Genomic DNA, 128,138 nt, shown 5'->3' with positions numbered 1-128,138 from the left:
GGCTGGGCCCCATACCCAGTGTTTTCATGGGCTGCCAGAGAAAATGGCCACTGCCACATGGACCTGGTTTCTGGAGACCTCCTAGTCTGTGGGTGGGCAGGCAGAGGTCTTGGCCAGAGAGTTAAAATAATACTGTCCTGGAAAAGGGAAGGGAGGCACCAGGAGCCTCTTCTCCAGAACCACTGCTCCATGTGAAGCTCTGAGAGCTCAGGCCCTGCCTATCCTCTAGGGACCCCTGGGCCCGAGCCTGCAGCTTGAGGAGTTAGGGAATGCTCCCTGCGGGGCTCTGCAGGCCAGCGAGAACGGGGCTGCTTGCAAACTGATCCCTCTCTGTGCGTGTTCTGTGTGACCTGGATTTTCCTTTCCTTTTCATTTGACTTCTGTTTGCTTTGCATTGTCCATGAGAGACTCGGGAGACATCACAGGCAGACAGGCTGGCAGTGTCATTGCACACCTGGATCATGCTGGAGGTCTCCCAGCCGCACCTGCTGGTGTCCCTCTCCGAGGCCCCGGGCCTCAGCAGCAAAGGCCTGGGCTTCCTAAAGTTTGCTCACCAGGCAAACCACACCCACCCTGGTGTCCCCTCCCTCTCTCTCCACTGCCACTGCAGTAGGAGCCTGGAGAAGGTGCCATTTGCTGACACAGCCCCCATGGAGGAAAGGCATCTGCTTACTCAGAGCGTTGGGAGAGAGGATCGTGGATGGCAGGAGTGTTAGGGTCCTAGTGCCAGCTCTGTGGGACTCTGCCCCTTCCATAGTCAACCAGCATTTCTGCGCGGGTCCCTGGCACTCCTGGCTTCTGCTGTCTCCAGTCTGCAAACAAATATGGCGGGGCACCTGGGTGACTCAATTGGCTAAGTGTCCGACTTTGGCTCAGATCATGATCTCTCAGTTTGTGGGTTTGAGCCCCACATCAGCTTCTGTGCTGGCAGCTCAGAGCCTGGAGCCTGTTTCAGATTCTGTGTCTCCCTCTCTCTCTCTGCCCCTCCCCTGCTCATGCTCTGTCTCTCTCTGTCTCAAAAATAAGTAAAACTATAAAAAAATTTTTTTTTGTTTGAAAAAAAATATGGAGATAAAACGTGTGACAGGTGGGCAACCCCCCGGTGTTGCTGGGGAGGAAGTCCAAAATACATACAAACCCCCTAATGTTTCCTTTTACTTTTTGAAAACTTTGTAGCTGGAAATAATTATAAACTCAAGAGGGGCTGCAGAAAGAGCACAGTCCTTCATCCAGCTTCCGCCAGTGGTGGGATCTTCTGTGACAATAGCACAATATCACAACCAGGAGACTGACATTATTAGTTCCAAACTGATAACTAGACTACAAACTTTGTTCAGTTTCCACTAGTTTTAACATATGCATTTGCGTGTGTGATTCTATATGATGTGATTCCATGTACTGATTCACGTAACCCCACCGCAGTCAAGAGAGAGAACTGTCACATCGCCACAGAGGAGCTCTGACGTGCTACTCCCTGTCACAGGCATTAGAGTTCTCCAGAGAAACAGAGCCAGTAGGATACATACAGACATATATGAAGATGTTTATTACAGGAATTGGTTTATGCAGTTAATGGAATCCAGGAAGTCCCACAACTTGCGTCTGCCAGCTGGAGAAGCAGGCCAGGTGTAATTCAGTCTGATTCTAATAGCCCAAGATCCACAAACCCTTGTGTCTGAGGGCAAGAGAGGTTGGACGTCCCAGGTCTAGCAAAAAAAAAAAAGCAAATTTGCCTTTCCTCCACCTGTTGCTCTATTCAGTCTCTCAACGAATTGGATGATGCCTACTGACCTTGGGAAGGGCGATATTCTTTACTCAGTCAATTCAAATACTTATCTCTTCCAGAAACCCTCTTACACACAGACCCAGAAATAACATCTGCCAGCAATCTGGGCATCCCTTAGCCCAGTCAAGTTGACACATAACATTACCCATCACACCTAGAAAGTACTAATGTGGTCTTATCTCTATATAGCTTTGCCTTTTTGAAAATGTGATATAAATAGAATCATACTAGTATGGGGGGCACCTGGGTGGCTCAGTCTGGTTAAGTGTCTAACTTTGGCTCAGGTCATGATCTTGTGGTTCATGGGTTCAAGCCCCATGTCAGGCTCTATGCTGACAGCTCAGAGGCTGGAATCTGCTTCAGATTCTGTCTCCCTCTCTCTCTGCTCCTCCCTCGCTCGCACTCTGTCTCTCTTTCTCTCTCTCTCAAAAATAAATAAACATTAAAAAATGAATCATACTAGTATAGACCTATGATGCCCTAGAAATAAACATTAAAAAATGAATCATACTAGTATGGACCTATGATGCCCTAGAAATCCATCTAAGTTGGTGCTGTGTCAGTAGTTTATTCTTTTTTTATTGCTGAGCAGTATCCTGTTGAATGGATGTATCATAGGTTTTTTTTAGCCATTTACCCACTCAAGGACCTTTAGGTTGCTCCCAAGTTTGGGCTATTCTAAATAAAACTGCTATGAATATTTGTGTACAGGTTCTTTTCTTCTTGTGGTAAAATATACACAGTTTACCATTTTGACTATTTTCGAGTATACAATTTAGTGTATGTACAGGTTTTTGTATGAATGTAAGTTTTTATTTCTCTGAGACAGATGCCCAAGAATGCACTTGCTGAATGAATCATATGGTAAAGGAATGTTTGGCTTCATAAGAAACAAGTGCCAAGCTATTTTCCAGAGTGACTGCACCAGCAATGTAGGAGAGATCCAGTTTCTCCACATTGTTGCCGGCATTTGGTCTTAACCACTGCTAATTTTATTTTAGTTTCTGTTATAGGTGTGTAGTGGTATCACCTCAGTTTTAATTTATATTTCCCCCAATGGCTAATGATGTTAAACATCCTTCTGTGTGACTGCTTGCTAATCATATCTCCTCTTTGGTAAAATGTCTGTTCATGTCTTGGCCTCTCTAATTGTTCATGAGCAGCCTTGCATTGGTGTTTCCTCTGCATTTGTGTTTTTGAGTTTCAAGAATTCTTTGTATAGATTCTGGATACAAGTCAGATACCCAGTCTTCAGATTTTTTTATTTTTATTTTTGGCCAATTCATAGCTTGTCTTTCATCTTCCTAATGGGGTTTTTGCTCAGCAAAAGTTTTTCAATTTTTTTTTTTTTAATGTTTTTTATTTATTTGTAGGAGAGAGAGAGACAGCATGAGCAGAGGAGGGTCAGAGAGAGAGGGAGTCACAGACTGAAACAGGCTCCAGGCTCTGAGCTGGCAGTCAGCACAGAGCCCGACGCGGGGCTCGAACCCACAAACCGCGAGATCATGACCTAAGTGAAAGTCGGACGCTTAACCGACTAAGCCACCCAGGCGCCCCAAAAGTTTTTCAATTTTAATGAAGCTCAACTTAACCTTTTTCTTCTCATAAATTATTTTGTGTCCAAGAACTCCATTCTTTGCCCAGCCCCAGGTCTCCAAGATTTTCTGCCATCCTTCTTTCCTAAAAGCTTTATGGTTTTACCTTTTATATGTAAATCTGTGATCCATTTTGAGTTTACTTTGGTATAAAAGGTGAGGTTTAGGGTGAGGATATTTTTGCCTTTGGATGTTAATTATTCCATGCCATTTGTTGAAGAGTTATCATTCTTCCATTGGACTGCCTTGCCGTCTTTGTCAGAAAACTCACACACACACACACACACACACAGAACATACTGTGTGAGTCTGTTTTTTGTTTCTTTGTTTTCTTCCATTGATGCTTGTGTCTATCCCTCTGCGAATACCACACTGTCTTGATTATAATAGCTCCAAATAAGCCTTGATATCAGGTAGAGTAGTGCATCCAACTTGATTCTTCTTTGTCAAGATTGTTTTAGCTCATCTATTTTGCCGAGATTTTGATAGGAATTGTGTTTATTTTTGAGCTATTGTGAATGGAACTATTTTAATTTCATTTTCAGATTGTTCATTGTTAATACCTAGACATGCAGTTGATTTTTTTTTTTTTTACATTGGTCTTGTGTCCCTTTGACATTGTCTGAGCCTGTAATTAGCTCTTGTGATTGTTCTGTGGATTGTTTTAGGATTTTCATCATACAAGATTATGTCATCCTGCAAATTCAGTGTTACTTGTTGCTTTCCAGTCTGGGTGTCTTTATTCTCCCTTTCTTACCCAGTGACACTGGCTAGCATCTCTAGTATAATAATCAGGAGAATTGGAAATGGACATCCTCACCTTGCTCCTGATCTTAGGAGAAATCATTCTGTTTTTCACCATCAGTAATAATGCATAGAAAACCATATACTGGGGCGCCTGGGTGGCTTAGTCGGTTAAGCGTCCGACTTTCGCTTAGGTCATGATCTCGCGGTTCGTGGGTTCGAGCCCTGCGTCGGGCTCTGTGCTGACTGCCAGCTCAGAGCCTGGAGCCTGTTTCGGAGTCTGTGTCTCCCTCTCTCTCTCTGACCCTCCCCTGCTCACGCTGTCTCTCTCTCCTAGAAATAAATTTAAAAAAATATTAAAAAAAAAAAAAATGAAAGAAAACCATATACTGACCAAAGGAGGTGAGTTGGGCAGATGAGTTCACCCAGATCAGGAAGTCCGAGTTTGTCCTGACCGTCCAGTACCGAAGCTGGTCGCTGAACAGGTTGGACGCGGGACTGCTGATGTTGCTGCAGGCATGGCAGAGCTGCCCCTTCCCATCAGACCCATGGATGAGACAACCAGACAGCCCCAGAGGGTCCTGTGCTACCACAGTGCACGTCTCATTCCCCATCACTCCACGGTGTGGGGCAGACTTGGGGTGAATGGGCAAACTGAGATACTCCTACTGTTGCAGGGAAGAAGGCCAGGAGCCAGCACATGCAACTCTTGTCCTGGGGTGCCTGGGCCAGCAGCCACCAGTAGGGACCGTGGGCCTCCTCCCTCTAGTAGGAAACTGACCTTCGTTTGTTCTTTCCTCCAGTAATCCCTTCATTTATTGAATGCATTTGTCCAGCACCGGCTAGGTACAACGCATCTTTTGAGACATGGTATGGGATGAAATAGACTAACAAGATCCTTATTCACCAGATGTTTATAATTTACAACAGAGATATAAGTCTCAAATACTCAGGAACAACGTGAGCTCTGAGACCAGAGAGGCATAAACCAACTTCTATGGTCATTCTGAGAAGGGAAACTCGTGTGTGTGTGTGTGTGTGTGTGTGTGTGTGTGTGTGTGTGTGTGTAGGGGGTGGGCTAGAGTAAGTGTGATCAGGGGAGTTCCATGTAGGGGAGGTACAGGAGCCTTAAAAGATGCACAGGATTTTGACAGATGTCTGGCAGGAGCTTCGGGGACAGCTAGACTAGTGATTATCGAACTTCCATGTAGGCGTGACTCAAGATCTTGTTAAAATGCAGATTCTGACTCAGTTGGTCTTGGATAGGGCCTGAGAGTTCTGACAAGCTCCAGATGAAGTCTATGCTGCAGGTCAGAGGGTGGCTCCGAGTCGCAAGGGTGTGGAGAACATCTGATATGATTTGGCAGAGAAGAACAGAAGTAGACAAGTGGGTAGGGGCCAGATTTTAGCCTGAGGAGTTTGAGCTGTGTTTGGCAGGCAGCACACAACCTCTGAAGGTATTTGGGTCATGAAGGGAGCCAGTCCAGACATTAGGAAGATTTGCCTGCAAATCACCCAGTGGAAAGACAAAGGAGGGCAGCTAGAGGCCAAGTGATTTTCTGTTCATCCATCCCTCACCCCACCCACCCATTCACCCACCCACTCATTCACTCACCCATCCATCCATCATCTATCTGCCTGCCACCCACTCACTAACATTTGTCAGATGCCTATTATGCTCCGGACCCTGGGGGAGGATGAAGACGACCCAGGCTTTCTATGGATCCCAGAGCCAGTGGGCTTGATGAACCCATATTATGTGTGCAGGTTCTATGTGAGCCCAGAAGAAGGGGGTGGGCAAAAGGCTTCCTGGAGGAGGGGACTCTTGAGAGCTTTTCCAGAGCCAGGGGAGCTACTTGGATAAAGGTTAGAGGGTGCTGCCTGAGCAAAAGTCAGCTAGTGCGTGCTGTGTGGGTAACTGCTGGGCGTTTGAGTTGACAAGGGCTCAAGAGGTGTAGTTGGGTCCCTGGTCACAAACAGCAGGGACACACATGCACACAACACACACACACACCCTCTCTTCTCTCTCCCTCTCCTCCTGGTCCCCTGTGACTTCAGCTCCTCATGGGCTCTGGGTCAGGGGCCCTTTGCCATTGAAAAGATTGGGGTGGTGTGTGGGGGCCGGTGAAGGATGGCAAATGATCTAGACCTACAAGTATCTGCAGAAGCAGACACTCCCTGCCAGAGAGGGTATCAGAAACAGAGCCCCTGCTAAGAGGATTTGGAGAGCCCGGGTTGGGGGGGGGGGTTGCTGGTCCCCCCCCCCATCACCCAGGGTCTGGCCATCATAACATCTGACAAAAGTGGGAGCAAGAACAGAGCTGACCCAGGTTTTGCTCCAGGCAAAGTCTGTGGCACAAACAGATCCAGTTAGAGACTCAGGAGGACGGAGGGAGAAGAGCCTGTTGGCCTGGTCTGCCACAGCCAAGTCCCACGGACACGAAGTCCTCACAGTCTCGGACACCGAGGTCTGTGGGGATCAGCAGAGCTGGGCCCTGGCGAGTCCTCTGCTTGGCATGCAGAAGGCTGCTTTCCCACTGTGTCCTCACGTGGTCTTTCCTCTGCCATTTGCAGGAGAAAGCCAGCGACCATGCTCTCCGGTGTCTTTTTCATATAAGGACGCCAGCCCTAGCAGATTAGGGCCCCACCCTTACAACCTCATTTAACCTCAGTTAGAGGCCCCGAGAGCCCCTCTCTCCAAATACAGTCCCATTGAGAGTCAGGGACTCAACATATAAATTTGGGAAAGGACATAATTCAGTCCATAAAATGGCTTAAGAGGCCCTATAGTCCAATCCCCTTATTTTATTGATGAGGAAACTGAGGCTCATAGAGGGTGAGCGGTTTGCTAAGAGTCACGCAGCTAGCTAGCGTCAACAGCCGGAATCAGGTTGTTGTCAAGTCAGGCTTGACATCTCCTAGGCGTGTGGTGGAAAGGACAGCATCTTCTAGCTGATGTGGCCAGAGACCTGCCATAAGCATGCCCTTGACTGGCAATTCTTGTGTACATGAGACAGAAGAGCAGAGGGAGCAGGCCCACCCCAAAGCCGAAGGGTTGAGTGACCTCAGGATGGCTTCTTGTTCAAAAAAGTTCTGAGTCACCGCCAAGTGTGTCCAATGGCAATTATAGGGTTTTTTGTTTTTTGTTTTTCTTCAGAAAATGGGAGAAAGTTTGGCAAAGGGCAAGGAAATGGAGTTCGTAACTGTGAAGATCCTTGTAGACTTAGGTTTCTATGCTGATTAGGAAACTATTCCACCGAAACTTCCCGAATCCAGAAGTCTTGCCAGGAGGAAACAGTCGCCGAAAAAAATCTCCCCGAGCATACCTTTGGCCCAGCAGCCCGACCCTGGGGGTGAGGGCAGGGACCAGGCCTGCGCAGGGCTGTTTACCTGGGTTAGGCAATGCAGATAAGTCGCCCCGTTTGTGTTTGCAGATGGGAGCTGATGTTAGGGTGGACAAGGTCAGGTCGGAGCTGGCAGGTGAGGCTGTGGGCAGCTGGCAGTGGGGCGGGGTTCAGGGCTGGGGCTGGGGGTGGGCAGGGAGGGCTGCGGCCGCCCCAGCCAAGAGGGCCCAACTCCACTGCAGGCATCCTTCCTCTGTCTACCCTGCACTCTGCGGAGAGGTGTGGCAGCCGTGACTTCCATGTTCCCTCTCTCCCTCTCTCTCTCTCCCTCTCTCTGTCTCTCTCTCTTTCTGTCACCTCACAACACACCATTGACAGCAAAGTTCTGCACTGACCCAGGCCCAAAAGATTTAAAAAAAATTTTTTTTTACTTTTATTTTCATTTTTTTTAAATGTGTTTTATTTACTCTTGAGAGAGAGAGACAGTTTGAGCAGGGGAGGCTCAGAGAGAGAGGGAGATACAGAATCCAAAGACAGACTCCAGGCTCTGAGCTAGCTGTTAGCACAGCGAACCCACAAACCGTGAGATCATGACCTGAGCCGAAGTTGGACGCTTAACCAACTGAGCCACCCAGGCGCCCCTCTTATGTGCTTTTTTTTTTTTTTTTTTTTTTTTTTTTTTTCAGTTAGTTTATTGTCAAGTTGGTTTCCATATAACACCCGGTGCTCATCCCCACAAGGGCCCTCCTCCATGCCCATCTCCCCCACTCATGAGTCCTCAGTTTGTTCTCAGCATTCAAGAGTCTCTCATGGTTTGCTTCTCTCCCTTTCCCCCACCATTTCTCCCCTTCTTCTCNTTTTTTTTTTTTTTTTTTTTTTTTTTACAGATAGTTTATTGTCAAGTTGGTTTCCATATAACACCCGGTGCTCATCCCCACAAGGGCCCTCCTCCATGCCCATCTCCCCCCTCCCACTCCACCCCCACTCATGAGTCCTCAGTTTGTTCTCAGCATTCAAGAGTCTCTCATGGTTTGCTTCTCTCCCTTTCCCCCACCATTTCTCCCCTTCTTCTCCCCCATGGTCCTCTGTTAAGTTCCTCCCAATCCCCCTGTACGTGCAAACATATGATATTTGTCCTTTTCTGCCTGACTTATTTTGCTCAGCATAACACCTTCAAGGTCCATCCATGTTGCTACACATAAAAATATGGAACGCTTCACGAATTTGCATGTCATCCTTGCACAGGGGCCATGCTAATCTTCTCTGTATTGTTCCAATTTTAGTATATGTGCTGCTGAAGCGAGCACAGATTTTTTTTTTTTTTAAACTGATGTTTTCATTGAAAGATGAATTTGCACAATCCCTCTCAGGAACACAAATGCCATTTTTAGGAAAGTAGGAAGATTCTGAGACCTGCCTTGTGAAGTGACGTGAGCGATTGGCATTCTGAGCAAGGTCACTGCCAGTTTGCAGGGGGAGAACATGGTCTTTGATGACCCTGTCTCTTCTTAGATCGTGAGCTGTGCTCAGTGCCAGGAAGCTATTGTCCCTTCTTCAGAAAACCAGGGAAGAAAGGAAGAGGCCCCCAAGCCTACGCAGCCGCAGCTAACATAAATAACATCCTCGCTTTATAAAGAGTTTCCAGAAGACTCTTTTTTTTTTTTTTATGTTTGTTTATTTTTGAGAGGGAGAGAGAGAGAGCACGAGCAGGGGAGGGACAGAGAGAGAGGGAGACATAGATTCCCAAGTGGGCTCTGTGCTCACAGCACACAGCTTGACCTGGGGCTCAGACTCACAAACCGTGAGATCATGACCTGAGCTGAAGTCGGATGTTCAGCTGACTGAGCCCCTCAGGTGCCCCACAGAAGACTCTTTACAGAACACGAATCCCTTCTCTGGGAGCCTGTGGGGCCCCATGCTCGGCCCCTCTCCAGCCCCTCTCCACAACGGTGCCAGTGCTTTGTCACCCACCCCGCTGGGCCGGCGGAGGGCCCTCCGGGCTGGCCGTTTACTCTGTTTCTTGTGGCCACTCTCTCCCTTGCTGGGTGAGCAGAGGTGTGTGGGCGAAAGAAGGACGTGGAATGTCCAGAGGCCACAGGACCCAGGTTTTGGTTCAGTACCAATTTTAGGCTCTTGGCCCCACGGTCCCTAGAGGAAGCTCCGGGGGGAGACTGGGGATTTGGGAAATGTGGTCAGTGAGCACTCAGCCCTCACTCCACAGTGTTTGGTTTTCTAAAGAAATGAGTGCATTTCAAGTCTGGAATGGCCTCTGCTGAGGAAGGCCTGCTTCCTGCTGATGTGGCAGAATCGGTTTCCATTCTTAGTGCTCGCCTCCTTAACTCGGGGTGGGGGCGGGTTCTTCGGGCCTTTGCCCCTGCAAGTGTCGGTGAGACTTAGATCTCAGGGCTGCAGGGGTGGAGAGCGGAACCTCTAATGAAGAGCTCTTGAATGACCTTGACCAGCATCTTAGCTGGCTGGACAGGATATTTGGACAGTGCCCCAGACCCAGCTGTCCGACCTCAGACATGTGGATGTAGCCTCACCAGCCTTTTGTGTTCCCTGGAAGGATCTCATCCACCCACAGGCCGCCGGGTGGAGCAGGGCTGCTGGCGTCAGACGGCTGGTGTGGTGCCCAGTCTCTGGTCACTTGCTGGCCCTGTGACCTTGGTCCCTGGCCTCTCTAACCTTCAGCTTCCTCATCCTTTGGTGGAAATAGTAAAGGAAGCTACTTCACAAGTTCGTCACAAGGAGGAGTTACGGTGATCCAGATTCAGCCCCGAGCACAGTACCGGGCACAGCCTGTGTGCCCCTGTGGCCCGTCGGTCATAAGTGACCTGATGGGGGTCAGGACTGAGTCCAGGACGTGTGCTGCAGCAGAACTGCAAGCAACTGTTCACTGGGACATGAGGGCGTCCTCAGGGCCTTGTCAGATTAAGCCTTGGGCACTTGGCTTTGAAATAGCGTTACCTCAGAGGGGTTTTGTTGGCCCTAAATGACAGAGTTGGCTTGAATAATAGACTTTGTGCTGACTCCTTAGCACACCGAGGCCCAGGGGCATTAGTAAGACCCAACAGGTCCAAAGGCATCCTAAACTGAAAGGGCTCCTGGGGCCCAGGACTCACTGGACAGGCTGCGCTAACCCCGCTAACCCCAATGAGCCAGCTCAACCCCATTACCTTCCCCCCACGCCCCCACCCTCCCACCCCTAGGGATATGCAGCTGGATATGCAGCCGGCAGCCAGTGCAGCAACCAGAAGTGAAGACATTTCCAGCAACCCATCCTCTGGGGCCTGGGAATGGGCGGGGGGGGGGGGGGGGTAAGGGAGGGGGCCATGGAGGAGGCATGATGTCATTTCTGACCTGGCCTGTAAGTCACCTTCGGGCCTCCTCCTCTTTACCGGCGGGGCCCAGGAGGCCCAGGAGCTGAGACTAAATGAGGAGCTGAATGAGGAGATGAAGGGATCCTCCCAGGTTGATAATTATAGTGGCCTGAACTCCCAACCAGGTCCCAGCCAGGTCTTGGTCTCCCTGGGGCTTTCACACAGCCCTCTCTTGGCAAGGAACCTCAGAATGGAATGATCTGGGGCCAGCAGGTGTGTAACACATGCTACAAATGCCTGTTCAGTGACATCAGAGGGTCAGGGCTGGCCCAGATGCAAAGAGGTAAAGGCTGACTTTGCTAATCCTGGCTTCCCTCCTTCTCCACCCCTTTCACTGTCCCTTCCCACCCTGGTCCTCTTTCTTTCTCCCCTCTCCTTACATGAAAACTTCTTCAGAAACGTGGACTTTAGACTACAGCATTTAGACTATAGTGTAAATGACTGGCAGCATTTCAGTGCTCTGCCATTTGCCTTTCTCTGTCTTTTTAACAGACGTGGCATGACCTTTCTCCTGGGCTTTCGAAACTGGGACCGTGACTCCCTGGGGATACTCGGTATACCACTGGTATACAGGACTCTTCTTTCCCCAGCCCTTACAGAGTATTTTTGAGATTAAGGTTAGACTTTTCTGTCAGCGTTAACCCATGTTACCCATTCCGAACCTAACACAGAGCTTAAAGGGAATTCACAAGAATGTTCTGCTTTTCTGAGCATGTGTTTACTTAAAGGCTTATAAGTTTTAAGAAGTGCAAACATGACCAAACCAGCTGTAAAACTCTGCAAAATCGTAGGGGAAAACCTTTCATGAAAACCTGGGAGAGAGCACAGGCTGCAAGGACAAAATGAAACCACACAGAGCACTCAGGGACACGGTTGAGAATATTAAAGAACAAGGACAGATGCCTGGAAACCGGGAGGGACGGGCCACCACCAGGCAGGCTGAACAGGACCTGGATGGGGAGTCAGGAAGCTGTAATCAAGGCCATTAGGAGGAAACCAGGACCCTGTATTTGTTCTGCACACACCCAACACGCCTCCCTTTAGAAGTTCCCTAGCGTCTAGCCGTCTCAAAGTCAAAGCCACAGGGACCGACTTTTGACAGTATCTGCTTCTAATTCCAAAAGCTTATCTTTGCTCTCTGATGACTTCTGCTCTCGAGACCTCCAGCATTATAATTAGTAAATGTCTGTTGGAAGAATGAGGTTAGTTGCGTTTATGGTGAGACAGGTGAATAAATAAATGAAGTGGATTGTTTTGTTAAGGATTCCATCCTGTCTCACTTCTCATGGGGGTCTCTTCCTGGAACTAGCGTCATCCTTTGGAAACTTTCCTCTTTCCTCCCGCGGTCCCCTGGCATCCCAGTGTGCCTCCCTGCAGCAGCCCCTCAGCACCCGTGGGCTCCAGACCTGATGCTGAAGACATTTCTCGTGATGCCAAAAAGGCCTCCCAGACCATTGGTCCCAGCATTCACTGGGGCGCCCTGCCTGGGCGGGGATAATCATTTCCCCCTCCTATGTATAGAGAAGCCAGATTCCAGAAAGCAAAGAAGGAAGATGTATACAGAGAAAACCTTCTATAGATAAAAGACGTTTTCACCCTCGATGTCCTAAGCGGACTGTAGAAATCGTTTCCTCGTTTATGTGCAGGAGGAAACAGAGGCTCCAAGAGATTAGGGAATAGTAGCTGTTGATGCTCATCAAGGGCTTATTACCAGCCAGGCACCAGTGTGTGTGACCCATTTATTACTCCCCAACTTCACCACATAGGCACAATGATCTCCGCCTTACACATGGGAAAATGACATAGAGTCACCAGATAACTTACTCATGGTCCCAAGGTATTAAACATTGGAGCCAGGACCAGAATCTAGAAATTCTGACCCCAAAGCATGTGGATTTCCCCACCACGCTGCACTGCCCTCCAGGGCTCTGAGTTCCCGTATCTTTGCACTCCGCTGCAGCTGTCCTGGAAGCCCAGTGCCTGAGGCCGCACGGTGCCTCCCTCCATAGGGAACGATGCTCCAAAATGGCTCAGGTGAATAAGAGATGCAGGGATGCACGTGTGTAGCTGGTACGTCAGCCTGGCCTCTGAGGACAGGGATCCCTACTGTTCTTTGGGCATCTGCCGCTGGCGCTCAACACGCATGTGGGTGAGGGTGGTTTTTACCTTTCCCTGTGTGCTGGCAGGTTGGCTTGGACTCCTGCCCGCAGCTCAGGCTCCATGGGGGCTGGTTGATGAGCTTGAACAGTCACCCTTGGCCAAGGGAGGCTTGGCTCTTCCGGCGGGGGGGTGGGGGTGTCACCTCTCCCTGGCCAGATGGAGGCAGGCGAAGTCTTGATGTGCAGAAAGGAGGTGCCCGGCAGCTTCCCCCTGATGACAGAGCAGGGGGCCCAGGCTAAGCCCAAAGCACAAAGAATGTGAACGAGACAAGAGGGAGCGTGTGGAATGTTAGCACGGATTCCTGAGAGAGGCGAGGCGCACACACTGGGCTAGCCTGGCTCTGATCCAGCATGTACTTTTGAGCAGAGAAAATTGGGTCCAGCCTGGGGCTGAAAGTGTGCACGCTGGAGAAAAAGACTTCTCTGTTAGTTCTGAGCTGCTGAAATGCATTACCCCTGTGTGGCTGAATCGCTGGCCAGTGCCCCACATGCACTTATTACATAGCACTGTATTGCATCATATACTATTAGTATTACATTGTAGCTGGCGCTAGAGTTGCTCCATTCCCAGCCTCGCCTTTAGCTGGCTGGGACCACGTGACAAAGTTCTGGCAACTGCATGTGCGTGGGAGTGAGGTGTGTGCAAATTCTGGGTCATGTCCTTGAAAAGGAAGTGGTATGCCCTTGCCTTTGCCATGCCACCTTCCTCATGGCTGGAATGCAAACACGATGGCAGGAACTAGCGCAGCGATTTTGGGCCACAAGATGGAAGCACACGGTGAGGATGGCAGAGCAAGGAGTGAAAGGTCCTGGGTCCTAATGGATATGTGGCTGCCACACTAGCAGCTCTGTCTGCTCATTTGAACTTGCACATAAACAGGTACAGATTTCTAAAAACCAGTATTATTTGGGTCTCTTTGTTATAGCAGGCAAGTTGATTACCTTTATTTTTTTAATGTTTATTTTTGAGAGAGAGAGACTGAGCATGAACAGGAGAGGGACACAGAGAGAGGGAGACACAGAATCTGAAGGAGGCTCCAGTTTCTGAGCTGTCTGTGCAGAGCCCGATGCGGGGCTTGAACCCACAACTGCGAGACCATGACCTGAGCCAAAGTCGGACACTTGCTTCATACACTGAGCCACCCAGGCACCCTGACAAGTTGATGTTCTACTAATGAAGCTCAAAGGCTCTCCAAGTGTCTTTTGGGTGTGATGGTTTTGTAATTCCTCATGTGCATGAAACACCATGCTGGAAGGGCTCCACACACGCCCGACCTCATCAGCCTGGGATCAAACGAGTTTATAGGAAAACAGAAGGGAAGACTGTTCTGGGCAGCCTCCTTCTCTGCAAGCCTGTGGCCATTTTCAGGCAAGCTGACTGGTCAGTGTTTCTAGAAACATGGGACCAGACCTGGTTCTGTTTCATTCACACAGTGACTGGCCCTGGGCTAGTTTCGTTCTATGTAAAAATAGAAGTTGACAGCTGCTGCTCTCCACTGGGCTTGGCCATCAAGGTCTATCTCTCAGGAGCCTGGCAAGACTTTTTCTATTCATGTCTGTGGCAGGTTGTGGTTTTTTTAAAGATGAGAGAGAAGGAGACACCGAATCGCAAGCAGGCTATAGGCTCTGAGCTATCAGCACAGAGCCAGCCGGACACAGGGCTTGAACTCATGAATCATGAGATCATGACCTGAGCTGGTCGGATGCTTAACTGACTGAACCACCCTGGTGCCCCTATTGTGTTTCATTTTAAAAGACAAGCATGGCCTTTTGGCATCCAGCACTGTCTGCACCATGCTGTAGTGAGAGGGGGCACAGATGAGACCGTCTCTCACCATCAAGGGCCAGAGCAGCGCAGGCGACCTCCCTGGGACAGCCACATGTCCTCTACCACCTTCCCCTGAACACATGGCCTTGCCTTCTATCTCTTCACATTAGCTCTTTTGAGGGACACCTCCACTAAAATAAACATCCTTGTCTCCCCTAAAGTAAATGTCCCTTTCATAAGCAATAGCTTCCTCTCTCCTGGAGAAGGCTTTTCTTGAATTCCTTCTCCACCTGACCCCTGTCCCCCGTGGGGGGGCCCAGGGCTTGAATGGGCCACAGAGGCAGCTTTTCTTCTTGAGAAGAACTTCAAGAACGATGGAAGGGCTCCGGACATCTGGGTTTAGCCCTGACCATCAAGTCCACACTTAAATCCATTACTTTTCCCTCTTCTGATTTCAGTGTAGAAACTTCCTGACCAGGAAAGGGCCCCACGGCATAATGCAGGGTCACAGGGGAAGGGGTGCTTCGTGAAAAGGTGAGGGGTCAGCCCGGGCTGTTCTGTGTCTGACTTCTCCATGCCATCCTTCAGCCCCATTTATGAATTGAGTAGCCCAAAGGCCCATTGCACTTTCTGCTCTGCCTCAACTATCTCTTCTGTGAAATGGGGTTAATAAAAGCCATCCAGGCTCCAAGACAAGGGTCCAGACTCTCTGATCTCTTGAGCCCCCTGCCATCCCTGAGAACTGTAATTTTATTTAAAAAATGTTTAGATGTTTATTTTTTTTGAGAGAGGGTGAGTGAGCCGGGAAGGAGAGGGGAGGTGGGGAGAGAGAATTCCAGGCAGGCTCTGTGCTGTCAGCATGAGACTGACATGGGGCTCAACCCCACAAACCATGAGATCACGTCCTGAGTCAAAACCAAAAGTTGGACACTTAACCCACTCAGCCACCTAGGCACCTGAGGAGTGTAATTTTATGGAAGACTAATTATCTATCTATCTATCTATCTATCTACCTACCTACCTACCTACCTACCTACCTACCTGTGTTTTAAAGTCTATTTATTTTGAGGGGCGCCTGGGTGGCTTAGTTGGTTAAGCATCCGACTTTCGCTTAGGTCATGATCTCGCGGTTCGTGGGTTCGAGCCCCGCATCGGGCTCTGTGCTGACTGCTGGCTCGGAGCCTGGAGCCTGTTTCAGTCTGTGACTCCCTCTCTCTCTGACCCTCCCCTGCTCACACTGTCTCTCTCTCCTAGAAATAAATAAAACATTAAAAAAAAAAAAAAAAGAATGTAGTAAAGTCTATTTATTTTGAGAGGGAGAGCAAGGAGGGGAGGGGCAGAAAAAGAGGAGAGAGAGAGAATCCCAAGCAGGCTCTGCACTGTCCGCACAGAGCCCTACTTGATGCTCGACCCCATGAACCATGAGACAGTGACCTGAGTTGAAACCAAGAGTCAGACGCTTACCTGACCCAGCCACTCAGGTGCCCCCTGCCTGATTCATTTAGAAAGAACCTCAAACTTTTACAGAAAAGTTGCAGAAGCATGGCATAAATATTTGTCCAGATCCATGTGCAAATAAACTGCTGACATGATACCCCATATACCCCTGGACATTTCGGCACGTGATCTCCACACACAAGGACATTCTGCTATGGGACCACGACACACCCATCAAGTCAGGAATTGTGTCCCCTCCATTCCTACCACCCAGTCATCCTGGCCCACTCTGACTCCGCCTCTCTCCCCAGCAGAGAATCACATTCAGCCGTCAGCTCTCTTCAGTCTGTAACAGGCTCCTCTGTCTTGAGCTGCTCTCATGATATCCGGGCTTTTGAGTCCTGCAGACCCTGGTGTTTATGAGATGGCCCTCGGTGTGAGTGTTCTCATGCTTCCTTGCACTGGGATGTGGGTTCTGATCCTCGGGGCAGAAGAGCACGGATGTGGGGCTGTGTTCTTGCCGCATCTTATCTGGCGGCACATGGTCCCTATTTGTTCTAACACGATGTAGCGTTAGTTCCTTGATTAGGGTCTGTCTGTCTTCCATGTTCTCACATGAAGCCAGTTTTTGTTTGTCATTATTCAGTGTTTTGTGGGGAGTTACCTTGAAACTATCTAAATATCCATGCACTCATCATTAGTTCATTAATCCTAAATGTAATTATGATTATAACTAATTGACATAATTAATGAATTGGCATATGTTTGGACTCGTGGTTTCCTATTCCATCCTGTGGGCTATGACTCATTATTATCATCATTTATCTTAATGATCAGATTGTCCCTGATGTGGTTGATGGGAGCTCCTTCCAGCTGGCTTCTGTGTCCTTTTGACGTGTCCCCATCACTCTGTGAGCGCCTTTGGGCTCTTTGGCGCAAAAATGCATTTTAGGCTGATCTTGCGGTTTCCTGTCCCAAGCTCTGGAACCAGCCACTCCTCTAAAAAAAACCCCAAGTCTTTTTGGCAGGCCGTGGATGGTGACAAAGACTGTCCTTGATCCACTTCACTTAGGCCCCTCTGAGCCCTCTGCTCTGCTGGGACCAGCTTGGGTTCTGTCTCTGTCCCTGCAGAATCCACTTTGAGCAAGAACCATGCTAAGTCAGCTTATCACTGCCCCACCCTGTGCCCTGACGACCCTTGCCATCCCATCAAATTCCTCGTCCCCAACCTGGACACCTTATCACCCTAGTCTCTTTCAGCAGGAATTCTGTTGAGCTGTCTAGCAGGAATGCCCTTTACCCCTGTTTTCCCCTTAGGAATTTTCCATCCTCTGCCTCCCCACTTCTCCTGGGGTATAGCCTCACTTGTCACTGTTGGGGTTGCATCCTGTCTGATGGCCGTCCCCTACCACAGACCCCCCTGAATCATCCACCTTCCATTCCTTAAGGACTGTGGCGAACCATTTTTCCTTCACAGTGGGATTCAGAAACGCGGACATTGTGATGTTGTGGCCAGAACACAGAAACATGTGTGTATGAACATGTGTCTACACACATTGATTTACATCCAGATTGTTTGTACTTCTGTTGCTGTAGATTGAAAATGTTGACTGTACATCAGTGTCTCCAGTTCCAGCCCGACCCCAAGGGATTTGTTCTGGTTTTCTCCTCTCTGTCTTAGTCACCCCTTCTCAGGGGCAAAGCTGTCTCCCACTGTCCTTAATGCTTTGACTGCTACTGCATGTGACTCATCTCTCATCACGCTGCCCCTTCATCCATGAAGATGCCATCCCCCATCCTCCCCTGTAGGCTCTGAGACCCTGTGGTGGGCCACCCACCCTCAACAGCTCTCCCCCCCCCCCAGCACGGCCCCTCCCCCATGGAGCCTAACCTTACCCTCCTCCTCGTGGCTTTTGGCTGTCCTTGTTAGGGAAGGGAGAGAGCCTTTGCTGATGGAATCTTCCAGTCCAGGGTGATGGTCTCTGAAGCTTAGGAACCTAAGATAACCCTTGGCAATACTCACACAGACTGTTCCCTAGAGACTGAGGCTTTCTGGCTCAGGTCATCTGTGACCCTGTCTGTACCTCTTAAAAAGAAGAGCTGTTTGTGGCATTCAAGAGAGAACAGGTCCTTTTTCCCTTCTGTACTTCCAAAGTAGCTTCAGGCTACGTGGGTGACCTTGGATGGGTTACATTTTAATGATCCCACCAGCTTCAGGTGTGGTCAGAAAATTTTCCACGTCTTCCCCCTGGTTGTTCATGCTTTTGGGAAGCGGGCTTCGTGCCAGCAGCTTCTGGTCTGAATCTCTCCGAGCAGAGTCAGGGCTCCCAGACTGCAGCACTCACCTGGACAGTGGGCTGAGAGGGGTGTGGGGCCATTTTCAGGTATCCCTCAGACCCCCATGCAGATTCCTCTTCCAGGGTGGAGGAAGGCAGACACAGTGCCAGGAGACAGGAGAGACTTCAGGACCCCGTAGCGAAGATAATCGGAGACTAACAGCCCCAGAGTTTATAGGGCAGGGGCCCATCCACCAGGAGGCCAGCGAGGCTTAAAATGCAGTGACCCTCACTTGCTCAGCCTCTTCCACAGCCTGTGCCATTTTCAGGCACAGTTTTCTAGTCTTTGTCTTAAAGAAGGGCCCCCACATTGTCTAAGCTATAGGCCCCACAGCCTGGATCTAATGCCATGACTCCTGGCCCCTGTGTGTGTCCCAGAGGGGTGGAAAAGGCCCAGTGACAGAACGCCCTGTGCGTGGGAAAGTGGCTTAGTGTCCCAGTTAAGAGCAACACTGCCTGGGTTCAAGTCTCAGCTCTGATATTCACCTGCTGTGGGATTCTGGAAGTCACCTAACCTCACCATGCCTCAGTTTCCTCAGTACTACTTACTTCACCTCCTAGAACTGATGTGAGGCTAAATATATTCATTTGTGTGTGAGCTCTACCATCTATCTATCTATCTGTCTGTCTGTCTATCTGTCTGTCTGTCTGTCTGTCTATCCATCCATCCATCCATCCATCCATCCACCAACCCACCTATCTACCTACCTTCCTACCTATGTACCTACCTACCGTCTGAAACACACAGACACAGAGTCCCCACAATAGCACTTAGATAAATTATCTATCCACTTCACTCTATAAAACGCTGCCCTGAAAGGTACATGGGTACATGTCATGCAGCCTGGATAGCCCTTAATCTTCCCCTCATTCTTCAAAGCCGGAGATCGTTCCCTCACTTCTTTGCCTTATTCATGGAGGGGCTGAAAGACTCATAAAGGTTTCAGAACATTTGGAACTCGGGATTGTGGTCCTGGGCTGCTTTGCCAGAGATCAGGCTGGCCTCGCCCTGACACACGGGCTCGTGTGCCCAGGTCAGCACCCGGGGAGGCAAAGGCCTGCAGCTTGGCTGTGCTGCCTCCCGGCTCTCTCCCCCCAGGGAAGGGCCCGCTGTGCCCCGTCTCCACAAGGGAGAAAATGAGAGGACTGGAGGGCTCGGGAGGCATCAGGCTTTGGGGCATTCAGGAGGGTTGCTGACCAGGAAAGTGAGGACAGTATGAACCGGCTTGTGGGAAAATCGACCAACACCAGCCTCGGAGGATACTCTTAGCTGGGAGGTGCTTCTGCTTTGTCCTGGGAACTGCAAGCCTCCCACAGGAGATGGACCACGACCACGTGGGGGACTGTGGCCCCCTTGCCACTGTCCTGCCCACCTCTTCTCTTATTGTCAGAAAGCCAGGGGCTGGACACTTGAATTTCGTTTGCATTTCTTTCTTTTTCCCTAGCCCGCTGTGTGAGGCTACAGTAAGGGAGCAGCTCTGGTCCCGGCTCTGGATGAGGCCGGCCTGCTGGGGCCCTGGCTGGGCCTCGGAGCTCGGCTCCTCCAGTAAAGAAACCCTCTCTAGGCACCAGCCTGTCATCCCAGGGAATTCCCTTTCTCTCCCGACTTCTCAGGACATGCCCTTCATGGTCACCACTGCCGTTTTCTTCCCTCCTCCACCTCCTCCACCCACCGCTCCCTGACTTCTCTGCCCACCAAACAGCCTTTCCTCCCCCACCCCCACATGCATCCCGAGGTTTTGGGGGTCCCAGGAAGCCTGCAGCACTTCAGTTAGTATAGGGAAGCCGTATCATTTTAGTCCCTAACAAAGCAGTTTTGAAAATAAAAGGAGACAGCACAGGCAGAGAGAGACTGCCCTGGTCACCAGGGCTGTGTGGCCACCCTGTCCCAACAGTGGTCATTGCATACTTGCCTGGCTCAGCTGGTGCTCCGTCCAGCCTGCACGGTCCTTCTCCTTTCCCCTTCTAGAATAACCACAACACTTGCTTCCACTCAGTTCAGGCGGAGCTCCTGCCTCCTCTGACCTGCCTCTGACTGCGGGCAAGAGCTGACTTGTCCTGGATGGCCAGACTATTAAGTTTTTGGGAATTTTACAGGCCAGCTGTTAAACACAGCCAGTATCTTAAAATTAAATGATAGGAACTTATACTTAAATAAGGTAATAAATACCCTAAATTCATCACTTCCTAATTACATTGCTATTTTCTATGCTCTTGATATTATTTCTGCCCTCTGTACGTGTTTTGTGGAAATACCGTGGGCTGATTTCCTGCTGTAGCTTGCTTTCCACCTCTGTCTTCAATGATGTCAGCTTGGTGGCTGAAAACTGGCCACAGTGGGAGCAGCTCCACCATTGAGACGGCCCATCCTATAACCCAGGGCTCGATTGGCTGCTCCGTTGATTGTCTCAACTTCAGAAAATGATGCGAGAAGGAAAATGTTAGTAGTTCAGAGTAAACATAAAAGCATATTTTGCGTCCCTCGCTATTACATTATGAATCATCCAAAAAATGGAGGGAACACCTCTCAGCATTTGAAAACTTAACCTGACTTAGCAAAGAAGTTGCTCATGTGAAAAGAGGTTTCAGATTAATAGATATAAATTAATATGAAAGGGAGAGAGAGTTTATGAACAGATCACATACCCAATTTAAGGAGAATAAATTTACTGCGGGGAGAGCTGATCGGAATGCAACCCTTCATGGTTGAATGCCAGGGTCTGGCAAAAAACAATGAACAGGTTCTGTGAGAATCAGTTGGCTTCGTGGAATTTACAGTGAAGAGTATTGTGTATTTCAGCGTTATTTCTAAATTGTGTGCCATATATCCTTTATGTCAGTGAAATTCGTAATAAATACATGTACACTTCCATAGGCACGCATGGCTATATACCGCTGGGTTGGGTGTCTGTTTGGCTGCTCTCACAATAAACTTTGTAGTCTGGGGGTGCCTGGGTGGCTCAGTTGGCTGAGCATTCGACTTCGGCTCAGGGCATGATCTTGCAGTTCGTGGGTATGAGTCCCACTTCGGGCTCTATGCTGACAGCTCAGAACGTGGAGCCTGCTTCAGATTCTTTGTCTCCTGCTCTCTCAGCCCTTCCTCCACTCATGCTCTGTCTCTTTCTCAAAAATAAATAAACCAAAAAATAAAAGTAAATAAACTGTATAGTCTGTCTCACCTATCAAACTTTATTTTTTAAATGCTTATTTATTTTTTGAGAGAGAGAGAGAGAGAGAGAGAGAGAGAGAGGCAGAGCATAAGCAGGGGAGGGGTAGAGAGAGAGGGGGAGACAGAATCTGAAATGTGCTCCTGGCTCCAAGCTGTCAGCACAGAGCCTGATGTGGGCTAGAATCCATGAACCATGAGATCATGACCTGAGCTGAAGTTGGTCACTTGCTTAACTGACTGATCCACCCAGGTGCCCCTCACCTACCATACTTCTTGAGGACAAGGACATCTCTGTAGCTCTAATGCTTGATGCCTGGCAAATATTATATACCCCTCCCTACATGTAATGAAATAATTTATGGATTTAATAGTTGAGCAAATGAAGGTGATGCTGTGCCCTCTACATGCATTTTCTCTTCCTGGGGAAGGACTGTGTTCCAGGCCCTCTTGCACTGGGGTGTGGCCATGTAATGAGTTCAGCTAGGTTATGTGTGTGTGTGTGTGTGTGTCGTAAGGGTAATGCCAGCCCCTGTCAGAGAAGATCTTCCAGAAGCCTCTTCCTTCTCTGCTCTAGGGACCCTAGAGGCCAAGTGTTCCTGGCCAGGTAGCCACATGACAGAGGAGGATTCCTGAGCCACAGAGTGACTTTGAGTAAAAGAAACTTTTATTTTGTTCAGCCACTAAAGTCACGGGGTTCACTTGTTACTGTGGCATAGCCTAATCCATCCTGACTAATACATTGAGGAAGTGAGACGTGGCTGGTGACGTGGCCCAGGCGGTATAGCTTGTCGGTGGCGGGGCCAGGCCAAGAGCCCGTCTTTATTTTCCCTGTGCATATGGCCTCCCAGAAACGTTTTCAGAAGTATAGAATAAAATGTGGATCCAAGGTGGATTTTGTTCAAAGCCCTATTTCAGAGGGTATCTGGTTAAGACCCACTCGTGTTGAGGCCTCATGAGGCCGCCAGCCCAGCAGGCACGCCCACCAAACATCCTCCTTCATCAGAGGATCAGCAGGTATGGCTGGTGTGTGGGATTCGGTCTCCCATTAACCGTCATTAGCCTGGCTGATGCTTCACCCACAAGCACTCCTCCCTGATCCTGTCATTTACCACTTCCCTCTGAGCATATCTGGACAGGTCTGGGACTTGAAGGGAGAGAGGACCAGGCTTGGAAGTGACACTCTCAGGCATAGGACTCAAGTCCCAAAGGCAAGCAGAAAAAAGACACCCCCCACCTCCCATTCTCAGCCTTAGATCAGTCCCACAAACATTTATGAAGTGTGGCTTATGTGTCAGGCATTAGGCTCTATTATAGTACAGTGTGTATAGTATGGGCTTAATATGGCATAATATAGTATGTGTAGCGTAACAGGTGTAGTGTAGTATAATATGTGTATAGCATGTACAATGTGTATAGTATGTATAATATGTGTATAGCATAGGATAGCACAGTATAGTATAATACAGCATGGTGTAGTGTAGTATGTATAGTATAGTATAGTCTGTATGGTGTAATAGGGCATGGTATGGTATGGTATAGTATAGCATCTTATAAAGCATTAGTATAACATATTGTGTATGGTATAGTATAGTGTTAGTATAGCATAGTATAGTCTATATGGTATAGTATAGTATGTATAGTATATGTATAGCACAGTATAGTATATATAGTATAATATGTATAGCATTCATATACAAAGTATGTATAGTGTAATATGTATAGTGTAATCCATATACATATATATACCACAGTAGTATATACTATGCTATATTATATATATTATACTGTGCTATACTCTATTATACATCTTATACTATACATACTTTGCTATACTCTACTATGTATGTACATATGCTATACTATAGCATATGTAGTATAATATGTACAGCATAGTATGGTATGTACAGTATAGTATAACATTAACATAGCATTGTATAGTGTATACAGTATAGACAAATATGCATAATATGTGTAAGTATATCATTAGTATAGGATAGCATAGTACTCTTTGTCCTTTTTCTTTCTCTCCTGAAGGCTTGGCAATTTTTCCTTTCTTTGATTGCAAACCAGCATTCTGGAACCATCTGGTTGAAGCCACAGAGCCCTGAGTGGTGGGATGATGTGAGGGTGAGCTGGCACATTCCTGACTCTATCCACCTGTCATGTCACTGCCTTCGCCAGTTCTCCCTTGCCAGGCGTTCCCTCCACGACTTCTGCTTGCCCCTCTCCCTGAAGCTCTGTTCTTGGCTTTGTGGTTTGTTTGCTTCTGTCGTGGCCACTAGGATGTAAGTCCCCCAACAGTCTTATTTTGTGCTCTGTTCTGCTGTCTCCCCAGCGTCTAGAAAGTGTTTGTTGAATGGCAGCTAGACTGCAAGTCCTGGGGGCAAGGACTGTCCCCTGCCTCACACCATGTCTTATACCAGCACTGGGTGATGGACCGTCCCTCACCTGTGCCCTCCCCTCGTCACTGCTTTAGTCCCCACTTGCCCCCAGTCTTTGTACAGGCTGTGCCCTCTGCCTCTTCTCACCCCGAAGTCCTTTTAACTCCTGTATACCCTTCAAGTTAGTCTGGCCACCTTCCCTGATAGGATCCCTTCCCTGTACTCTGCCCCGCCCCCTCTGTCCCCTAGCCCCCGTACTTCCCCGGTCACAACACTGCCGTACCTTCTTGCAGTTACTGTGCTTATTTGCCTATCTTCTCCCTGGACTGCCAGCTTGGGAGCATGGGACTGTGTGCCCTGCTCACTGCTCCATCCTCAGCCCTCAGCACGGCACAGAATAGGTGCTCAGAGACTCGTAGGATGAACCAGTGGATGCTGATCACAGCCAACCTGTGACCTCTTGGTCCACTCAAGGCAGACCCAGAGATGCAGTGGGGGATGCAGGGCCCTTGTCTGGATGAAGGTTCCCACTGATCCCCTCTCCTGTAGCCATCATGGGCAGGACCGAGAGAGTGGCCCACGTCTACCGTTTTTTCTCTCTCTCCCTGCACCCTCTTCTCTTCCTCAAATGGGATTATCTGCTTTCTCAAGTATAAAAATAACATGCACTCATTGTAAGACTTCTGAGCTACTCTTGTCTTTTCGTGTCCACACACTTATTCTACGTAAGGGCTGTTAACTGAACGCCTGCTATGTGCCAGGTGCTTCACGAGGCATTGGGGATGCACCTGGTAGGACAAGGTCCCTACCTTCCAGGGTATTACATTCAGCACCTATTCTGCACTTCAGAATACCTCCCCAGCTGTGCACCGTAGAAGGCGGGGTCTGTTTTCTGTTCACTAGCCCAGCGCCTCAGACTCACACCCGTGGAGGGCTCGCTCAACTCTGGGTCCCGCCTCCAGGGTTTCTCATTCAGATCTGAGGTGAGTCTGCTCATTGGCAGTTCTAACAAATGTCCTGACGATGTTTATTCTGCTGGCCAGGGGAGAACCGCACTTTGAGAAACACCACCCTAGACTATACCGCGCATATAGTTTTCAGAAATTATGCATGTCTGTTCTCTCATTCAGTGTTTCAGAATCTCTCACCCGAGAGTGCCGACGACTTGCGTGCCTGTGACTGGCGAGCGCTGAAGTGGACTCTTGGGCCCGGCTCCTCCTCTGGGATGCTGCCCCCTCTTAGTGGTACGAGGTGGCACTTGCCATTCCCACTGCCGTAGGACTACTGAGAAAGCCGTGCTGGGTCCACTAAGAGCAAAGGGGGTCAAGTTGCAGAGGAGTCCCCAGGAGGACACTCCCTGGAAGGAGACTCTGCCAGGGGGACAGGCCTGGGTCACATGGGCTGAGAAACGGTGACTTGCTCCAAGAGTTCCTGCAAAGGAAGGGAGCCGCCCCGGGGCCTGCTGACCTGAGGCAGGTGTGACTGGGCCTGGATCACTCCACCTGCTTCCCCAGGGCCGTTCTGGAAGTTCTGGCTGAGAGTCCCCCCCACCCCGCCCCGCTCCCCCAGCCGTCCCCCTTCCCCCAAGCTCTGCCCCAGCACATCCCTCTGCCAGGGCTGGCCGTGTAGGATGGAAAGTCTGAGGGCCGCAGCCTGACTAGCCCAGCAACTCAAAATAAGCACTTCCTTCTTGGCAGCGAGGCGGCCAAGGGGCTCTGACTGGACAATCCCCCAGTGTTCCCTGGAGTCTTTCGGGCGCTGGGCTGGGCTGGGCACTTCCTCATCTGGGAGGAGGCCTGGGGAGGTGGCGGGAGAGCCCAGCTCTGAGAGGAGCTCTGTGAGTCCCACGGGGAAAAGAGAGGAGACATGGAAAAGTGCGAACTTGGAAGAGGGAGTCCTCTGATGTTGTGTACCTAAGCAGGAAGCCAGACCTACCCAGTTCTGAGGAAGAAAAATAAGCTCTGGAGACCTATTTTTAGAAAGTGGCAAAATTCTGTTTCTCAGTAGGCAGTGGAATTTAAGTCTAAAATTTGCTTCACTGCTGAAGTAACCACAGGACTGCATGTAGGAATGGGACCGTGGTGAGCAGTCATGTCTGAATGAGGCTATTAGGCTAGTGCCTACTCACCCTTCATGCCACTAGACTTGCTCAGGGCCATTCCAGAAGGCTCTATAGGAATTCTCATGCAGGCTTTATGGTGGTAATGATGATAGAGATGGAGATGGTAATGATGATGGTGATCAAGATAATGGTGGTGATATTGATGCTGGTGTGATGGTGGTGATATTGGTGATGATGGTGATGGTGATGATGGTAGTGATGGTGGTGACTTATGGTGGTAGTGATGGTGACGATGAGGTTATGGTGATAGTGGTGATGTTGGTGATGGTAATGATGGTGATAATGGTGATGGTGATGGTGATGATGGTGGTGATGAAGGTCATGGTGGTAATGGTGGTGATGATGGCCATGATGGTGATGATGGTGGTAATGGTGATGGTGATGATGGTGTTCATGGTGATGATGGTTGTGATGATGACAGTGGTGAGATGATGTTGGTGAAGGTATGTGCTGGGCCTACATTTGACATATGTGATCTCATTCAGTCCTTACAGCAACCTTATGGGGCAAGTATGGGTTACCCCCATTTTTTCAGGTGAAGGAAGAGAAGCTCAGAGAAGTTAAGTCCCACAGCCAACAGTCATAGGGCTGGGATTCAAATTCAGGTCAGGATAACAGCAAAGCCTGCTCTATATGAACCCATCACAAGATCTCAGATTTGGAAGGAGGGGTGACACTGAGACCAATTCCCGTTGCTTTCCTCTCCCAGCTCACTTGCACAGTGTCTGTACACCTCCATGGCTGTGGGACTCCTACTCCGGTGAACAGTTCTTTCCCTTTCGGTCAGCTCTAAACCCTCTAGAGTTTCCTGTGCGGAGCTCAAGTCTCTCTTTGTGGAATTTCCATGGCTGCACAGAATAATCTGTTCTGACAGCCCTGTAAGCCTCTGGAGGTGGCACCCATAGCCTCTGAAGGCCTTTCTGTCTGTGGGGTCAACGTGCTCAGTCCTCTCAGTGGTCTCAGCTCCTTATAAAGCGCATCCCCCAGATCTCCACGTGGAGCCTGGGATTGCGTAGGGTGCACTTAGGGTAAAATATACCTCTGAAGGTGGATCTGATTTCTAGAAATACAAGTAGTCATTTGGAATCACAGTTCATTTGGATGATTAAGCTGAGGGGGGAAAAAGCTGGTTTAAAAGATAAAATTGAGTATTTTTAAATCTGGCCCAAAGTGGCAGTGAAAGTCATTATTCCTGGAAGAAATGAACCAAAACATAATTTAGACACCAGCAACATTCGTTATTAGATGAAGCGCAGAGCCTCTCAAGGCATGGAGGTGCCCAGTCCTCTGAGCTGGCACGACCCAGTAAACTGTAGACAAAACTCCAGCTACAAATGCTGGCAGACTTGTAATGACTTCTGACATGATGGGGAAGGACCACCACTTTGTGCTGCAGTTGCGTCCTGAGTGACATGTGATTGGAGATTTAAAATGGGGAGATGGAGGTGCCTGGGTGGCTCAGTCGGTTAAGCATCTGACTTCAGCTCAGGTCACAATCTCGCAGTTCATGAGTTCAAGCTCCTCATCGGGCTCTCTGCAGTCAGTGAAGATCCTCTGTCCCACCCTCTCTCTGCCCCTCCCCTGCTCATGCTCTCTGTCTCTCAGAAATAAATGAATAAATAAAATGTGGAGATCAAGTCTAACCCCAGCACCTTGAGCTGGCTGGCCTCCAGCCGAGGGCGAGGCCGAGGCCAGGCGTGGGCCGTCGCTCTGCCTCGCCATGCTCGGGGCACTGATGCTCCATGCAGTGGGTCCCGGACTTTCCACTGGAGCCTGGCTGCCTTTCTAGTAACAACCACAACTTCAGAGGGCTGCCAAGGAGCAGACTGGGCAGTGTCCCTGCTGAACTCGGTAGCTGCGTGTGCTGTGTGTGCATGGGAGTCCTGCACATGGCTGTGTTGGAAACTGCGACTGGCAATTCCGGATTCCGGAAGCAAGTCCTGAAGGCGGGAGTGGAGGCCTGGAGCCAAAGGACCTGCTTTGAACTGGATCCCCTGAGGCAGAGGTCACAAGTAGCAGCCCAGAGAACCCCAGCTTTCTCAGGCCAGGGACACGATCCCATTCCTCTCTCCAGCTCTGCGCAGCCCAGCCCACTGGAAGGCTCTTTCCACCAAGCCTGATGGTGGAAATGACTCTGTCTTCACCTGCTTTCCCTTCTTCCCCTATAGATACCTACCTCAGGTCCTATAAGTGGATACACAGCTGCAAATCAGGGACGAGCCCCAGTGGGGTGGGGGGTGGGGGGCAGATGGAACACTAGGGAAAGTGGTTCCGTGGAGGACCAGAGGGCTCTGTTGAGGAGAAATGAAATGGTGATCTCAATGACACTGGGGAGGATTAGTCCCTTCCACACTGGGGAGAAGGGACGGCAGGCAGCCATCAGCCTGCAGCAGCTCGGGCAGCTTCCCAGAGGGTGCAGAAAGCAGGGCGTTTGCACCCCCTGCAAACAGCGTATGGACCTACTAGCCCCCCCAGAGCCCCTGGTGAAGAGGAGAGAAGCCCCCATTTTCTCGTCTGTAAGGGTCATCACCCCTCCCCCGCCCTGGTAGGCAGCCATGAGGAATAGGTGGTAATATTTAGCAGCACTCACAGTGCCTGGCATATGGACAGGACGCAGAGGTCTGCTGAGTGAATCCGTGAATGCTGTCGTACTCAGCACCACTTGGTTCAAGCTTCACAAATTATTAGTCTCAGGCAACCGTTGTACATTACTAACATTTTAATTGCGTTCATTTGGTCTTTAAGGTTGGACTAAAAAATAAAGGGCCTTACAAGAAGTTTCACAAACACATGGACTGTGAGTTGGGAAGAGCCTGGTTGAGGTGCCCCAGCCAACCCAGCAAAACTTGGGGAGGCCCTTCCTGAACTTTCCTCCTCTTTGAAATTGTCTTCACAAGGCAGAGGTTATTTCCCCCAAATTCACAATGCTTCGACACCGTTCTAGGTGGAAGGATAAACTCTGTCCTATCTCCTGGACCAGGAAACTACAACAGGAAGACCAGTGGGAAGCGGGAGAGAACCTTCTAGCATTGCCATCCCAGTAATTCGTCAGCGTGTGGCCTCTATGAGGATTTACGTAATTCTACTAGGACCCCGGACCCTCGAATGCACCTTGGGTAACAAGGGCAAGCCTCTGGCGGCCCGTCCCACGCCCCAACGCTCCAGGGGCGCACACCACTCAGAAACAAGCAGCAAGTGCCAAGGACAGAAACCAACCAACTGATCACCTAGATGCAAGTGTGCACCCACATGCAAGCATACATGTGTGTGTGCACATAGAGCTCCCTGTTCTCCGCAGCCTTTATGCACGGATTCCTCATCCTCTCAGCCCCACCCCTTAAAGGCATTTCCAGAAGTCAGGTTATTACCCTTGGCACGGTGCCTCACACACAAACGCGGGGACGCTGGTTTATGAAGTGTGACGTGTTTATCAAGGACTACGTTCCATTAACCTCTGCTTCCAAATGTGAATTCCTGCCTCTGGCCTGGGATTGGATGGCACAGCCACAGCCTTTACTGCAGACAGGGGCGGGATGGGAGGACGGTGACCCGAATCCTGAACCTAAGCCACCACGCTAGGAGCTCTAGCGCCCAGAGAGCACACCCCAAGGCCCTCCATAAAACCGGGGTGGGTCTCCTCTTGGAAACGGTTCCCCAGCATGTTCGGCTGGGGAAGAAGCAGGCTTCACGGAGCTGGACGAAGCAGAGGAAGTCAGGAAAAGCTACCTGGAACTCAGCCAGTGAGGCAGGGGGGATTCCTGCGGACTCGGCTTTGCTCCAGGTCCTGGCGCACCCCCCAAGCAGAAGGGCCTGTGGGGGCCACGGCGGACAGGCCTGCGGGACTGCCAAGGAATCTGGGAGGCAGAAAGCAGCTCTGGGAGGTGCCCCAGGATCACACGGTTCTCTGGGATGGGTGGACCCTGCTCCCACCTTAGGGCCATTTATGGTTCTTACGGCCTTTTGCCATTTTGGTTTTCTGGGTCATTTCCGGAAATCACCATGTTTCCCCTGCATTAGCTCATTGTTGGATGAACGTTCATACGGGTTAGATGATAAGAAGCAATCTTTACAGAGCCCGGCTGGCAGGTGCCGTGACGGGTGTCTGTCTGCCTGGCTCCGGGGTCGGCACTGGCCTCCCTCAAGCCAGGAACAGAGGTGAGCCTGCTGCTGACAGCAGTGCTTGGCATTTCGTAGGTGTTACGGATCCAGAATATGTAGGGAAGTTTTGTTACTTTTTTTTCCCATCAAAATATGTATGTATATATGTATATATATATATTTATGTTTATTTTTGAGTCAGTGAGAAACAGTATGAGTGGAGGAGAGGCAAAGAGAGAGGGACACAGAATCTGAATTGAAGCAGGCTCCAGGCTCTGAGCTGTCAGCACAGCCCTGACACGGGGCTTGAACCCACGAACCATGAGATCATGACCTGAACCAAAGTCGGATGCTTAACAAACTGAGCCACCTAGGCACCTCTTAAATAGATATTTTAAATAACTTTAACATTTATTTTTTTTTTTTAAAAGAGAGAGAGTGTGAGTTGGGTGGGGCAGAGAGAGAGGGAGACACAGGATCCAAAGCGGCTCCAGGCTCCGAGCTGTCAGCACAGAGCCCGACGACGTGGGGCTTGAACTCATGAACCATGAGATCATGGCCCGAGCCAAAGTCAGATGCTTAACCTATTGAGCCACCCAGGCGCCCTCAATAGGTATTTTAGAAGGACTAGAAACATCGCACACAAAGGCTGGCCATTTTTATGCTAAAAAGTGTGGGCTGGAAAGTGCCCTCCGGTCTCCATCCCGCTGCCGGATTCTTCTCCCAGCAGGTGGACAGACTTCCCCCCAGCAGCGTATCTGCTCCTGGGGAAAGGGGTGGCCCCTGCGGGCCTGGTCAGCAGGTGGCCGCATTCCTGCGCCAGCGGCCTCTGTTACAGAGTCCCCATCTTCCCAGGACGCGGCGACTCACAGCCCTGCCTTCTCTTTTCTCAGGTATCTGAGAGCAGGGCTTGTCCAGCGAGGAGATTAGAAAAGGACACGAGCTCATTCCCATACTTTAGAGCCAGAGAAAGCCTTGCTGTGAAGAGAACAAACAGAACCTGTTTGGTGGCTTGTCATTTCAATGACAACACGAACCTTTCACAGGTGAGCATTCCTCACACGCCTCCCCTTCCTCCTGCCCCCGGGGCGGGCAGCGGGGGTCACCGGGAGGGGGAGCAGGGGAAAACAGGAAAACAAGTTACATGCCTTCAGGGAACACAGGGGTCTGATGACCAACATTTAAGAACCCAAGGGAGAGTCGAGGGAGAAAAGTTTATGAAGACTTGCCCGCCCAGGCGATAAAAACCACTTGGAGAGAAACAAGGCCTCATTCTGCTACCTCCGTTAGGGAAACTAGGGAAATGGCAAGGCGGGTACGGGTTTCTTGATAAGAGTGTATTGTTTTCATATTTATCTTATTTCGTTCTCTTCATTCCTCTTGAATAAATATGAAGAACTGATTCTTTAGATCACCTGTATGAAAAACATCACCACCAAATCCTCTGAGGGGTCAAAGTCCTCATAGCTAGAACGGTGGGAATTTAACAAAGAGAACACATTTCTGATTTTAAAAAACATTTTTTTAAAAGTTATTTTTGAGAGACAGAGAGAGCAGGGAAGGGGCAGAGAGAGAGGGAGACAGATTCCCAAGGAGGCTCTGTCTGCACTGTCAGCACAGAGCCCTACACGGGGCTCGAACCCACAAACCAGGAGATCACCCCTGAGCTGAAACCAAGAGTCGGACATTCAGTGACTGGGCTATCCGGTGCCACCCATTTCTGATTTTTGCACAAATAAAAAGGCCAAGGGGTTGGACGGCAGAGCCACTGCCTCACCTAGGGGTCCCTTGAGGCCTCACTTATCAACTCTGCTATGCTAAGCTCTCCATGAAAGCTGGCTTTAAAAGGGGTGCCGATGTGGGAGCCGCCCATGAGGAATCTTGCGCACAGAACCCTACACCGGAGCCGGCTCAGGCCCAACACGCTGCCGTAGGCACCTCGAGAGACTCAGCGACACCCTGTGCCTCTTGTAAGAGGACCATGTGAGCTGGGTGAGAAGAGCAGAGATCAAACTTTCTGTCAGTTGTGTGTGGATTAGCGAGCACAGGGGAGCAGGGAGGAGGGGGCCAGTCAGACGCCGTTACTCTGGTAACTGCAAAGTATTACTGTTCGCAGATGAGCTCCAGTTTGGTCAGGCGTACCTACCCTCCAAAAAGCAAAGAATTTTCTCCCCCCTGATTTTAAGTATGAAGATAAAGTTTCATAAAAATGGAGAGTGATTTACAGGTATCACTTTGAAAAGAAAACAACTAGGCACCTAAGATTCATCTTTTCTTTTCATTACAATTTTGTTTTGAAATGTGGTCCTTACGGTTCCCTTGACGATGACCCTTTGTGAATGTCGTATCATGTAGTTATGGCAAAGAAACTATTGCCTCTCTGCAAACTAGATGTTTTCGTTAATGTGGTACAAACAGATAGGTTAGTTCATCAGCAGCTGTAATTTGAGCCTCGTACAAAACATGGCTTTAATTACTACGGTTTGGGGCCCAAGATATGACCAGAGTAAGAGCCAGTATAATTATGAATAAATAGAAAGATTGTAACCACTTAAAATAATTGAGCATAAGTATAAAATGCAAAAACAAAGCTGTTTATACTTAAATCTCTAAATTTATTTTTCCAAAAATGCCATTACGAGAACAAATATACTCCTATATAGTCAAGTTCACCTTAATCACAATGAAGTCATAGGATAACAGAAAAGAGATATTCCTCGTATTTAAAGCATGCTTAAAATGTCAGCCATAATCAAGACCCTCTAATTTTAAACACTATATATGGCAGTTCACTTTGTAGAAAGGTAATACAGCCTTCCAGAATTCTTCAAACAAATCCAAGATAAATAGGAGAACAAGAAAAACTATTTTCAAAACCAAGAAAAATCAAAGCACCTATTTAAATTAAGTCCATCAAGAATCTATAAAATTATTTCAGGAGGACACGGGCTGGATGAGACACTAAATACTATAGTTCTATGGGGAAAAAAAATTATGTTAACTTTTTTGGTAACATTTTATATAACTTGCTATAAGGCAGTTGAATACTATAAAGGACGGGCTTCACAGCGCATTTAAAAGTATGAATTTAAATAATACTCAACAGGAAGAGACTGATTCTGTGACACTGGCTGAGACGGAATAACAGAAGGGTGTGACTTAAGAGCGTGGCCCTTCCCAGTCTATTTTTAGAGGCTTAAGACTCCAGCCTTAAATAGTTTTAATAATAATGCTTGTGGCTACAACTCATCATGTAAAACACAGTCGGGGAGAAGACAGTTCTTTTCATACCGTGTCACCTAGTTCGTTGCTTCCCCCCCTTTAAAACTAATCCTGCGATCTTGCTCCCGGAACACGAGGGGTCTCAAGCTTTTTTTTGTTTGCTTCTTTCTGTTCAGTAGCTGCCTTGGAACATGCAGAACTAAAACTGGGTGATAAAGCTGAAAGCAAGTTAAAATTAGGTGGTACATCTTTTAAAACTGTTCTTCACTAAAGAAGGAACTGTCTTGCTTATCCGGAAGCCTACTTGGGATAGTACTCTCCTTGGGAGCACTCTGATTATGGCGATGTGCCCTTTTCAAAGCGCCAATCTCGATGTCACTCATCACAGCTGGGACGACAGCATCTGTCAAGGGAACCGGAAGGGCCTGACCTTGCATCCTGTAGTCACTTGACGGGGTTTTAAGAAGTTTATGTATGTATGTTCACTAATGAATGTGTGTGCACATAAGGTACCTGTGTGTGTGTGTGCACGCACACAGGCTTCTATAAACACGTTATGTACACCTATATACACAATACAGGCTCATCCACATATCCCCCAGTGACATGGGCCCCCCCTCCCCGCCGCAGTCTGATCAGACTTGGTTTCTGAAAATTAACACCTTTTCCGAATCCACCCTTTCCAGTCCACTCCCAGAACTCAGAATTATAGTAAATCATACTCTAAAGGGTTCATTTCAGTTTTCAATTAAAAAAAAAAAAACACCCAAATGAGCAAACCATTCTATCCAGAAACACGGGCACATCTAGGTCTAACACACCATCCTTTGTCCTTCAGAACCAAACAGAAGACCCAGAGAAGTATTTTAAGACCCTATGAAAACTAAACAGGCATTTCGCTTTTATTTTGTTAGAAAAGGAAGGGGAAATCCCTGTCATAGATAACTGGGTGTAAGAGACCTAAACTGTCTTGCATCTCACGTCCTTGGGATAAAAGTCAAGATTGGGGACTGAAGAATAACAAATCAGACCGAATCCCCCTCCTTCGGAATCCTGAAAAGATACGAGGGCATTTCGGGCATTTCGGGTGTTACTCTCTGAACTCCTGGGGAAAGGAAGACAGGATATGGGGCCAGACTGTCTTTCACCGAAGGCTCTTCCTGCTCAGGCGGCACTTACTGTCCCCAGTCCCTCGGCCCAGACCCGGAGGCGCGGAGCCCCGGGCGCCGGTCACGTGTGGCTCCGCACCCCGCCCGCTCCGTGCACACGCACCGCGGCGGCAGCCGGGCCCTGCCCTGCGGCCTCTCCAGGCGCCTCGCTCTCTAGCACAAGTTCTCCTTGAGGAGGCCGAGCTTCCGCAGGGCCTCCCGGCGGGCCTCCTCCGTGGAGCCGCGGCCAGAGAACTGGACGGTGACGCCCTGGGGTCTGAAGCCCACAGCCCGGGGCAGCGACCCGGACCGCCTCCTCGCATCCGGGCCGCAGTCCGGCGGCCGGTGCTCGTGAAAGCTCTTGCTGGCGTTCTGGCGAGCGAGCTTGCTGGCGAGGGCCGGGTCTGGGCGGAAGGTGACCGTCTTTCCGGCCGAGACAAAGGCACCGGGCTCGCTCTTGAGGGCGTCGTGGATGCTCTGGAAGCCGTTGGCCAGCGGCCGGGGCCGGTCCGTCTGCGCGCCTCCGGGGCGCGGCGCCCACGCGGCTTCCTGGCCGGGGCCCGCCCTGCTCGGGCCGCGCCGCCCCCCCTCCGGAGAGCCGCCGCGCCCCGGCTCCGCGGGGTCCTCCCCGGGGGCCCGGCCTTCGGGGTCCCCCGGCGTCAGGAAGGAGACCCCGTTGATGTTGGCCAGCACTCGGGCCTTGCGCTCCTGCACGCTGACCGCCGCCCTGGAGATGGTCTTGTTGAACTCCTTCCCCGCGCTGTTGGTCACGCTGATGTTGCTGGGGAAGCGGTGCGCCTTGGGCGCCGGCTGCGCCGGGTGTCTGTGCCACGGGGGGTGGTCCCCCGCCCGAGGGGCCGCCGGCGGCAGCGTCCTCCATTCTCCGGGCCGGCCCTCCTTGGTGGGCGACGCGGGCGAAAGCGCTTCGCTTCCGGCCAACCTCTCGGACATTTTCTGAGCGATGACCAAGGGGGTGGGAACGGAGCGGGGCAGTTTGGGGTGCTCTGCGGGGGGACCTGGCGCCGGCAGCTCTCTCCTGGGCGGCGCTGCCTCCGGGGTGGCCACAGGTCCGGAGGGCGGCACAGGAGGGGCCTCTGGAGCCTCGGGGTCTGGCGCCGGAGGGCCCTGGGCTGCTTCTGGCTTCCTGCATTCAAGGTCAGGGCCAGCCCCTGAAAAGGAGGTAGAGTCCTCATAAGCTACCACCTTACATAAAAATAAATGCATCCCATTTCCTTCTCGCTGAATTTAAGAGGGCCTCCCGGTGGGGGACAGAATTCCAGTGTCAGCGGCGGCACCTCCTGTCACCTAAACTACCCGGAACAGTAAAGGAGAAGGTCCTGTGTGAGTCCCACTCCCCACTTGACAAGAAGGAATCAATCAGTGATGGTGCAAGACTCGGGTCTGAAAGCTCAGGACCTGGGACGCACACCGCGCTCACAGGCTTCGAAGGGAATAATAACCCACCTATGAGGGGGTGTCACCCAGGGAAAATGGAGGCGGGAAAGATGGGTGGCACCCTCCCCTGTCTCCACAGATACAGATCCCAGGTCACCCAACACTATTTGCACTTAAAATCATGCACCTGTCTCCCCCCTACAAAACTGTACGCCGCGTCTTCATTTATCTCTGTATCCTCAAAATCTCACCCAAGGCCTGCGGGAGCAGGCACTTAAAACCGCAGTGAAAGTATCACGTTAGACACTGACAGGCAGGGCGGCTTTCTTTCCCTAAGTGTTGTCCTTGGCACAAGCTGATGATCTGGCATTTTTAAAGGACCAGCAGGTTCAAGTGAATTTTAGGAAGGACACTTCAAATAAGTGTGATAAAAATGGGACCTCTGGGGGCGCCTGGGTGGCTTAGTCGGTTAAGCATCTGACTTTGGCTCAAGGTCATGATCTCATGGTTCGTGGGTTCGAGCCCCGCGTCGGGCTCTGTGCTGACTGCCAGCTCAGAGCCTGGAGCCTGTTTCAGAGTCTGTGACTCCCTCTCTCTCTGACCCTCCCCTGCTCACGCTGTCTCTCTCTCTCTCCTAGGAAAAAAAAACATTAAAAAAAAATAGGACATCTGTAATGAAGTCTCTTCTTTGAAGACATGGCTGTAAACTTAGCTCCTCCTCTGGAGTCTAGAACCCCAGTATGTGAAATCGGTGTAATGAACAGCCTCACACATACACACACATACACACACACAAGGAGAAAAAATATTTCTAGACGCTTCTGACAAATGGCAATATTTTGTAGTAAGAGCCAAAATACTTTCCCTTCTGTTTTTCTCTCCTTTCCAGTCCTCATCCCCTTGCCTATGTTTATTTCCAACATCTTTCCCAACCAGGATAAACAGTGCAAGACAATCCCACCTCACCCACCCCGCTGCTCTTCTCACAGGACTCGAAAGAGAAAAAGCACACCTCTCCTTTGAGGCCGCCCTGAATCCAGCAGACCTGCCAAACAGACACGGAGCCAAACTCTCATCTGCTCTTTTCCTGTTTTCCTGAACCAGCTAACTTTTCAGCCCAAATACTCCCACCTTGTGAAGTCATGCCATAGAAAGTGGGGTGCAAGATTGCTCAAAATCTGAGATCAAACCTCACAGGCTAAAATATCAGCACCTTGTATGTTTTGTTTGTAGAATGAATTGTTATACCTGGAAGTCAATTCCAAGTTTCTTTCTTTTTAATACACAGTAAAGCCTTGGATTGTGAGCAACTTGTTCTGTGAGTGGTCCACAAGATGAGCAAACTTTTTTTTAATTTAAAAAATTTTTTATTTATTTTTGAGAGAGACAGACAGAGTGGGAGCAGGAGAGAAGCAGAGACAGAGAGGGAGACAGAGAATCTGAAGCAGGCTCCAGGCTCTGAGCTGTCAGCACAGAGCCCAATGTGGGGCTCGAACTCACAAACTGCGAGATCATGACCTGAGCTGAAGTCGGACACTTAACTGAGCCCCCCAGGCACCCCAAGATAAGCAAACATTTCTAATAAATTTTAAGTTGATAAATGAGCAAGACTGATATCAGTAGTACGTGATGCAGAACATCACATGATCACAACTGAGCCAATGGTTCTTGAAATTCACTGTGATACATGAGTGCTTTGGATTACAAGCATGTTTCTGGAATGGATTATGCTCGCAAACCAAGGTTTTACTGTATATGAAATAGATTCATATGGTCAGCCAGTCTCAATCTTTATTCTAGTTCCTTTGAACTTTCCCTTCATGTGCTATCTCCTAATATGCTACAAAAGCATCGACTTGGTTGGATACTCAAAACTACCAAGAGCATGCTGCCAACCTGCAAAAGCCCCCACAGTGTCCACACTGCACATGCAGAGTCCACACTGGCACACGCACACACAGCATCCACACTGGCACATGCAGTGTCCACACTGCACACACAGGGGAAGACCACCGTGTCCTGAATGACACTAACGAACCGAGTCAGAGGCTGGGGATTGGGCCGCGCTCCTCACCTGCCGCCTCAGCCCCAGCTGGGAGGCACTCGGGCCCCCCCTCGTCAGGTGCTGGCTGCACCAAATCGATGACATCTCCCAGCTCCGAGTGACTGGAAGCGCTCTCATCCAGAGACCCTGGAGAGTGGGAATGCACGCCGCTGTCACACAGGACTTGCTCCTCAAAGTCCTCTTCCAGGGAGTCAATAGTCTCTTCAAAAAACAGGAGGACATCCTTTTCCTCGTGCGTCAGGTACTTGAGGCTCTCATCATCCTACGTACCGGGTGCGGGGACGGGACAGGAGGGAGAAAACGAACAGTTGTTTTGCTGAAGGGAAAAGCCACGGCAGAGTGGAGAGCTCTGCAGAGCCCTGGGCAGCCTCCACGTCCCTCTAAAAGTCCCTGTTGGGGAGAGTCCGCCGTTCAGTGGCCCCACTGACCACCCCGTGCCTGTGTCCGCCCTGTTGTACCTGCGTGAAAAGAGAACGCTGCCGAGAAGCTGCGGCAAATAAAGGGTCTTAGCATCTGTTATAACTCCAGCCTTATGGTTCCTAGTGAGTCAGTGACAGAAAAAGAATTCTTCAAACCTCCTTGGGAAGGAACGCTGTTCTCAACTTCCTGCTCTCAGACGTCTTCCCAGAATAGCAGTGGGGGACGTCTCTGGTCAAACACAGAGGCGTGAACGCACATATTTACCTCCTCTTCCTCCAGAAACCTCACGAAAACATTAACGGGATTCATTTTTGTTTGAAGGCACAAACCACAAAGACAAAAAAGAATAGGAAGGGAGACAACAGTGACAGAGCGTGGGAGGGGAGGCAGCCACATGACAGGTGCAGCCGACTCTGGGGACCCAGGGAATCAGAGTCTCAGCAGCCACGGGAAGCCGGCGACCAGCCTGCTGAGTGCGGGGAGGCCCCCGCCCCCGCAGCTCAGGTACCGGGGTGCCGAGCGGTTCTGGGAGCGGGGCCAGGAGGACAGTGCAAAGGCCAGAAGTGGTTCAGCGGGAATGAGGTCATCCTGGCAGAAAACTAGATGTTTCTTTAAAAGAAGGTAAAAGAGGGATTTGAAGCAGAGTTGACGTGAAGGACCACAATGAAAACAGGGAGTAAAGGAACCCAACCAGATGTCCCCCTGGACAGAAGCCCGGAAGTCTTCCCGGGGGTATCTGGAGGTCCAAGGGACGAAGGGGCCGATGCCGTGGGCTCCCCGACTCAGCCAGATGCCCCTACAGACGGCAGGACAGTCCACAAACCCCTGATTTCTGGTCAGCTTCTCAACGTTCTCCTCTTAAATATGCACCCATGCCTCAGGGTCACCGAGTCTCACCATGAAAGACATAGCCAAACAAACAAAAAGGAAAAGAAACTATGTTACAAAAACAAACTATGCAGAATGATGACAATTCCAACAAGATTACCATCCATAATCTCAGAGGGTTGAGGAGATGCTGAATCCAAATCCATCAAGAGTATGATGCTATAAAAAAAAAACCCCACAAGACAAAAAACAGAGCTCTTAGAAATTAACACTCGGACCACAGAACTGAAAAACGAAATAAAAGCCTACAAGATAAAGTAGAGAAACTAGTAAAGTGAAACAAATAGTCAAAAAAAATTTTAATAAAATAGGGAGGATAAGAAAATCAGAGGATAAGTATGGGAAGGCCAACGTCTGAAAGAACAAGAGCTCCAGAAAGATAAATCAGAAAACTAGAGGGGAAGAAAGTATCAAAATAAATAAGTAAAATAATTCAAGGGGAGGCTCCTGGGCTGAGGGACCCAAGTTTCCGAATGGAAAGGGGGCATCATTCTAACTAACGAACAAGAATGAAACAGACCTACGCTGAGGGGCATCCCTGTGAAATCTCAGGACACAGAAGGACAAGAGAAGGGCAAGGTCCCCAGAGTGAATAAACAGGTCACAAAACAAAAGACCAAGAATCAGAACAGCAACAGACTTCTCGGCAGGAAGCCAGAAAGCAGTGTCAGGACTCCTTCAAGATTCGGAGCGCTAGAATCCTGTGCTTAACCAAATTAACGTCATGGCAGAATAAAGATGCTTTTAAGACATGGGAGGTCTACACAGTGCATCACCCACATATGCCTTTCTCAGGAAGCTTCTGCAGGGTGGTAGGAGACTGCGGTTTTCCCTGAGACAAGGGAGTAAACCAAGAAACGATGCAGGAGCCAGGGACCAGGGGAAGATGAGAGAAAGCCGAAGGGGATCCCAGGACACTAGTGACATCCCTGGGACATCAGCAGTGCAGACGACAACCAGTCTAATGCACAGCAAGCCAGGAGGCTGAGAGCACAAAGCAAACACATAAAACCCGAACAGTTATTAACCACTGAAAGCTACGGTTATGGGAAGAGTCATGTATCATAGATACATGTATCATAGATACCCGGTCACCTAGAGTAACACACACACATACACACACCTACATGCACACACACAATATTTTAATTATATACATATTCACAGCGAGAGAACAAAAATGTCCAGGGGCACCTGGGTGGCTCAGGTGGTTAAGCGTCTGACACTTTGATTTCTGCTCTGGTCATGATATCATGGTTGTGAGATCGAGCCCTGCATTAGGCTCTTTGCTAACAGCACGGAGCCTGCCTGGGATTCTCTCTCTCCCTCTCTCTGCACCTCCTCTACTCGCTTGCTCTCTCTCAAAATAAATCTATAAACATTAAAAAATATGTCCAACAATAAGGGTATGGTTAAACAAATCAAGGCACATTCACAGATAGAATATTACACAGGAATCTTAAATGGTGTTTTCAAAACATATAATGCTAAGTGAAATAAAATGCAGAAGGAAAATGGAGTTGTCTTTTAAGTCTATGCATACTTAATATATACCCACATACATAAAATTCTGAGAGGCTATGTAGTAAAATGTCGACTAGAAGGCAAATAACAAATGGGTTAAAAGTCGTGTCCTCTAGTGAGTAGGAAATTGGGGGAGAGGTGCTTTTCAGAACATTTTGAAACCACCTGACCCTCTATGAGTGCGAACTTTGATAAAACAACAAAAAAGGTGTGGAAGCAAACACAGTTAAGAGCTGACCCACGTGGTGCAGGGGAATGCTTTTCACACTGGGATCTGAGAGGTTAAGCAAATGCCTGCCCGCCCGCCCAAAGCACCTGACTCCCAGCCCATTGCCGAGCCCGCGGGCTCCACAGATTTAGAGACGGGTCTCTAGTTTAAGGCACTCATATGATTAACTCAAGAATACATGCGAATTTCTCCACCCGGCTTGGCTATATTAGCTTGATCCTGAAGACTGGAGGATTCCGGGAAAGGAACCTGCCTGCAGCCGGGTTTGGTGGGCAGACAGAATGGAAGGTCTCTGGGGAGAAAGCCACAGCATTGGGTGGGTCAGCAGATGGAGGAGAACGTGGCTCAGGAGAACACCTGCCAGATATAAACCCATATACAAGTGCTGGGTCACAGATATGTGTCTGTTATGGTAGATACAGACCCAAGTTCTCCAAAGTGCTTGTGCCAGTGTGACTCCCACAGGCATGCCCGCCTACTCTCCCTGTGCGGCAGGCATACTCCAGAGTCTCATTCTGATTTCCAGTCCGTTCCCAAGAACATGAACAGTGGTGGGCATTTTTTTTCCTGTAATAATTAGCTGGCGATCCTCTTATGAAGTGCCTGTTCAAATCTTTTGCCTATTTTTCTATCAAGTTGTCTTTTATAAATTTCAGGACTATACATACTAATAGAAATCTTTTATTGGAAATATTTATTGCAAGTATCTGCCACTACTCACCAGCTTCCCTTTTCTCTCTCTTAATGGGGGGGTGGGGTGGTCTTGTGATGACTAGTCCTTAATTTTAATGTAGTGTAGTGTTTCATGGTTAGAGCTTTTTGTGTCTTATTTAGGAAACCACTAGCAACTCCATGGTCATGAAGATACTCACTTGTTTTATTTTAGAAGCATTATTTTTAACCTTCCATATTCAGTGCAACAATTAATCTGGAATGAACTTCTATGTATGGTGTGAGGTCAAGAGTCATTGTTTTCTTTCTTTTTTAAGTGTTTTTAAATTTATTTTTGAGAGAGAGAGAGTGAGAGAAAGAATATGCAAGCAGGAGAGAGGAGGAGAGAGAATCCCAAGCAGGCTCCATACTGTCAGTGCACAGCCCCACTGCGGTGCTCGAACTCACAACCATGAGATCAAGACCAGAACAGAAATCAAGAGTCAGATGCTTAACAGACTGAGCCACCCAGGTGCCCCTCACTGTTTTCTAAATTGATACCCAATTGTTCCAGAACCAGACCTTAGAAATACCATTCCCTTGGTTATAAGCCAAATGATAGTATATGTGTCCGTCTTTTTATGAATTCTCTTACCTGTTTGTCTACTTGTCTACTCATGTACCACTAAAACACTGTTTTGTTTTTTAAAACGTTTGTTTATTTTTGAGAGATAAAGCATGCATGCACATTCATGTACACAAAAGCAGGGGAGGGACAGAAGGAGAGGGAGACAGAGGATCTAAAGCAGGCTCTGTACTGACAGCAGAGAGCCCAACATGGGGCTTGAACTCACGAACAGTGAGATCAAGACCTGAGCCCAAGTCTGTCACTTAACTGACTGAGCCACTCTGAGCCCAAGTCTGTCGCTTAACTGACTGAGCCACCCAGGAGCCCCTAAACCATTGTTTTAATTGTTATAAGTCTCAAGATCTGGTAGTTTAAAGCCCCCCACAGTTCTGCTGTTCTTCTTTAGGTCTCTGACAGCTCTTTTGGCCCTTTTTACTTCCATGTAAATTTTAGTGTCAGCTTGTCAGTTTCCTTACACCCAGCTACACACACACACAGACACAGACACACACACACACACACACACACACACACACACACACACACACACGCCTCTGCTGGGACTCTCATGGGAACTACGCAGAAATTCCTCAAATTGAGAACTGAATTTTCCAATGTTTTGACTCCTCACATATGGTATACACCCTACTTATTCAGATCAGTGGCTCTCACACTGTGGTCCTTCGACCAGCAGCCACAGCACCTCCACTTCCACACAGCACCAAGAACTACAAATACTTGGGCCCCACCTTAGATCTGCTGCATCAGGAACATCAAGGGCCTTCAGTCTGTGTGTTAACATACATTCTGGGAAAGACTGATGCGCTAATGTTGGGCAGGCATTGATTTGGTTCTTTAACTTCTCTTGAAAATGTCTTGGAGTTTCCAGCCGGAGCCGCCCAGGCGCCCCAAGTGTGTTTGTTTTCAAGATAATGATTGGGTTTTGGATTTGGTCAAATCTCTTTATGTATTACAGTGGTTCTCAGCTACAGGAGAGCTTCCCCTTCACAGGGCATTTGGCAGTGCCTGGAGACACTTCTGGTTGTCACAGCTGGGTGGGCCACTGGCATCTAGCAGGGAGAGGCCAGGAGTGGTGTTCCACATCTCACAGTGTAAGGACAGCTCCCCACATAACGGATGATGTGGCCAAGAAGCCTGAGGAGAGATGATCATATCCTTTTTCTCCTTTATTCTGTCAAAGAACTGAATTACAACAATTGATTTTCAAATATTAAACCAACCTTGCATTCTTGGAACACATCCAGTCTGGTTGTGCTATCTTTTTTATACATCACTGAATTTGATTTGCTAATATTTTGTTTAGAATTTCTGCATCTCTGTTCATAACACAGACTGGCCTGGAATTTTCTTCTCTTTGCCATCAGGTTTTGTATATCTTTTCAAATTGTCAAGTTTTAGGGGCACCTGGGTGGTCAGTTGGTTGAGCGTCCAACTTCAGTTCAGGTCATGATCTTGTGGTTTGTGGGTTTGAGCCTCGCTTCAGGTTCTGTGCTGACAGCTTAGAGCCTGGAGCCTGCTTCAGAATCTGTGTCTCCCTCTTTCTCTGCCCCTCCCCTGCTCTAATTCTGTCTCTCTCTCAAAAATTAAAAAATAAACATTAAAAAAAATTTTTTTTAAATGTCAACTTTTGGAACAATGTGCCCTAAGATTTTAATTTTAGTTCTTAGCTTATCTTTTTGCTCCACCTTTCCTGAGATTTTTTGGGGGGTAGGGTGGAGAGGAAGACTGAGTTTAAGAATACTTTTTCTCCAGCTGAAATTAGAGCAGGTTCATATGAACTAGATCCATGTAATTTTATCAGTCTGCATACCTAGCAGTGTACAGTCCCCCAAAACTTCAACAGTTCCTCTAAAAACAGGATTGGTGTGAAAGGCATAATAAGAAGGGCAGGGTACTGTGAGGGAAAATGGGCATAAAGCGTTCCTGACTATTTTCTATTGAGCACTGGACCAAGGGAAAGAGAAATAGGTTTTAAAAAACCCAGTATGGTCATCTACAGAACGTGTCACTAAGGAATTTACATTTATTCTAAGAATTCCAGGATCCAGCCCTACCTGCCTTTCACATTTCATCTCTTTCCTGCTCTCCCCATTCTACTCTACTGCAGGGATGGTAACTTTCTCCGTAGGAGGTCAGAGAGTAAATATTTTAGGTTCTGCAGGCTTTACCATGGCAACTACTCAACTCTGCCCATGTAGTGTGAATGTACAGTATGTTAATCAACGGGTCTAGCTTTGTTAAATAAATCTTTACTTACAAAAACAGGTGGAGTCCAGGGGCGCCTGGGTGGCTCAGTTGGTTGGATGTCCAATTTCAGCTCAGGTCATGATCTCGCAGTTTGTGGGTTTGAGCACCATGCTGGGTTCTATGCTGACAGCTCAGAGCCTGAAGCCTGCTTCGGATTCTGTGTCTCCCTCTCTCTCTGCCCCTCCCTGCTCACACTCTGTCTCTCTCTCTCTCAAAAATATATAATCATTAAAGAAAACACAGGTGGGGCCCCAGATGTGGTCCATAGGCTGGACCATTGACCACTGGCCAACTCCTGCTCTATTCTCTTATCAGATCAAACCACCTGACATCTCCCATGCCTGTTTTCACGTCCTGAGTGCCTGTCTCCACACAGCCACCTCTTAGCTCTCCTTTATGGTCCAATTTAAATGTCACCACACTTCCAGCCTACTCCATAGCATCTACTGAATCACATATTCAAATGTATCTTCTGAACACAAGGCAATGTAAATACAACAGTGGAAATAAAGTTCTTGCTGCCTAGCTGACCATCTAAAGAGGGCCAGCCCTGTTTTAGATGGGAAAACAGGTATTTACTTCAGAGTCTAGAAATGGCTCTGACAAGGGGACTAAGGGGTATTAAAGAAATGGGTATCGATCTACACTTCTGGGAAAGGGGTCTTGTCTGGAAAACTCTGGTGAGGAACTGATGTCTGCCAATAGTCTGAAAGAAGTGGGTGGGAGTCAAACATAAGGGGTCAGTTAGATATCTGTTCGAAGAGGTCACGTTGGCTATTGTGTAAGAAATATCAAATGTGGGCAGCAATCTGGATGAGACTTCAAGGTCACCTAAACTAGAGCATGGGTGATGGGAACAGAGGAAGGGGGCGAGATTAGGCAGAGATTTAAAATGTGGAATCAGGGGCACCTGGATGGCTCAGTTGGTTAAGTGTCTGACCTTGGCTCAGGTCATGATCTCATGGTTCCTGAGTTGGAGCCCCACATCATGCTCCATGCTCACAGTGCAAAGCCTGCTTGGGATTCTCTCTCTCCCTCTCTCTCTGCCCCACCCCTACTCATGCTCTCTCTCTTCCTCTCCCTCACTGCCTCTCCTCCACACGCTCTTTTTCTTTCTCTCTTAAAATAAATAATAAATAAACTTAAAAAAAGACAAAAATAAAATATAGAATCAGCTCCTCCTATAAACTTCTCTCCTATAGCTGTTCATTACCCAGTGTTTCCGTTCTACCAGACTTCACACTTAAAGAGGAGCCTCACATGGGATGCACCCCTGAACCACCCACACAGCTTACAGGCTGTCTTGTCACTGTGACCAAAAGGTCAGCTGCCTCCTTGCCACATCTGTCTGCTCTGTCCCTCTGCCAACCAGAACTGGAAAGCCTTCTCCGAAATCCAGCGACACCATTCATTCTGTGATTTTTCTAGAGTTTCTTGCAGACTGGTGGGGTCAGCTGGAGGGTCACAGTGTATGGTGTAGGGCACTTCTGCCTCATCTTTTCTCCACATACCTCGTTCTTGCCAGGCCATCCCGTGCCCTCTGCATCCAGCGCTCACGCTCCCAACTCTCTTGCTTCCCAGACTCACCATAACACATTTCAAATGTTTCTCCTGCCCACAAGGAGCAGTTTAGCACAGTGATGGAGCAGAAAACCCTTGCAAGTCTAAAATCATGAGGGCTCGTAGCATAACAAAGGTCCCTGTGGTTAATAATTACAACCATCACGGGTGTTGTTAGGATGATGTGATAATGGTAACAACCATAATCATATAAAACATCTGAGGAAACATATTAATGCTCTCTACCTTCTTCTTCCTACTTTGTCTTTCCCAATTCAGCATTTCAATAGCGCTACGCACAAGTTTCTTAGAGAATCTCCTTCAGTTAGGGGTACAGACTGCAGAATTACATGGGTAACTGGCCTGTCTTCGGGTTAAGACACATGCCGACTTCAGACACCGGAGTGAGGGTGAAAATACAAACAGAGCATATAACCCCCGCAGATCTAACCCAACATCAAAGCAGGAAGTCCCAATGTAAGATTTCATTTGGAAAACAGTCTTAAAGGGCGCCTAGGTGGCTCAGTGAGTTAAGCGTCGGACTCTTGATTTCAGCTCAGGTCATGATCCCACAGTTCGTGCGATCGAGCCTCATGTCAACAGTGACTCTACGCTTGACAGAATCCCTGCTAGGGATTCTCCCTCTCTCCCTGCCCCTCCCCAACCTGTGGGCGCACGCACGCTCTCTCCAAATAAACATTTAGAAATATATTTTAAAAGAAACACAGAAAATGGGCTCAGAAAGGGCAGGTCCTACACAACCACTGTGGTCTAGGGCAGATTCCAGGACCCACAGGCTGAAAGACACAACACGCCGACCCATCAGTCCAGCTCCTTCGCTGGAAGATGTGAGCGCCAGGTTTGGAGACAGGAAGTGACCCCAAGGGGCAGAGAACTACTAACTACCCTGCAGCGTGGCCGACACTAGCATTGGTCTATTCTTGCTGTTTGTTTTGTTCAACTCCTTTCTGTTTCTAATCACATATTCATGCAAGATCAGAGGCCAGGGTCCTCGGAGACTCAGATTCTTGCATCCTCAGCGCATCTGAGGTCTCTCCCCAGGGCCAGAGGCTGGCGTGTGTCCCTACGCGCCTTCTCTGTGCTCTCCTGGCCTTGAGTGCTGACCTAAGGGGCCAAAAAAGAAGCTGCGGGCTCAGGCTGCTGCCTGACTCCCCAAACAAGAAGCTGCCTCCACACGAACCTGGCCTCGGCCTGCACCTGGGAGGGGACAGGAGGCAGAAACAGAGAAGAGCCCAACGCCAAGGGCAGGGGACGGGGTATTCAGGGCCCGGAAAGGGGCACGTGTGCTGTCTACTCCTCTGGTTCCCCCAAGATCTGGCGCTGCCCCCTCACACAGGGGTGCGAGACGGGGCCTTGAGGAGGAGGCAGTGCACGCAGAGCACCGAGGTGGGGACAGGCAAAGCTGCAGAGCCAGGAAGCCCGGGAGAAGGAACTGGAGGGAACCACGGAGTGACTGTTTAAGGGCACAGGGTATCTTTCGGGGTGATGAAAACGTTAAAAAAATTTTTTTTAATTTTTATTTTGGAGAGAGGGAGAGAGACAGAGACAGAGACAGAGACAGAGAGAATGCGAGGGGAGGAAGGGCAGAGAGAGAGGGAGACAGAACCTGAAGCAGGCTCCAGGCTCCAGGCTCCCATCAGTCGGCACAGAGCCGACGTGGAGCTCAAATCCATGAACCTCGAAGATCATGACCTGAGCTCAAGTCGGATGCTCAACCAGCTGAGCCCCCCAGGTGCCCTGGGGATGAACATGTTTTAAATGGGACTCTGATGGTGGCTGCACAACTGTGCATCTACTAGAGACCACTGCCTGGCACACTTTGAACGGCTGAGCCGTGTGGTGTGTGAATGACACCTCAGTATGGCTGTCACGTGTCGGAAAACAGCAGCAGCAACTAGGTGGGGGCCCGGCGGCTCGGGTGGAGACAGGAGAGCCCGAGGCCTGGCCGTGGCAGCCCCTGCCTCACAGTTGGTGCTGTTGGAAAGCGGCGTTTGCTAACTTAGCACCAAAGAGCTAAGTAGATAGGAAGTGAGGACAAACGGACACAGCAGCTTTCTTTGGAAGAAGTGAACTGAAGAAAACTCAAGTTTGTGCTAATGTTTGGAAGGAAGTAGGCTCACAGCAGAACATTCTTTTAAGTTCCCTTTCTATCAATGGTGCTTGTAATGTAACAATTGGGCTACAAATCTCCAGATCTGGAAGAACTCTGTAGAGAACCAGACCTCCCCCATTCGACCCCACCATGCTGACGTCAGGCACTGTCTGTAAGCCTCTCAGGGAAACACCATTTTGCCTCAAGAATGTGACCATACATATTTTTCTCCCCTACTATGTATATCATGATTGTGAAGAAATCATTTCTACTGTGTTCAAACCAGAAAATTCAGAACGCTAAATCTACTGAAGTAATTATAACGCATGCTACACAAGTCTCCTGTGAGAAGGACCAAGTCCTGGTGCTGCTGCTGTCTGTCCGCTCCTACATGAAGAAGAAACGTCCGCTTGTCCCAACGGAGCTCTGAGAGGAGCATCCAGATAAGCTGGATGAGAGGCCTTTAAGATCTTATTTTCAAGTAATCTCTACACCCCACATGGGGCTTGAACTTACAACCCCGCAGTCAAGAGTCAAATGTTCCACCGACCAAGCCAGCCAGGCGCCATGGATGACAGACTTTTATAATGAAAGTTAGCAAGAGTTCTCAAAGTCAACAATCCTCGATATGCCCATTTGGGACAGGAGTTTCATTTTGGGGGCAATGGAGAGAGGAAAGAAAAACCCTTTGTTTGGCTAAACAAGAAAGTTGAGGAGCCTACTCCTACGAAAATAACACCAGCCTAAAACACTGCTAAATTAATGAGGCTCTTTTGTTTTGTTTTGTTTTGTTTTTCTTTTAAACAAGAAAATTTGGCTTAACTACTGCAGACAAAGACAACTGTGGTAACCCCTCATGAGGGAGAAAAAAGAGCTAGTAGAATTCATCTCTATTCTAGACAAAAAAAAAATCATAAACAAGATTATGATGGCTAAAAATATTCTTGAAATGAACCAAGGTCTCATAACGGCCAGTCTCTTAGGTAGGCAGCCTAGAATAGTGGTTTTGGCTGAGTGTGACTTGATGTTCACATTTTCTTTTTTTTTTTTTTAATGTTTTATTTATTTTTGAGAGAGAGAGAGAAGAAGAGAGAGAGTGAGACAGCATGAGCAGAGGAGGGTCAGAGAGAGATGGAGACACAAAATCCGAAACAGGCTCCAGGCTCTGGGCTGTCAGCACAGAGCCCAATGTGGGGCTTGAACCCACAAACTGTGAGATCATGACCTGAGGTGAAGTTGGACACTTAACTGACTGAACCACCCAGGTGCCCCCGCGTTTTCTTTTAATCACACCAAAAATGACCTTCTGGACACTTGAGCCAGGCTTTACTGATTTAATACCCTAAGCTGATGGGAGACACCCACTCCTGCAGCTGAGGCAGAACAGGGGCAGAGAGCGGCACACAGAAATCAACCTCTGTGTCGTTCCTGACATGGCTTTAAATGCTGTACTTCCCTTGGCAATCTCCTAAGAAAGACCATAAGTGCCCTGGCGTTCCCCACAGTCCAGTAGAAGGGCTTAATTATGGTGATCTCTAGCCAGGCAGCCTGGTGATTCCGCACCAGGGCTAACTCAAGCCTGTACTTCTGGCCGGAAAGAGACACAAACAAACCAGTGCGGGAGGTTTTGATTACAGATCTAGAGAACCAGGGCTTCGAAGGATTACAGCCGGGCTCCCGGGCTGCCTTAAGCTTCCTTCAAGTGGCAATGTCATAAAGAAGTTCCAATATGCTGGACCCGCCTTGCGTGCGCCCTCCCAGACCCCTTTGGAGATTGGTGACGCTGTCCCAGGCTTCACACTTGCCGCTGAATTGTGAAAACCGCGTTGAATGCATCAGCCGCGCTGGGCTCCCGTACGCAGCAGCTATTTGTTAAACGTTTACGGAATTTAACTTTTATAAAAGCTACACAAGCTTTGTCGTAAAGTGACTGCTTTGACCAGCAAGTTGTGGGCTCAGCGAGGGTAAGGATCCCGAATGGCAAGGAAGACGGGGTTACTGCTGACCAGTCTAGTGCTCCTTTCTAGCCTTTGTTCTGTTTCCTCTCCGTGAACTCATCTAGCCCCGTGTCGATTGCTGTGCGTGACCCAGACTTCACCCACCCTGGCGATGCAGACAATGTTCACTGCTCTACGTTCTTATTCCATAAGGACTGGGCGAGGCTGAAAGGCATCAAAGGCTGTTGGAGAAGGAAGGGGGTAATCAGGAGCTGGCAAATGCTGTCTGATCACAGACTCGCGATGTGACTCCAGGGCTGTGACATGCGTTAGATCAGGGAGAAGGGAGGGTTTCAGGACAGGTCACTGAATAAGAAATTTCCAAACACACCCTGGAGTGAATCAAGATCATTGTTTTTGCCCAAGGTGGAGATAAAAGTGAACAAGAGGTACTACAAAGCTGTCATCATCAAGACAGTATGGTATTGGCACAAAAACAGACACATAGACCAATGGAACAGAATTGAGAACTCAGAAGTGGGCCCAAAAGTATACAGCCAATTAATCTTTGACAAAGCAGGAAAGAATATCCAATTGGAAAAAAGACAGCCTTTTTAACAGATGGTGTTGGGAGAACTGGACAGCAACATGCAGAAGAATGAAACTAGATCATTTTCTCACACCATACACAAAAATAAACTCAAAATGGATAAAGGATTTGAACGTGAGACAGGAAACTATCAACACCCTAGAGGAGAAAGCAGGACACAACCTCCTTGACCTTCACCGCAGCAACTTCTTACTTGACACATCCCCAAAAGCAAGGGAATCAAGAGCAAAAATAAACAATTGGGACCTCATCAAGATTAAAAGCTTGGCAATGAGAAACAATGAAATCTGGCCATGTGTAGCAACGTGGATGGACCTTGAGGGTGTTAGGCTGAGTGAAATAAGTCAGGCAGAGAAGGACAAATATCATATGTTTGCACATATAGGAGGATTAGGAGGAAGTTAACTGAGGAACATGGGGGAGAAGAAGGGGGGAAATGGTGGGGGAAAGGGAGAGAGGCAAACCATGAGAGACTCTTGAATGCTGACAAAAACTGAGGACTGATGGATGTGGAGGGGGAGGGGGGATGGGCATGGAGGAGGGCACTTGTTGGGATGAGCACTGGGTGTTATGTGGAAACCAATTTGACAATAAACTGTAAAAAAAAAAAAAAAGTGAACAAGAGGTATGCATGGGGATTCGGGATGTTTCCAACCCACCCTCAAAGAAGTATGTGCGTTACCAAGTCCCATAAGCACCATGAATATTAAGAGTTTCCCACTCTGGTCAACCAGCCGTTCACCTATTCCAGAGAAGGCTCCAGGAGGCCCACAGGCTGCAGGACCACGTGCAGAAGGGGGCACCCAAGCACCGCGGCGGGAGGCGGCCATCAGTCCCTGGCAGCAGCCCCCAGGACTGTTCTGTGAGACTCATATGCTCCAGATACCAGCCTGAAGGGGTTAAGACTACAGGGACCTCTACAGTCAAAGCTTCCTCTGTTCCCTGAAACAGCCATCATTGATGAATGTCTCCAAATTCTTCTTGAAATTTTCATTCTGGATAAGCATCCTTACCCGAGGTAGGAAGTTCCAGAACCACCTCACTAACTTTGCAAAGACACGCTACCTTGTGCTGTACTGAAGCCATCCCGGTTTCAAAGGACAAAAAAACAAAAACAAACAAACAAAACAACAACAAAAAAAACGACAATGCATTTGAAAGATTGCCTCTTACTCAAGTATTTCAGGATCTGGCCCATTTGTTCTTGTTCTAGCTTTGCCTTTCATTAAATAAAGCATTCAGAGGAAGAATTCCTTACAAGAGAAACAAAATACACATACAAATACAACTAGCCCCTTGGCGATAAAGACCTTTGACTTCTTCTAACGGCCCTGGTCATTGTGGGGGGGCCATGTGGGCAGCCACAACAATCTTATTTAAGCAGCTATTTAATTTCTAGCTTGCACTGGCTCAGGAGGAAAGTTCTTTTTTTTTTTTTTCCACAAGGGAATTCTACCATTTATTTATTTTATTTTTTTTACAAATAGTTTATTGTCAAATTAGTTTCCACGTAACACCCAGTGCTCATCCCCACAAGTGCCCTCCTCCATGCCCACCCCCCCTCCCCCCAACACATCCATCAGTCCTCAGTTTTTGTCAGCATTCAAGAGTCTCTCATGGTTTGCCTCTCTCTCTTTCCCCCACCATTTCCGCCCTTCTTCTCCCCCTTGTTCCTCCGTCAAGTTCCTTCAGGAGGAAAGTTTCTAAAGAGAGGAGATCTGTTATACCCCAGGCAACCCCTCAGCTAGTGTTCAAAAACTTTAGGATACTCTCATTTAACATCGGGCATTAATGTTTTATCTTCTTTCAAAAAGAATTCCAGCTTACAAAAGAAATGCTTCTACAAATCAGTAAGTGATCTCTTATTTAAAGAGCCCGCCAAGAAGGGCACTTAACAGCTACAACTTAGAGTCTTAAAAGCACTGTCACCGACTAGTCTTTCTGAGGTCAGGGATTAAGAACAGACAGTGGAGAAGCTACTATGGTTGATTCCCATTCTAAAAAAGACGAGCATTTTTTGGTCTTTTTGATCTGATGACTCAGAATAAAAACATATAGCTCCTCTCCACATTTAGACTCCCCAAAAGTTCAGAATTTCTTTTTTTAATGGTGTAGCTGGTTCTGGTGAAAGGGGCTGGCTGCTAATATACTGCTTTTTTGTAAAAGTCAAGTGCTACACAGTTGTTTAGAAAACTTGAGTTGCATTTAGAATGAAACGCCAGGGCTCCTGGGTGGCTTGGCTGGTTGAGCATCCTTGATTTCAGCTCAGGTCACAATCCCAGGGTTGTGTGTTTAAGTCCCATGTTAGGCTCTGTGCTGACAGTTGCAGAGCCTACTTGAGATTCTTTCTCTCTCCCTTTGCCCCTCTCCCCTGCTCATGCTCTCCCTCTTTAAAAAAAAAAACAAACAAACTGAAATGCCTAAAAATTAGAAAAGAAAACAAGAAAATAAAATGCCAGATTTTCTCAGGGTGCCAGTTCTCTCTACGGCAAATACACAACTGTGAGGTAACAACAGATGACAGTTACTGTTGGCTCGATGATCTCCCACAAGGGAAAATGCTTGAAAAAAAGCAGGGATCCACAGAGAAGGTACTGGAACAGGACCAGGATGTGTCCACCAACAGACAGAAATGAGCAGTCAAGTGGGGCACGTGGCAGAATTACGTGGTCACACCCATATCATGAGAATGTAATTTAATTTTTTTAATGTTTATTTTTGAGAGACAGAAGGAGACAGAGCGTGAGCAGGGGAGGAGCAGAGAGAGAGGGAGACAGAATCTGAAGCAGGCTCCAAGCTCTGAGCTGTCAGCACACAGCCCGACCCAGGGCTCAAACCCACGAACGGCGAGATCATGACCTGAGCCAAAGTCAGATGCTTAGCCGACTAAGCCACCCAAGTGCCCCTAATTTATTTTTTTTCAGTTTAGAGAGAGAGAGAGAGAGAGAGCAGGGGAGGGGCAGAGAGAGAGGGAGACCGAGAATCCCAAGCAGGCTTCCTGCTGTTGGCACAGAGAATGATGTGGGGCTCGACTTCACAAACCATGAGATCATGATCTGAGCTGAAACTAAGAGTCAGACGCTTAACTAACTGAGCCACCCAGGCGCCCCAAGAATGTAATTTTATTGTGTACTTCCTGAAAGTAGAATCAATCAGGCCATGACCACAATTATCTTCCGTTAGGTATAGTGATGGGCACTGGGCGGGGGCCGGGGGGGGGACAGAGAGGAGTCAGACACATCACAGTACCCACTGCAGGATGCTACCAGATAGGAAAGAACTGTGGAGGGCATGCATTCCTGAAGTTCAGTTCAAAGCGATGCCCCAGAGTGAGGTTGCCAGAATTAGGAACTCGGCGAGATGCTTGGGGAAGGAGTGTTTTCCCTTTAGTCTCATCGTTAGTGGCCCAAGAAGAAAATCCGAAGACTCCTGATGAGACAGAGATACAAAACTCAACAAGAGGCAGCCAGATGAAGCGGAATCGCATGTAACTTGGAAACTAGCAGGGCGTCTGCCAAAGAGGCTGGCGTTGGGAAGCCCAATCATGTGCTGGCCGGTGCGTCCTCACAGTAACCCTTGGAAAGAATTATTCTCCCATCACCCCCTCTTTAACCAATGAAGAAAATAACTAATGGGCAAATTCACTGAATAACCTATCTTAGGTTACAAAGGAGATGAAGTTGAATTTGAACTTGGGCTTGTCTCTAATACCCTTGTGTTTATTACTATCCTGAGCTGATTTTTTAGGATAGAGACTGGTTAGTAAAAAAGAAAGTAACTTTAAACAGGCATAAGGATTTTTTTAATTTGAGAAAAATTATAAGTATATTGGGGAATGTCCTGCTGATTGCCTGCTCAGACCTACCGTAAAGGCTTGCAGGCCAGTGCTGATGGCTCAATGGTCCTTCCTCAGAGGCAGTTAATGTCCTCACTTCACCCGCCTTGGCCTCCTGATATTTATAAATGGAAGAGATCTGTGGTCTCTCTCACCTTTTGAATCTAATGATATTTCTAATATATCACTACAAATGTCCATGACAGGGCTGCCTGGGTGTCTCGGTTAAGCACCTGACTCTTGATCTTGGCTCAGGTTGATCTCACAGTTTGTGGGTTTGAGCCCCGTAATGGGCTCTGCACTGATGGTGTGAAGGCTGCTTGGGATTCTGCCTCTCCGTCTCTCTGCCCCTCCCCGACTTGTGTGCTCTCTTCTCTCAAAATAAACAAACATTAAAAAATGTCCACAATAAAAGGCTTCAAAATAAGTCACTTCCCTTTGTGATTCTGGGACTGATACTTAATAGTCTCCAAATTTGCCAGATGACAGACCTTAGCATCCCATCTGCCTATACGTACATTCTATGGAAAGTTGTAGTTTCTATGGCAGTATCTCATAACCTCCCTGAGTTCACTTTATAGACTTGCTTCTTCCAGTAAAGACACCTTGCGGGTACTCTGGTAGCTGTGATCCCTCTAAGACACCCTTTTTCATCTTCTAAGCCTTAGTGGTGATGTACCCGCCAGATCACCTGCTGGGAATGAAGGACCCATTCCCCTATCTGTTGGTGGTACACCTGGAAGGTGGCCCCCGGCTGCCAATCAATCACACACACAAAAGAGACAGAGGGAGTGGAGCAAAGTCAGTTAATGCCACTCATCACTGGACAGATTCGTGGAGGTCAAGTCCTGTATGTCTCGGGAGCATTTGAGTTTGAGCCACACTTAAGATTTGGTGAGAGCAGGAATTAACTGCGTAGTGTAAAGAATGACCCTATGTGACTAGGACAGAGATTCAAACACAGCAGCTTTTCTTCCCGAAATTCAAAGCCCTTGACAGGCATGGGGATCATGGTCTCTCCCAGGAGGAGACAGAGAGAGGGTATTTATTATTTCATTCTCCAACAGAAGAGGCCATGCTATGAAGCAAGCTAATAGACTTGCCTCAAGTCCAACGAGAAAATCATTCAAATACCCTGACTGCTAACATGCTACACCCATTTCTTTAGATACCATGAGGGCATCTGACAACACTCTCCACTGTTTCCCATCACCACTGGCATGGGTGGTCTTATAGACTATAGGACCTAGGTCACCACCTCAATCTTAGAAATACCGTCTACAGGGGCACCTGGGTGGCTTAGTCAGTTGAGTGTCTGACTCTTGATTTTGGCTCAGGTCATGATCCCAGGGTTGTGGTGTTGAGCCCCGCAATGGGCTCTGTGCTAGGCATGGAGGCTGCTTAAGATTTTCTCTCTCCCTCTCCCTCTGCCCCTCTCCCTAGCTTGTGTACTCTTTCTCTTTAAAATAAAAAAATAGTTGGGGGGGGCGCCTGGGTGCTCAGTCAATTGAGCATCTGACTCTTGGTTTCAGCTCAGGTCATGATCTTAGCGTTTATGAGTTTGAGCCTGGTATCAGGCTCTGTGCTGACAGCTCAGAGCCTGGAACCTGCTTCAAATTCTGTGTCTTCCTCTCTCTCTGCCCCTCCCATGCTTGCATACTCTCTCTCTCTCTAAAAAATAGACACATAAAAATTTTTAAATAAAAACATTTTTTAATGTTAAAAAAAAAGAAACACCATTTCCATTGAACAGGCTGTTTCATAATACTTTGGAGCACACACTCTACTAATTACTGCCAAGTTCATCTGTCTTTTCTACATACTTCTCCATTATTAAGGATTTCTAGTTCCCCAGATATTCAGAGAGTTATCTGTAATATATTTTTCTTCTGGTGAATTAATGAAATCAGATAGTATTTCATGTTACTATGATGGTTTAAGAGAAGATACAAGTAGGAGTCTATAAAATTCTTTCATTACTATTAACTGCTCTCTACACCATATGTATCTGTCTTACATTCAGCACAATCTGGGTTAATTTTAGGGCTGAAGGAAGTTCTGCTCCCACTAGAAGGGTCTGAGATGAACAAAAGAGACTATTCTCAGTGACTCCAACATTCATTCGCTCCTGTCCTTCCCTGACGAAAACAAAGGTCTCTCTCCTGAAAGAGGAGTATCTTGAGGGGCAGGGGGTACAGATGGGTCACCTTTAAAGCTAAAGACCCTTTCTGTGAATATCGCCAAAGCCTTCTGAGGCTCTATCAGGGCCTGGATCCGGAGAGACAGAATACAAAAGCCTGACAGCAGCAGGCCGTCGCCGGGTGGGCTGCAGCCTTCGGGGCACAGTCCTCGCAGTCTCGGCTGCAGGGTCACCGGTGACGAAGCGGATCCACCGCTGAGCGCAAGGCTCTGCATCTGCGCCAAACTTACGATGAGGACACATGAGACACTGCTTCACAGAGCAAGGATGCAGGGACGCCGAGCTGGGGAACCCAAGAGGATGTTCTAGAATGTTCCTCCCGGGGTGGGGGGGGGGGGCTGGCTCCAAATCAGCTAGCCGCCGCAGTAAAGCCTGTGGTCACTCACCAGGGTGAAACTCCTGGAGCGGGAGCTGCCGCTTCCACTCTCCAAGCTGCCCCCTCTGCTCAGGTCACCGAGCCTGCCGCCGGGCGACGCGTCCGGGTCCATCTCCGAAGAGTCTGACTGCTGGCGGCTCACGGGCATCCCCGTGGCCACCTCGGCCCCTGGCCGCTCACAGAGAGTGGGGAAAGGGCCCGTGTCCCATGCTGCGGTAGCAACGGCCTGCGGAGGAATCAAGCACAGGGGACAGCGTTAGGGAGCCCAGGCCTGAGTCCCAAAACGAAAGGGTCAGAGTGGGTCAGCGTCATCCAGATTCACAGCCTCGTCCGTCAAGACAAAGGGAGTTAGGGGCGCCCGGGTGGCTCGGTTGGTTAAGCTTCAGGCTCTTGAGTTGGTCATGATCTCATGGTCGGGGAGTTCCAGCGCCACATAGGGCTCTGTGCTGACAGCGTGGAGCCTGCTTGGGGTTCTCTCCCTCTCTCTCTCTCTGCCCCTCCCCTGTTGACTCTCTCTCTCTCTAAAAGTAAATAAATAAACTTAAAAGAAAAAGACAAAGGTAATTAGGAGCCCCTAAGTTAACTTTTGTTTGCTCATTTTCATTTCTCCTTTATATCCCTTTCCATTAGGAAGATGTAAGAATCATTTTTAATAGACTTATTTATCTTTCATTTTTTATTAAAAATTTTTTATTATTATGTTTATTTTGAGAGAGACAGAGCACGTTTTGCTCTGTTTTTATTTTGGGAGAGTCTGAGAATGAGGGAGATACAGAATCCCAAGCAGGCTCCAGGTTCTGAGCTGTCTGCACAGAGGCCAATGTGGGGCTCCAAACCACAAGCCGTGAGATCATGACCTGAGCCAAAGTCGGACACTCAACCAACTGAGCCACCCAGGTGCCCCAAAGTATTTATTTCTTTAATGTTTATGTTTGTGAGAGAGACAGAGACAGTACGAGTGGGGGAGGGACAGAGAGAGAGGGAGAGAATCCTTTTTAAGGAAAAGATAGATGCACTAGCAATGACTTTGGTGCTGGAAATTTGATAGAATAATGTTCTGGCCCCCTCCTTTGCACCTAGGGCCTGTATTTTCATGCACCTTCATACTCAGATTCAGGATTTCCCTGTCCTGATTACTGATTCTAGTCCTTTCTACCTCAGACACCACAACATTATGGTTCCTTTTCAGCCCCACTGCAGTTCAGAGGTAAGCAAAGTGACAAGAGCTAGGAAATTGTGGAAGGAAATCTGGCTGACATTTCGGTGATTCTAGACTCTCTGGAGGTTGTGATGCTCTTGCAATTTCTACATAAGATACTAAGGTACCATGAGTTAATACTATAAGGAAGTTCATATTTTTACTTTCGGGACAAAGACATTGAAATTTCCCCTATCAGCCCCTGAGTTTCATATTATGACTCTTTTAGCAGGAAGTTCAGCTCAGTCTCTGAACAATGGACAATTGAGTTCAACAAACCCTTCTAGAAGACCAAACAAGATTAATAGGGAATAAGGGAATAAGCCTCTTGCGGAGGCTTATGGCTAGTGGAGAGATACAAGCCCACGTCCTTCCTAAAATGAAAATACTGCCCAGTGCCCTTACAAGCCCCCTTAAGAATACTGAGGGGCATGTGAGCTCAGACAGCCATCAGCACAGCTGTGTGTGTGTGTGCGCACGTGCATACGATTACGCACGTATTAATTTTTAATGGAAACATGACCATCTGTGGAGAAAGCCCAATCAGCACTGAACACCTTTAGGTGGACTTTGTTACTTAAGACTTCAAAAATTACAGGGTGCCTGGATGGCTCAGTCAGTTAAGTGCCCAACATTGGGTCAGGTCATGATCTCATAGTTCTCGGGTTTGAGCCCCGTGTTGGGCTCTGTGCTGACAGCACAGAGTCTGGAGCCTGCTTCTGATTCTGTGTCTCTCTCCCTTTCTGCCCCTTGCCTGCTCACGCTCTCTCTCTTAAAAATAAATAAACATTAAAAAATATTTCTTAAGACTTCAAAAATTACTGTGAGATCTTTTAGGAAAATCCCAAAGGTGTTAGAACAGCTCAAAAAGGAAATTATTCCTTCCGGTTTCTCTTCATTTTTCAGGTGAATCAGCCCAAGTCAACTGGCAATTTAAGAGCAAAGCTAGGGAACAGAAGATTCTGAGCATATATGTTACTTTTCAGAAGTTCACCATGATTCCAAATGGTTAAAAAAGACTTAGGAAAATGTTAAAAGTTTTAAAATTTGTTTAATAGTAAGCAAGCATCAACAATACACAGACTTTGTCTAAACTGTTTACACAGCCAGTAACATGCCTCATCGCTGGGACCATGAGTAGCTGGGGCCAGGGTGAGGTGGGCAGGAAATGTAAGATACGCGGATGCTTAGATTCTTTCTGATCCGCACATTCCTACCCACTGACTCTGCTCTAATTACTTCCTGAGCTATAGCTAAGTCATTCTCCAAGGAAAGGAGGGAGATGTGGGACAGTAAGTCTTCCCCAGACATAATAGGGAGCTGAAAGATGGGCATGTGAGATGCTGATTCAGCCCCACGCGAGGCAGGAACTGAGCAGAAGTGCCTTGTCCTTGGGGAAAGGTCTGGAATTTTGTGCTTGTACGCAGTAAGAGCAGCATCTGAGGCACTCACAGGACGGCCAGAGGGGGCTAATTTAGCGCACTGTTCAAGAGCAGACTTCTTTCTGGTGTTACTACACTTTTAAAAGCTGTTCTGTCACGGGAAAATTATAACCCTGAGACTTTGACAGATGACTGTCTTGAAAGCACCTGAGGAAGCTAACCAGCACTCCCCGAAAGGCAGAGGTTGTCGAGGAGAGAATAAAAACCTTGGTCTGATATCCCTCACAGGCTCAACGTGGCACTTTTCTGTGGTCTCCAAAGGATTAGGAATGAGGGGCTCCCTAGTCCTAGTTCCCTGGGAACTAAAAATATGGAATCCATGGAGGTCCGCGGTGGAGAGAGCAACGTTTTCTGAAGAGGAAAGGCAAGGAAGCAGCCCCACTTCTTGGGTCTGACCTGGAAAGGGAATAGGAGAGGCAGGAGCATGCCACATGGGGCAGACAGGTTTGACAGGAGTGACCATAACTAGGAGTCCGGGACGGTCATTATCACCCTAAAATATTTAGCCTCCTTGTCCAATCATAGGTTTACTCTTTGGGTTTGCAAACAGTGCACTTGATAACAAGGGAGACTAAGAGAGCCTACAGGTGAAGAAGCTTCTGCTAGAGGAGCAGAACCTGCCTTGCTGAGAAGCCCCCACAAGCCCAACACCACAGGAGCAGGAATTTGAGACATGTGCTCATTTCCTGTTTATTCTCTTATACCTCCTGTGTTTATGTCTCATTATGTACTAGTTACATCCTTCTCCAGAGAGGTTTAGTTCATCAATTGAGCAGAGAGAACGAGGTCAAGGCCACAACTGATCAACAGTCTTAGTAACTCCCCATCTGGCGAGCATGGTGGGCGGGGAGGACAGGGGCTACTGGGGTTGAGGGGGGCTGGTAGGGCTGTGGGGCTCAGGCACGTGAACCCCCTCCAGTGAGTCCACTGGAGACAAGGGAGGAAGGCAGCTCCTCTTCATCTTCCCCATGCATTCCAGAAAGGCCTACAATGACCTGGATGCATCAAGCATGAAACCCACCCTGTCTCAGTTCCAAATAGCTACAGTCAGGTCTACAGAACAGCCTCTGGAGCTAGGTCTTTCCATTACATGTCAGAAAGCACCCCAACCCCCAGAGATGAATGATGCCGGTCAAAGCCCATCCACAGACACAGTGACTTTCGGCCGCAGCACATACACCCAGCTTGGGAGACATCCCTGAGCCACACCCCACCTCCACCATCAGCCAGCAGCCCGCTCTCCCGAACTTCTTCAGGTGGGCCCACCTCTTTTCTAGTCCCAGTGCCAAGTTTGGGACCAGTTTCCCCTGTGCCTACATGACTGCAGAGCCAGCTAACTGCTGTCCCAGCTCTCCCCTCTTCCCCGTGTCATTGCTGTGTTCTCACGGGATTAATCCTGGAAAAGCACTTTGACCATCCTCCTAAAAGCAATCAACTTTAACCCATTCCCAAAAAGGCTTCAGAATCCAAGTCCCCCCTCCCCAATCAATACATGCTTCAATTTGAGGCCTGTCTTCCTCTCGAGCCGAAGCATATTCTTCAGATGTTTGCTATTTTCCTACTTCATACTGAACAGATTCCAGGGACTGGACAACATATGATGGGGAAGGGTCACCTGAACAGGCACTGGTTTGTAACTCAGCGAGACCTACTGAATGCATGTTTGAGGGTAAAGCCTGAATGTGTCTATTTTTTTGTTTTGAATGCTGCACATACTTGCCATCCCATAAATAATCTATTTCCGGGGCAATAAAAGCAGTTATCAAGTTATTTTACTAGTTTACCTAAAAGATGATAAAGACTTTGAAGCTGCTGTGACTAAAAGGTTGGAACAGAAAAACGTGAGAGATTAAAGAGAAAGGATTATGGAATTTTCATGACTAACAGGAAGGGCAGGAGTGTAGTTCAAGAACAAAAGAGAGGTGAGCTGTGGCCACCAGAATGCGAAACAGAGCAAGGACTAAAAACTGTCCACAGAACTCACCAACCAAGGGGACCTTATAAAGAGCTAGCAGGAGAGACAGTCGAGCGGAAAGCACACTACAGTAGAGCATGGCATGGACAGAAGAGGGGGTGCATAGTGAATTGTTTTAGAAATTGGGGTGTGACACCCAGGAGGCAGGTGGCCAGGGGGATGGGTGAAACAGGTGATGGGGATTAAGGAGGGCACTTGTCGTGATGAGCACCAGGTGTACGAAGTGCTGAATCACTGTCTCATACACCTGAAACTAACATAACACTGTATGTTAACTACCTGGAATCAAAATTCAAAAAGCTGAGGTGTAACAGGAGAGACTTAAGAAGGCAGTAGCTACGGGAACAGCTGGGTTGGAGAAAGGTATTTGACTCATTGGTTTTGTTTATCTATTTTGTTTTGCTTTTAGGACCAGGAGAAGCCTACTGATTAGCTAAGAGGGCGAGAGAAGGTAAGAAGAGCCCGTGGAGAAACCCTCATTTCCGGGGTCTGGTGGATGGGATAGTCTGGCTGGCCTGTTGAAACCCGCTGAATGCGGTAAGAAAATATCTCTGAGGACTCTCTCTTCCTGGTGGAAGGAAACTGTCCCATCATACAAAATGACCAGGGTAATTTAAAAAAGAACAATATTGAACTTTTTAAAAAGAAAAAAAAAATCACAGCAATTTAAAAACTCAAGCGGATGGGGTAAACAGGAGATTTAGCATAGCTGAAGCACTGTATAAATTTAATATTAGAAACGATTTTTTATAAACTTCACAAAGTATGAGGGGAGAACTTCTTTTAAGCCAAATTTAAGATATCCATAAAAAACTACAGCAAACATCACACTTAATGACAAAACATTAAAACCAGCCCCATTACCACCAATGTTGTCCTCTGTTGCATACTGTATTTTAAGTCCTATCCCACCTAAAAGGCAAGAAAAAAATGCAAAAGGATCAAAAAGGAACAAAAATTTCAGTATTTATGGGTAATTATGGTCTTTGTAGAAAACTCCAAAAATCTAATCAATTATTAGAATCAAGTTTTTTTTAACAAAGTCACTGGATATAAATTAATATACAATAAAGTCAATTTCTATATGGTAGCCAGAAATAATAACAAAAAACATTTAAAATAGCATAAAATAAAAATAATATAAAACAAAGTTGCATAAAATTTATGTGTATATGCATATATTATATTACTAAGAAATAGATTTAACAACAAAAAATAAATTTATCAAAAAATGTGCAAACTTTTTTGGAAAAAATAAAATGTTATTGAAAGTCAATAATGAACTAATAAAGAGATACCATATTCAGGACTGGAAGAGTCAATATCATAAGGATGAACTGTTCTCCTAAAATTGAAATGCACTGAAGCTAAAGAGGTGGGTTGTCCGGTGAACTCTAGTTTTGTGTGGTTATTTAAATGTAATGTTTTGTTTTGTTGTTTTTTTGAGAGAGAGAGAGAGAGAGAGATTGAGAGACAGTACGGGAGCGCAAGTGGGGGAAGGCCCGAGGGGTACAGAGAATCTCAAGCAGGCTTCACACTCAGCACAGAGCCTCATGTGGGGCTCGATCCCACAATCCTGGGATCATGACCTGAACCAAAATCAAGAGTCGGATGCTCAACTGACTGAGCCACTTAAGAGCCCCTAAGTTTAAATTGATTAAAATTAATTAAAAGATTCATTCCCTCAGCTGCACTAGTCATATGTCAAGCATTAATTAATGGAAAATTTCCACCATCCTTGAAAGTTCTATTGGACATTGCAGCTAATAGAATAATCAAAATCACAACAGAGCTGTTCTTAGAGAAATCCAATAGGCTTGTTTTCATATTTTTTAGAGACTTAAAAAAAGGAGAAAAATGTATTTGGAAGAACAAAGCTATAAACAACCAGAAAACTCCTAAATTTCTTAATTTGTACTTTAACTCGGAGATTTTTTATTTTTATAATGTTGAATTCATCAGTCTTTTGGTTTATACTTTATGGGTTTTGCAAACTTAGAAAGGCCTTTCCTATTCTAAGGATATCAATAAAACTCTTCCCATATGTTCTACCTAGCATTTTGATGCTTTCACTTTTCATATTTAAAGATCTGATCCAACTTGAATGTATATGGTGTGAAGTGTGAAGGAGAGCTCTCCCCCAAACCTCCAAGCCAAAACATTTATGCAGGTACTCAAATGCCACGAAATTAAAAAGGCATCTTTTCCACTGTTTTGAAATACTAAATATTATTTTGTTCTAAATGTTTATATGGTAGGTTCTGTTTCTGAATTTCCTATTCTGCTCCATTGATATTTCTATTCATGAGGACTCAAAAAACACCAACCCTCAGGTGAAAATTGCAACTGCAATGAATCTATCTACATAAAATTGAAAGGCACTGTAGGCAATGCTAACAGAAAAGAGGCAGGCTGGCAGGAGACGGTTTACGGTCTCATAAAAGGAAGTGATAGCTAGAATATACCAACTATTCTTGTAAACCAACAGTAACAAGACAGGAAGATCTTCAGGAAAAAAATAAATAAGGAATATGATTAAGCAGTTTACAGAGAGGAAATCCAAGTGACTAAGAAGTGAGAGATGTTCAATGTTACTGGTAAACAAAAGAACTAGAAGTTAAAACTACCATAAGCCATTATTTTATACCTACTGGGTTGGCAAAAATTAGATAACTAAAAAATAACAAGTATCAGCAAGAGGGCTGGGCAACAAGAACCTTCATGCACCACTGCTGGGGGAGGTGAAATGAATACAACCCCTCCACGGAGCCTCTCGTCAGGGCTTAACTACTGAAACTACGTCCTATGATCCAAAATTCCCATTGCTCAGTCTATGCTGTGGGAATTCGCCAGGAATACAGGGGAACTTTGCTTGCCACGGAGTACAGCTCGCGGGAATCTAGATCCATCGCCCGCAAAGGACTCCGAGAATAGTCAAACCCTGGTGGACGCCTTTACTATGGAATACTGGACCCCAGTCAGAAGCAATCCGCTGGACAGTGGCACAGACAGGTCTTGAAATGATTGAAAAGCTATAATCAGATTCGTAGCACAATTCCACTTATATAAATTTCACACACACACACACACCACTGTATTTTACACTTGTACCCAGAGACACAGGCCAGTGGCGGGGACGGGTTGGCACAACATGACTGTCCTAGAGCATATACCTGCTCTGTCTCATTTGCTGGATACCTTCTTGCTTCCTGCATGTACCTCGCTCCTACTGCTGGAGAAACGGAAAAGGAAGATGACCTGGAAGTTTGGAGGGGAATGATTCATCGGGTCACTGTATCCCCTGGGAAACGTGTGAAAGGTCCAGCATCTAAGGAGATGATGCAGCACTGATGGGTTCGGACTCAATGAAGGAAGAGGAGACCTATGTAGTCTAGAAACCGCAGGGCAATGCAGGAGGGAAGTGCTTTCAAAGGAAGGAGAAACCACTAAGGTAAACCTTCCTTGGATCACAATTTAGCCCAAAATCAACCAGGGAAAGGTTGATCTGGTCCAGTTTACTGAAGAATCGAAGCTGGAACAAATATATGAAGTTCCCTCACCTTCAGCTGTTTGGCTTTGTACCTGCTAGGTGGGGGGAAGGGAAGCACACCTTACAAGATGCAGGTGCCCCACAGACAGGCTACACGAAACCACAGAGATCTCTGCCTTTGTTAGTGCTGAGCGTGAAGGGAAAATTATCCATCTTAACTGAGTGATGTGGAACTAATTTTGCTCAGGGTGCCTTTGTGACACTTTAAAAAGAGAACTGCTCCCACTCTTTGCCAAGGTAAACTCTTTATGAGAGAAAAGAACCAGATTGGGTCCTCAGATGCTGAACCCCATGGGCCTGTAGTTCACAGACCCTCACGCTTTGTCTAGATACTACCGTTACCCAACAGGGCTAAGACTCAGGTAGCAGAAGCACAGCTTAGCTGGGAAAGGGGTAGAAATAATCCTAGAAACAGCCCCCTTCCCACATCTGGTTGTACAGGAGGGAGGGTCAGGTTATGAATAACGGCCAGGACCACTCTCAGACTGTCTGTCAGCTCAGTCCCTCTACTTCTATTGACAGCAATTCTGTCAAGACTTGTTCCAAAATGTAGAAAAAAAATCTTAGGAAAGGAATGATCTTTAAAGCTCTGTCCTGAGAAATCTCAATATGATGATTTAAAAAGCAAAGCCGTTTTCAAAGGTACGGGGAGAGGGTCTGACCTTCAAGAACATTAAAAACGAGTTTCATAGTCGTAACTGTTTCTGAGTCACCACAGCTCATTATCATGAATGGGCTTTTTCATATGGTTAAGCAGTGGGTGAAAATAAAGAGAACAGCCATTTTTGCTGGAATGTACACATTGCTAGATGAAACACTCAGTAAACACAAAATAGCCATTGTTGGCCTTAATGCTAGTAGCTCTCCACAACATCCATTCATCTGAACACAAAAGCACGTGATAGGCACTTAGCTCCGATTTACCCGAACAAAAAAGGCAAGAGTCCTATAATTTCTATCTGGTCCTGCCTTAACTCCTACTTAGTGTGTGTTAAAAATAAGTTATTTATAACAAGAAACTAACTAGAAGATGAAACTATGAATGATACCAACTCTTTATTTTTTCTAAGTTTATTTTCAAAGAGAAAGAGAATAAGCACAGGTGAGGGGCAGAGAGAGAGAGAGAGAGAGAGAGAGAGAGAGAGAGAGAGGGAATCCCAAGCAGGCCCCACGCTGTCAGTGCAGAACCCAGCTCAGGGCCTGATCCCGTGAACTGTGCATGAGATCATGACCTGAGCACAAAACAAGAGTCAGAGACTTAACTGACTGAGCCACTCAGACACCCCTTTTACTTTTTTTTTTTAAGATTTTATTTTTAAGTAATCTCTACACCCAATGCGGGGCTCAAACTTATAGCCCCGGAATCAAGAGTTGCACAGTCCACCGACTGAACCACCCAGGCACCCCTCCTATGGTTTTATGAACCCAATCATAAGTGAGAAGGAAACTGAATATGGATATTCTCCTTTCTATTATTCAACTTAACTAGGGTTTTAACAAAAATTCTTAGACTAAATGAACCATTTCATTTCTCCCCTAAAAACAATGTACCAGACTGACTCCCCAAAGATGACTTCACGGCGGGTATCCCGGCCTGTGCAGACGCTGTTCCGAGAGAGGGAAAAAAGCTGTTGGTCCTGCACATCTTCCTGAGTTTTCTACTCTCAAAATCCTTGTTAAAATTAAAATCCCGAGTTTCCTACTCTCAAAATCCTTTTTAAAATTAAAATCCTCAGTAGAGCGTTCACCAGTGAATTGTAAGGGCTGAAATAACCCTTCTAAACTCCAGGAGTACTTCTCCCACCACAGGCCTGGCGGAGCTCACACGGGGTTGGCTTCCCAGTCCGGACCGCCAAGAGACCACCCATCTGCAAGAACAGGGGGCTTTCAGTGTCACCAGACCCCGGCCTGACCTGGTCTCTTCCACCCTGTTTTCCACAATAGAAACATTTGATCGGCCTGGGCTGCTTAATGCTCTGTGCGGTTTCCGAGCCGGGTTTTGACTGGCTCGCCTGTGGCTCTCCTCCAAAGCCTCGCTCAAAACCTCAAACACACCTTCCCAACCCCTGCTTCCTGTCGCTGCTCGTCACTGACCTCTCCACCGGCTCCCTCAGGACCTACTGCTTATATTTCACCTCTCGTGGACAACATCATGCTATATCTTTGTCACTCTGATGCATCAGATCACATCAAGTTTCACTGGGCAGGGAATTCTTTTTTCTTCAATTAGACTGCTGGGCCTTGTGAGCGAAGATCTCTCGCTCGCTCTCTTTTTCAGTATAACCACAGGACTTTGGAAAACAGCTGCCACAAAACAGAGACTTCCTATCCAGTCCTTAACAAAATTTGTATTTTAAAACTATCTTATTTTTTTTTTAAATTAGAGTATCCTTAAAACAGACCTTTGATCTAAAAGAAAAGCTTAGGGGCACTAGGCTCAGGAAGTGGAGTGTGCAACTCCTGATCTTGGGGTTGTGGGTTCAAGTCCCATGTTGGGTACAGAGTTTACTTAAAAATACAATCTGAAAAGAAAAGAAAAGCTTAAACACTTAGGAGTCGTTTCAAACATGGTAACTTCAGGGGCACCTGGGTGGATCAGTCAGTTAATAAAGCCTCTGATTTTGGCTCAGGTCATGATCTGGCTGTTGGTGGGTTCAAGCCCCGCATGGGGCTCTGTGCTGACAGCTTGGAGCCTGGAGCCTCCTTAAGATTCTGTGTCTCCCTCTCTCTGCCTCTCTCAAAAATAAATAAACATTTAAAAAAAATGGTAACTTGGTTGTTATGACCGTTCTTCATCTTTCTATTATATCCATAGACCACAGCAGCCAAATTTAGGAGAAGGTACTTTCTTTCAACCTGTATATTTCATATATATTTCAGTCAAGGGCAAATGAAGAGCACAGTGGAAGTAGCTTTAAATACAGCCATAGAGGAGATGCTTCACTTAGCCTCACGAATTATGATCTGCTAAAAAGTTGGTGCCAACAAATACATTAGACTCACCTAACCAGTAATGCTTCCCAGTATTAACATGTAATAAATATCAGGATAAATGCATGCATGTGTACATCTGTAGGTGTGATCCACACCCAAAATTAACTTAAAAAATAAGCCCCTAACAAATAAACAGCTGAAGTAACAATAAATACATAGTAACTATTCTTTAGTAGATGCTTTTTCTCAATGTCCCGAAAACAAAAACCTTGGAAAGACCAGAAAGCTTCCAAAACACACTCCGTAAGCCAGCAGGCCAACTGGGACTGGCCCCCAGCCCTGAAGATCAAAGGAAAACCCTCCTCAGGTAGAAGCTGGCTGGTGCTGGTGGTAGAGACTTAGTTTTGTTCTGGAATTTTAAAATGTTGACGCAGTCAAGGGTTTAGCATCTTTTCCATGTGATTTTTGCTTTTCCTCTGAGTTGGTTTTTTTCTCTCTTACTACTGCAACATCTTCTGTAAGAATTTAGGACCTTAAACTCTAACTGGTACTCAAGGGTATTAAATACAATTACACATTTTATTTTTTTATTTTTATTTTTTAAAAATTTTTAATGTTTTATTTATTTCTAGGAGAGAGAGAGAGAGAGACAGCGTGAGCATGGGAGGGTCAGAGAGAGAGGGAGTCACAGACTGAAACAGGCTCCAGGCTCTGAGCCGGCAGTCAGCACAGAGGCCGACGCGGGGCTTGAACCCACGAACCACGAGATCATGACCTAAGCGAAAGTTGGACGCTTAACCGACTAAGCCACCCAGGCGCCCCTACAATTACACATTTTAAAGGCTGGTAATTTTACTTCTCAACAATTACCATGCTTTCATTTAGATTTTTTTTTTCTTTTGAAAAACTCTTGTCTAAACCATGTCGAACAACAAGATTCATTTCAGACTGTCTCAACTGTGAATTGTTTCAGCTCTTTATAGGAGACGGCAACTTACTGAGGACACGCAGCACATGAGAGTAATTGATGCGCCTACATTTAAACAAACAAGTTCAGGGTAGAGGCCTCCCCTAGCTAGGCTGGGTTAATAGGCCCTGAGGGCCTCCTACCATCCGTTTCCTATCCCAAGATGTGGAAATTAGATTTTCCTCAAGTAAAACCTCATCTGAAAACAACTTTGACGGGGCGCCTGGGTGGCTCAGTCGGTTAAGCCTTCCAACTTCGGCTCAGGTCATGATCTCATGGTTTATGGGTTCCAGCCCCGCATCAGGTTCTGTGCTGACAGCTCAGGGCCTGGAGCCTACTTCTGATTCTGTGTCTCCCTCTCTCTCTGCCCCTCCCCGGCTTACATTCTGTCTCTATCTCTCTCTCAAAAAATAAATAAACATTTAAAAAAATGAAAACGACTTTGACTAGATTTCAGAAGAGTTTCCTTGTAACCAAAAGGAATGACCCGCACAACATGAGGAAGTAAACAGAAAAACATCAACAAGAGCCAGATCTAGTTATATTCTTATTCTTAGCTCATCAAAAAATCTGACATTCTATATGCTCATTGCATTTCTGTATTCTTAAACAAATTTAAAAAATTTTTTTATATTTTAATTTTTTGTTTTGTTTTTGAGAGAGAGGAGGGGGATGGGGAGAAGGCACAGAGAGAGAGGGAGAGAGAGAGAATCCTGACCAGGCTCCACACTGTCAGCACAGAGCCCAGTGCCAGGCTCGATCCCATGAACCGTGAGATCATGACCTGAGCCGAAACCAAGAGTTAGATGCTTAGCCGACTGAGTCACCCAGGCTCCCCTTAAACAAATTTTGTAAAAGATAAGAAAATCCCCATTTAACTTTTACTTTTGTTAAACAAGTTTGTGTGCTTTTTCTGAATTTATTCAGTAAACATTACCAGAACACCCACTGCATGCTACAATGGTGAGATAAAATGTCATACTTCTTACTTAGAAGTAATAATTATGTCTTATTATTATATAATGCTATTTTTTTCTGAGAAACTCAAAATTCTTAGTTGAATGTTTCTTTCATCCTCACAACAAAAATAAAGCCCAGGTAGTGCACATTCACGGAGCACTGGTGTTTATAACACCTGGTTAGACTGGAAGAAGGGAACTGATTGACATAATCTTATCTCATGGTCAACAGATTTAAATCCAAGCCAGTGGGGGCCAAAGCTCACACAAGACATCCCGCTGGGTCAACCCACCCACTGCCTCACACATTTAACCCCCTCTTCCAAGACCTCTTTGCTAGCCAGCCCTGCTGCTGTGGATACATAGATAGAGGCTCCCTTCTTCCACACCTCCTGGGAACACCTTCTGTGAGAACAAACATCCCAATAACATGGGAATTAGCTAAGAAATAAACAATATTTAAATATACTGTTTTTACATGAGTTTTCCAAGTTCACTGACTGCATTCTTACAAGGGTTGAAAAGGGATGGGTCTAACCAGCCCACTATTATCAAATTCAATCACAGGACATTGCCATTTGTGTAGGTCAAAAATAGCTGAATATTGGTAATTTTACATGGTTCACCTAATGTTCTTGGAAGAGAACTGATAACTAGCCATTGGAAAAAAATATTCCTTAAAATGAAATTGTAGTGTAAGTATGCTTTTACTCCACGTTGATACTAAAATGTTCTTCCTCTGAAGGCACCTCTAAAATCACAACAGGAGACCGCAGGGGAAAGAATGTCTACTACACAGCATGTTCACCACACATACATTGTAGGGACATCTGATGCAGAAAGTGAAGTTGCCTACACTCGCAGGAGCTCGGTCAACAAAGTCACTGGTTATCTAGGGTACATGGAGGGCAATTTAACATATGAGGAAACTAAAGGTCCAAAACCCTTAAGTTGATTTGGCAAGTCAGAAGGAGCTGTGTCCAGGTCCTTCGTTCTCTGCTCTGGAATAATTGTTTTCTTTTCAACTCTTCTTGCGCCAAAACATCTATTCAAGATTTGACATATTTGGAGCTACCCCTTGTCTGTACCATCTTATCTCGTATCTCTTTCTTCTTTTTGAATGTTTTATTTATTTCTGAGAGAGAGAGAGAGAGACAGCGTGAGCAGGGGAGGGTCAGAGAGAGAGGGAGACACAGAATCTGAAACAGGCTTCAGATTCTGAGCTGGCTGTCAGCACAGAGCCCGATGTGGGGCTTGAACCCACGAACCATGAGATCATGACCTGAGCCGAAGTCGGACGCTTAACTGACTGAGCCACCCAGGCGCCCCATATCTCGTATCTCTACCCTCCCTTCCTCAACCCTGAACATCCCATTCAATGTCAAGTTACTCCCTGGGTATACAGACGTCTACTCCACAGTAGAGCCAGAAGACAGGACCTATTGTCATAACCCAACCCATAAACCTTCCATGGTTCATGGCCCCAGACACCAGGCTAAGCTCCTCAGCATGATGACCAAAACCACATTTCGACCATTCTGATTTCCCAGTAGCCTCCCCTTGTTGGCCCAGCCCCACCATTACAGCCTCCAACAGACATTCTGATGCCCTGAAAGAAAGAGCAGCTCTGCAACTCCGCTCCCAAAAGAGAGCAGTGGGCCTCTGCTACGGCTTCCTGTGGACATTTATCCTACCTCCTTTATTAGATCATGGATTTCTCAAAGGCAAGGACCACTCCTTATCCATCTCTATATTCCCAGTTGTGCCTGCCATGGTAGGAACTTAAATGCTCGCTAAACCTCCTCAAACGTTCTGAATCCTTACAGGAAAAAATACCAAGTGCACCATTTTGGAAGGAGGCAATTGGCCAAACTCGCCTGTGTATATAGAGTCCAGCGTAAAAGAACACATGCATCTTTTTTCCCCCACACAAGATAATTTCCTTAAGTAAAATTGGGCAACATAAACTATTTTAAGTACATCCACAGAATTAGGTTTGTAAAAAAAAAAGCCATCATGAATCCTTAATTTACCATCTTCAGTTTCAAGGTCTGAGGGGCCTGAGAAGTCGTTTAGTGCTACCCCAAATTTCACAGACCAGCAAACCAAGTTCCAGAAATGCAAAGTGGGGAACCCTATAAAATATTAGGCAGACTCCCTCACTTCCAGCCGAGCATTGCTCTTTTCCCCTATGTCAGGCTCTATTAATCTGTTAATTAAAACAACAAACCAACAAGTGTATCTGCAGACATCAGAAAGAGAAGCATACGAGGACTGGTAGGTTTGTATACCCAGTGACTGGCTGAGGGCACAGCACAGTGCAGGTGGTCAGGCTACAAATATTGCTGAATGAACAAAGGAACACCTGAGGCCTTTGGAACAATAACTAAAATGGGCAGAATATTAAGTATTTCAAAGTGCCAGTCAGAACATTAGTCTCCTAGGAGGAGCAGCAGAAGCCTGAAAAAGGAAGCTGGGGGAAAAAAACCCCAAAACAACAGAATGAAAGTCTGAGAAGGAACGTAACACACAAACCAAGGCCTATAAAAATAACTACACTGGGGCACCTGGGTGGCTCAGTTGGTTAAGAATCTGACTCGGTTTTGGCTCAGGTCACGATCTCAAGATTTGTGGGTTCGAGCCCTGCGTCTCTTAGTGCAGAGCCTGCTTAGGATTCTCTCTCTTCCTGCTTAGGATTCTCTCTCTTCTTCTCTCTCTGCTCCTACCGTGACTTGCATGCTCTCTCTCCCTCAAAATAAATAAATAAACTTAAAAAAAAAACTACGTCCACTCACATGCAAGATTTTGGCAATATAAAAGCTAACACAGAAGACAATCAAGTCCTTGAATAGCTATATCTCCAAAGAAGACCTACAAGTGTCTAACAAGCACATGAAAAGTTGTTCAACACTATTAGTCATTAGGGAAATGTAAATCAAAACCACAGTGAGCTACCACTTCATGCCCACAAGGATGGCAATTTAAACACATGCATATACACACACACACACACACAATGACAAGTGTTGGCAGGATGTGGAGGACTTGAATCCTCATGTGTTGCTGGTGAGAATATAAAACAGTGCAGCTGCCATGGAGAATGGTCTGGTGATTCCTTGATAGGTTACACGTAGAATTACTATATTACTCAGGAATTTCACTCTTAGGTACAGACCCCCCAAAAGTTAAAACAAGTGTTCAAACACAAACTAGTAGTAAACAAATATTCATCGCAGCACTACTCACAATAGCCAAAAGGTGGAAACAACCCAAATGTCTACGAACTGATGAATGGATCAACAAATTGTGGTCTCTCCAATGAAATCTGATTCAGCCACTTAAAAACAAAGGGATGAAGTGAGGGGCGCCTGGGTGGCTTAGTGAGTTGGCTGTCCAACTTCGGATCTGGTCATGATCTCACGGTTTGTGGGTTCGAGCCCTGCATCAGGCTCTGTGCTGATGGCTCAGAGCCTGGAGCCTGATTCTGTGTCTCCCTCTCTTTCTGCCCCTCCCTCACTCACACTCTATGCCTCAAAATAAATAAATAAAAAATAAAAAGGATGAAGTAGAAATGCATGCTATCACATGGATGAATCTCAAAAACATTGCTAAGTAAAAGACGCCAGCCACAAAAGACCACATACTGTACGATTCCGTTTATATGAAATATCCAGAACAGGGGAAGAAGATTAGTGATTGCCAGGGAATGGAGTCGGGAGGAAATGAAGAGTGACTGCTTAATGGGAATGGAGTTTCCTTTCAGGGTGATGAAAAAGTTCTGGAACTAGATAGTGGTAATGGTTGTACAACACTGTGAATGTACTTTTTTCTTTTTCACACTTGAAGTATGTGCAGTTTACTATACGTCAGCAAAGACATTTAAAAGAAAATAAAAAGGATGAGAAAAGATACATCAAGCCAATATTCAGAACAGCAGCAATGAGAAGATCACTTCTGGCTATGTTACGTCAGGCAAAATGGATTTTAAGGCAAAATCCTCATTAATGATGAAGAGAACTATGTAATAGTAAAAAGTTCAATTCCTATTAGATACTGTCTACCAATATAAACTTATAAATGCACATTGTTAGATACTAACATATAAAGTTGTATGCATGAAGCCTCAGAATATTTTCTAGCTTAAAATACAAAGTGGATATTAAGGGCGCCTGGGTGGCTCAGTCAAACGCCCGACTTCAGCTCAGGTCATGCTCTTGGGCATCTGTTGGTTCGAACCCCGCGTTGGACTCTGCTGACAGCTCAGAGCCTGGAGCCTGGAGCCTCTCTGCCCCCACTCTCTCTCTCTCTTTCTCTCTCTCTCAAGAAATAAAGAAATATTTAAAAATATATATGGAGTTACTGACAAATCCCCCATTACAGTGGTATTTCTCAATATACAGATCTTCCCTGACTTATGATAAGGTTCTATCTCAATAAACCCATATTAGGTTGAAAATATTTTAAGCTGAAAATGCATTTAATACACAGAACCTACTGAACAGAGCCTACCTTAAAAGTACTCAGAATACTCGTATGAGCCTATAGTTGGGCAAAGATCCTCTACTACAAAGCCTATTTGATAATGAAGTGCTGAGTATCTCATGCAACATACTAAATACTGTAATCGAAGAACAGAATGGCAGGATGGGTCAGAATGGCTGTCAGTGGACGGGCTGTCTGCCCTCGATCGCTGGCTGCCTGGGAGCCACCCAGCATCTGGGAGAGGACTGACCACAGGTCCCTAGTCTAGGACAAGATTCAAATTCCAAATACCACGTATGGTTTCTACTGAATGTGTATCACTTCTGCACCATTGTAAAGTCTAAAAATCATTAAGTCGGGGACCTCCTGTACTTCTCTCAATCGTTGATACATTCAGTGGACACAAAGTTAGTGAGGAATAATTCAATTAATAAGGTTCATTTAGTGGATATCTGTAGATCTCTATAGAAAACATTTTTATAAATGTTTATTTATTCTTGAGAGAGAGAGAGAGGCAGAGAGAGAGGGAGACAGAATCCCAAGCAGGCTCTGCGTTGTCAGCACAGAGCCTGACATGCGGCTCAAACTCACGAACCACAAGATCATGATCTGAGCCAAAATCAAGAGTCAGATGCTTATTCAACTGAGCCGCCCACGTGCCGTCTGCAGAAAACAAATGAAAGAAAACACAGTCTTCTCAAACACATCGAATGTGAATGTACTCAATGCCACTAATCTGTACACTTTAAAATGATAAACTTGATTTTATATATATACACATACATATGTATATATATATTTTTTACTACAATCTAAGAAATAAAGAAATTCAAGTCTTCATAGTGCTACGATTTCTGGAACTACCCAGTCTTAAGATCTGCATTCATAAAGCACTATCACAGCTCTCTCCAACAAGGTGGAAATGTTCTGCCCTCCACATTCCTTTACCTTGAATCCTGACCACATGGATTATAAACCCAGCACCTACTTTCTTAAAATAGGTTTCACTATTAATGCTGCGAAGTCTATAAGAAGGAAAAGGGCATTACTGAGAGGTGGAGCCTCACTGCAGCTCTCCACAGTCAGAGGCTACTTACTACTAGTGAGTCCACTCTATTAACCCCACTATGCCAGTGTGGACAGAGGCTTTTCTGCAATGGCCAGCAGATGCCCTTCAGGGTTCAAGAGGGGTGTGCTGCAGCGTCTCAGAGGCAGAGCGGCAGGGCCCGGCCTCAGAGCATGCAGGCAGCTAGGAAGCCACCAGCACCACCACCAGAAAGGGCAATGGAAACTGAAATGCAATGCTGCCCTTCGGCAAAGCAAAGGGCTCAAGTTCTGGGATGCTCCTAGGATTCCCTGGCACCTACCCCCCCGTATGGCCTCCATGCCCCTGGCGGCTGTCCCACAACGGTGGAGATAAGGTACACCTGAACTTGTGCTCCAGAGTCTCCCCTGTTCTCAGCTCTGCTCCACTCAAGCCTTTCACTTCCCTTCCTTCGGGCTTCAAGGCTCCACTCTACCTCATGCAGTTAGTTATTTGAGATGATCTTTAGAATCAACACAGGGTGCCAACTATAGGCTCCTTAGGTGTCTGAGAACTTTGGAATCAGGGCCAGGTGTATCTTCAGCTCCTGAAGAAGGCTTACTTGATCTGATTTTAATCAGTCTGGGCCATATGGCTGTTATCTAGATATGCCTGTGTGCCCAAAGATGAACTCAGAACTCAGCATGGTACATGTGGTCAGTCTCCAAATATCACTGCATGAATTAATGAGCACTCAGCCCCTGCACCCAAGTAGGCAAAGCAGCACTGTCACAGAGTCTGACACACTCCGATCTCTTTAAAAGCATCTCACATCTTTTCAGCCTTCTCTAAATTATCACTAGTCAATATTACTCTAATTTTGGCTTCCTGATTTTTAGTAATGGAGAAAACGTGTTGCTTTTAGATAGTATCCAAAATTTCCAAAGAAAAGCTCAGTTGAAACGCTGCTACCAATGAATCTATCCAGTCACTTAAAAGTGGCTATTATTGGTCTGGGCAAGAAAATACACAAGATTCCATACATACGCTGTCAAGTTTGGCAAGAGAGATTTCAGACAACTTCCGTCCTTCCCACCCAATCCCAAGTAAATAGGGCATTTGTTTGTATTTCCACATTGGCCTCATGAACGAAAATACCTCCTCCACCTAGAAAAACAATCTGTAACATTCAGACATGGAACTCCGAGGGCTAACTTTTTAGTGCATGCTAGAGCCCTAAGTATGCAGTGCTTTAGAAAAATACAGTAGAAAAGTATCTTTAATAAACATCTCTTCTGTGAGCATCTTTCGCAAGTTCACACTTACACCTGGCTTGGTATTTCTGTATTTTTCAGAAACACAGATTAAAAGAAAAATGTTCTCCATTAAAATTAGTTGTCAGAAGTAACTTTCTTCCCACAGTCTTCCTGCAACAGACCTGAACGTTTGTTTTATTCTGTGGCAGGGAGGGAGTCACAAAATATTACTTTCAAGTTTTCTGCTCTGTACCAACTATCCTGCCTGGCAAAGAGTTAAGAGTTTTCTGAGGTTAGTTCCTGCAGTTTAAAAAAAAAAAGCTTAAATTTAGACTCCGTAAAACAATACTGGGAAACTTAAAAAGCCTTGGAGAAATACTGGAGTTTATTGTATTGCCTTTTGTTAAATTGCATCACATTGGCCACATTTTCTTCTCCTTTTTTAATCCCTTCCGGCCCCGAATTAACTGCAGATTCTACGCATTCCCACTCGATTCAGTTACCTGCTGGTGATCCGAGGCTGGAGAGCGGGGGTGGGGGTGGGGTGAGGGTGGGAACAAGAATCTACCGGTCACTTCGCACAGGACCCGAGTTTAACAGATGGCTTTGGCTACCTGTGTCAATATTAGCCTCCCAGCCTCCTCTCCGCAGCCACAAGGAGTAGAGCTCCCGGGAGTTCGAGGACCGGGGCGGCAAGGCAGGCGACGAGTCTGGAACGACTCCGGGGAAGGGCCGTGGGGACAGAGGAAGGGTGTCAGGGACAACTCGTAACCGCTCCGCGCCCAAAGTTAAACACGTGCCTCGGACACCTTGCACCCCCCGAACAGGACATCCTCGGAGCCGAAAACAGCCTCGTTCTCCTCACCTCCCGAACCTAGGGCGCACGCGAATCCCTAAAATCCCAAAGGGGGCACCGGGTCGACCACGGTCCCTCGGGTTGCGCGTCTTTCCTAACTTCCAGGAGTCGGGGCAAACGAGGCGGAGGGGAGTAGCGCGCAAGGAGAGATCCACGCAACTCGGGCACCGGCGGGGCGGCGTGGGAAGCGCAGAGCGCCGGGCCACAAAAAAGGGGGGTCACCTTTGTCTATCTGAAACCCACCCGAGCCCAAGCCTCCCTCTACAGACTCCAAACGGCGCCCCGCTCACCGACGTGCCAGGCGAGGTCACCGGCTGCCAGGGCACCCTCCCAACTTCTGACCCAGTCGGGGATCTCCAAGTCCGAACTCACCTGGAAGGAGCTCCCGCCCCGGGGACCGCAGGTGCCCACCCGGACCGGACCGCGACGCGGAGCCCTCGCGCCGCCTGCTCCCGGGCCAGCCCGCGCGCGCGCCTCGCCGTCAGTCCCAGGCCGCCCCGCCGCGCGCTCCCGCCCCCGCCCGGCGCTCGCACGGCGGCCGCGCGCTCCCCACAGCACGCTGACACGCCGGCCGCGCTCTCGCCGTCAGTCCCAGGCCGCCCCGCCGCGCGCTCCCGCCCCCGCCCGGCGCTCGCTCGGCGGCCGCGCGCTCCCCACAGCACGCTGACACGCCGGCCACGCCCTCGCACCCCCGCCCCGCGCTCCCTCCTCCCCCACACGCCGCGCGCTCGCTCCTGCGCGCTGCACCGCCCCGCCGCGCGCTCCCCGCGGGGGCTCAGCCCCCCAAAACACCCAGCGCGCGCCCGGGGCATTTAAAGGGACAGGTCCCCGCGCCGGAGCTGCCCAGCGGCCGCCTCTCGAAGGGGGTCCTCGCTCTCCGCGCCAGGTCTGAATTGGGGACCCCCCCCCCACAGCGCCACCTTCGAGTTACACCCGCCGTGAAGAGCCATAGGGGTTTGCGTCTGGAGCTCCAACGGAGACGGGGCTTCCTTCCCGCCCGCATCGTCGTCAGCTCTGAGAGGTCATATTACTTGAGATAATAACTCCCAAAGACGGACTCTTTATTACGCTCGGAGGAGGCATTTCACGTACACGTTATTGCAGGCGATCTTTATAGTACAAGACCCTGATTTCGGTGCCCCTTTTTGCCCCGAGGGAAGACTGAGGTGCAGAGAGGCTAAGAAACTCCTCCCGGGGCCCCTGACCCCGTTGCGCGGTGCTGCCTCCTTCTCAGCGGCTGTGGAAATACGCACTGGGGTGACTGGCCGGCCGTGCAGCGGTCGTTACGCGCCTGTGAGCGACCGTGACCAGCGCCTCTACCGCGCGGCGCCGCTCTCGAGGGGGGGAGCGCGCGAGGGTTCCGCGGCTTTATTAGTTGCGGGGTCGGTTGTACCCCCGGCCGGCAGGCATACTGAAACCTGCGTTCCGAGGTGCTAGGTGTGTGCACCCCCATTTTACAGAGAACCGGGGAAGGCAGAGGCCAGGCTGCACGGAGTTGACTGAGTCACGGGCGGCACTCAGGGCTGAGCCCCAATACCTTAGCCCTTAGCTCATTTCTTTGCCCTCCCCGGGAAGACGGGCCTGATTAAAGGAGAGACACCTTTTTTACTCATAACACAGTGGCCTCAACTAACTCCCTGCATCTTTAATTAATATTTACAAAGCACTTTAATCTGCCCAACATGCTAGTTAATTAGGCAAGTATTATTATCCTCTTTCTGAACCCAGTCCAGGAGGCAATCAATACTGTCAGTCCTTAATCCTTGATGAATAATGGGTCTAAGCTTTCTGCTGTTTATGTTTGTTTGTTTAATCAAATTGTGTCCCATATTGTGTTAAGTTCTAATTCATTTAGCATGAATTGGCTTAGTAAAAATTAAATACTATTCAACACCCACCAGTGAGAGGGAATATAGGCAACCCCTGTCTTTAGGGATTTCAGATACAGAAAAAGACATTTTATCAAGTACTTCCCAGAATTGTTTTTTTAAAAATTTTTTAAAGTTTAATTTTGAGAGAGAGCGCGAGAGAGCGTGCGCATAAGCTGGGGAAGGGCAGAGAGACAGGGAGACACATAATCCAAAGCAGGGTCTCGGCTCTGAGCTGTCAGCAGAGCCCAACTCAGGGCTTGAACCCTGGAACAGTGAGATCATGACCTGAGATCATGACCTGAGCCAAAATCAGAAGCTAACTGACTGAGCCACCCAGACGCCCCTTTTTTCTTTTTATTATTGTGCTTTTTGTTAAGTTTTCATGATGTATAAACATATGTTTGGCTTAATTTTTTAAAGTTTACTTAAAATTTCAGATGTACACATTGTCTTTTGTGTAGAATTTAAATTTTACTCTCTTTTCTTACAGATGAAGAGATAAAAAGGAAGAAATTGAAGAATGATGGGATTAGGAAGGAAGAAGGAGAAAAGAAAAAGACAAAAACCAACCAACCAAACGCCACCATCACCACCAAGAAACGAGGCGGGAAATGAACAAGGATGAAAGTGAGAGTAAGGTTTCAACCAGGTGGCTGTGGGGCCATGAGGCCGGCCCCTGGCCAGCACACACCCCAGAGCTTTGTGGGAATTACGAACAGGTGGACCTTCCTCTGGGCTGGTGCGGACCTACCCAGGGCCCCAGCGTGACTGTCTGAGCACAGACTGGCCCCCAGTGCCCGGTGCACCCCTGCCCAGGCACCTCTGTGCCCACGGAATGACACACAGGGGCTAGAACAACAGGAAGAGAGGTAAGAAGACAAGAAATGCCTTAGAGGGGTAATTTAAAAAGAGTTATTCATGAAAGTCCTTAGATGATGTCAAGGGATAAAAAAGGGACAAAGAACATCTGGAGAGTCTTTGTATCTCCTATTGTTATTACTTTAAAACCCATGGAATTTATAAAATTTTACTTTATATTCCCCAGGGGTTTTTAAGAAATGTCTCCCAAGGCTGCTCTTTGTTAAGCAAGCCCTGGCAATCCATGACCCCCAAGCATTATTATGAACTTCGTGTCATGGAAAGTTTTGAAGTAAGCTAAAAAATTTAAGTTAAACATGCATTTTTGTTTTATAAAAATAATTACTGTGTAACATTGACTTGAGAAACTGCAATATCTGTAATGGCCACTAGAGGGGGCACACACGAAAGAAGAATGGTTAGTAATTTTCATGTTTTCTTTACTAAAAGAATATACCATTTTAGTGCTGAAAGAGAAGTCAGAAGAAATGAATTTACTTTATGCCTCTGCCACTTGAATGTGCAATTATGAGCTGCTTTTCATTTTTGAGACTCAGCTCCTCATCGGCACAACGAGGCTACTAACACCTACCCTGGGGAAGGCAAAAACAAAATTATTAAATTTTTTTAATGTTTATTTCTTTTTGAGAGAGATAGAATGTTTGAGCAAAGGAGGTGCAGAGAGAGAGGGAAGACACAGAATCCGAAGCAGGCTCCAGGCTCTGAGCTGACAGCACAGCACCAGATGTGGGGCTCAAACTCACAAACTGTGAGATCATGATCTGAGCTGAGGTGGGGCGTTCAACCAACTGAGCCACCCAGGCGCCCCGAAAACAAAATTATTTTGACATTGAGATGAATAAACAGCAGATGAGAAGCATTAAGAAAATGGAGAAAAATATGGTAAATTGCAGTTTTTAATTGAAACATAGTTCAGCACTGTAATAATTAAAAGTATCATAATAGAACAGTAGCAGATATTGAGTGATATAGATAATAGAATAGAATCAATAATCCAGAAAAAGATAGTGTTGGTGTAGTGTTGACTGTAAGAGGTGATGACAAAGTCATCTAAAATAAATGAAAAAGGGGCAGATAATCAATAAACAAGCTTGAAAAAACTAGTAATTTGATAAAACACTCTAAGCCATGCCTTTCATTATGTGCTAAAACAAATTTCAGCTACTTTAAAGAATTTTAAGGGGCGCCTGGGTGGCTGAGTCGGTTAAGCATCCAACTTCGACTCAGGTCATGATCACATGGTTGGTGGGTTTGAGCCTAGAGTCAGGCTCTGTGCTGACAGCTAGCTCAGAGCCTGGAGCCTGCTTCAGATTCTGTATCTCCGTCTCTCTCTGACCCTCCCCTGCTCATGCTGTCTCTCTCTTTCTCTCTAAAAAAAAAAAAAGCTAGGAGAAAATTTAAGCACATATTTTTGTGATCTCAAGATAAGGGAAGAAAAATGGAAAAATCACAGATGAAATGACCATTATACTAGATCACATAAAAAATTTTAAATCCTGACAACTAAAAATATTGTGAACAAAACTTGGAAAGAAAAAATCTCTATAGAACTACACATAACAAATCTGACAGTTAATTTTATACTCAATACAAGAGTACCCACAAATTGGAAAGAAAACTTAAAAATCTCAATGGGAAATTTACCTCAAAAGTGGTTATTAATTAGCTCTCTCTCTGTGTGTAGTATATTTTAAAGCATTTGAACTACCTAGTAATTGAAAAAGTAAAAATTTAAACTATATATAATACACCTATTAGAAAATAGTTTCTTAAATTTTAATATTCACTACTGACAAAGGTGCAATGAAATGGGAAATTTTGTATACTATTAGTGGAAACATAAATTAATATAACTTTACTGGAAAGCAATTTTATAAAATATTTCCCAGCTTTAAAAATGTTTATACACTTTAATCATATAATTCCATATCTAGAGATTCTATAGAAATAGTCAAAAATGAGCACATGATTTGTGCGTAAAGATATATACTGCTCTCTCCTTTCTATAATGTCACAAAATTGGAAACAAGCAAAACATCCAAAATTAGAGAGAAATAAACTATTATGCAGCTTTTTAAAATGAGGACTTTTTCTGGGGTCTCACTGTGGCTCAGCTGGTTAAGTGTCCAGCTTCAGCTCAGGTCATAATCTCACAGTTTGTGAGTTTGAGCCCTGCATTGGGGTCTGTGCTGATAGCTCGGAGCCTGGAGCCTTCTTCTCATTCTGTGATTCCCTCTCTCTCTACCCCTCCCTCGCTCTGTCTCTCTCTCCTTCAAAAATAAAATAAACATTAAAAAAGAATTAAAAATAAAAATGAATTTTTCATGGCTACAAGAAAATATCTAAATATTGTTAAGGGGGTAAAAAGAACATTACAAAATTGTATGTAAAGTATTATTTCATTTCCACATACATAGAAAATGCGTGTATATATGGAAAAATTAGAAGGAAATCTGTCGAAATGATGGCAGTTACTCTTTCTGGCTCTGATTACATGATTCTTATTTCTGGTTCTGTTTATGTTCCAAATTTTCTGTTATGACTCTATATTACCTTTATAAATCAACAAAAACTAATAAATATCATATTTCTGTATGAGACCGTAAATGCCAGTATGTATAGCATTGAGCCTGGCTCACATCAAACATTCCATAAATACAGTGAAAGAAAGAGAAGGACATTGTTACTCTGCTGGGAGACTTCCTAGTGAAGTTTCTTGATTTGAAAGAAGAAATAATTAGAGTGCCAATAATTGGGGAGCCTGGGTGCCTCAGTCATTAGGCGTCTGACTTTGGCTCAGGTCATGATCTCAGGGCTTGTGAGTTTGAGCCCCACATTGGGCTCTGTGCTGACCGCCCAGAGCCTGGAGCCTGCTTTGGATTCTGTATCTTCCTTTGTCTCTGCCCCTCCCCTGCTTGTTTTCTGTCTCTGTCTCTAAAAATAAATAAATGTTAAAAAAAAATTAAAAAAAGAAATAATTTTAAAAATTAAAAAAGAAATATTTATTCTACTTCTACAGTTGAAGAATTTATGACCTGGAGGTTTTTGGGGGACATGTTTAGAGGAGAACTAGAAACGATGATAGTGGAATGGGTTCATACTTCCTGAGAGCAATTGGATAAGGTCTGTATTCCAGAGCAGTATTTTATTATTTTTTATTTTATTTTTTTCTTTTATAGTTGATTGTCAAGTTGGCTTCCATATAACACCCAGTGCTCATCCCCACAAGTGCCCTCCTTCATGGCCATCTCCCTCTGTCCCCTCCCCACCACCCCATCAACCCTCAGTTTGTCCTCAGTATTCAAGTCTCTCATGGTTTGCTTCCCTCCTTCTCCTTAACTATTTTTCCCCTTCCCCTTCCTCATGGTCCTCTGTTAAGTTTCTCCTGTTCCACATATGAGTGAAAACATATGGTATCTGTCCTTCTCTGCCTGACTTATTTCACTTAGCCTAACACCCTCAAGTTCCATCCAAGTTGCTACAAACGGGCAGATTTCATTCTTTCTCATTGTCATATAGTATTCAATTGTTTATATAAACCACGTCTTCTTGATCCATTCATCAGTTGATGGACGTTTAAGCTCTTTACATGATTTGGCTATTGTTAAAAGTGCTGCTGTGAACATTGGGGTACCTGTGCCCCTATGCATCAGCACTCCTGTATCCGTTGGGTGAATTCCTAGCAGTGCTATTGCTGGCTCATAGGGGAGTTCTAGTGTTAATTTTTTGAGGAACCTCCACACTGTTGTCCAGAGCGGCTGCACCAGATTACATTCCCACCAACAGTGTAGGAGGGTGCCCGTTTCTCCACATCTTTGACAGCATCTATAGTCTTCTGATTTGCTCATTTTAGCCACTCTGACTGGCGTGAGGTGGTATCTCAGTGTGGTTTTGATTTGTATTTCCCTGATGATAAGTGACGTTGAGCATCGTTTCACATGTCTGTTGGCCATCTAGATGTCCTCTTTGGAGAAGTGTCTGTTCATGTCTTCTTCCCATTTCTTCACTGGATTTTTTGTTTTTCGGGTGTGGAGTTTGGTGAGTTCCTTATAGATTTTGGATACTAGCCCTTTATCTGATATGTCATTTGCAACCATCTTCCCATTCTGTTGGTTGCCTATTAGTTTTGTTGATCATTTCCTTTGCTGTGCAGAAGCTTTTTATCTTGATGAGGTCCCAATAGTTCATTTTTGCTCTTGATTCCCTTGCCTTTGGAGATGTGTCGAGTAAGAAATTGCTGCAGTTGAGGTCAAGGAGATTGTTTCCTGCTTTCTCTTCTAGGGTTTTGATGGTTTCCTGTCTCACATTCAGGTCCTTTATCCATTTTGGGTTTATTTTATTTTATTTTATTTTAAATTATTTCTTGTTTTTTATTTATTTCTGAGAGAGAGACAGTGTGAGCAGAGAGGGTCAGAGAGAGAGGGAGACACAGAATCTGAACAGCGTCCAGGCTCTGAGGTGGCTGTCAGCACAGAGCCTGATGCGGGGCTCGAACCCACAAACCGTGAGATCATGACCTGAGCTGAAGTTGGACACTTAACTGACTGAGCCACCCAGATGCCCCTTTTTGAGTTTATTTTTGTGTATGGTGTGAGAAAATGATCTAGTTTCATTCTTTTGCATGTTGCTGTCTAGTTCTCCCAGCATCATCTGTTAAAGAGGCTGTCTTTTTTTCCATTGGATACTCTTTCCTGCTTTGTCAAAGATTAGTTGGCCATACATTTGTAGGTCTAATTCTGAGTTTTCTGTTCTATTCCATTGGTCTATGTGTCTGCTTTTGTGCCAATACCATACTGTCTTGATGACTCCAGCTTTGTAGTAGAGGCTAAAGTCTGGTATTGTGGTGCCTCCCGTTTTGGTTTTCTTCTTCAATATTACTTTGGCTATTTGGGGTCTTTTATGGTTCCATACAAATTTTAGGTTTGTTTGTTCTAGTTTTGAGAAGAATGCTGGCACAATTTTGATTGGGATTGCATTGAATGTGTAGATTTCTTTGGGTAGTAATGACATTTTAACAATATTTATTGTTCTGATCCATGAGCATGGAATGTTTTTCCATTTCTTTGTGTCTTTTTCAATTTCCTTCATGAGTTTTCTATAGTTTTCAGCCTACAGATCATTTACATCTTTGGTTAGGTTTATTCTTAGGTATTTTATGGTTTTTGGTGCAATTATGAATGGGATCAGTTTCTTGATTTCTCTTTCTGTTCTTCACTATTGGTGTATAAAAATGCAACCGATTTCTGGGGCACCTGGGTGGTTCAGTCGGTTAAGCATCTGACTTTGGCTCAGGTCATGATCTCACAGCTCGTGGGTTCGAGCCCTGCATCGGGCTCTGTGCTGACTGCCAGCTCAGAGCCGGGAGCCTATTTCAGATTTTGTGTGTGTGTCTCTCTCTGACCCTCCCCTGCTCACGCTGTCTCTCTCTCTCAGAAACAAATAAAACATTAAAACAATTTTTAAAAAGTGCAACAGATTTTTGTACGTTGATTTTGTACCCTACAACTTTGCTGAATTCATGGATCAGTTCTAGTAGGCTTCTGGTGGAGTGTGTCAGGTTTTCCATGTAGAGTATCATGTCATCTGCAAAAAGTGTCAGTTTGACTTCATCTTTGCCAATTCTGATGCCTTTTATTTCCTTTTGTTGTCTGATTGCTGATGCTAAGACTTCCAGCACTATGTTAAACAACAGTGGTAAGAGTGGACATCCCTGCTATGTTCCTGATCTCAGGGGGAAAGCTCTCAGTTTTGAGAGGATGATATTAGCTGTGGGCTTCTCATAAATGGCTTTTATGATGTTTAAGTAAGTTCCTTCTATCCCGACTTTCTCAAGGGTCTTTATTAAGAAAGGATGCTGTATTTTGTCAAATGCTTTTTCTGCATCTATCGAAAGGATCATATGGTTTTTATTTTTTCTTTTGTTACTGTGATGTATCACATTGATTTGCGAATATTGAACCAGCCCTATATCCCAGGAATGAATACCACTTCATCATGGTGGATAATTCTTTTTATATGCTGTTGAATTCGATTTGCAAGTATCTTGTTGAGGATTTTTGCGTCTGTATTCATCAGGGATATTGGCCTGTAGTTCTCTTTTTATGCTGGGTCTCTGTCTGGTTTGAGAATCAAAGTGATGCTGGCTTCATAAAATGAGTCTGGAAGTTTTCCTTCCATTTCTATTTTTTGGAATAGCTTGAGAAGAATGGGTATTAACTCTGATTTAAATGTCTGGTAGAATTCCCCAGGGAAGCCATCTGGCCCAAGGCTCTTATTTTTGGGAGATTTTTGATAACTGATTCAATCTCTTCACTAGTTATGGGTCTGTTCAGATTTTCTATCTCTTCCTGTTTGAGTTTTGGTAGTGCATGTGAGTTTAGGAATTTGTCCATTTCTTCTAGCTTGTCCAGTTTGTTGGCATATAATTTTTCATAGTATTCCCTGATAATTGCTTGTATTTCTGAGCAATTGGTTGTAATAAATCCATTTTTTTTTCGTGATTTTGTCTACTTGGGTGCTCTCTCTTTTCTTTTTGAGAAGCCTGGCTAGAGGTTTGTCAATTTTGTTTATTTTTTAAAAAAACCAACTCTTGGTTTCATTGATCTGTTCAACTCTTTTTCTGGATTCTGTATTGTTTGTTTCTGCCCTGGTCTTTATTATTTCTCTTCTTCTGCTGGGTTTGGAATGTTCTTGCTGCTCTGCTTCTGGTTCCTTTAGGTGCACTGTTAGATTTTGTATTTGTGCTTTTTCTAGTTTCTTGAAATAGACCTGGAGTGCAATGTACTTTCCTTTTAGGACTGCCTTTGCTGCATTCCAAAGAGTTTGGATTGTTGTATTTTCATTTTCATTTGTTTCCATATATTTTTTCATTTCTTCTCGAATTTCCTGATTGCCCCATTCGTTCTTTAGTAGGGTTCTTTAACCTCCATGTTTTTGGAGGTTTTCCAGACTTTTCCCTGTGATTAATTTCAAGTTTCATAGCATTGTGATCTGAAAGTGTGCATGGTATGATTTCAATTCTTTTATATTTATTGAAGGCTGCTTTACGATCCAGTATGTGATCTATCTTGGAGAATTTACCATGTGCACTCAAGAAGAAAGTGAATTGCATAGGCTCAGGATGTAGAGTTCTAAATATATCTGTCATATACATCTGGTCCAATGTGTCATTCAGGTCCATCATTTCTTTAGTGATTTTCTGCCCAGTTGATCTATCCGTTGCTGTAAGTGGAGTGTTTAAGTTCCCTGCAATTACCACATTCTTATCAATGAGATTGTTTATGTTTGTGATTAATTGTTTTATGTATTTGGGTGCTTCTGAATTTGGTGCGTAGACATAATTGTTAGCTCTTCCTTATGGATAGATCCTGTAATTAGTATATAATGTCCAGGCAGTGTTTTAAAGGATAAACATATAGAAGAAACAAATATGGAAGAAAAGAGTAAACAAGTTATTCTTTAAAAAAATTTTTTTAATGTTTATTTATTTTTGAGAGAGTTAGACAGAACGTAAGTGTGGAAGGGACAGAGAGAGAGGGAGAGGGAGATACAGAATCCGAAGCAGGCTCCAGGCTCTGAGCTGTGGTGACAGTTCAGATCCTGGCACGGGGCTCAAACTCACAAACTATGGGGTCACGACCTGCATTGAAGTCAGATGCTTAACTGACTGAGCCACCCCAGCGACCCCAAAGGAAAGAAAGGAGAGTCTTAGGAAGTTTCCTGTGCAAGGTGTCTTTTAACATTCACCATCTTCCCACCAGACCTTCACTACCTCCTCCATTCCTCCTGAGTGTTTTTGGTGTCAGGAGATTTGAATACAGGCCAACATCAGCCTCAGGTGAGTGTCGGTTAAGAGCAGGACTTAGACTCAGTCCTGTTTGTGTCACAGACAGAGTGGGTACTGCATTGGAAGGAGAGAGTATAGTAGATGGAGCACTCTGTGCATGTAGTTTGTTACTCTTCTGCTAACTTGAATTTCTGTAGAGCCATTTCAGTTGAAATATTTCATTACACCAACATCCAAGTTTGGAGGCGGAGATTTTTTCTGTACAATTCTGTTGTAAACCAATAGAACTTCCTGTTTGATCTGACCCTGAACTTGAGGATATTGATTCCCTGACTTGTGAGTGAGCAGCGTTGCAGTCAGAGGAAGGATAAAGGAATCACCCAGCCCGATAGGTGTCCACTTGTGGGGCAGCAAAGTCCCAGGCTGGCCCCCAGCTTTACAGACGCAGCAACTTGATTCCCATCAGGGCCACTGGGCATTACCAGGCTCCTGGGCACTGAGCCTCAATTGTTTTTCCAAGTTTCAATTTTGGTGTAGGGAAAGATGGGGAAACCTTACCAGCAATCCTTTGATAAGCTTAAAAGTTTTTATTATATTATATTATATTATATTATATTATATTATATTATATTATATTATATTTTTAGAGAGAGAGAGAGTGAGTAAACAAGTACAAGGGAGGGAGGGAGAGAGGGGAAGAGAGAGAGAGAGAAAATCTCAAGCAGGCTCCATGCTTAGTGTGGAGCCTAATGCAGAACTTGATCTCCTGACCCTGGGATCATGACCTAAACCAAAATCAACAGTTGGTTGCTTAACTGACTGAGCCACCCAGGTGCCCAAGCTTATAATATTTTATTTCAATTTCTAGACTGTTAAATAGGATTAAATTATAATAGGAAAAGAAAAGGGAAATCACACCACACGCTATCATTCACTGTGGGAAATAAAATGTTGTGGGATATGTTTCCTGTTGTCCTAAAATTGCAACTAAGGATGACAGTACTTACCACCTCTTACATTCCAAATTCAAGACGTCACCAGGAACCAACCAGGAACTATTTCCAGCTGGCCCTGTCACCCACAGCCCCTCCCCCATGTCCTAACTAAGAAGAGGCCTGAGGGCCCTAGGCTTTGTGGAAGTACAGTTAGTATTCGTATTGGGAGGCTGTTCTCTCCCCATTGGGGAGGAGGGATCTATTCCTTTTGTATCCACCCAGGGTGATCTCCCTTCCAGTGTCTTCCTTGCCACATAATGTGACATAATCACAGAGGTGACACCCCATTGTGTTCACAGATTCCACTGATACTCAAGGGGAGAGTATTATACAAGGATGTGACACCAGGGAGTGGGAGTCTTGGGAACGTCCTAGAATTCTGCCTTAGAAGGGGTTCCTCTCATCCCATGGCCAAGCGTGAGCCCAAGACAACCACTCATAAAGACTGGAGTTCAGCAAGACGGGAACATGGACTCTTGCTAAGGTATATACCCCACATTACCCTCAGGCCACAGGAAACAGAGTGGGGTGAGGCCATAGCAAGCATTTGAGGAGCAGGGCACAGAATCTCTTTACTGCAGAGGTTTGAACACAGACTTGGAAGACTTGTGGTCACCTGCAGGCTGGAGATATCACAGGAGTGTATGGAAGGGGACCTTTTAGTTTCTGGGGCTCTACCTGAAGGAATAAAAATTACTTGAGAGGCAGACCCAGTAAGCTGCTTGCCATGAGGCCAATAAGCCAGTCAAATGAGGTTGAGGTGGAAGTTTTTAAGAAAAAAATTATTTTTGTGGTGAAATATACATGATATAAAATTTATCATTTTAATAATTTTAAATGTATAATTTAGGGGCATCAGGGACATTCACAACAACCATCACCACTTATCTATCTACAGGACTTTTTCATCTTTCCAAGCTGAAACTTTGTCCCCATTGAACACTAATTCCCGATTCTGCCTTCCTCCAGCCTCTGGCAACCACCATTCTTTCTGTCTCTACCAATTTGCCTGTACTTTATATATATGGAATCATACACTGTCTGTCTTTTTCATTTGGCTTCTTTCACTTATCATAATGTTTTCAAGTTCATTCATGTTATAACATATATATTAGAATTTCCTTCCTTCTTAAGACTGAATAATATTCCACTGAATGGACATACCACACTTTGTTTATTCTTTCATCTGTCAACAGACACTTGGCTTGCTTCTACCTTTTGGCTATTGTGAACAAGGCTGCAGTGAGCTTGGGTACACAAGTATCTATTCAAGTAACTGCTTTCACTGGTCTTGTATATTCACCCAGAAGTGGGATTGCTGAATCATACAATGATTCTGTGTTTGACCTTTTGAGGGACCACCATATTGCTTTCTACCATAGTTGCACCATTGTACATTCCCACCAGCAGTGCATGTAGGAGAGTTCCAGCATTTTGTCTGTTGTTGCTGTTGGTTTTAATAATTAGAACTGATTCTGAAAAACAAAAATGAGACCGGTTTAATAACCAAAACTATTAGAGAAATTATTAAATCTGGCCAATCTGATCACTGATGTACTGCTAGTCTGTGGGAAATGGCATTTTCACAGACAACAGCCGGGGGCAGATACTGACAGCAATAAAACTGATTCATGCTTATGCCCCAACAAGTTGAGACTCCTGAATAAGCTAGTCACAGGAACAAATAGGTGAAAGAGAATTTTTCCCCATTGGCTTTTTCTTAAAATGCTTGCTAATTTTGAAAATGATTCACATAAGAATGTAGCAGGCTAAACATATGTATGGCCTTTATCACTTCACCTCCCTTTCATTTCCTTTTTTTTTTAAATTAATGTTTATTTATTTTTGAAAGAGAGAGAGAGAGCAGAGGAGGGGCAAGAGAGGGAGGGACAGAGGATCCCAAGCAGGCTCCACACTGACAGCAGAGAACCCAATGTGGGACCGTGAGATCATGACCTGAGCCAAAGTTGGAAGTTTAACCAACCAAGCCACCCAGGCACCCCCTATTTATTTCCTAAACTCCTACCATCTGGGTTCTAGTCCCACAACTATTCTGAAGCTGTGTTCTCTTAGGCCCCATCATGGTTTTCAATCTCTGATAGTTGGGATCATACATTAAATCTAAGTATTTTTCCCAAAGTTGAATCTTTCAAGCATAGTTCACACTGCTTTCCTTGGGCAGAGACATTCATCAGCCTGTCCTTACATATTACTTCTATGACGATGACCTGAAAAATCTCCACCTCTGGGCATTATATTCATTCCATTGAACAAGCTGAGTGTCTACTCTGGTTTCCGTTGGGAGCCTTGTTTTAAACTGTGTGCCAGGCATCTCATTCATGAAATTCATTCATCTGTCTATCACCCTATCTGGTTGTGAAAGGCCAGCCTCTCTCCTTAGATTTCTTGAGCTGGGAGAAGTATAGACATGCACAGTTACATCATTCTGCATGATATGGAAACAGGAGTACTCCACTGGCATCTCAGGAAGGAGACTGGGATCCTAAATGAGGAAATGGAAGGGTCAGGAGAGGTGGGAAGCAGGGAGGGCTAGCTAACAACAGGATGGAATACCAGGGCCTATGGTGAGACACACAGAACATTCTCCTTGTGGGAGTGTGGGGCTTCAGGAGAGGAATATCTGACAGTAAGGTTCAAGTGTTTGCACATTGTGTGGCATCCCCTGTGCAACTCCCAAACTTCCTAACACCCGCGGCTCTTTGGGGGAATGAAAAGGGTCATAGCCCATGATTTTCAGGAAAGCAAGGAGAAGTAAAATAGAGCTGGGTATAATCGTTTGGAGTCAGAGGCAGCAGAGAAATCGATTGCAGGGTGGGTAAGAGAGCAAATCCCCATGCCCTTGGGTATGTTAGGGAAGTATGTGTTCTAGGCTCTGCCATCATCACTTCCTAAGTCATTAATTTTGATATTAAGTCAAAGAGTGACCCTAAGAAGTAGGAGGCCATGGAGATTCTTGAATTATATAGTATTCACAAACAGGACGTCAACCTGTGGCATCAGGTGCCTGTGCTTCATATATGTGAGAACACTCTTGGGACCAGATGCATGTGTTTACGGCCATGAAAGGTTTGGTCCTCATCTTTTGGCTTCCTTCTTGGGCTCCTAATCTTCTTTCTTAAGCTCTTCAAAAGGGTTAAATGGTTCGCTCAAACTCATGTATATAGCAAGTGTCTGAGTGAGAATTCTGTCTATTGTGCTCTTCTTACCGTGGGAGCTGCCTTCAGGAGTTCTTCCGACGAGGAAGAATCGTACTGATTCGAGCATCTCTTTTTATAAAGCCAGTTAAGGGATTTGTGCTCCTGTTGTTGAGTATTTTCAAAGTTTCATGTTAGTATTGGGGAAAAGTATGACCTTTATGAGAGTTTAGGGAATAGTAATAAACATTCGAAAAGTGAAAATCTCACCTTAAGTAATTCATCTGAGTGGAATCAGCTGAGGAGGTACTAGGAGGGACAACAAAAAACAGAAGATGCATTTCCCAGCTACAGAAAGGTTGAGAACTGCACAAAAACCCACTAAGAGTTTGATGGAAGGATTCAAGCATTTTCTTTAGGATTTCATAAAGAATTGCTACATGCTGAATCCAAAGCACTATTATACACTCATGAAGAGACTCTCTGCTTCTGTGTATCAAGCAAATCTAAAACAGAACAATCCCTGGAGTACAGCTCACATATGTAAAGCATCACCTCTTTCCAGGCCAGACCAAAGCCCTGCGTCTAAGCAAAACCCCCAAAACTGCAAAGGGCTAACGCTACAGGATCCATGCTACACAGACCTCATCGTCTTGCCCATCCTCACGTCTTCATTTGGTTTTACTCAGAAGCCCTTAGCCAGACTGGCTGGGGGACAAAAGGGAGTGCGGGGCAGGCAGGTGATGGGGAGAGCTGGCCAGGGCACAGAGTTCGCTTCAGCCTCTGGCTCTCCCAGGAAGGGCGGATGGACCACCCTTGTGAATGGCGCATTATGGTGGTGAAGAAGTTATTCTCAACGGGGTATTTAAATATGCACATTTCCAAGCAACTGTTTGAGGACCGCAGGGCCACGGTATATAGTGGTTCTCCCCTCTCCCTGAGCTGCGGTTTCAGTCACCCGCAGTCAAGGTCCAAAGCAGATGATCCTCCTCCTGCGGGTCGGTCAGAAAGTCTCCAGTAGCCTCATGCTATGTCATCTTCCTCACTTCATCTCATCACGTAGGCATTTAATCATCTCACGTCACCACAAGAAGTGCGAGTACAGCACAATACGGTACATGACTTATATCAGTATCATTGTTCTACTTTATTATTACTTAGTGTTGTTAGTTGCTTACAGTGCCTAATTTAGAAGTTAAACTTTATCATAGTCGTGTATGTGCAGGAAAAAACGTAATATATGTGGGGTTTGGTACCATCCCTGATCTCGGGCACCCACTGGGGAGGCTTGGAGCGTGTTCCCATGGATAAGGGCCACGACCGTACCAACAATGCCATAATAGGCTTGAATTGTGTCTTTCGTCCACTCATCTCCCAAATTTACTAAGGAGCAAAATTAGGTCATTTAATTTTCATTGACTTTTCCTTCCCCTTCCTCTCCTGGGAAGAGAACAAGCCAGTTAGATTCATAAATTGAATAGTTTAAGCAATTAAGATCCTAGAGCTAACTAGGATATGCTAGTAAGGAAGGAGTCGTCTAATTTAATAAGTGGGATGACATGATAAAGAATAAGCCATTCTAAATTCCACTCTGTTAAAAAAATTGCATTAAGAAATCCCAAATGTCTGAAACATTTCTTTTTTTTTAAATATTTTTTTATTTATTTCTAGCAGAGAGAGAGAGACAGCATGAGCAGGGGAGGGTCAGAGAGAGAGGGAGACACAGACTCCGAAACAGGCTCCAGGCTCTGGGCTGGCAGTCAGCACAGAGCCCGACGCGGGGCCTGAACCCACGAACTGCGAGATCATGACCTAAGCGAAAGTCGGACGCTTAACTGACTAAGCCACCCAGGCGCCCCTGTCTGAAACATTTCTAAGAGGGCCAGATAATTTTTCATTTCATCAGTGCATTTACTATAAGGTATCTTTAAGTTGTGAGGGCCTTTGGTGCATTAAGAATGTCCAGGCTGCACACAGGAATACTTCTCTTGCTTAAGATGAGCTACTTGCGTAGCTCTGACCCTGTGGTGGTTTTCTTGTCTTGGTCTCAGAATGTTTTTCTGACACTAATTCATGAAGTAGATGATGGAAGAACTGAAGCTCCAGGAGAACCAGAGGAAGGGCGTGGTTCCTGATTCCCAGCCTGTAGCTTTCTTCAAAAGCCAAGAAAAGCCTTTGCCAATTCAGGGGCACTGCCTGACAGAGTTGCTATAAAAGCAGTGACTGCATTATTATTATTTTAAAAATGTTTTTAATGTTTATTTATATTTGAGAGAGAGAGAGTGCACGCAGGGGAGGGGCAGAGAGAGGGAGACACACACACACAGAATCAGAAGCAGGCTCCAGGCTCTGAGCTGTTAGCACACAGCCTGATGCAGGTCTTGAACTCGTGAACCACGAGATCATGACCTGAGCTGAAACCAAGAGTTGGATGCTCAACTGACTGAGCCACCCAGGTGCCCCAGCAGTGCATTATTATTGTTTTTTAATGTTTATTTTATTTTGGGGGGATGGGTAGAAAGAGAGGGAGAGAGAGATCCCCAAGAATTTTCCCTGTGTGTGTGCACCCCAACATGGGGCTCGAACCCATGAACTGTGAGATCATGACCTAAGCAGAAATCAAGAGTCGGACGCTCAACCTACTGAGCCACACAGGCGCCCCTGAAAGCAGTATATTATTAAAACAAGGCTGTACAATGACATGCTATGATTTTTGGCAAAATAGATGTCAGATAATTAATTGAAAAAAATAGGGGTGCCAAGGTGGCTCAGTCAGTTAAGCGTCCGACTCTTGGTTTTTGCTGAGGTCATGACCTCATGGTTCATGAGTTCGAGCCCTGCATGGGGCTCTGTGCTGACAGTGTAGAGCCTGCTTGGGATTTTCTCTCTCTCCCTCTCTCTCTGCCCCTCCCCTGCTCGCTCTCTATCTCTTTCTCTCAAAAATACATAAATAAACATTAAAAAAAAAAAAAAAAGAAAAGAAAAAAAGCCATACACATCGACCTGCAGAGGGGGAAGGGTTATTTAAATGTATTTTAAACATACATAGCTTTTGTCATCCTGCCCAGCAAAGAGATACCTGTAGGTTGGCATTGGCTGGATATGTTTAAATAAGTGAAAAAGTATCTAGTAACTGAAACAGGAGGATTGGCGTGTGCCAGGGCAGTGTGACATTTCAGCACCAGCCTGTGGTGACCACCCGCCTCAGGTCTGATCGCTATCCCCTGACACGCTACTGGCCACCTCCGGGGCCTTCCATTTCACCCGGGCTTGTCGTCCAAGGACTGCAAAAACCGTGCTCTGGGGAAAGAGCCTTCTTAGCAGCCGTCTCCAGATTGTGAAGTGATGACCCGAGTGGTCCTCCAAGTCGGAGCCCGTGAGGAGAGGGGTTGATGTGGGAGGGCCTGAGGTTCTCCCACTGCTGCTGGAGCAGCCACTGGCTTTAGAGGGGGCGTGGGGGGGCAGGCAGCACCCCAGCCCTCTCCCGGGCTTGGATGACTTGGCCTGTGCCCACGTTTTCTTGTGGGAGCCTCAGCTGAGGACTCCCGACCCTGCTCATGTGCAGATTCTGAAATCCGTGACCCTTTAGGAGCCCACTGAATTGTATTTTTTTCGGTTTTCCCGAATGCCACAGGACCAAGAAGCTTGACATAAAAGAACTTGGGGAGCTCGCAGTTGTAAGAATGACTCAATTCCTCTGTGATTCATAAGCAGTCCTGTTGGAACAAAGCCTAGTCGGTGAGGAGTGACGGATGCCTGTAAATACTCTTCCCAGTGGGTCCTGCTCTCTTGGCGGCTCACCAGGCTCAGCCAGCCTCTCCAGCACCACATCCCTGTCCATCTGACCCCCAGATCCCCTCCATCCCGTCCTCCCTCAAATCTCTCCCTTTTCTACAGCCTGAGTAGTTTCTGTGCTGCCCCTGCTGGCCTCGCCCCCCTGCCCTGCTTGTAGGAGTGGCTCACATCCTGGCCTGTCTGATCCCAGGTCCTTGAAGCTCATCTTTTTCTTTTTTTTCTTTTTTTAAATGTTTATTCATTTTTGGAGACAGAGAGAGATAGAGCACGAGTGGGGGAGGGGAAGAGAGAGAGAGAGAGAGAGAGAGACAGAATCCAAAGCAAGCTCCAGGCTCTGAGAGCCTGATGCGGGCTTGAACTCACGAACTGTGAGATCAAGACCTGAGCCAAAGTCGGAAATTTAACTGGCTGAGCCACCCTGGTGCCCCCTTGAAGCTCATCTGAAATGCCATCTCCTTCATGGAGATTTCCTGAGTGTCCCCAAACATCTCTCCCTCCTCCTTTGTCCCTCTTTCTCTGTTTATAGTGGTTGGAATGTTCTGCCTGGAGACTTGGCTGTTTCTGCACACACACCTCCCCTCCACGGGTGTCAGATCTCTCTGTAGCCAGAGCTGTGCGTTCGTACCACCCCCCAACCCCACCCCCATGGCACCTGGCACATTTCTAAAAGGAAACTGATTTGGAGTAGACGGAGACCAAATGGAAGGGGGTACGGAAGAGACTAGGGGGTCAGGAAGGGAGGATAGAGGCTGGTGGGCAAATGCGAGGGAGCAGCAGGGTGATTTCAGGAGTAGATCCCTTAATGCCCCTTCCCCATTTAGCCCATCCCCCTCCCACAACCCCTCCAGCAACCCTCTGCTTATTCTCTATATTTAAGAGTCTCCTATGTTTTGTCCCCCTCTCTGTTTTTACATTATTTTTGCTTCCCTTCTCTTATGTTCATCTGTTTTGTATCTTAAAGTCCTCATATGAGTGAAGTCATACGCTATCTGTCTTTCTCTGACTAATTTCGCTTAGCATAATACCCTCTAGTTCCATCCTTGTAGTTGAAATGGCAAGATTTCATTCTTTTTGATTGCTGGGTAATATTCCATTGTATATACACCACATCTTCTTTATCCATTCACTCATCAGTGGACATTTGAGCTCTTTCCATACTTTGGCTATTGTCGTTAGTGCTGCTGTAAACATCGGGGTGCATGCCTCCCTTCAAAACAGCACTCCTGTATCCCTTGGATAAACACCTAGTAGTGCAATTGCTGGGTCATAGGGTAGTTCTATTTTTAAATTTTTGAGGAATGTCCATACTGTTTTCCAGAGTGGCTGCACCAGTTTGCATTCCCACCCTTGGTGCAAAAGAGATGCTGTCTCTCTGCATCCTCGGCAGCATCTGTTGTTGCCTGAGTTGTTGATTTTAGCCATCCTGACGGGTGTGAGGAGGTATCTCAGTGTGGTTCTGATTTGCATTTCCTTGATGATAAGTGTTGTTGAGCATCATTTCATGTGTCTGTTGACCATCTGGATGTCTTCTTTGGAGAAGTGTCTGTTCAGAGACATGTAGATTCTGAGTCACGGATGTACATGGCCCCTTAAAAGGGCCCACAGGACCCTGTGAGTGGGCCAGGGCGTTAGCATCTCAGAGCACCACTTCTGCAGAGGGCGATCGCACCTGCGGGTCCCTGCGGGCACAGCTCTGCGTCAGGGTTCTTGGACCAGCGAGAGTCCAACAGCAGGGGCGCCGAGGTGGGGAAAGGGTCACAGGGTCCAGAGCAATCACGGCTGAGGGACTCCAGGTCAGGCTGAGGAGCCCCTGCTGAGCTTGACCGGCGCTCAGCGGGGGCACAGATCCAAGGAGAATGCTGGGCTCCAGGAGACAGTCCACTCTGGAGTCACGTGTCCTCCAGCTCACACAGATGAGCTCTCGCCGATTTTTAAGGATTTCCAGAAAAGGAGATTGTGTTCCTTTCTTCCACAGGGAAGGTTGCTTTCTTGGGTTAGTTAAGGGAACGTCCGTGAACTACCGAGGCTGCCTGGGAAGCTGTTTTGTGGGGCCCGGGTTCAAGGTCATTGCATAGGGCTACCGTCCAGCCCTATATTCTCCAGCTTAAACAGCAGAGAGGACACCCCTGTGCGCGGTGGCCACAGAGTGGATGGGATATGTGCAGAATTTACCTTGTGCTTTCTGGACTCTGAAACCAGCCCAGTGGTGAGGGCAGTGGGGCTGAGGCATGGTGGGAGGAGGGGGGAGGCCATTTACCTGGATCAGGGTGTGGTCAGGCCATTGAGAAAAGAGGCTGAAAGCGGGAGCTGCTCCTACCGTGGGGCCTCAGAGTGATGCCCTTCCACCAGTGCCTCCAGCCTGGGCTCGGTGACTCAGGCCACACCCGATGCAGGGCCCTTCTTGTGCAGAGGTGTGTGGCCCAGGTGACCCTCGGAACAAAAGACCAAGGAATGATGCCTCAGTCAGAGATCTGGGCTAACCGCCAGGTCGAGATCTCTGTCATCCCCAGGATGCCACCAGGGAAGGAAACAAGGGCCTTTGTTTTTTACTTCAGTGCTGGGGCAGTTTTTCCCTTTAGCTCTGACTTGCTCTGGGCCCTAGTCAGCTGTGTGGGTTGGCAGCTGCTGGCGGGAGTCAGGTCCCCAAAAACCCTGTGAGCCTGTCACCAGCGAGGCCCAGTCCAGAGTCGTCCTGCGGGACCGTTCAGAGTACCCCGCACGGAGCCCGGTGGTTCCAGCAAACAAACCCACAAGGCGCCAGCAGGGTGGCTTCCAGATTTAATCACACTGTGTCCTGCCTAATGTTTTCGGGGGCGGGGGAGCAGTTCAGACTAGAAAATTCTGCCTCAAAGAAACCTGTTACCATAAATTTGAAATGGATTCAGGATCAATGGTTCAGAAAAGAAGTCAAGAAACTTTGAGGGGACTATTTATTTATTTGTTTATTTATTTTATGTTTATTTGAGAGAGAGAGAGCTCATGCAGTGAAGGGGCAGAGAGAGAGTGTAAGAGAGAGAGTGTGTGGGGCGGGGAATCCCGGGCAGGCTCCACACCAGTAGCACAGAACCTGATGTGGGGCTCGAACTCATGAACCACGAGATCATGACCTGAGCTGAAATCGAGTTGGATGCTTAACAAACTGAGCCACCCAGGTGCCTCTATGTCTACTGTTAATTAAGTCCGCCTCATGGAAGAAGTAAAATATTTAAAAGAAAAATAAAAGATGATGGACTGTGGGACGCTGCACTGAGTTTTCAAATGGAACAAAATACCCGATACGGAGTCTCCGCGTAGAATCCCAGCTCTTATCGAGTCTCAGGTCTTGATTCCTCTCTGCTTTATTTTTAGTACCTGAGAACAAAATCAGCAGCCTCACATAAATAAGAGTTGGACCAATATTGGAAGTTCTGCCATCGAGTGGACCCACAGAGCCCCAGAGGTGAGTAATTTCGTTCGTTTTTGTCTTGATTTCTCCACATGTGGGCCTCCTTGCTCAAAATGTGGTCAGGGACATTCAAGCTCAAATAAATTCAGGTTCTCATTAAGTATTAACTAAATATATACCTCCAACATACTTTTTAAAATTTTTTTTAAGTTTATTTATTTATTTTGGGAGAGAGAGAGACAGACAGACAAACAGAGAGCATGGATGGGGCAGAGAGGGGGCATCCCAAGCAGGCTCTACTCCACCAACGCCCAGCCCGATGTGGGGCTGAAACTCATGGACCGTGAGATCATGACTTGTGCCAAAATTGGACGATTAACCGGCCAAGCCACCCAGGTGCCCCCAACATACTTCTTACTAGAAGTGGGAAAGATAGTGACCCGAATCTCAAGCTCCCCCTTTTAACTTTTGAGTCCTTTGAAAAGGACTTCTTTCTTTTTATGAGAAAAAAACAAACAAACCACACAACCTCCCACCCCAAAACAAAACAAAACCCCAACCACTCATTTTGCTCACTAAACTGTTATGATTTTCTTTTAATAACAGGTCTGGAATAGGTAGAAATTCCCTAAAACCATGGAAAAGATGGCTCTGAGCTCACTATAATTTTGATGATTACAGCTAACAGCTGCTCATTTAGTTGGCTTCATTTGGCAGGACTGAAACTTACCTCTTGGAGTGTCTTCCTTATAATAGTTGCTGTTTTGATATAATCTCTTCAAAATCCATTAAACATCCTATTTTCTTCCTAATCATCGTCCACTGGATATAGGGTCATCATAATATAACCGTTGCATTACGGAGGTGTAATTCAGTCCTGTCACACATGAGCCACTGTGGTTGTTTTCCCCTTGGGGCTAAATGATCATGTTCTTTGGGATCGTGTGTCTACTTGGTACTATTTCCTGTTTTTGTCAGTCTAGATATTTTGAGTCTCTCCCCCTTGCTGTGGGCTGTGAGAGCAGACACTAAGCTTGGTAGACTATGTCTACAACTAGATAAAACTGACTCTGAGCTCCAGGTGTCAGGAGCTCTTTGGTGAGTAGTGGTACAGTGGATGTCCATGAATACAACCCCAGCATGCGTTACTGTGTCTCCAGCGGCCCCTGATTTCTGCTGCAGGAGCCACATGTTTCTATGGGGGCCTCCTAGGTCGGAGCCTTTGAGCATCATCACTAAGACAGTCAGCACGTTGCATTCCCCTAGGCATGTGATTGGTCCAGAGGTGATATATGGACCCGAGAAGGTCCAATCAGAGTGTTCTCAGCATCTCGTGTTGATGATGCCTTGATAAAGGCATGCCTGCTCTTTCTTGAACTGCATCTGTCCGCATCATCTTGTCACCGTGAGTGAGCTAGCTTTAGGGTGAGAGTGATACCAGTGAAGGCAGAATGGAGAGAAGGATTGAAACAGTTCTTTGGTGACACCTTTTTAAATGCTTATGTATTTTTGAGACACACACAGACAGAATGAGAGTGGGTTAGGGGCAGAGAGAGAGGGAGACACAGAATCCGAAGCAGGCTCCAGGCTCCGAGCTGTCAGCACAGAGCCCGACGTGGGGCTTGAACTCATGAAGTGTGAGATCATGACCTGAGCTGAAGTTGGACACTTAACCGACTGAGCCACCCAGGTGCCCCATTTGGTGACATCTTCTAAGCACTGGAGCCATTGCCTAAAGGTCCCTCAATCTCTGGATATTTCTTTCTTATTTTTTTCCCTTAATTAGACTTTACATGATACATTTCCTATTGTCTAAGCCAGTTTGAGTTAGTTTTTTTGATATTTACATCAAAGAGAGTCCTAACTGACTCATAATGTGAAAGAATTTTGTGCTTGGTATAAAATCTATTTTGGTGCTTCAGAATATTGATATACTTCCTGGCAATATATAGGTATCCACTTATTGTTTAAATTGTAAATATGCATTGTATGCACTTTTGTATGATGATCTTTCACTGTATAAAAGAAAATAGGTACTACCATTATACACCCATTTAGGCAGAATAACCCATAACATTAATACAAAAAATATTTATTGAATGTCTATTATATGCCAGACACATTCGTGGTCCTAGGGTATGGTGGGGAAATAAGGCAAAAACTCTCACTCAAAAACATAAAATTTTCAAAACATAGGATATATAGTAATGTTAGGTAATGGTATGTACCATGAAAAAAAGTAAAGAAGGTTAAGGGAGAAACAAAAAGTGTTATTATTTTAGGCAGCATGATAGGGAAGGCATCTCTGATGAGATGACATTTGAGCAGAGACCTGAAGGAAGGTGAGGAGGTGAGACTTGCATGTATTGAGGGATTTGGGAAGAGCTCTCCTGGAAGGGGGAACAGTATGTGCAAAGGTCCTGAGGTAGGAGTGAGCTTGGCGTGCTCTGGAAACAGCACGGAGCCTGGTAGCCTGGAATGCAAGGGCTGAGGGACAGGGTGGAGGGATGGCATCGAGGAACACAGCTTTGCAGCTATGGCAAGGACCAGTTAAATCAGAGAGAGATGGAATATGTTTGGAGAAGTTTGAATAGGAAGTGTGAGGATCGAACTTAGTATTCAAAGGATCACCATCGCTATGTGGAGAATAGTGTGTAGAGAGTCAAGGTAGACCCGGGGAGGCCAGGTAGGAGGCTCTTGCATTATTCCAGGTGAGAGAAACAGTGGCCTGGACTTTATTAGCAACTTTATTAGTGAAAGGTGGTCAGATCCCAAAAGTAGAACCTAGAATTGGCCGGGGAACGTGGGTACGATGTGGCAGGGGGTGCAGCACGAGGAATGGAGGGCAGTTCCAAATTTTCCCCTTAGGGACACTTTGGAGGAGGAGTGGGTTTGGAGAGAGAATCAAGAGTTCTGTGTGGGGGCACCTGGATGGCTCAGTCGGTTGAGGTCCCGACTCTTGATTTCAGCTCAGGTCATGATCTCATGGTTCATGAGATCAAGCCCAGCGTCAGGCTCTGCACTGACAGCACAGAGCTTGCTTGAGATTCACTCTCTCCCCCCCCCGCCCTTCCCCCCAAATATATAATTAAACATTAAAAAATTAGTTCTGTTTTAGACTTGTTAAATTTTTGATGCCTGACTAGACACTCGAGTGGAGCTCAGGTGGCAGAGGGATGTGCAAATGTGGACTTGGGGAGAAGACAGGGCGGCGTTTGGGGAGACTTTACTCAGCCGTCGCTTCTCCTGTCAGTGACTGGTGGAAACTCTGAACACTGGTGGCCTTAACTACCATTTCCATGGAGAGGGCTAACCCTGCTAAGTAAGCTGCCTCAAATGGACTAATGCCCCGTGTCCGGTCCAGAACTCATGGTAGTGGGGGACAGAACAGACGACACGGAAACCCTCTGGAAGCACTCCTGCTGGCGCTGTCCACCGCCACCGGACAACTCTAGCGGCTCAGATGCGGCTCGCTCTGACAGCCTTGCAAACTGCAGAAGCACAGCTCTGGGCAAGAACACACAGGCTGTTGTGGTTTCGGTTTTGCTCCTCAGGTCCTCCAGCGCTGTGGATCCTGTCCTTCCGCATCTGATGCCATTCCCCCGCCACGGAGCCAAGGGAGCCCGTAATGCAGCTGTCGTGCCGAGAGCAGATAACAGGACGGCCTGTGATGGTGAAGGCCCTTGCCCGAGGTACTCGATCACCTCTGACCTTTGACACTCCAGCTCTCAGCAGCATGCGCACCATCGAACGTGAAACCAAACATGAAAGCTGCCGGCCCCTGGGCTCTGGCTTCTTTATTCTCAGCATGGGTGTCTAGCAGACGGACTTACCCCTTAGTTCTTGGGCACGTTCTCTGTACAAGGATCTAGTCTGGATGTCAAAAGGAACACCATTTTGTTCTAGGAGTTCAGATAAAAAATGCTCGCCTGGGGCGCCCCGGGTGGCTCAGTTGGTTAAGCCTCTGACTTTGGCTCAGGTCATGACTTCGAGGTTCGTGGGTTCCAGCCCCACGTTGGGCTCTATGCTGACAGCTCAGAGCCTGGAGCTGCTTCAGATTCTGTGTCTCCCTCTTTCTCTGCCCCTCCCCCACTCATGCTCTGTCTCTCTCAAAGATAAATAAACATTTTAAAAAATATTGAAAGAAGATATTTTTTAAAAAAATGCTCGCTTTACCTAGCCGAATTCTTTCTCCATTTTCTGAAAGGAAGAGGGCGAAAAGGAGAGGCAGGATGGGGTCCTGGAACTCTTCAGGTGATCTGAGTACTGTGGCTGTGGAAGGATTAAGCCTCCCCAGAGGCACGAAGCCCAAACACTCCCCTGTAGTTTTGCATTCAAATTAACTAATGAGATAAGCCTCCCGGTTCAGTTTCCTGTCTTTGGTTATAATTGCTAATGCAGTCTTACTAATCATTTCCTGCAGTTTTTCCTTCTTTTGCTACGATAAATATTAATGCCTTTAATTTTCCATTCCTCCTTTGGCCTGGGGAGTCTGTTAAGAGAGATTTCTTATTCTCTAGTCTGCCTTTCTCAGCAATAAACAATTTTCATTTTTTCTAGAACAGACTTTTTAGGTTACTTTTTAATTCAAACCTTCACTTTTGTTTTGCTTTGTTCAAAAAAGAATGAGAAGCCTACAACAGCCAGAGTTGAATCCAAGAATTTGATGCTCTTCATGGTCTCTTTTCCATTGTTTTCTCTCAAGAGCCTTTAATGTGGGTTTCTAGGGCCGTGTCAGTCCCCTGAGATGATGTGCAACATTTTGTGCGTATATGAGTAACGTTCCCCGCAACCCCCAGTAAAGATGGCAAAACTGTCCTCAGGCTTTCAGTACATTTTACTAAAATAAACTTGAAGGGCCCTACTTAATCATTATGGGGATTATTGCTTTGGGCAAATCAGGTGACCAAGCCTTACCTACCTGAGAACAGAGAGAAGATCTTCTAGAGACTGTAGGAAAAAGGCAACCTTCTCCTTCCTTAGATCCACAGAACATTTGAACTAAGTACTTCCTTTTCCCAAACTCCTCATTCTACCGATGCAGAAACTGCTTTCTTAAAATGGTAGACGATGTGCCCAAAGTCTCACAGCTGAGCAGTTGTGGAGGTAGGACTAGAATCTGAGTCTGGTTCTTGATTCTGTTCACCCTCCACTTTCCATCACCAGCAGCAAGATGGCTGCCAGCATTCCATCATATTCTGCACCCCAGATGCTTCTCTCTTCATTGGGCTGTACTAGTTTATTCTATCCAACTGAAGCATGTTCATTCCGAGTACCTAAGTAGAGGTACCTAAGTGGGGCACCTGGGTGGCTCAGTTGCTTAAGCCCCAACTTCGGTTCAGGTCATGATCTCACAGTTTGGGAGTTTATGCCCTGAATTGGGCTCTCTGTTATCAGCACTGAGCCTGCTTCAGATCCTCTGACCCCCTCTCTCTGCCCCCCTGCTTGCATTCTCTCTCTCTCCCAAAAATAAAAGCATTAAAAACAATAACTAAAAAAAAAAAAAAATACCTAAGTAATATTTAGTAATTGAAAAGAAACCGTCCGAGCCATGTAAAGGGTCTGTATGTCATAAACTTAGGAAATCATTTCTTGCCCGTCCCAGCCCACAGAGAACAATTCCTCTGTGCATCGTGTACTGCAGGCATTTCATTGTGAGTTATCTCTGTATCCTTGCTCCTCATTTCTCGCAGGATTTTAGGGCCTTTGAAGACAAGGAACTCCTGTTGAATGGTTTTCTATCTCAGAGGATCTAGCACACCGGTCTTTTAATAAGGCAGATGTTTGTGGAAGGATTAGCACTATTTGCACATTCCATTACACTTTTAGGACATTATCTAGGTGTCACCCTTGTGCGCCATAATTCATGAGCTCAAATGCCTTTGAGAGTCAGGCAGATAATTTAAATTAATGAAGCAAAACAAGCATGGGACTATAGGCACAGTGGAAAGAGAGGACAACTGGGAAATTTATGCTCCATCCTATTTAATGTTAAAAAAAAAAAAAAAGCACTTGGAGGCCAAACTTCCAGCAATGGCGGCATGAAAAGGTCCGGAGAATCCTCTCCCCACAGAACAAGTAGAAAACCAGAAAAAACAAAACCAGTTATTTCTGGGCCCTGGAAATTGGCCAAAAGCAGATAACAAATTGAAAAGAATTTACTCCTGAAAAATAGCTAGAGCTTCAGGAAAGAACGGTGGGAGTTTGTGGCCTTTTGGTCTGTTCTGCTACTATCCCTGTCCTTCTCCCCAATTCTGTCTCCGGTTTTATCAGCAAGGGGCAGACCAGGGGGAAGAAAAAAGTTTGCTGCCAAGGGAGCAAATCAATTTTGGGCAGAGGGCAAAAGCCTACAGCATGGACAATAACAGAGGACTCAGCAGGAAATGAATGGGGAAAATTCACAGCACTGCAGGTGTGAGAATGTGCTCCTGGTTGGGGTAAGCAGCAGACCAGCCCTAAATTTAACAGAAAATCTTGGAATAGGAGAGCCAGAGAAGGACTGAGATAGGCTCTCATACATCCCTGGCTTCCTGGGAAGCTATGTGTACACATGCGTGAGACCCCAGACAGCCCAGCAGAAAGTGAAAACCCGGGCAACTTAGTGCTGGCTAAACCTCAGATGCCATCCCCAGCCCTCACATGCATCTATGCATAGGGGTGGAAGCTTCGCGGGCCTGTGGTATTAGAGAAAACCCTCCGCCCAAATTCCCTGGCTGACCATAAAGCCACACAGAAACAGGGTGACCCCTAGGAAATCAGTCTACAAAATAAAAATAAGAATAAACCTACACACACACACACACATACACACACACATCAATAGCTACACAAATGTAGGGAAGAGAGGTTCTGCCATTCAGGTGCAGACTAGTCTAAAATGATAAAATGTAACCCTCAGAAAAGGAATCAGAGGGGCGCCTGGGTGGCTCAGTCGGTTGGGGGCCCGACTTTGGCTCAGGTCATGATCTCATGGTTCATGGGTTCAAGCCCTGCATTGGGCTCTTTGCTGACAGCTCAGATCCTGGAGCCTGCTTCAGATTCTGTGTCTCCCTCCCTCTCTGACCCTCCCCTGCTTGCGCTGTCTCTCTCTCTCTCTCTCTCTCTCTCTCTCTCTCTCAGGAATAAATTTAAAAAAAACATTAAAAATTAAAAAAAGAAAAGAAAAGGAATGAGAGCCCAGAGCTACTAAAATATTAACTAAAACAAACATTACCTGAAACACTCAGTTTCTACCAAAAAAAAGAAAATGATAAGACATGCAAACACATAGCAAAGTGTGACTCATACTCAGAAAAAAAAAAAAGGCAGTGAATAGAAATCAACTCTGAGTGGGCCCAGATGTTGAATTTAGCAGATGAAGGCTTCAAAACCACTGTTTAAAACAGGTTCAAGGAACTAAAGGAAACCATATTCTAAAAATTAAAGGAAAATAGGATACAGTGACTCAACAAATATGGAATCTCAACAGAGAAATAAAAACTATAAAAGAACCACACAGAAATACTGGATTACTGAAAAGTACCAATAATCAAAATGAGAAATTCACTTAGTGGGCCCAGGAGCAGATGTGGGATGGCAGAAGATGGAGTCAGTGAACATGAAGATGAAGCAATAGAAATGATACAGTCTAGAAAACAGAAAAAGAGACAGAAGAAAAATAGAGATCTAGAGACACAGGGCCGTATTAAGCACACCAAACTACAGGTGACAGGAGTTGCAGAAGGAGATGAGAAAAGAGCAGAAAATATCTGAATAAATCATGACTGAAAATTCACAAATCTAATGAAGAGTATTAACCCACCAGCCCAAAAACTCATTGAATTCCCGAATCATAAACACAAAGAGAACCACACCTAGACACATATAAACAAACTGCTGAAAGGCAAAGACAAAGGAGTGCCTGGGTGGCTCAGTTGGTTAAACGTCTGACTTTGGTTCAGGTCATGATCTCATGGTTTGTGAGTTCAAGCCCTGCATCGGGCTCACTGCTGTTAGCACAGAGCCTGCTTCAGATCCTCTGTTCCCCTCTCTCTCTGCCCCTCCTCTGCTGGTTTTCTCTCTCTCTCTCAAAATAAATAAACTTAAAAAAAAAAGACAAAGTAATCCTGAAAACAGCAAGAGGAAAACAACTAATCAAATACAGTACAAAACTATGCATGACTGACTTCTCATTCAAAGGAGACCAGAGGCCCTGGAGTGAAATCTTCAGGATGCTCAAATAGAAAACCGATGTAAGCCAAGATCTCTTTATCTGGCAAAACTATTAATGAAAATGAAGGGGTCGATGCCACTTGAGGTTGTAACTTACTGGGCAAGTCTAGAAGAAGAGTGTACGATGGAGGGGTTTTGAGGAGAAAAGGAGGATTCTGTGCAGGAAATGTCCTAGATGCTCTGCTGAAGGAAACCTCCTCAACCCTCACAGCCACCTTGCAAGACAGTTTTTCTTCATCTTCTTGTGTGGTGTCGTTTCCCTTTCCTCTTTGACTTTTCAGTCTTATTCTGATGGTGGTGGTTGAGTCTCTTAAGGAACATAACTTCCTATTGCCCAAGCTCATTTTGGACTTTTCTCTTGCATTCACTGAACCATGGTAAAGATGCATATAAGCCTGTCCTCCGAGTCCTGATTGACTTCCCTGAAATGCAATGAAACACTCTTCGGCTTCTCCAAATGACGGCCTGGCCCCACCCGGACGTGATGGAACTACAGTTTGGCGCTGGCAGCTGTGTGAGGGGGAAACCCGGGGTTGTGTTTGTGCATGTGCTGGGGGGTTAGAGGGAGGGTGGGGGAGAGTCCTCTGCCGAGTTCTGTCTGACTTACTGAATAGATTAGGTATCTGAGCATTTAGATGCTGTCTTAACCCTTAGTTCTACACAGACGCAAGGATGATAGCCCATAGGACCAGCTACCTGATTTGCAGGGCCTGATGGAGATAAGGGAACTCTTGTTCAAAAATGACTAACAAGTGCACGTGGGTGACAGCAGAGTGTTAAACCAAACATGAGGTCCTTCTGGGCGTGGGACCCTGGGGGACTGTCCCCATCACACGCCTATGAAGCCAGCCTGTGGAAGGGGAAGGACTTTTTTTAAAAAAAATTTTTAAATTTTATTTAAATCCAAGTTAGTTAACATATAGTGTAATAATGATTTCAGGAGCAGGATTTATGATTCGTCACTTACATATAACCTGGTGCTCATCCCAACAAGTGCCCTCCTTAATGCCCGTCACCCATTTAGCTCATCCCCTCCCTCCACCGCTCCAGACCCCTCCAGCAACCCTCAGTTTGTTCTCTGTAGCTAAGAGTCTCTTATGGTTAGCCTCCCTCTCTGTTTTTATCTTATTTTTTCCTTCTCTTCCCCTATGTTCATCTGTTTTATTTCTTAAATTCCACATGTGAGTGAAATCATATATTTGTCTTTCTCTGACTGACTTATTTTGCTCAGCATAATACTCTCGAGTTCCATCCACGTTGTTGCAGATGTCAGGATCTCATTCTTTTTGATCACCGAGTAATACTGAGGAGGACTTTTCAGTTGACTATTATCCCGCTCCTAGATTAGAAGATCCTCTGTCTTCATTTGGAGAATCTGCATCATTCATTTCAGGTTGCCATTAAACCTTTCTCGGCTGTACTTCTCAGAAGATGCCACACTCTCAGGAAAATCTGGCTTTTGGCTCGTGGTTACTCCTCTTAGTTGGTTTGGCGCTGGGGAGCTGGGAGTGAGGTTTGGATTCCTGATCATAGCTAACGCCCCTCTGTCTCCTTCTGCTGCCTGGCTCCCCCTCTCTGAGGCCCATGGCTTGTCTAGGAGCAAAATTGTAACACCACTGGGATTCTGTCACCCCTGCGGTGGGAAGGGGGTGAGCCCCGCCCAAGACCCCTGAGGCTCGCAGGATGCCTGGGGTGTGTTTGCTGGTCATAGTGCCCTTCTGTTTCTTCTCGAGGCAAGACTTCTTGGCTAAGGGGTTCTGAGTGATAGCTCAAGATGACTCCGCTGTCAGTTGTCAAGATGACTCAGTGATAGGTCAAGATGACCCAGCTTGTCCCTGTGGGCACTGGCTTTCTTGTCCTGGCTTCACATGGACCTCCCCATGCTGTTGGTTCAGCTTGCTTCTCCTTACCTCCTCTTCTCCTGATTCCCTTGTTTGTTGGTTTCTGGTCAATATGAGGAGTACACATTTGTATTAGCTCCTGAGTTGCCCCCAAGGTCTTGTAGGCACTGGAGGGTTTCATTCTGCTGTACTCAGGCTCCTAAGAGCTGCACTGGAAGGTAAGCAGAATTATCTTCATCCCTGGAGGAGGAGTCTACCGCTAACCCTTTTCAGTGACCCACCAAGATAGATCTTGATCCAAGGGGCACCCCCTTCCTTCTGAGGAGTTAGGTAATATGGCGGGGTATGTAGTACCCGGGATATATGGGGTGTGTACAATGGCAAACCACCACTTCAAGAGGAAATCCTCTGCTCTGTGTAACCCAGCTTCTGTCTCAGAGATGACCTTGACTCTGAGGAGCCCAAGTGGATGGGTAGGGCAGTGAGGACCTGAGATCTGTAGGGATCCCTGGGCCCGAAGTCAACACACCTGAGTTCTGGTCCCATGAGCTAGGCAGGATAATGGTCCCCCGAAGACACTCAATTCCCCAAACCTGTGAATGTTATCTCACATGGCAAAAGGTGTTTGCATAGGTAATAAAGGGCTATGAGATGGGAAGAGATGCCTGGAATCTTCAGGTGGGCCTAGTATAATCACAAGGGTCTTTATAAGGGGGAGGCAGGAGGCTCAGGGCCAGACAAGGAGATTGAAGAAAGAAGAAGCTGAAGCACTGTGGCTAGAGTCACAAGCCAGATCACATGGGCAGCCTCTACAAGTTGGAAAAGGCAAGGACACAGGTTTTCCCCTAGAGCTTCCAGAAGAATGCAGTTTGCCAACACCTTGATTTTACTCCAGTGGAACCCATTTGGACTTCTGACTTCTAGAATTGTAAGGTAATACATTTGAGTTATTTTAAATCACCAGGGCAGCTGTAACTTGCTACAGAACAGGAAGGGAATATATCCCACATCTGCCATTAGTGAGCTATTTGATTCTTGGGAAGGTAATTCCTTTTCTTCGGTCTCAGATACTGTGTTTTAGGCACAGTGGTCTTCAAACATTTAATAGAAAAATTAAAGGAGCAGGATGCTTTTATCGATTGAAATCGTATGTGGAAGGTCACTGTAAATCAGATGGGGGTGGGGCTTCTTGGTGAAGTTGGGGACCCACTGGGTTAGTGCAGGCAGAGTGGTGCTGGGTCTCAGGCTGTCTGGTGCTATTGACCTTGGTGCTGGGTCTCAGCCTGTCTAGTGCTATTGACTTTGGCCCTGGGTCTCAGGCTCTTTAGTGCTATTGACTTTCCTTTGTGGGGAGGCTGGCCACTCTGTGGACTCAATTGGTTGACAACTTTTGATACACATACACACCAAAAAAACAAAAGAAAAAAAAACATTGGAGGGGTCTGACTCTCGATTTCAACTCAAGTCATGATCCCAGGGTCGTGGGATCCAGCTTAGACTCCATGCTGAGCATGGGTCCTGCTTAAGACTCTCTCCCCATTTCCCCCTTTTCCCCTCTCCCCCTTTCTCTGAATAAAATAAAAATAAATAAATAAAAATAAAAATTTAAAAAATGGAAGTAGTAGTAAGGAGAGAAGCAGACCTGTTTTCTTACTGGCACTAAACTTCTCTGGGAGGGCACCAAGGGCAATATAAACACAGCCTGTGAAACCAAAGCATCATTTAAAAAATAAACAATAGGCTAGGATTACTACTCCTTTATGAAAGGCAACTGTCGGACTAAAAACACACACACACACACACACACACACACACACACACACACACACAAACAAACGCTAAATTGGAGGAGGGTTCTTGAATGTGAACTTGACTGTGCTGTATGGGAAAATGTTCTACTTGGTCACTTCATGAAGAAATACACAGAGCAAGATAAAAGGAGAAATATATTACATATAAGATATATTTTCTTGGTGTTGACATAATGCCCATTAACCAATGGAGGAACTTGTTAAATTGGAAAGTCCTGTGTTCCTCCAGACGCAGCAATTCTGCTTCAGCAGGTCTGGTGTGAATCACTCCTGGTGATTCTAAATGGATGTGCCCAGGAGGAGATTTTGACGATCAGCAGCAACTGTATCTGAGCTACCAAAGTACTCAGTCCAGGGATTGAAGTCCACTCTTGGAAACTCGTTAACAAGGACCCTCACGCCTACTTCTTTTTATTTCCCACACTGCCTTCCCTCTAAAATATTTTATCAGGTGACTGCCTAAGGAGTTGTCTACTAAAAGCAAAAGTACCTATTTTGTTAGTTATACATTGTTCTGCTGGGTAATGGTAACTCGAAACACCTTGCAATCCAATCAATCATTAGTTTATTCTTTCTGAAATTAGTAAGCTTTCTGTTCTCTCTGCTCATTTAACATTATTTGAAGAGTCAGAGGTTTGCACATACCCTCTGACACCAGGAGATGTGAGGTTTGGGAAGGTCAGGAGAATAACTGGATTCATTCACTACCCTTTGGAGAATTATAGAGGACTTTTGTAGTTCACAGGTCGTAGTTCTGGTTCTGGCTCCCCGCCCCAGCCTTTTGCCTCATGCAGACCTCATTGTACGGGGCGAGCCAGCGGCCTCCCAGAGCAGCCAGCCGAGGCTGTGGTCTCCCCCACCTGAACATCAGCACCATTCAGGCAGGTGGCTCGCATCCTGGAAGCAAGCCTCGGTCACTGCGGGGAAAGCAGGCCAGCGACCCCCTCTGCCTGCGACCTCCGTGCTCTCCGCCGAGTGGTTTCTGTCCCTCTGCACCTCCTCTCTCTGGTTTCCTGCATAATCGGTCTTCTAGGGGAGGAAAAATAATTTTCCCTGTGTTTGTGGCTGAGACCCCTGTAATAAAAGAAAGGTTAACAAGAGCAAAACAGGATTATTAACATGCAGATCTTATGTATACAAGGGAGACACCCTGGGGAAGGTGAGTATTTCTCCAGGCACCATCCTGATAGGGAAAGCGGGCGAAGGGGTAGGCCTCTTTGGGGAGAGGAAGTGATTATGAGAAGGGATGAGGGGTTTTAGAACAACAGATGGGAGTGTGACAGTTTGTGACAAAGTCTGGGCGTGTCCCCTGCTGTGACGAGAGCCATTCTTCCCGGCTGATGAGACCCCCCAGGGAAGGATCTATGACACTGAGTTCCTTTTGGAGGATCTGTTCACAGGCAGATAAGGGGAGCTCAGAGACAGCCTCTCCCTACATGCTGTTCTTCAAGTGCCTGTGACTTAAAATACTCAGTATACTGAGGCGGCAGGGTTTGAGGTGGCGCATCCTGAACTTGTGTTCCTATTTTGGGCAGCGTATTTCTGCTACCCTTCAGTCTCTGTCTCTGAGACTTGTGCTGGCCCGTGCGGGTGGGAGCATTTGGGTGTTACAGATGGGACTGCTTGTGGCCGGGGCCCTGGCACTTGGCGCTCCTTCCTCTGAGCAGATGTGGCTCAGTGCTTAGGCAGGCTGGGTCCTCTCTCTCTCTCTCTTTCTTTCACACACACACACACACACGGCAGATTGCATAGCGCCGCCTTGGATGCTTTTCAGCCTGTTTTTATTTTTTTAAGTGTTTGTTTATTTAGAGAGAGAGAGTGCGCAGGGTTGGGGCAGAGAGAGAGGCTCTGTCTGCACAGAGCCTGATGTGGGGCTCCATCTCCTGAACCGTGAGATCATTACCTGAGTTGAAATCAGGAGTCCGAGGCTTCACAGACTGAGCCCCCCGGGCGTTCCTCCAGCCTGCCTTCTACCTCCTTCAGCAGCCCTGCCTACATATCCAGTCTCGTCCTGGCCTCGCAGCACCTTCCTGGTGGGAAGGAAATGCCATTCTTTCCCAAGGATGATGCTTCCTGGGTAGCCCTCTCTAGAAGAGGGTGCCTTCTCTTCCACACCTGGGGGCCACGGAAGGGAACTGGGCTGTCTTCTCCCATCTTATTCACTGTTCCTTCCAGAGCATTACCGAGTCCTTTTTTTTTTTTTTAAATGTTTATTCATTTTTGAGAGAGAGTGAGACAGAGCATGAGTGAGGGAGGGGCAGAGAGAGAGGGAGACAGAATCTAAAGCAGGCTCCAGGCTCTGAGCTGTCAGCACAGAGCCCTATGTAGGGCTTGAACTCCCGAACCCGTGAGATCTTGATCTGAGTCTAAGTCAGATGCTTTAACCAGCTGAGCCACCCAGGCGCCCCCTATCTAGTCCTTTTTAAAAGAAAAAACAAGCCCCTTCTCTCCCTAACATCTAGTTTTGGTATATGGTAAAGTTCAGGAGGTTTCCAGATATGGAGTGGTTCATTCAAGAATTAGAACTCTCCTCTCTATTGGGATCTTTTGCGAAGACATCAGTTCAGGAAATAACACGTTGTAGCCCTGCCAGACGGGCTTTTCTCCCACGTGTGTGAGCTCGTACTCCCCTGAGGCTGCTTCTCCCTGCCCCATCACTGCCTCTGCCTCCTCCTGCCCACCCATCCTCTCCCTTGGGACCTGCTTTACCGTCGTCATGTCCACTTCCACTCCCGCCAGGGTCCGCAGTGTCTGTAAGGACCGTGTGGCCGTACACTGTCCCCATAATTCTGACCTTCTTGCCCTCTTCACATCTGTTCCACTTGCCAGTCACACCGGGATCCTGTGATCTCCTACACCTTCTCCACCTTTGATACATTCAAGCCAACCACACCCTGGTCCTGCGGTTTTATCGATCTGGCTCCCAGGCTTACTGCATTTGGTCTTTGACCTCACAGAAAATGCCAGGGCCCGGGTGGTTCCAATTTCTTGTGACACATTGGCTCACCATCTGGGCTTTCTGCTTTTTGTGCTCAGCCCGAGCCCCTGATTGATGATTGCAATGAGTGTCTTACAAGAGACCTGCCTCATACCCATCCTGGGGAGCCACTCAGCCCTGGACTCGGTGCCTGTCTGCTGTCACTCCTAGTGGGTGTATAAATTCTGTCTATATGCTCCAATATGTAATTACACACCCAGTCGTGCAGAGCATGTGAATATACAAATATGAAAAGTGTCCTTGCCACAAACAGATGAAACTACTACTGGAGAAAAATTTCTGAATTTTTGTTGAAGGGAATCCTTGTTTCTCTTTCTTGTGTTGTTAAGAATTCTTCCTCAGGGTGCCTGGGTGGCTCAGCCAGTTAAGTGTCCAACTTTTCTTGATTTCAGCTCAGGTCATGATCTCATGGTTAATTGGGATTCATGGGTTCGAGCCTCTGAACTATTAGCTATTAGCGTGGAGCCTGCTTGGGATTCCCCCCCTCCCCCTCTCTCTGCCCCTCACCCACTTGCATTCTCACTCTCTCTCTCTCTATCGACATAAATAAACTAAAAAAAAATTATTTGTCAGTGGGCTCGATTCCTTTTGCAGTCCTTTTCCTGACCATGGAGAGCTCTCTATGCAAAGACAGAAAATGCTGGTAAAAAGCCTTCTCCTCCTCAGAGAGCGTATACATTCATTCATTCTTTTGCTCATTCATTTGTTCCACTCTACAAATAATCATTGGGTGCCTTCTTTGTGACAGGCGTGTCCTTGTGGTGAGGGATACAGGGATGAACGAGACAGACAAGGTCCCTGCCCTTGTGCAGCTTATGTGGTAGTGTGAGAAAATAGACAAGAGAGGGAGGAAGGAGGAAAGAAAAAAAGAAAGGAAAATCAGAGTTGTAGGTGCTAAGAGTAATATGGTCGATGGCATGACCTGGCGGCTCTAGATTGGGTGGTTAGGGGAGGGGGGCTCTCAGGTTAAACAGCGAGCCAGCCGAGAGACCACAATTGCTAACCATAGTAGGAGGGGAACATAGGCAAGAGCGTGTAAACTTACGACCAGACTAAACAAAACCTAATCAGCAGTGCAATTGTGTGCACCCACTAAATACATTTTCAAAAAAAAAGCTCCTTAATGCCCTTAGTCATAGCTCCGTTAGAATGGACTACTCAGAATCGTAGTCATCTGTGGAGCTTTGCAGCAAACACCCGGATACTGACAGATGTTAACCGCCAAGCGGCACAGTCCACTCCAATAGAATTTCTTTCCAAGGTCAGTAATGTGCCACCTTTCCTGGGCAGGAATCTGGAATCCTACTAATTCTCCGAGTAGGAGAAAAGAAGAAGAAAGCAAACCAAACCAATCAGACCCAAACGGAGAAGCCAGACCCAACCTCAAACATCTCACCTCCCCCTAAACAGAAATAACTCGCATGACTCACCGGCTCCAGCAGTGAGAGAAGGGATGGCCATCAGGTATGCCATCATGATCTTCTGCACTAATTGGAGCAAAAGGGGCAGAGAAGAAGTGAGGTTTTAAAAAGATGGGGTGCCTGGGGGGCTCAGTCGGTTAGGTGTCTCTTGATTTCGGCTCAGGTCATGATCTCACGGTTTATGGGGTCAAGCTGCGAGTTGGGCTCTGAGTTGATACTGCGGAGCCTGCTTGGGAATCTCTCTCCTCTCTCTGCCCCTCCCCTACTCAAGTCCTCTCCCCACCTCCCCCAAATAAATCAAGAGAAAGCATGCTCAAAGAACTGCACTTTTCCTCCTTAATTGTTGAGAACAGCCTTGCAATTAAAATACTAAAAATACACCAGCTCTAAATTGTTTGACCAACCCACCTGCTATGAACTAAACTCACTCCCAAATGCAAATATGGAAGCCTCATCCCCCTCGTGTGAGGTTTAAGGAACTTTCAGGAGGTGATTGAGGGTAAATGAGTTCATAAGGGTGAAGCCCTGATCTGCTACAACCAGTGTCCTCACAGGAAGAGGCAGAGGCAGAGATCTCTCTGTCCTCTGAGGACAGACACCCTGAGAAGGTGGCTGTCTGTAAGTAGGGAAGAGAGCTCTCACTCGAACCCGATCACGCTAGCATCTTGAAATTGGACTACAGCCTCCAGAACGGTGAGAAAGTAAATTTCTGTTGTTTAAGCTACCCATAATGCAGTGTTCTGGCAGCCCCAACCGACTAAGATATCACCTTACCTCTAATTGGCACAGAGATGGTGCAGTGAAACAGTGGAACATCACCCCCACCACCCCCTCTTCCCCACCCTGGATCCAGTGTTGGAAAAACAGCTAATAAGATTGTGGTAACTCAAGGATTTAGAGTGGAATAAAACATGAAATTCTTGGGGCACCTGGGTGGCTTAGTTGCTTGAACGTCTGACTTCAGCTCAAGTCATGATCTTTTGGTTCGTGAATTTGAGCCCTGAGTCAGGCTCTGTGTTGCCAGTGCAGAGCCTGCTTGGGATTCTCTCTCTTCCCCCCACCTCTCTCTGCCCTTCCCTGCTTGCACTTGCTTGCTTTCTCTGTCTCAGACAAATAAGCTTAAAATAACTTCTCTCTCTCTTTCTCTCTCTCTTTTTTTTTTTTTTAAAGTTTATTTATTTTGAGAGAGAGCAGGGGAGAGGCAGAGAGACAGAATCCCAATCAGGCTCTGCACTATACATGTGAACCTAGACTTGGGGCTCCAGCTGAACTCACTGTGAGAAGTGAGAGGACTCATTTTCAAAAACACCAAATAAAAGCTGTGCTTATTAACATTTGGTTTACAACCTATTGAAAATATGTCTGGGATCCCCCCCCATTCCCCTTAGACCCTTCACTTCCTGATTCTTCTTCCAGATTCCATTTCATGGGCTTATTTTTCATGGGCTTTGTAATGAGCATGGACCAAGCAACTGAAGTCTCTGCGTCACCTCAGGGAATGTACATTTGTTCCAATCAGACTACTTTTTGGCCTTACATGGGCATAGGTGACTTCCGGGAAAGGCTGTAACCTCTGTAGTCCTCAGCCAATGAGGAATCAGGGGAAGGACTTAACGTGCTAGGAGATAAATTGTCTGTTGTAACTGCCGCTAGCGTGCCTGTCTGTCAGACACCCACTCTTACAAGAACATTGACTAAAGCCTTGCTTCACTGTGTTTTGAGTCTCTAAGTCCCTCCTTTGACTGGGGCAGTGGGCTTATTTCTCCTACCCACGAATTGTGAGATCGTGACTAGAGTCGAAATCAAGAGTTGGATGCTTAACCCACTGAGCCACTTGGGGAATCCCCAAAGTTCTCTATTTTTTATAACTTGGAATTATTGTATTATTTAAACCAAAAGTTTATTGATATATTTTTTAATTTAAATTCGAGTGAGTTAACATACAGAGTGGTCTTGGGTTCAAGAATAGAACCCAGGTTTATTAATATTTTTAAATGCATTATTTTTTCATTTATAGCAGGGCATTTGAAATGTTTGTTGAGTGAGTAAATAAACATTTGAGGAGGATACCATTGACCCCATAATAGATAGGACCTGTATTTCTACATTGTTCCCCCAGCATTGAGGTTTAGCTTTATGTTTGACCTAGACTGGGCTTAGATCAAGTGTGTGTGTGCCAGTGACACCCTCACCAAAAATGCCAGCACGACATTGGGGCTGTAGAGTGACTTTAGGGGACTTGAGGCACGTTTGTCTTTATGGATCCCTTTTTCCAAAGAAAAATTAAAACTCAGATTTTACAGTGGCATTTTTTTTCTGATTTTTAAAAGAAACGAAGATAAAAACATTTTTGTGAGCTGTGAGAATGTTGTGAGTCCTCTGCACTGCTCCTCTGCTTCCTGACAGGGACTCAGGCCATGTGACAAAAGTTGAGCCCCCTCCCATCACTTCCTGGCTGTGAGATTTGGGGACAATCACATGGTATCATCATCTATAAACTGAGATGGATGAAGGTTTTACAAGAAAAAGGAAAATCTTCCTTGTTAGCAAGAGATTTGGTTGGGGGTACTTTGATCTGCATCATAGGATGGTATGTACCGTAAGGGTACTGCCTTGTCTTGAAGGGTGCTGGGTGAGTGGAAGTGAGTTGAAGACAGACTTTGTGCACTCCACCCAGAAATTTTGGGGGCACAGGTCAAGAGCAGAAATGTCAAAGGGAGGATCTTGCGAAGAGGCTTCTCTTCTTCCTTCCCTTTGGACAGCTTCAGTGATCTTGCCATTTGTACAGCTTTCTGAGAGTTGAATCTATTTGGGGAAGGTCGAAGGTGCTTTGTCCTGCTGGGAGGTGGGGTTGGGTCCAGAGCAGGAACAGCTGCCCCAACTTATGGTACTTGAAACTCCATGCAAACACCCTGCTGCCTCTTCACATGGACGCCCCTGGGCAGGGCGCCAGGCACCATGTGGGTCTCATTTGCATCCATTTATACCAGGACCAATAAACTGACCAATGATTGTCCAGGGCAGTGGTTCTCAACTGGGCGTGGTTTTACTCCTCCTCCTCCTCCTCCTCCTCCGGGACACATTTGGCAATGTCTGGAGACAATTTTGGTTGTCACAACTGCTGGGAAGGGTGCCACTGTTGTCCAGTGCGTGGAGGCTGGAATGCGGCCAGACATCCTTCCACACACAGGAGGACCCTGAAACCAGGATCATCTGGCTGAGGGTGTCCATAGTGCCGGGCCTGAGAAACCCTGATATATAGCCCTTCCACCCAGGGCTGCCCAGGGAATAAAAACTCCCAAGCAATCTTTATAGCATGCTGTGAGGTCAGCCAACTGTATCATGATTACTATTATTTTTTTAAAAAGAATATATTTATGAACTTCTTCCTCTCCACTGCCTGGCCTAAACTAACATCTAACTAAGGCCACCATATAACCTGCTAAATACGTTCCATTTATTCTCAGAACTAAGAAACAAATGTGATTTTCCTTTCATTTCCAATTAAGTTAGCGGAGATTTCTGTCCAGAGGTAAAGCACCTTTGCCCTCTGCTGGAGAAGTTTGTAACTGCTACTTTGTGCAGAGGACAAGAAAGAATAGACCTCCATCATTCTAACTGAGCAAGCCTCTGGGGCCACTGACTTTGTTTTGAACTTGTGATTGTTTAAAAGGGTGGACTATATATATCTATATATACACACACAATACCAATATGTATATATTGGTTTATAGGATCCATTCCTTTCTTATACCCAAAAGTTTAGACATTCTTTTATAATGATTAAATCTTTCTCCTCCTTCTGTATAAGCACAGAAGTAACTCATATAATACTGTCAGTGTTTAATGATAGAAACAACAGAAGCAGATCTTGACGGTGCTTTTAAAATTTTTTTGATTACTTAAAAATTACAGAAAATTTGGAAAGAATATAGAAAACAGAGAAAAGGAAGAGGAAGAGGAAGGGGTTTGGCAGTCCCACTTCCAGAAAAAAAAAATTACATTTTGGAATATTTTCTTCCAGTTCTTTTTCTAGGAATATAATGACCTTTATTTATTTATTTATTAAAATTTTAAAAAAATATTTATTTTTGTGAGAGATAAAGAGAGACAGTGTGAATGGGGGAGGGACAGAGAGAGACAGAGACACAGAATCCAAAGCAGGCTCTGGGCTTGGAGCTGTCAGCACAGAGCCTGACACAAAGGCATGGACCATGAGATCATGACCTGAGCCAAAGTCAGATGTTCAACCGACTGAGCCACCCAGGTGTCCCATAACAACCTTTTAAAAAATAATTTTTATTTTTACTTTTTTAAAGTTCATTTATTTTGAGAGAGTGACACAGAGAAAGAGAGAGAGAATCCTAAGCAGGTTCCATGCTGTTAGCACAGATCCTGACGCAGGGGCTTGATCCCATGAACTGTGAGATCATGACCTGAGCTAAGATCAAGAGTCAGATGCTCAACCGACTGAGCCACCCAGGCGCCCCCAGAATTATTTTTATTGTTTGCTTTGTCCAGTTGTTACATGTTACAGATACAGTGTCCTTTTCCCCCCTCTGGATACATCAGAACTGTTTTGCATTCTAATGAACATATACCATTCCTGTGGGGGGCGTGCAGATGTGTCACCTAGATCCCGTTTCTGGGGAAGGACGCGCTTTGGCCACCACCCCGCAGGGGTTCCCTGGCCATGAGCGGTCTCCTGGACCAGGTTCATGCCCTTCCCACCACAGCCCACACCTAGGGACCAGCAGAGGCACGTGGGGTGGTTCCCACCAGTTTGGCCCAATGGGGAGGAATTCCGCTCGTGGCTGTCTGGGCTCTGGAGCTCGCCGGGAGGTCGGCCGCCCCTGGACTTCTGCCTCTGCCCGTTCTCGCATGTCTCCCACGGCTGTTCATCTGAAGGCACTCCTCCAATACCTCCTGCGCACGACATTCCCCTCGCAGTCTGCCTCCCGCAGAGCATAGTCTGTGTGTCCGTGACTGTTCCAAGTTTTTGAATGCGGTACTGTATATACAGGTGAAAAATAACACATGTGAACAGTACCAAAGAGTATCCAAGTGCAAAAGTAAGTCTCTCTCTCTCTCGCCCTGACCCCAGCCCCCCGCCTCCCAGATGTTCTCCCCAGAGGCAAACACCAATATCCATTTTGCGTGTGCCTTTTCAGGGCTGGGCTGTACATATACAAACATGGGTACCGTGAGGGTTAATTTTATGTGTCCACCTGACCGGACCACAGGATGGCCACGTAGCTGGTTAAACATTAATTCTGGAGTGTGGCTGCTAGAGTTCTGGGAAGGCCTCAGCGTTTGTGTGGACTGAGTAAGGTGGACTGGCCTCCCCCAAACGGGCAGAACTCCTCCAATCAGTTCAGTGTGTGGACAGAAAGCTGGAGGAAGGGAAGATTCACTCACTCCCTGCGTGACTGCAGGGACCCGGACCATCAGTCTTCTCCTGCCCTTAGAGCTCCTGCCTCAGCCCGTTGGCCGTAGCTCTCAGCCCGTGAACTTCACCACGAGCTCTGGCCCTGCTGAGTCTTTAGTTTGCCCACCACAGATGGTGGGCTGCTCAGACCCCACGAGTGCATGAGCCCCTTCCTCCTAATTCATCTCTTTCTAGAGATCTCTGTCTATTCAACTGTCCTACTGGCTCTGGTTCTCAGAGAACCCTAGTGCAGCTGTGTTATCACTTAAAAAAAAAAACTTTTTGTTTTGAAAATAATTCTAGATGTACACCAGAGTTTCACAGATCGTGCGCTTCCTCTCATGTTCACATCTTCCACCACATCCACCACAGCTGGGGAATTAACGGGTGTAGACTGTTAGCCCAACTACAGAATAAAGCCTGATTGTGCCAGTTTTCTACTCCCGTCCTTGTCCTGGACAAGGCGGGATCCGCTTTGCACCCAGCAGGTTGCTTTGTGGCCTTACGATCCCCCTTCCAGCAGAGGTCCTGGAATGCCCACACTTGTGGCGGACTCCAACCCTTTCCGCCCCTTAGATTCTGCTCTGTCATAAATAACACCCTGGCTCACGGTTGTTCATAAAGTTTCTTCTCAGTTTCTCATTCTTTCCTGAGGGCACAGGGTGTGGCCATTTTCTAAAGATTCATGTCACACTATATTTCTCTTACCCCAAGAACACACCACTGGCCCTTTGCACTGCCCTTTGGTCAGCAGTGGTGGCCTGAACAGATCCACGCTGTTCCGATGCCCTCTGTCTGGCCTCTCAGGACAGCTTTCCATGCGTCCGTGATGTCTGATGTCAGATAGAGGAGTTTCAGCAAGTCTCTTGGACACATGTCTCCAGAGGCTTCTGTTCTCCTTCTGTAGGGACTGGTTCCTCTCCAGGCCTCCTTCCCTGCCTCCACACTGGGACTGCCCTTTGCTGTCATTCTTTGATGTCCGTTGGCCCCTCTCCTGGGCTGGTATCTTAGCTTGGGTTTCCTGCCGAAAGCAGCTTGGCAAGCGGGTGATTTACTTTGGGAAGTGATCACAGGGAGGAGGGGTAGAGGAATGACACAGAGGAGGGAAGGTACGAGAGGTGTGTTGCTGTGAGATCACAGAAAGCACGTATGTTAGTCTCTGCCCTGGTTCCTGGCGCAGAGTTCCTGAGATCCTTGTAATTAATTTCCTGATAGCAGCACTAGGAGCCTCTTTTGTTCTAATATTTGATCTTAGAGCCTGGTTCCCGACACAGAGCTCCTGAGTCCCCTGGACTTTCCTGGATGATAGCAGTGTATTTTGTTCGAATGAGGCCACTATGGGGTTCACTTCAAAACAGTCTGGGCGTGGGAGGAGTGAGCATGGGGCAGAGGATACAAGATTGGCCATCATGAATGATATACTATCCATTGATAATTGTTATAAAAATATTTTTAGTGCTTATCTATTTTTGAGCGAGAGAGTGCACAAGCAGGGCAGGGGCAGAGAGAGAGGGAGACACAGAATCCGAAGCGGGCTCCAGGCTCTGAGCTGTCCGCACAGAGCCCGGCGCGGGGCTGGAACCCACGGACCATGAGATCATGACCTGAGCCGAAGTTGGACGCTTAACCTACTGAGCCAGCCAGGTGCCCCGATAATTGTTAGAAACCTGGGTAATAATTGTTAAAGCTGAGTACATGGCAGTGCATGACACTTTTCTCTCAGCTTTTTCATGTGCTTGAAATTGTTCAGAATTATAAACCTTTTTTTAAAAATGTGCCTTTCTCAGTTAGGTTCCTGTACTCGGTGGTAGGGAAGGTGGAGGAGGGTAAGTGGACCTTGACATCGTTGACATGAGTGGTGGGAACTTCGGGCGTCTCCAGGTGCTTCCCTATACCATCATCGTGTTAAGACAGTGCATGTGAGGGGCGAAATAAACAGTCCGTCAAGGACACTGGACTCCTTATTACAACACCTGCTATTTTCAGACTTTTCCAAGGCAGACTTGTCATGCGTGGTGAGACTGTGTCTCCTGGTGTCCTGGTGATTATTTCACCAACAAGTTCCTCATAAGTTATTTTAAAAAGAAACAGAATCAAACCTGAAATATGTCTTTAAGGGAATGGAGGAGCATGATGTGGGGGGATGAGCTGATCATTAGAGCCTGGCTGTTTGTCTAAATTCTCCGTGCGTGCCCCGGGGCGGCTGTCAGCGCAGCGGAGCATTTCTGTGGGATTAGCCGAGCTCTTTGCTGCTGCAAAGATGGATGGTTTCTAAGTGGAGCCTCTTCTCCTCACAGTGACCAGGCATGATATTGAGTAAAATAATGGTCGGAAAGAACATCACCAGGCCCCTAATGAGAAGCAGTTGACAGAAAAATTGCTCTCACATTCATCAAAAAGCCAATAAATGTCAAGGAAGGGACTGGAGAGGCAGCAGCTCATAAATTCTTTCTCAAGGGGCCTCTGGAGGGGACTTTGGGGAAACACACCTGCTCAGCCTTTTTCCTGAACGTTGCTAAAGGAACTTCCGGAAAGCTTAGAACATTTATGGGGGCTTACCCTGATCATTTCCAGGGGGCGTCAACAGGGAGGCCGTCCCGCTCTTGGTCCGAGGGTCCTGGTTTGGTACCAGTATTGGTTAGGTCTGTACCTCTTCAGTCTTGTGGACCCTGTGTGAGGTGTCACGGCGTGTGAGGTAACTGAGAGCTGAGACCCCTCCCGCCTTGAAAAGTCAGAGCTTTGTGTAGATGATCCTATTTTGCTCAGCAGTGACTCAAAATGGCTTTCTCCTCCCGATTCCTGTCATCGGCGTTGCCGATGAGGTCCCTTCGGCAGCCACCCCATTGCTCATTGTAACGTGTGCTGTTGCTAAATCTTGTTTTCACTTGTTAGGGGAAGGAGATGCTCACCGAGAGGCCAGCCTGCCTCTTGACCTAGTTCGGTGTTCCCCCAAAGGCAGACCCCGAATCAAGGACTTATATGAAGGCTGTTTATTTGGAAAGTGATGGCAGGAAGCCCAAGTGAGGGTGTGGGGCAAGGTAAGGCAGGGAGGGAGAGCTGGTCGAATCTTCGTGAATGGACAGCTTGGTGCCATGGGTGACAACACAGCTCCACATCTCAGCGTTGTTACCTCAGTCAGTTGAGGGGGGGGGCGGAATTTATCCATCGGCTCCCTCTCCTGCTGCTCCGGGGGTGTCCCTGAAGGCTGGGCCAGCTCGTGGAATACGAAAACTCACTCCCAGAGAAGTGCTCCAGGGCGCATCTGAGCTCAAGCTGCCGTCACAAAATATCACAGACTGGGGGGGGTGGGGGGGGGGGGGTGTAGCTAAGAACAGAAATTTCCTTCCTTACAGCTCTGGGGGCTGGCAGTCCAGAGCCAGGTGCCGCGGGTCTCTCCGCGGCTGGCGGATGGCTGCCTTCTCTCTGTGTCTGCGTCCGGCTTTTCCTCTGTGCGTTCAGGTCCCTGGTGTGCCTCTCGCCTCTCCTACGGACGCTGGTCTTCGGAGAGTAGGGTTCCATCCTGATGATCTCCTATAACCGGTCTCTCTAGAGGCCCTTCCTCCTAATGCCGTCACACTGGGGAGCAGGCCTTCAATGGAGGAAGTTTGTGGGAACAGAATTCAGTCCACGACAGGGGGGCAAGCTCTTACCCACGGAAACTGCCCACCATAGCTGCAGGGGTGATGGGGGTGGGTCAGGGGGATATGGGGCTAGGGGGTGGGTCGTCCGCAATATCGCTACACATACATTATGTAACCCTCCTAAGCACTCAGGAGGTGGGTGTTCCTGCCACCCCTCGTAACCACAGACACCTTCAGACTCAAAGAGGTTGAACAGCGAGCCATAAGGGTGAGCTCAGAGCTAACTCAGCTCTCTGACTCTTGTCCCCTGGTAGCCGTTTTGTATTTGGACGTTCACGTGTTCATGATTTAGGCTAAGTTCCCGGAGGCTTACAGTTGTCTTATACATAAAACAAACCCATCCCATCGTGCCTAGCGTAGGGCTTTGCGATTAAGTGTACGCTTCATAAATACAGCGATCGATGTTTTAAAAATCGCCTCTTGCCTGTTTCTTTTGGAAACAGATCCAGAAAAAAGAAAATTAGTGCAACTTAAAGGAAGTTAAATCTGTTTTCATGGGAACGTGGTAACCATGGAGGGATCTGCCACACCCACACTGAAGAGGGGTGTGATGGCCCTTGTGAGGTGTGGCCTGGGGGAGGGGGAGGGGCACGACTGTTGAGTCTGGCAAATGTCCACCCCCGTTGGAACGGGGAGGGGTTGCTGATACAGGAACCAAGGGGCCTTGAGGAAATGTCATTGGTAAAAACTGGCTACCTTAAGGGATAATTATCAAAGGATCAGAGTAATGACTTTGATGACAGTAGCAAATGAGACCATTTTGGCTTGAGGCTCAAATCGGCATATTAACCAATCTGAGGGATTCTATCAAGTGCCAGTCTATTAGACAGCTTTGCCCCTTGCCAACCAACCACACATGGTATATGCCTCTCTGGCATGTTTTATCACCACAAGTGTCAGCATTCGGAGACTACAACATGCCTCAGCAAGGCCTTTAAAGAAAGAAAACAGGCTTGGCAGAACTCCTGGGACTGATTTCATCGAAGCAGGGCAACAGGACTCCGGAGCACCGACCTACATTTACAAAGAGATGCTTACCAGCTTTCCCGGATCTACAGAGAAAACAGTGGTTGAGTTCGTGTTCTGCTCAGCGATTTCGCTTCCCAGAACTGATGGGGAAAATGTGAACTGAGGATTTTTAAAAGCTCGTCTGTATCTCGTAGCCTGTGCGGGGGAACTATACCCCTGGTGACGCTCGGCTGGGCCTAGCGGATCCTCCTGAAGGCCTGCACTGTGCTGAGCACTGCCGAGCCTCTGAGGATCGAAAAGCCCAGGAAAGACAGACTGTGCTCCTGCAGGAATGCACATGTTTGTCAGGGAAGGGTGGGACGCTAGACTAGGAATTAACAAGAAATAATTTAGGGGTGCCTGGGAGGCTTAGTCAGTTGAGTGCCTGACTTCGGCTCAGGTCATGATCTCACAGTTTATGGGTTCAAACCCCACGTCTGGCCCTGTGCTGACAGCTTGGAGCCTGGAGACTTTTTCAGATTCTGTGTCTCCCTCTCTCTCTGTCCTTACCCCACTTGCGCTCTGTCTCACTCTCTCTCTCAAATAAACAAACAAAAAAAGAAATAATTTAATGTGCTTCCCACCCAACAGAAGTATCTACAGAGTGATGCAATGTCGTGGACACCTAACAGTAAGAGAGGGGGCGGGAGAGTTGTGTGGTGTGGGGATCCAAGCCCATGCCCCACATCTGGACCCGCCACATTTCAAAGCCCAGTTGCCCTAAGCAGGACATGGGATGCAGAGAGGTCTTTGAAATTCTCAGACCCACATTTCCTTAATCCGTTTTACACAGTGAAGTCACTGACCAGAACCTGCCCCTTCCTGGCTGTGTGATAGTGGGCTAGTCACTTAATAAGTTTGGCTTTTGGTTCCTTGTCTGTACAATGGCCCACTTCCTAGAGATTTTGTGAGGATTAATGTGCTAACATCTGCAAAATGCTTAAGACAGTGCCTGGCACGGAGCAATTGCTACATGAATTTAAGTGTTGATGGGCTCTAAATTGCATTCCCCTCCAACTGGTAGATTTTTTTTTCTTTTTCTAAATTTCTAGAAATTTCTAAAACTGGTAATTAGCATCTCTTTTGGTAAGGTGAATGTTGAAAACAAACAACATAAAAAAAGAGGTCTTAAATGTGTAAAAAAAAAAAAAATACATGCAAATTGCTTTTTAGAGCCTGGGCGTAAACATTCCCGGTCAGGACAGGGAGATAGGAAGGGACTATCGCTATAAAATCACTAAGGGTGCTGGAGGACTCCCACACGGGGAGTATAAACCTTGTAACACTGGATTTGCCTTCCCTTGCCCCCTTTTCCCCTGTGAAAGGGCCACCTCCCTACACCAGAGAGCCTGCAGGCACGGAATCGGTGGGCTGCGAGCTCTCCATGGGCCTCTCTTTGGGACCTGAAAAATAAATTTGGGACCCCAAAGTATAAAAGAAAAACCCTGGCAAGAAGGAAATTTAATATTTTATTAGCCATAACATGTCAGCTTCAAGAATGCTGACTTTAGCCCCCAAATATTTGATGATTGCCAAGAAATAATCATCGTTAATCTAATAATTTAAAATAATTTATAAAGCAAAGCCCACCCCCCAAAAAAGCAAATCATTCAGCTCCTTGCCCTGAACAGAATTGTATTCAGAGTGGTGGTATATGGGTAGAGTGGTGGTATATGGGTATATTTCAGATTTAAAAATAAAAAAATGTTTATTTTTGAGGAAGGGCATGTGAGCAGGGAGGGGCAGAGAGAGAGGGACACAGAGGATCCCAAGCAGGCTCTGAGGTGACAGCAGAGAGCCCAATGTGGGGCTCAAATTCATGATCCGTGAGATGATGACATGAGCTGAAGTCAGATGCTTTCATGACTGAGCCACCCAGTGC

General features: G+C 46.7%; 1 protein-coding gene and 1 non-coding gene across 2 annotated transcripts; both read right to left on the bottom strand.

Moving 5' to 3' along the window:
* Positions 1–8,669: 8,669 nt before the first annotated feature.
* Positions 8,670–8,776, bottom strand: LOC120241097. Its single transcript, XR_005530831.1, has one exon. It is a non-coding gene; the product is annotated as a U6 spliceosomal RNA (small nuclear RNA).
* A 24,137-nt stretch (positions 8,777–32,913) lies between these two features.
* On the bottom strand, positions 32,914–78,500 carry PROSER2 (proline and serine rich 2). Its single transcript, XM_039245995.1, has 4 exons — positions 78,404–78,500; positions 57,399–57,614; positions 38,159–38,411; positions 32,914–35,858 (listed from the first exon to the last, which is right to left on the bottom strand). Exons 2-4 carry the CDS (start codon positions 57,534–57,536, stop codon positions 34,864–34,866), a joined length of 1,386 nt encoding a protein of 461 aa, XP_039101926.1. The 5' UTR covers positions 57,537–57,614; positions 78,404–78,500; the 3' UTR covers positions 32,914–34,863.
* Positions 78,501–128,138: the final 49,638 nt, after the last annotated feature.

The sequence above is a fragment of the Hyaena hyaena genome, unplaced genomic scaffold (assembly GCF_003009895.1).
Source record: "Hyaena hyaena isolate Hyena2069 unplaced genomic scaffold, ASM300989v1 scaffold_276, whole genome shotgun sequence".
Classification (NCBI taxonomy): Eukaryota; Metazoa; Chordata; class Mammalia; order Carnivora; family Hyaenidae; genus Hyaena; species Hyaena hyaena.
This window is presented reverse-complemented; position numbering and strand designations above follow the sequence as displayed.

Bases quoted from the DNA above. Each gene is read 5' to 3' on its own strand.
- PROSER2 (XM_039245995.1), bottom strand. From the start codon at position 57,536: ATGCCCGTGAGCCGCCAGCAGTCAGACTCTTCGGAGATGGACCCGGAC. The intron at 38,412-57,398 runs GTGAGTGACCAC...CCCGGTACGTAG, and splicing joins GCTCCAGGAGTTTCACCCTG to GATGATGAGAGCCTCAAGTA. The intron at 35,859-38,158 runs GTGAGGAGCGCG...CCTCCTTTTCAG, and splicing joins AGCTGGGGCTGAGGCGGCAG to GGGCTGGCCCTGACCTTGAA.